Source organism: Tiliqua scincoides, chromosome 1 (genome assembly GCF_035046505.1).
Source record: "Tiliqua scincoides isolate rTilSci1 chromosome 1, rTilSci1.hap2, whole genome shotgun sequence".
NCBI lineage: Eukaryota > Metazoa > Chordata > Lepidosauria > Squamata > Scincidae > Tiliqua > Tiliqua scincoides.
The window spans coordinates 10666400-10800110 of record NC_089821.1 but is presented as its reverse complement, the minus strand read 5'-3'; the positions used below and the strand labels follow the sequence as shown (position 1 = coordinate 10800110).

At 44.0% G+C, this 133711-nt stretch overlaps 1 protein-coding gene and 1 pseudogene across 1 annotated transcript; one reads left to right on the top strand and one right to left on the bottom strand.

Annotated features, from left to right (window-relative positions):
• Positions 1–12841: 12841 nt before the first annotated feature.
• On the bottom strand, positions 12842–97456 carry SPRED1 (sprouty related EVH1 domain containing 1). The gene is made up of 6 exons (XM_066636009.1): positions 96784–97456; positions 48047–48221; positions 38812–38980; positions 37863–37912; positions 19918–20070; positions 12842–16741 (listed from the first exon to the last, which is right to left on the bottom strand). The coding sequence occupies exons 1-6, from the start codon at positions 96813–96815 to the stop codon at positions 16091–16093; spliced, it is 1230 nt and encodes a 409-aa protein (XP_066492106.1). The 5' UTR covers positions 96816–97456; the 3' UTR covers positions 12842–16090.
• Positions 32270–32386, top strand: LOC136637291 (5S ribosomal RNA; annotated as a pseudogene).
• Positions 97457–133711: the final 36255 nt, after the last annotated feature.

Genomic DNA, 133711 nt, shown 5'->3' with positions numbered 1-133711 from the left:
TTATTATTATAGTAGGAGAAAATGGTGATAATGAAATAAAAACACACAACACTGCTTTCTGCACTTCTCATTTTGGTTAAAAAAAAAACCCCAAATCTACCCCAAAAAATTAAACTGTTTTATTTTTTATTTAATGGAGATGCATGGCCTGTGGCTGCATCTGCTGACTTATACCACCTATATCACTGACCTAGTACACTTTTAAAGCGATTATAATTTAGAATTATAATTTAAGTTTTGAATAAAAACACATAACACCGCTTTCTGCACTTCTAACTTTGGAAAACACCAAAATCCACCAAAAAAATAAAACCATTTTCTCCCACCTCTACTCATTATTGCATTCTAGGAAGCAAAAGCCCGAATTCTGTTTCTCATGGTTTTATTTTAAAATAACTTTCACAGTCCGGTTCTGAATTGTTTAAATCAGGAATATTAAAAAAAAAAAATTAATGCCTAGTGTGTAATCTAATCCTTGATCTGTTTAGGAGTGAATAGTTTGAGTAGTGCGGCTCCTCCAGGGATGAGCAGAAACATAAAATAACTCCATATTCCCAACACACCTCCACGAGCAATACATTCACCAAGTTGCAAAGCCACAGCATTAGACGTCAGGCAGAATGTAGCAATTCTAAGATAAGGGATGAAAATGACGTAGAACGGACTAGGAGTCCAGAGCAATAAAGCAATAAAGAAAAAAGTTGTACAGAGCTCTTGGATGAGCAACTGTTGCACCACTGATCTTTGGAATATTTTCCTGGTTGTTTTCAAAGGAAGCTGTTGTGGGTACCACACACAGACTTTAAAAGGAAATGCTGGAAGGAAGTACTTCTGCATCAACCAAGGTTCTGCCCACACAAGTTCCCAAATTACACACCAACCTCCACGTTGTATAAATACTACATATATTTTACGGGCATTCTACAAATAGTTACAGGTAGCCACCTACTAAGCTAACCCATAATATTGGCCATGCTGAGTGTGGACACGTAGTATGGATGTCTTCCAAGCAAGGATGATAGTTTATACTTCCGCACCCAGAAATGGACAGCGTAGTTTAAACTCTGCCAAACTAAATTAGGGCTGCAGTCCTAGCCACACTTTCCTGAGAATAAGCCCCATTAAACACAATAGAGGACTTGCTTCTGAGTAGACCTGAATAGGATTAGGCCCTAGGAGACCTTAAAAATACTCGATTTTGAAGTCTTCATAGTCCTCCAGTTTGTCACGACAAGGTCACCCTGAAGCACCCTGGGGTGAATTCGGATTCTCAAGCCTACAAAAAAGACTTTTTTTTTTAAACCAAGGATGTTCTCTGAACAAATTTAGGATATTTTGGGGGTGTTGAATCCAAAAATGGCATCGCTTTTGCCCGATTGGCTCTAGTTTTGGAGGTATGGCATAGCCACCTTATCTGCTGATTCAAACAGCTTCCTCATAAGGAAGCTGATATCAGGGACTCCTCCTCCAATATGAACTTGTGTACTCACACATCTGAGCCCCTGCTGTGTTTCCTGACCGTCTGAGAAAAGGTGGGTGACCACAGAGACATTGTTATTTTCAGTGATTCCTCACTGGCCCGGAATTCCTTTTCCTCCAGGGAGCCCGTTTGTCTTGAACACTCTTAGCCTTTTGGCCTGCAGTGAAGGCTATTCTGTTCCAGAAAGCATTTGGGAGTGTAATAAATTATTATTCCCTGATAATGCTATTCTCTCTCTCTCTCTCTCTCTGTTCCTTATTTTTAGAATCAAACTGCTTTACTATTCTGTTTAGCTCATGTGATATCTTCCCCCACCCCCATGCTCATTAGATGCTCTGGATGCCTGAGTGACAGGAAGGTGGGATACACATCTAAAATAAATAAGCAAAGCAGTGCTTCTGAAAGACTGCTGAATACTCAGGGCACAGCCAGCATGTGGGAACCCAGAGAATGGTTTAGCAGATGCCCAACTCCTGAGGCATATTGTCAGAATGCCAGATGCAAGGGAGGGCACCAGGATACAGGTCTCTTGTTATCTGGTGTGCTCCCTGGGGCATTTGGTGGGCTGCTGGAAGCTGGACTAGATGGGCCTATGGCCTGATCCAGTGGTTCATATTGTGCTCTCTCTCTCTCTCTCTCTCTCACACACACACACACACACACACACACACACACACCCCATTTGATAGTTCAAGTCACCTTATTCTGACAAGCCATCAAGCCTCTGTTGGCAAAAATGCAAGGTCAGAGATCTGTTTCCTGTCTAAGAAACGATTGTGAAACACTAAGGCTGTGCTGAATGTCTGGGTTTTGTTTTTCTGTTTTGTTTTTTTAAATCAGATCAGTAACTAAATTAACTACAAAAATATTGATTGAAACCAGAAAAGTCTGTTGCCATTTTTCCATCGCGCTGAAGTGGCTGCCTCCATTTGTGAGGATTTTGGCAACGGCTTCTGTCAATCAAATCATTTGGGTCTGTGTTTCAGTGTCGCATGGTAGTATAATGTGAGTGATCCTGGAGTGGTCAGCTTGTTACTTATTTTGTTCTTCCCAGTAATCCATAAAGTTCCTTAGCTGTCGGATTAGAAGCTAATTGTTTTCCAAGCTTGGCTACTTGCTCGGCCAAACTCTTACACACAGCGTAGACCCAGACAGTTGAATTAAGAACACTCTGCACTACATTTCAGTTGAAGAGCACTGCTACAACAGTACCTGTGCTTTTCCTATTTTTTTTAAAATAAGTATTAAGAGAAGGAAGGAAGGAAGAACAAAGGGTGAAGGAAAGTGAACATAAGAACATAAGAAGAGCCCCGCTGGATCAGGCCAAAGGTCCAGCTTCCTGTATCTCACAGTGGCCCACCACATGCTCCAGGGAACACACTAGACAACAGACACAACCTGTGTTCTGGTGTCCTCCGCTGCATCTGTCAATCAGAGGCAGCCTACCTTGCACATTCTTACCATGACTTGTAACCCATGATGAACTTTTCCTCCAGAAATTTGTCCAATCCTCTCTTAAATCTATCTAGGCAAGATTCCATCACTACTTCCTGTGGCAAGGAATTCCATGCTGGGTAAAGAAATATTTTCTTTTGTCTGTCCTAACTCTCCCAACACTCAACACCAGAGCCAGGGGACATCCACTAAAGTTATGTGAAAGGGAAAAGTGCTTTTCATAGCCTTGAAATTATACTACCCAATAACCCATTTTATTTGCATTTTGTTAAAGTAATTTTTGATGAACAGTGGCATAGAGATAATGACAAGAAAGAAGTCATGAAAGGAACCTCATCCTTTGAAGGATCAGAAGGTTTGAAGCATAAGAAAAACCACATAGATCTGTAGAATAGGCAGATTCATACAATGGAACCTGAGACCTGAGTGATGAGCACCTCTAACCTATTACCGCAGAGCATATTCATATAGGGCAGGAGGCCTGGTCTAGAGGGTTGAGCTTCCGTTTGCCTGAAGATAACATCTGAAGGTCGCCAGTTCGAGGCCACTGGCACTGTGCGACCTTGAAACAGCTGACAAGCTGAGCCGAGTTATTCCATCTGCTCTGAGCGTGGGAGGATGGAAGCCAGGATGGAGGCCAGATCAGAATGAAACATCTGAATTGTTGTGGCTTTTGAAAGATAGAGCCTTCTTTCAATTGTAAAAATCCCTACCGGGATTTAAATTAGCCTGCCTATGTAAACCGCCTTGAATAAAGTCTGAGGAGAAATCTGAGGACCTAGAAAGGCGGTATATAAGTACCTGTATTATTGTTATTATTATTAGGATGGGGTGATGGTCACTGTTTTATATGTCTTTAAAAGGGGAACAGAAAAAAATCATGCATGATAAACCTTTATGCAACTGTTGACTGTGATCACAAAAAAGGACTCTCCATGTTCAGAGTGACCATGTGTTAATATGCTTTTATCTGTTTTTAAATTATGTTTTTAATCTGTTTTAACCTGTTGTAAGCCGCCTTGAGTCCCTTTGGGGAGAAAGGCGGGGTAAAAATAAACATTATTATTATTATTATTATTATTATTATTATTATTATTATTATTATTATTGAATACCTCTGAAAAACAATTGCTGGGGTCTGCGGCATAGCTCCAGGCAGGGCAATGTGGTAAGTACTTCGGGCGCCGCCATTTACCACATGTAAATGGCCCTTCGCACTCTCCATCAGAGCTATTCTGGGCAGCGATGGCAGTATGCAGGAGCGTTGCTGTCACCGCCCGGAATGGCTCTGATTGCAAGTCGGAGGGGCCACTTATGCAGCACATTGCGGTGCCTGTGGTACTTACATCCCCTGTAGTGATGCCACTGCCTGACCATTGTGAGAAACTCATGCAGCAGGGGCCTTCTTATGTTCTTCTGCAGGCCTTTCTGTTTGTCAAGGTGTTCAGGCAGATGGAACATACCAAGATCCAGGTCTACAGAGCTTGCGTCCTGAGTACACTTCTGTACTGCAGCGAGTCATGGACTCTCCGCTCACAACAGGAGAGGAAACTGAGCGCTTTCCACATGTGCTGCCTCCGATGCATCCTCGGCATCACCTGGCAGGACAAAGTTCCAAACAACACAGTCCTGGAACGTGCTGGAATCCCTAGCAGGTATGCACTGCTGAAACAGAGACGCCTGCGTTGGCTCAGTCATGTTGTGAGAATGGATGATGGCCGGATCCCAAAGGATCTCCTCTATGGAGAACTCGTGCAAGGAAAGCGCCCTACAGGTAGACCACAGCTGTGATACAAGGACATCTGCAAGAGGGATCTGAAGGCCTTAGGAGTGGACCTCAACAAGTGGGAAACCCTGGTCTCTGAGCGGCCCGCTTGGAGGCAGGCTGTGCAGCATGGCCTTTCCCAGTTTGAAGAGACACTTGGCCAACAGTCTGAGGCAAAGAGGCAAAGAAGGAAGGCCCATAGCCAGGGAGACAGACCAGGGACAGACTGCACTTGCTCCCAGTGTGGAAGGGATTGTCACTCCCGAATTGGCCTTTTCAGCCACATTAGACGCTGTTCCAGAACCACCATTCAGAGCGCGATACCATAGTCTTTCGAGACTGAAGGTTGCCAACACTATTCAGGCAGCCACTGAGGAAGCCTTCTTGCAAGTCTACAATCACCTGCCCTGTTTGTGCAGAACTGGGAGGCTCTTCTACATGAGATTGATGCTGGTCAACTTCTGAAGGGCTTGTCATCCATTCCCCAAATGGCAGAAACTGCAGGTTGCCCTTTTGAAGGATGCAGGTATATTCCATGCGCAGACCTGAAATTTCACAAAAATAGCTAGCCTTGTGGAAGCAGGAAGGAGAGAAATAAAACTTTCTGGTTCGAGAACAAAGTCTTGGAATAATTGACAACACATGGCTGTGTGATTGCTGTGGAAAAAGAACACTGGACCCAGCACAGAGGATGAGTCATCTGTGAACACTGTTCGACTGCACAGCCTTAGGCAGGACATTTCTGCTGTTGGCACAGGAACTGGGCTATCAACATCCTGCTCTCTCCTATATTATTTAGTGTCCTCAGGGCAAAACTGACTGCTAATGCAATTAATTGATTTCAAAAGCTCCAAAGTACACAAGAGAAGGGATCAATAGTTTCCCCCTTTCAAAACCAGCAAAAAGCATGCAAGAAAACGGGAATGGAAGTGAAAAGGCTACCCATGGCTGCGACCATTTTCAAAGTTCAGCAGATCAAAGCTTTACGTATGTTTTAAGCATACATTCACCAAGGAGCGCATATGTTATTGTCAGCATAGGACAAGATTAATTCCATAGCTTTCAGCATGCACTTTAAAACCCTGGCTACATTCATTCCTGCCAGACCACCGGGAGACAGGAAAGCTCACGCTAAAAGATTTGCAAAGGCCATCCATCACGTCCGTCCTTTGCTGAGAATATATGTGAATCCGAGACTTTCAGGGCGAAGTTAAAGCCCTGTGTACCACTGGCTGTTTCTGTTAATGCAATTTAAACAGTTGAGATTGAAACTCAGGATGGGATTGTTCAAAGTGGAGACTTAGGGTGCAATCCTAACCCGTCATGTCAGTGCTTTCCGTCACTGGCACAGCGGTGCCAATGGGACGTGTGCTGCATCCTGCGGTTGGGTGTCACTCATGGAGGCCTCCTCAAAGTAAGGGAATGTTTGTTCCCTTACCTCGGAGCTGCATTGCCCTTACGTCAGTGCTAGAAAGCACTGACATAAGGGGTTAGGATTGCGTCCTAAATGTTAGAAATAGATATCTCACTACAGTCTCAAACGCCAAGATCTAGCACTTCTAGTTGTAGAATCTCTTAGAATGTAGAGACTTGCATTTCTGCATCCTTTTATCATGGAGGCTTGTAATAGTGACCATAAGGGTCACACAATGGTTTTCTCTTAACATCACACCAAATGTAACTGGTTCTTTCGCCTGCCCTCCCCTCACACTTTGAAAAAAATCACCTTCCTGATTTATGGCTGTTTCAGCTGTTTTAATCAAAAGTAAAATACTTTTAAAAGCTTCTTTTACCGTAGCATCAAACAATATCTTTGGAGCGTTTTGCATATTATAGCAGAACGCAGTTAGCTCATTTCCCTACAATAAATATAAAATGGTTGGTTGGCAACCTTCAGTCTCGAAAGACTATGGTATAAGCTTACAGCACCCGGTATTCCCAGGTGGTCTCCCATCCAAGTACTAACCAGGCCTGACTCTGCTTAGCTTAGGAGATGAGACAAGATCAGGAGATAGTGTTCAGTATAGGGAGATGGTTGACAACCTTCAGTCTCGAAAGACTATGGTATAAGCCTACAGCACCCGGTATTCCCAGGCGGTCTCCCATCCAAGTACTAACCAGGCCTGACCCTGCTTAGCTACCAAGATCAGGGATGTGCAGGGTAACAGTTAACAGCAACAATAATTAGTGTTTGTATAGTTCTTAAGTTTCAAAGCACTTCTTAGTTCTCCTTGTACGGTGGGGGGGGGCAATATCCCTATACTGTAGATGCAGAGAGAGAGAGAGAGAGAGAGAGAGAGAGAGAGAGAGAGTAGCTTGCCTGAGGCCACATTGTGCATTTGCGAAGATATAGGATTGGACTTTGGATTTACAGCCGGATCTCTTATCTGCTGTGTTACATTAGCTTCTAGGACATCATAGTGCATCTGCCTCTGTAACATCTTATCATATGGACAATATAAAGAACATGACATTTTGTTAACATAGCTGATGACGACCATCCCCATCACCTTACTTGGTGAAATGTGACTAATACAGCCCAATCCTAAGGGCCTTTTATGCTACTGGAACAAGCGTTCTTAATAATTTTATGGCAGTTGTGAATGCGACAGCACTAGTGACTGCAGCCTGGCAACCACTGCAAACAGCCAGGTCTACGTGTTCGGGAGCAGACACATGCCACCACTGGTAAGTCTGCATAGGAGTCAGGAGGAAGATGGGAAGGGATGTGGAACAGGGGTTGCAATGGGGAGGTGATGGGGCAGGGAGGTGGATTGGACCCAAGAAAGGGGTGGATTCGTTAGCAACAGTAGCTGCCCTGTCCTAACCCCAGGCTTGATTCACCTTCATGGGTCTAGACAGACTTGTGCCAGCTTTGAAGTGGTGCAGGACCAAGTTGACCCATGGCAGCCACTGAGTCTTAGCCCAGGGCATGGGAACAAATGTTTCTTACCACAAGGAGGCCTCAAGATGTCAAAACTCCCCCATGGGATATAGCAGAAGCTGCACTGGTGCCACTGCATCGCTGCACAGGGAGTTAAACTGGATTGGGCTACCTGTTAATTAAAGTATAACATCTCGTGAAACCCAAATAGTTCTCATTTAATTAGTTTTAGAGAAAGTGAACATTTTTCCCATGATTTTGCTCAGCAAACAGATGACCCACATTTCTTTAGGATTCTGTTGCTTGGCTCATTTATTTGAGTTATTTGTATCAGTAACACTTAATTAACCTCTACTTTCTGTGAATTTTTTTTTCCGTATTAGCACCACTGCCCACTTCTAGGAAATTTGAATCTATTGCTTGAATGTCAGGAATATATTTAGTTAGGGGTTCGCCTGCTGGGGCACTGGCTAAGGCCCCATGACCAAAAGGGGACCCACCTGACCAGGCTGATCTCTGCATCCTCAGCACCAGTGCCATTTAACACCCATTTTGCCATTTGTGGGGAGTGTCATGGTGGGGGCAATGCAGGGCTTTGTCCCAGGGACCCAGCAACCTGGCATTGGCATTGCCTTTAGCCACCGGTTCGATCTTGCCTGATCTCGGAAGCTAAGCAGGGTCAGGCCTGGTTAGTACTTGGATGGGAGACCGCCTGGGAATACCGGGTGCTGTAGGCTTATACCATGATCTCGGAAGCTAAGCAGGGTCAGGCCTGGTTAGTACTTGGATGGGAGACCGCCTGGGAATACCGGGTGCTGTAGGCTTATACCATGATCTCGGAAGCTAAGCAGGGTCAGGCCTGGTTAGTACTTGGATGGGAGACCGCCTGGGAATACCGGGTGCTGTAGGCTTATACCATGATCTCGGAAGCTAAGCAGGGTCAGGCCTGGTTAGTACTTGGATGGGAGACCGCCTGGGAATACCGGGTGCTGTAGGCTTATACCATGATCTCGGAAGCTAAGCAGGGTCAGGCCTGGTTAGTACTTGGATGGGAGACCGCCTGGGAATACCGGGTGCTGTAGGCTTATACCATGATCTCGGAAGCTAAGCAGAGTCAGGCCTGGTTAGTACTTGGATGGGAGACCGCCTGGGAATACCGGGTGCTGTAGGCTTATACCATGATCTCGGAAGCTAAGCAGCGTCAGGCCTGTTTAGTACTTGGATGGGAGACCGCTTGGGAATACCAGGTGCTGTAGGCTTATACCATAGTCTTTCGAGACGGAAGGTTGCCAACCAACCGGTTCTAAAACATGTGCATGAGAAACCACTGCTGGGACTGATTTTTCACACTCTTGGAACTGGCTTTCAGGGCATAGTCCAATGCAGAGAGAGTATCGATATCTGTCTTATTTATTTGCAAGTCCATTCATGAAACTGGAAAACAGATACTCTTGATCTCAGAACATAGCACATCATCTATTCCCAAAGTCCCATTAGCAGCCTACATTTCTTGCCTACAATTATATTCTCTTCATTCAAGGGCTAACAACCATCTGTAAGCTTATCTTTACATCAAAAAGGCATAATGCATTTTTTCCCCACTGATCAATGAAACTTGTCTTAAGCAAACATGCTCCCTTGACCAGTGAAGTAGCTGGGGGAGAGGCAAAGCACTAAGCTTTGCAGGGAGCCTCACTGTAGCATGCAAAGTGCTTAGTTTTGCGGGGAGCCTGAAAGCAGCATGCAAGGGGCCACTCCCCCTCCTTTCAGAGCCATTGTAGATGGAGGCATACACCTCTGTTTTGTCTCCCCCACCTGGAATGGCTCTGGGGGGGGGCCCTTGTACACTACAGGGAGGCTCCCTGCAAAACTCAGCGCTTTGCACACACTCTAGCTACGCCACTGCCTTTTGCGCACACTCTGTACTGGACTTTGCTTCAGCTGAACCTGTGCAGCCAAAACCTTTGCTTTTTGATCCAGAAGTCATCCTCCAATCCACTCTGGTTTACTTTGAAGCAAGTAAGGCGTAGGATTGCAGACTGACAAACTTTGACCCAAAATAGGCTAGAAAATCTTTGAAGGCAGTTGTTGGCTGCTTCCGTTTAACCTACAGGATTTCCCCAACACTGTTATGAAGTTTTCAAGAATAATATATTAAAAATAAAATATTGAATTGAATGGGAACCCACCTGAAATTGGCTTGCAACCCACCTAGTGGGTCCTAACCCAGTTTGAGAAACACTGTTCTAGCTAGATACATAAAAAAGATCTAGGTTAGCTTTTGAAGGACACAGGGCCTTCAGTTTCATTACTTATAGATGTTTATTATAGCTCTGTGGCTTGTTATGGTAGATCACCTTGCACTTTGGCTAGCTTTCCTCTTATTGAGATTATGCTGAAACCACCCAGGAAGAGGCAGCTTTTTAAGCTCCAATTCTAAAGGCCATTTACACTATCAGAACAAGTGTTCCTGACGCATAAATAGCAAAGGCACAGTGCCTGCAAGCATGGCCTGACCACTGTAAGTGGCGAGTGGACATTTGCCGCCCACTGGTAAGCTCGCAAAGGGATTGGGAGGGAGGTGGGGGTGCAACAGGGTGGTGGTGGGTGAGCAGACTGAGGAGGTGATTAGGTGGGTAGGAAGGCAGATTTGGTCAAAAAGGGGAAAGGTTTGGTGTTAGTGTAACCCGCCGAATACTAACCCCCTTTCCAGGCCCTATTCACCTTCACTGGCTAATGTGGACTTGCACCAGCGATATCACCTAAGATTCCCTAACTCATCCCCCTCCTCATAGGATGTGCACAAGCCTTCGTGGCCCAGCTGCATTGGAGGGATAGGGGAAGAACAGCATTGGGCTGTTAATCTGGCCCAGTGGCCAGATGTCTCTGGCGTTTAGAGGGCCAATGTCCCCTTCCTGTGAAGGTGTTGTTACCTGGGCTGACAGAGACACAAAATAAACCAAGGTTTTAGGCAGAGCTCCTTACTCAACACCTCTGTTTCTTTTGATTCTGACTCATGACACACTAATTGCAAAGTAGCACAGGAAGAATTCAGTTTTATGAATATAGGCTCACCAACTGTCCAGAACATGGTGCTGTCCATCAACACTATGAAAAAAAGACAAGCATCTCATAAACATGCATTATATTTTGGTTATGGAGACCCGAGGGTTGAATACTCAAAAGTCTCAGGTCTGTGGAGAAACATGGTGCTTATGCATTTGAACTGCTTCTTGTCCTCTACGAAACAAAAAACCTGCCCCCCCAAATCCCCCCCCAAAATGCAGAAAACCACGACAACGACCTCTTTAATTTCATGATAGTTTTAATCAGGTAATTGCAGGAAAACATTGAAACTTAAAATTGTTTTATGATATTATCCAGTATGCCAACTTACAAAGGGTATGATAACAAAACAGTTAAATTCATATGCATATTTACATTATATACTCAAGGTAACCAGCTATATTCTTATACATAAAAGAAATACATCTATGGCATGGAATTAAAACTAAAACCTACATCATTTAGTAGAAAGATATAGCATTTAAGATTTTAATGGAAATAATATACAAGTGAGGCACTTTGATATCAAATGGCACTAAAAGCAAAATAAGAGGCAGTGTTCACAAACAAAAGAGAAATAAAAACTATGTACATATTATACTGCAGCTCCCAATACAATGTTTTTCCACTAGAATTTTTTTTTTTGAGTTCTCAAAGCTAACCACACTATTGCAATTAAGAAGCTTTCAGGGGGAAAAAATGCCATTTAATGCTATTTAAATGCTACTTAATCAGTGCACCAAAAAGCACACAGAAATTGTAACCACCAGGTTGCTGATCTTCTCCCTTCTTCTCCCACAGGAGCGGAAGCACCACTATATGCATCATATGCCGTGTCTTATGGTCCCGGAGATTTAAAGCCTAACACAAACATTGTGCATTATTTACATGGGAATTCTCAGAATTTTCCTCCATGTACACAAGAAAAGATTACCCCTAGGTGGTTTAGTAGGAAGAAACATGGGGATGCCACATTCCAGCATGCAAAGCACATGTGTGTACTTTGAAAAAGCAACGTTTGGTTGAAAGTACAGGAATGACGTCTAAAGAGGACACCCCATCCTGTGCCATAGATCAGTGTTTCTCAAAAGTTTAAAATTCTAGCTCCCACTTCTAAACTTATTGTATCTTCTGGCCTTCCCCTTCTCTGTCCCCTGCAGCAAGAATAATCTGTTCCACAGGTAAGCATGTATATATGTATGCAGTCAAGCTGCTTTGGGCAAGGATTTGTAGATCCTAACCAAAGTGAACCAAAGTTGGCTTAAGAGGAGGAATAGAACAGGATCTCTATGAACCCCCCTCGAAATACCATGTACAGCAATATACTATAAGAACAAAGTAGCAACTTCAAAACCTCATCTTCCACACAGGGATGATGGGGCAGTAAGTGCAGCCCCCCCCCCTTAACGTGGATCATGGAGAGTACTCTGCCAGAAGACATTCATTCTTTTTGGATCCTGCCTGGTGATGAAGGAAGGTGCAATCTGCTTTAAGATCCTGTCCATCCCACTGAACTTCTCCCCACCCTCCAGGTGCCTTATCTTACAGTTTGAGAACTACTGCTCTAGATTTTCTACTCAAAACAGAAATGTGTGTTTTTGTGTCACGGAAGAAATACAGTAGTCTCTGGGAGGATTGACTTCATTGGGGGAACTTAGTGAAAATTCAAGTGTGAGAACAATGCCCCTGTGTGTGTGTGTATGTGTGTGTGTGAAATATGAAGTAGCTGAAGGCCAGAATTGACAGGTTTTTGTTTTTTAAATCTGTAACTGTGCTTTTATTTTTGTCTTAAAATATTTTCATTTTAGCAATACCTAAAACCAACAATGGCTCATTTTGTAATGCTGGGCTACCAACATGACAATCAATAAGTAAGGAGAACAGAGCCAACAACTGCAAGTGCTGAAATAATGACGACTTTTCATTGGCCCTCTTCTGGAACTAACATTTTACCAGAAAGTAAAATTTTACCAATTTACCAAATTTTAACAAAATTTTACCAATACCAGAAAGTACTAAATTTATGCTACCTAAAATGTATGTTGTTCAAAGTGTAGCTAATACAATTAATGCCTAAACTGCATGACTGAAGTCATGATTTCTAAATACTGTTTGTCCAGTAGGTGGTATCCAAGTGTAATAGCTGTCTATTTGAGACACAGAACACTCCTCCCCCCCCCCCGCCCCCAACAGCAGTTTTCATCCTAAGGTGGTTTTTCCAAACCTATATAAATTCATGTGTTCTAAACTCAAATGATAACCAAGCCCCTTAAAGGATATTTGAATTTACAAGTTTTCCAATTTATATTGATCTGCTGAATGTTTCCCTCTCTCTTTTCTGGAGAAAAAGGAATGAAAGAATAAAATGCACACATAAACCATAATCCAATTTAGGCTGCAATCCTACACACACTTACCTGGTAGTAAGCCCCACTGAACACAGTGAGCCCTACTTCTGAGTAGACATGCATAGGGTTGTACTGTTAGAGATAAACACATCTTGACTGCAATCCTAACCACACTTTCCTGAGAGTAAGCCCCATTGAACAAAATAGGACGTACTTCTGAGTAGACCTGATTGTGTTTAGGATTGTGCCCCTAAATCCACTGAAATCTATGGGATTAAGTACACAACTCCATGGTAGATTGTGTCTAGAGCCTCAGTAATGAGAGCTGGTGGACTGAGAAGTAAAGGCTAGGAAGGAGTTGCCATAACTTACTAGTAATACACATGTTTTACATGTGCATCATCTGGTACAAAAAAAGTAATAATAATAATAATAATCTGGTAGCAGGACTGAGATCTGTTCTGAGTTCCCAGAGAACCCCTACTGATCACTGCACTGGGCTAGAGAACTGACCCCACATAAGGCAATTTCTTATGTTTGTTAGACTTGTGATTTGGCCCGTTATAGTTAGAAGTTCACCTCCTAAAACAAAATTCTAAACCAGCACATACATGTAGAAAATTTGGCCAATGTCATGCAGTCAGATACAGAACCTATGCAATTATTTCAAATTAGTTTGGTGAAAAAAAAAGAAAGAAAAACCTGCATTCTAGTACCCATACTAATCTGTATTTAAAAAAAACAAAAACAAATTAGGAATAATATTTCTTCAAGAGTAAAGGATAGTAAATGTTTAGCAGCAAAGTGGTTAAATACACACTGAAAATATTAATGCACATAGTCAGTAAAAATATTAAAGCATATAAGGTTTTATATGAAATACACTACAGGAACCAGGAGTTGCACTATACTGATTAGTGCTCATAGGAAACTGTTAGACTTGCCTCTTCTCCAAGTACATACATCCACCCCCCCCAAACACACACACATCTACACAAACACAAGACTTTTCTGTACAGCCAGCAAGTTCTTTTCTTGAGTTGTTGATACCACGCTCCATTTTAATTAAAAATAATGTTTTAATAATTGCTATTCACAAAGATGTAGTTCTTATCACGCCACTGATGGAATGCGGGTTATTTTTTTTTCTCTTTTTTTGTTTTTGAAAAAAGTTAACAGTCTATCTAGGCAACCAAGTTTAGCTGAATATGTGAAGCATGAAAGTCATTCAGAGTAGCAGCTTTCAATATATTTTACACACATGCAAACACACTCAAGACTGCTGCTACATGTCACATTTGCTGACTTAGGTTATCCATTCAGGGTTTTTTTTTTTTAAGTACAAAACTAGAAAGAAGCTCTTAACTTCTATAGTTATCAATATATCTGTCTTCTTTTCAATGTGAAATAATACTTCAAGATGATCTATGTACACAATGTTGTCAGTTCAAGCGGTCATATAAATATAAATGCTTTCTTTAAAAAAGTATTTTACAGATAGTGTTATATACAGTTGTTCTGTTTGATACCTGGGCTCTGGAAAACTAGGTGGGGGCTTCAGACATTCTATGACTGAACATGGTCTTCAGAAGGAAAAAGGAAAAACACACACACACACACACACACACACACACACACAGTTGGAAAAATGCATAGAATTTTTTTAAAAGGTAGTGTGAGATTAACTTTGTAATTTTAATAGCAAGAGAATATTAAGGGCTTCCCCCCCCCCCCCATATTCCTTCCCCCGCTAACTTTCTTGGATGACTGAAGGCTCCACTGCTTTAGAATTTTATTAATAAAAAACTTGGAGGCTGAGCTATGTTATACCATGTGACAGACGACATTTCAGCATTCCCCAAAGGTGGCATTTAGAAAACATAGCCAAAAGTTAAACATTCATTATTAATCTGCTACAACAATTTAGAAACAAAGTAAAAATCCACTTTTGCTTGCAGGAAAAACACTCCTCTTTTCTTGCCTGAACTGAAGTTTTCGTCGTATGGAATGTATTTTTTTCCTAGGCCAAATTAAATTAGTCTAAAGCTAAAATAATGGGAAAAAAATGTTATTTTAATAGTTTGCAGAAACTGGTACCAAGTTGATACATTTTATTTATGGATATTTTATGACAATTGCCTTGTGGTATTTTTTTCCCTTCCCCAAACATTTGTCATTTTTGGAGGAAACCTTAGAAGAAATTTGTTGGTTGAGAAAGAAGAAAAAAAAGAGCCCACTTTTGCTATTACATTGAAACCAGAGTCATTTATATAAAAATAAATGTTATGTTTTCATAAGAGCATTAGACAGTTATGCCTGGGCTTAACAAAACATTGGTCATTCAAGACTATAATAATTAATATTTTAAGGGCTTTCAGATTACTGGACTGTACAAAGGGAACTCAATACAAAAATGGAGATGGAGGGAATTGAGACTGAAAATATTGATTTGTCCATCAGGACTAGAAATACTACTAAGTTAACTAGTTAAATACTGAGAAATACTATCACGGAATGTGACTGGAAACCTGGTCCATAACAGCTTTGCAAGCGAAAAGGGAAAGGAAGGTTTACTCATTCGTACCATATATCTCGTTAAATATAAACATTTGTTATTTGTACATAAAGTTGCTTCCAAAAACTATTTATAAGCAATTTAGTTGCACTTTAAAAAAATCAATTTAGTTTCTCGCAGTCACTGCGGTTTTAACTTTTCCTTAGTTTTAAATCAGCTTTCACTAGTGCAGGTTTAGTCAATTTTCTTTTCTGCCAAACAGATTATTTCAAAGAGCTCCCATCACCTAAACCACAACAACATGTACAAATTGCAGAAGTTGATCCCTTGCAGCACGAACTGCAGTGCGTACTTCTTTCAACTCCCAATCAGAAGACGAGGCTTTCCTTTTGCAAAAGCTCCTCCACAACTTGAGCCATGCACTTAAAAGCAGACCCCTGGGCATGGCTTGCATTCCTAAAATGCAACAAATCCTAATGCCTCTTCCACAACAGGCGTCTTGGACATGACAGGTTTCCTTTCTGCTTGCCAAATGCTTCTATGAGTTAGATGCTTTCCAAAAGACCACCAGGCCGGTTCATCCTGCGGCTTTATGCTTCCCTCCGCAACATCCACAGACTTCGCCACAGTGGTGGCATGCTCTCAAAGGCAGGTAGCAGCACATACACGGTGCAATGAATGACAAAGCGACAAGGGCAAGCCACCGTAAGCAGAACTTGTCGTCGCTAGTGTCGCACGAGCAGGGGTCAGAGAAATCCCCCTCGGAGTCCGACATGCAGTGATAGAGCATGCTCTCAGCACAAAGCATGCAACTAACTTGGTATATGCATCTCTTCATAGGGTCAGGAGCATCCTGGCATTTGCCCCGCCCATTCTCTTCATGATTAAACCTTTCCTGGCAGTATACGCAGCGAGAGCGCTCACCATCTTCTTTCCTTCTCTTTTTCTTTAGCTTGAAAGAGGATGGCTGTGTCACAACAGAACCCTTTGAGTCTTTGAGTGAATTCAACTTAGTTCCATCCCCAGATGGGTAGAGATAGTCTGATTTTTTATGGCCTGCCTTAGGACACTGCAGCGAGGAGTCCGCATCATCCCTGTCCAAGTCATTTTTCCACATATCTGGGTGCCTGTAGTCTGCATATCGGCGTATCAAGATATCACGTGGGTTTATTCGTACAATTTCCTCTTCATCCTGAAAAGTGACGTTCCTGATCGGTTTGGGGGGTACCTGAGGGGGGGAAGAGACAGAGGGGCTTAGTATTGCATGTAAAAGTGACAGATCTCTCAACACAAGCGAGTGATTCAGGATTCTATTTCAAAAAAGCTATCAAATCACAGCACCACCCCTGCTGTTTGGAGGCTGCACCCTTGGTTTTTATGCAGTCTGCAATGAGGGTGTCTAACAAAGCATATTCCTACTGAAATGTTTATTGAGCACCTTAAAGGCTAGACATTGTACAAAAGGTATTTGCAAAGTGGACAGCTCCTGCCCAAGGTTCAAATCTAGGTGGGATGAGAGGATCATTACGGTGTTGAGTCCAAAGAAGAAAAGAAGAGTCAGCTAGGAATAGCACAACAGAAAAAGATACATTTTCAGGAGTTAAAAATAGTTAGAGCAGGGAATTTTTAAAAAAATGGGAGTGCTACAAACAGAAAAGGAATGGATCTGAGAAAATATGGGCTCTAACAACAATAATAATAATAATAATAATAATAATAATAATAATAATAATAATAATAATAATAATAATAATAATAAACAACTTTATTTTTATCCCGCCCTTCTCACCAAAGGGACCCAGGTTAGCTAACAAGGTTAGCACTAAGAACTTAGGGCTGATTTGGATGCATTTAAAGAAGCACAAATTTCAGAAGCAGAAGCAATTTGTGTTTCTCATTCCCTAGTCCTACCTTAACATATGACGTGGGATTCCTGTACCCGACCCAAGCCAAAGCAAGTGAATGCCTGTGGTCATTTTGAAGCAGACAAAACTTAAAATGAGGGCGAGACTCACAAGTCCCTCTTCAAATGGCAAAATAATCAAGGAGGTAGGAGTACACGTGCCTACAATCCTTGCAAGTTTTTCAAAAAATGTCTTTTTAAACATGTGTTTCTGAACTTGTTGCAAAAGCAGATAAGATCTCTAACAGGTACAGAAATAAAGGACACTTTGGCAATCCTAGTCTGAATTGTTTCAAAATAATTTCAAAGGACCAGCCCTTGACTATTGAAGTACTTGCTTAATAAATACAGTGGGCTCTCCATATCCATGGATTTGGAACCCACTGATTTCATCGTTCGCAGGTTCTGAACCCATGGCTGGACCCTACAAGACCTCCCAGACGTGACCAGAACCTCATTCCGGTTGCATCTGGGAGGCTTTCTGAGGCCAGCAGAGTCATGCGCTGCCTCTATGGGTGGCAGAATGCTGGGAGATTTTTAAAGTGAACTTCCAATTTTCACTTTAAAAATCTCTGGGTGGCATTCTGTGGCCCACAGAGGCAGTGCAAGGCCTTTGCGAGTCTCCGAAGGGCTCCAGACACAACCAGAATCTTGTTCTGGTTGCATTCAGAGGGTTCAGGTGGCCCAAATCTAAGGATTCAAACATCCACGGATTTTGGTATCCACAAGCGTTCTGGGAACAGAACTCCTGTGGATAACGAGGGACACCCTGTACATTAACACTCATGGTGGGAATTTGTAGGCAGTGACCAAAGAAGGTATTTTGCTGTCTCTAATGGAAATCCACAAATCTGAGACAGAAATAACTTTTCCAAGTTTTCTACAAGATTGGCTTGCTACGACAGAAGCATCTTTCACTACTAATGAAAATACATTTACCATAAAGTTTTCATTTATGAGCAAAGATTAAAAAGCAAACAATCTGTTTCCATCCCTGCCAAGGGCAAAAACAGGACACTCCATTATAAGGCTGAGATTCAAGATGACTTACTTGGCTCAAAGGTAGCAAAAGTGTAATTCATCACTCTTGCCAATGGTTAAAACTAGCTAAACAGTACGAGCAGGCTAAATAGGGAAATCTTTGAAATCTGCTAAGTAGGGGAGCAATCTCAATAAAAAATAGAGTAACACAAGCCTATATTCAGTAACAGATTGCTCTCGACATCAATGGCAGGTGAAATCCAAGCTCACCAACCCAGAAAGGGGAACACTGAGAGAAGGAAAGATCAGCCTGCATTGTCAAGTGAGGGCCACCATTTCACACTTGATCTTTTTCTTACATCGGTTTACAATGGGTGTCGGCACCTGTGCACAATGGTCCACGTTATCAAGCATGCATACCTACCAAAATAGAACACGTGTTACCTTCACACAACTGTGTATTAACAGTATTATTATTAACAGTATTTATATACCGCTTTTCAACTAAAAGTTCACAAAGCGGTTTACAGAGAAAAATCAAATAACTAAATGGCTCCCTGTCCCAAAAGGGCTCACAATCTAAAAAGATTGTGTGTACACACAATTGCCTGTTTCAAGTGGCAGGTTGGGGGAAGCAGCCAAGTGGCATCTATTCGCATCTCTGCATGCCCTGGCCGCTGCCCCATCCTCTTCTCACTCATTCTCTTTGAGAGCAAACAGGAAGAGAATGGCAGTCTTATTATCTGCTCAGCAGCCACTTCTTTGAAATGTCTGGGTTTCCACACCCAGCAACCTCCCTACTGCCAGTTTAGAAGCGCTGCTGGAGGAAGATGAGAAGAGTGTGTGTGCTAGTTGGTATGGGAGGCCCAGGAAGGACAGCAGAATGGCTTTAGCTTCCTGAAGTTAGGATAGGTTAAGAAGCACGATGAGGCAGGAAAGTTGAAAAAAGTACCAGTAAATACTCATGAGAAAGGCACGGTGAAGAAAAATTCACCCAGAACCTAGTGACAGCAAGAATCATATGCTGTTAGAGTAGTGGAAGGTGAGATAGGGAGGGAGGACCTAGTGATCAGAGAGTTAAGGACACAGAAGGTTGCATGTGGATAGAGGGGAGGAATGTAATATTGAAATAACTACTCTAGTTTTTGACAGCAGTTCTCAAGTAGATTTGTTACTTTGGGATTCTTAGCACAAGTCCTGCTTTTAATGCTCCAAATTCCTCCGCTTGGAGGCAGGCTGTGCAGCATGGCCTTTCCCAGTTTGAAGACACACTTGGCCAACAGTCTGAGGCAAAGAGGCAAAGAAGGAAGGCCCATAGCCAGGGAGACAGACCAGGGACAGACTGCACTTGCTCCCGGTGTGGAAGGGATTGTCACTCCCAAATTGGCCTTTTCAGCCACACTAGACGCTGTTCCAGAACCACCTTTCAGAGTGCGATACCATAGTCTTTCGAGACTGAAGGTTGCCAACAGCCAGCTTTTAATGGCTGGCAAAAAGAGAAAAACACACAAAACTATCACCTGTCGGCTGTGAAAGTACGATCTTCTTGAGTTCAAATCTTCAAAAGTTGAGGGTCTTATACTTGAGCTTTTGTAAGGATCACTGCTGACTACAGGTTCAGGTTGGAAAAGATGATCTTTCATTAGCAAACAAGATGTGTTTTCTGGAATTGCCTGGAAAGGATAAGAAACAATATTTCATCTTTAATTATTTGGCTCTGCTTGTATGACTTCTTAAAATTTAAATCCACTCGAAGGTGTCAGAGTATTTAAAAACAGATATGACTTAATGCATATAGTACATGTTTACAAAAAAAATCGTGTTATAAACAAATGTTGCAGAATATATGCTGGAGGTATCATCTACATAGCATCAAAAATATAATTTTGGTCAATAAATCCTAGTCTGTGGGTAGTCCTCCTTAAGGAAGCATACTTTAAGTGTATAAATCATAGAGCTGTAAATATACTCTAGTGAGAAAAAGCACGAACAGCCACCCAGCCCTACAATTTCCATGATTGCACAGTATGGATATGGGACCACACCATGTCCACCTTCCGCTTCCCAGTTGGTTATTTATACATTTTGAAAGCGCTGCTGTACAAAAGATTTTGCATTCTCCTCTTTCATGAGTGGCTGGCAATACCTGTCACTAACACAGTCTTGCAGTTTATCACTAACACAGTCACACCAGAGAAGCCATTTCCCCTGGGCAGCTGAGATGGAGGATCCCGGAAACAGGTTGACACTACATGGACAGAGTGTGGATCAGTCTCACATCTCAGAGAATCATAAGAACATAAGAACAGCCCCACTGGATCAGGCCATAGGCCCATCTAGTCCAGCTTCCTGTATCTCACAGCGGCCCACCAAATGCCCCAGGGAGCACACCAGACAACAAGAGACCTCATCCGGGTGCCCTCCCCTGCATCTGGCATTCTGACTTAACCCATTTCTAAAATCAGGAGGTTGCGCATACACATCATGGCTTGTACCCCATAATGGATTTTTCCTCCAGAAACTCGTCCAATCCCCTTTTAAAGGCGTCTAGGCTAGACGCCAGCACCACATCCTGTGGCAAGGAGTTCCGCAGACCGACCACGCGCTGAGTAAAGAAATATTTTCTTTTGTCTGTCCTAACCCGCCCAACACTCAATTTTAGTGGATGTCCCCTGGTTCTGGTATTATGTGAGAGTGTAAAGAGCATCTCCCTATCCACTCTGTCCATTCCCTGCATAATTTTGTATGTCTCAATCATGTCCCCCTCAAGCGTCTCTTTTCCAGGCTGAAGAGGCCCAAACGCCGTAGCCTTTCCTCATAAGGAAGGTGCCCCAGCCCCGTAATCATCTTAGTTGCTCTCTTTTGCACCTTTTCCATTTCCACTATGTCTTTTTTGAGATGCGGCGACCAGAACTGGACACAATACTCCAGGTGTGGCCTTACCATCGATTTGTACAACGGCATTATAATACTAGCCGTTTTGTTCTCAATACCCTTCCTAATGATCCCAAGCATAGAATTGGCCTTCTTCACTTCACATTGGGTCGACACTTTCATCGACCTGTCCACCACCACCCCAAGATCTCTCTCCTGATCTGTCACAGACAGCTCAGAACCCATCAGCCTATATCTAAAGTTTTGATTTTTTGCCCCAATGTGCATGACTTTACACTTACTGACATTGAAGCGCATCTGCCATTTTGCTGCCCATTCTGCCAGTCTGGAGAGATCCTTCTGGAGCTCCTCACAATCACTTCTGGTCTTTACCACTCGGAAAAGTTTGGTGTCGTCTGCAAACTTAGCCACTTCACTGCTCAACCCTGTCTCCAGGTCATTTATGAAGAGGTTGAAAAGCACCGGTTCCAGGACAGATCCTTGGGGCACACCGCTTTTCACCTCTCTCCATTGTGAAAATTGCCCATTGACACCCACTCTCTGCTTCCTGGCCTCCAACCAGTTCTCAATCCAGGAGAGGACCTGTCCTCCAATTCCCTGACTGTGGAGCTTTTTAGTAGCCTTTGGTGAGGGACCGTGTCAAATGCCTTCTGAAAGTCCAGATATATAATGTCCACGGGTTCTCCCGCATCCACATGCCTGTTGACCTTTTCAAAGAATTCTATAAGGTTCGTGAGGCAAGACTTACCCTTACAGAAGCCATGCTGACTCTCCCTCAGCATGGCCTGTTCGTCTGTTCGTCTCCAAATCACCAAAGCAGGGGACAGTTGATCACCTGAAGCCTTATTTGCAAGTCCCTACTTAGACCAAAGGTCAGGGTCAGGGCGTCAAACATAAGGCCTGCAGGCCACATGAAACCCCCCCCCCCCAAGCTCTTTATCCGGCACTCATGATAACTGGACTCTCCCAGCAACAACCTTTCTCAGTGCCATTTTGGCTAAAGTATCACTTTGCAGAGCACCTCCCAGCTTCAGAGGTACAAAGTGATGTTGCAGTAGAAGTGGTGATGCTGAAAGGATGGCTTGCATGATAATTGGACTCTCCCCCATTATGAAAATGTGATCAAGATATGCATATTTTCTCTTTTGTCATTTGCAGCTAATGAGTTTCTATGTGAGAACAATGTGCTTATTTTTGGCCATTATCTGCTTAATGGTGTCACTTCCTGCTTAATGACATCACTTCTGGCCCTCAGCAGGTGCCATGAAAGCAATATGGTCTACTGTAAGAAATGAGTTCTACACCCCTGGATTACGGTTTCCAAAGAAGAACTAGGACTTTAACAGATCGCACAAGATAAATTCTTAGGCCACATCTGAGGCTACTTTTGGAACACTTTGTTGTTGGCAACCTTCAGTCTCGAAAGACTATGGTATCGCGCTCTGAAAGGTGGTTCTGGAACAGCGTCTAGTGTGGCTGAAAAGGCCAATTCGGGAGTGACAATCCCTTCCACACTGGGAGCAAGTGCACTTGGAACAGATGCACGCATATGACCATGCCTTAAATGCATAAGCCATTAAAGCACAAAAATCTCTCATGCTCACTTTGTGAACTGGCTTTTGGGAAATGTACTTTACATGACTTCATTCCCAGATTACATTTACATCTACCTGAACCATAAAAAACACCAGAACTTTTCAGGCAGTTATCGTGCATGCAAACATAATGGTTATAAAAATAGCAAGAGAAGTTCAAGAACCCGGGCAACACATTGATGTACTCCAGAACATCATTTTAAAGGAGTGCTCCTGAGTGATGAGGGATGCAAGGAAGAAGTATGAAAGATATTATTTTGAGAGACCCACAATTCAGTCCTATCCTTCCTCCTCCTGCCAACTCACCCATGCCAAAAATGCTTGTGCTGCAACCTGTGGGGGTGGGGGGAGAACCCTGGAGGTCTTCTCTGGGTTAGGGAACATTTGTTCCCTTACCTGGGGGTAGGCCCCTGAGGTGACCTACTTGGACCTGTGCCAGCAAGATCACTTAGGCAGGTCCACTGCTGCCACTGAAGACTTCCCCCTTCCCAGACTTGATTTGCTGTCCCCTTGCCCTGTTTTCCACTGAGCTACGTTTGTGGATAGGTGCTCTGAGTCCTGCTGCTGCATGCAGGGCTGTCCTGACCTCGCTACTGCCGTTCCGGAAGTGCAAAGCTCTGCACACTTTGGGAAGGCCATTCATGATAGCCGAAAAGCTCATTCTGCTAGCCGAACACCAGTTCTGGTGGCGGGAGGGGGTGTAGGATTGGGCCATTGTAGAAGAGTGGTGGTCATCATAAATGCAACCAACTGCTCTAAAATAATCTTTAAAATCAGGCTGCAGGATTTTATTCTTTCTTGTCTCATACTTACAAAATGTATTGGTCCAGCTTTGTGAAAAACCGAGGAGTAATTTCATTTTTGTGCCAATCGGTTTGTACACTTGGAAAAAGTTGTCTACAGAGTTTGACAAATAGATTTATAGCTGTTTTTTTCCACTGACATTTTAAAAAGCTACTCTCATCCTACTAAAATTTCAGAAAGGAAAAAAAAAACAAGACTGAAGGGTACACAGCAATATGTTCCACAGATATCCAAAACTAATCGTTTTAAAAGAACATGCTAAACTTGGCTCTAGGACATGAGACAAAAAATGGGGGACAGAGAAAAGAAGTTTTAGAAAACCACATATCAGTTAATGCAGAACTGTCAAATCTAACACATTTCATTGTATCCTTAAAGGTAGGCCTTGGAAATGAAAGCCAGGTAGTACTAGCTGACACACAATATCCTTTTTGTGTTTCTGATGTAATGTCTAAAGGGGGAAATGTACATCTACTACCACCACTTCGCTGTGACATCCGCTGGTTAATTGCATAAAAACTGGCAAATGCATGCATAGTTTCTAGGCACACGTGTGAGAAGGGCTGTCCAAAACAATGTCTTCATGGGGATGTTTTGTCTTTTGTCTCAGGCACCACATGGACCAATTGGTTTGTAGTAAGCAAGTCACAATTCAACTTCCATGTAATTATCTAAAGCTGTTTAACAAGACAGAGTGTTAACGGTTCACTACAGTTTTGCATGCCTACCCAAGAATCCATTTTCTTATAAGGAAAAAAGTGCTTCTTCAAATTAATAAGGTTACTACTACTACCACCACCACCACCTGATCAAAGGAATAGGGAAATCTGTTTGACACCTGATCAATCCACTTAGATTGTGACCTATTCACTTCCTTTGTCATTCATGCCCTCCTTGCCCTGAAAAATCTCCTTCCCCACCTCCATTGCACAACATGGTTCTGTGGGAAACGACTTTGACAAAAATTTCAACCCTTCTTGGGATCTGGTGATGGCGTCATAAGAACATAAGAACAGCCCCACCGGATCAGGCCATAGGCCCATCTAGTCCAGCTTCCTGTATCTCACAGCGGCCCACCAAATGCCCCAGGGAGCACACCAGATAACAAGAGACCTCATCCTGGTGCTCTCCCCTACATCTGGCATTCTGACTTAACCCATTCCTAAAATCAGGAGGTTGCGCATACACATCATGGCTTGTACCCCATAATGGATTTTTCCTCCAGAAACTCGTCCAATCCCCTTTTAAAGGCGTCTAGGCTAGACGCCAGCACCACATCCTGTGGCAAGGAGTTCCACAGACCGACCACGCGCTGAGTAAAGAAATATTTTCTTTTGTCTGTCCTAACCCGCCCAACACTCAATTTTAGTGGATGTCCCCTGGTTCTGGTATTATGTGAGAGTGTAAAGAGCATCTCCCTATCCACTCTGTCCATCCCCTGCATAATTTTGTATGTCTCAATCATGTCCCCCCTCAAGCGTCTCTTTTCTAGGCTGAAGAGGCCCAAACGCCGTAGCCTTTCCTCATAAGGAAGGTGCCCCAGCCCCGTAATCATCTTGGTCGCTCTCTTTTGCACCTTTTCCATTTCCACTATGTCTTTTTTGAGATGCGGCGACCAGAACTGGACACAATACTCCAGGTGTGGCCTTACCATCGATTTGTACAACGGCATTATAATACTAGCCGTTTTGTTCTCAATACCCTTCCTAATGATCCCAAGCATGGAATTGGCCTTCTTCACTGCCACCGCACATTGGGTCGACACTTTCATCGACCTGTCCACCACCACCCCAAGATCTCTCTCCTGATCTGTCACAGACAGCTCAGAACCCATCAGCCTATATCTAAAGTTTTGATTTTTTGCCCCAATGTGCATGACTTTACACTTACTGACATTGAAGCGCATCTGTCATTTTGCTGCCCATTCTGCCAGTCTGGAGAGATCCTTCTGGAGCTCCTCACAATCACTTCTGGTCTTTACCACTCGGAAAAGTTTGGTGTCATCTGCAAACTTAGCCACTTCACTGCTCAACCCTGTCTCCAGGTCATTTATGAAGAGGTTGAAAAGCACCGGTCCCTGGACAGATCCTTGGGGCACACCGCTTTTCACCTCTCTCCATTGTCGCGTCATCTCGGTGTCAAGCTCTGTTGCCAATCATTGCACCGCAGAATGGTCTCTGGAGCCCAGGAATGCCTGACACCCAGCGTAGTGGGAATCACACTCTTTATGTGTTATTTGAGTGTGCCTCACTTGAGTGTGAGTCAAATAACTTGAGTTATTTGAGTGTGCCTCACTTCATGGTTATTTTTGAAGTTATCCTATCATAAATGAACATTTTTATTCAAACTTAAAGCAATTTGAATATGCATTTCAAAATGATTCTGGATTGAATTACTCTATGTCATGTTTTGATCCAGTGTAAATTTTTCATAGATTAGTTCCCTACTCAACACACACACACACACACACACACACACACACACACACACACACACACACACACACACACACACACACACACACACACACGAATAAGCACTAACAAACAGAAACACACAGAGCAAAAGAAACTTACAACAGAATAAGTTACATTAAAAATATACTGTTATTTTGGATTCCCCCCCCCCCCCCACACACTTCTACTGCCAAAGCAATTATGTACCACCCACATTCAATATCCTTCAACCACAGGACTGGCATAGGCTAGCCAGTATCATCTGTAAAGTAACCTACGCCAATTTTTAATGCACAACGGAAATCTGGTTTGCTCCCAGCTGCTGGTATAATAATTACTGTCCTATGGTTGCTAAGAGATACTCTGACTTTTTTCCAAGACTATTAAAACATTTCTGTGTGCACAAGCTAAAAGGATGCTGGGTAAAAGCAATAAAATGACTCCAGCTGTAGCAGTCCAGCAGAACTCAAAGCCAGATGACAGCTGTAGAGAAAATGAAAACCAGACGGGAGATTCTCTCTTCTTCAAAGCCCTTCTCCTCACTTTTCCCAGTTTTGCCAAGACGAGGCTTGGGGAGAGAATGTGAGAGGCTTTTGGAAGCATTGTTAAAACAACCCTCTCTCAGTGCACCAGTGATCTGATGGACGGGTAAGGATGCTTTCTTGCATCTTAAAGGACCCTACGTATCTTCTGCCCTTCCTGTTTATTAGATCCTTTCACTTGATTTTTTTCAAAACTGTCCCTCTCCCATTAAATTATGGATAAAGATGTTAAGTTCAAAGTCATCTCTGTTTTAATGATTTTGTAGAACAGAACAATTATTTTCAAATCTGACAGCTTTCCCCTACTATTAGTGCCATACTTTCTGCTCTATGCCCTGCCAAAAGTGGCCTAGAATCTGGAGAATTTTTTTGGGTCATTTTCACACAACATTTTCTGCTGACAGCATCTGCTAAAAACACAGTTGTATTGTTATTTGCCATCTTTTAGGAACCCAAATAAATTCAAGTTACTAAAAAAAACGAAGGCAGACTTTCTTTGGAAGAAATAAAGCAAAAAAGGGCGGGCAATGGGCTAAACCACCTGCACCGTTTTACTCCAGTTAAGTCAATTAAATACTTTTGTGATAAGTGCTTGGCATGGAAGTCACATGCACCAAAATATGAAACAGTGATGGGCAGGAATCAATTCAATCAGAATCCTCCTACAAATGTGGGCAATTATCTCTTAAACTGATGAACAGTGATGTCATGACAGAGAACTTGCTTGAATTAACTCATGCCACAAACAAAACCTGCTAATGTCTGAGGTACCCAATTACTTTATTCTGGAGCACCAAAGGAAAGCAAAGAGGCGACTGCCTTGCAATTTTCAGCCACAGGACTTTAATACAATGACACAGCAGCACTGTATTAGTTCATATGACTTCTAAAAGGTCATAAACCATGGAACCTCCCTAAGAAAAAAAACAAAAGCAAGATGAAACAAAAATTCAGTGCACTGGCTTGGACATTACAAATCACATCCTACTGATCTGTAACACAGACGCTGAAGGCAGTGAAAATATCACCACTAAACTTTGGCAAAAAAGTGTCTCTTTAGCGCCACTTGGTTCAATTCTTTGGAGAGTGTTCATAGAAGATTCCCTCTTCTCCCTTTCTGGACCAATTTGGACACTACTTACCTTGTGCAACCAACCTATCCAATCTACCTTTCCCCCACCCCCCGACATGTGCTGTTTTTAAACTATGTTTAAAAGTAAGTTGAGCAGCGCATGCAGGGAAGCAATTTGAATGAGCCATCTCCCCACACAATGTGGGGGGTTTAGGAAGAAAGCACAGGAAGGGACCCAGGATGTGCATGCACCATGAGCACCCATGTCATCAAACATATGGGGCTGGTCCAATTTGAATCATTTCAAATCATTTCATATCATTTGAATTAACCCTATGCCATACACAAAGAAGCCCAGGAACACCAGTTTTCCTGCTCCGAAACTGCCTTATGGCACTGTAGTAAAAATGGCCAGCTGTTTTACTTTAGCTGGTCAACATATCTTGATAAGAATTGTGAGACTAATTGTTGCTGCCAAATACAGAGTAGGAAAAAAAAATCCAAAATTTAAATTTTCAAACACAGAACATAATTTGTAACACTGTTACAGAAAAAGTTTCCAAACTGCCTTGATTTTATAATCGGATAAGGAGATTAAAAGCTTCTGATTAATCCCTCTATCCGTGGTTGAACATTCTTAATCAGCAAACACAGTTCGGCGAAATGTTTAAAAAGGCTTGCTGTGTATAACTTGAGGGATTGTCCTGCCCAGTCTACAGACATAGGTTCTATAAATCACAGAACTTTGTTTTTTCCGCTGGTAGAATGCAAGATCTCCTTTTTCAACTCCTGCCATGTTTAAACCAACATACCTAGTCGGCATCCTTCAGTCTTGGAAGACTATGGTATCGTGCTCTGAATAGTGGTTTTGAAACAGTGTCCTCTCTAGTGCATGAAGCCTGGGTAAGGTAGATATGGAGGATAGACTGTTACCCATGCAGCAAATTCCCTCTCCACGTTGCTGAAATGGTCCAATGGAAAGGCAGAAGCCAGTACGGTTGGTTCCAGCGGCGTCGCAGGAGTTGCCAGAACGTGACTGTGTTCAGCCATGAACTGCCTCAGGGACTCCGGCTCCGGATTTTGCCTCGAGGTTGACTCCTGAAGCCTTTTCCATAACTGGATGTAGCCACAAGGCAGTGGAGGTTTGGGATCAGAGTTTTCCTTCTCTCAGATGAGCTGCCTTCCCAGGCTAACGAGTCCCATCTACCCGGTATAATAGCCAACATAATAAACCTCTAATTGCATGGTTTCCCTAAGGCACTGGTTCCTAACCTGTGGTCCATGGACCACAGGTGGTCCTCTAGACTCTGAGAAGTGGTCTGTGAGATCTCAGGACTAAAACCACCTTTGATCACCTCCAGCATCTTTCTAAGCAAGCACTCCCTCATGGACCACCAGAGAGAGCGAACAATGGATTGTCCGCAGCAGGCACTGAAGACCCCGCTGCAAGCGGCCCCTTCTCCACACTCTCTAGCAGTCCATGGAGGAGTGCTCACTTGGGAGATGCTTCCCTGTGGACCACTAGAAAGGGTGGAGACACTGAAGGCTGCGGCTGTGGCCATTCTCCACCCTCTCTAGTGGTCCATGGGAGAGTGCTCACTAGAAAGATGCTTCTCCATTTACTGCCCACAGCTAGCACTACTGCCCGCAGCTGGCATTGCATGTGGTCCACGACAATTCCAATATTTGTCTCAGGGGTCTGTAAGCTCCTAAAGGTTAGGAACCACTGCCCTAAGGGTTTGACTTTTAAGAAAAGAGGATTCTTAGAACACTGAAAGTCATGTCCACTAGAAGCAGGATCTTCCATGTGATGGTGCCTTCCCTTGGACAAACTCTTATGGCCCAATCCCATAGGACCAAACCGCTGGTGGAACAAGTACCTTTCTCTGCAGGATGCAGTGCAAGCCATTTTGGTGCAGTTGCATCAGTGAGGTGGGAGGGGGGGAGAGAGAAGAGGATAGGATTGGCCTACTAATCTCTGCTCACAAGATAGTTTTCAGTTCCAGCAGCCCAAGTAGTTGCACTTTTCTGTATTCGTTCCAATGTTATTTTCTTGAACGTGTAGTGTAGGAGCATTCCAAATGGTGCACTTCCAGAGAACATAAGAAGAGCCCTGCTGGATCAGGCCCTTCTAGTCCATCTTCCTATTTCTCACAGTGGCCCACCAGATGCCTCAGGGAGCTCACAAGACAAGAGACCTGCATCCTGTTGCCATTCCCTTGCACCTGTCATTCTGAGATAGTCTATGCCTAAAACCAGGAGGTTGCATATACCCACCATGGCTTGTATTTCACAGGAATAACACTTTCTTGTTTCTTCTATAAACACTAGCCCAGTGTTTCGCAAACTGTGGGTCCCCATTCATTTCATTTAATATATTAGACTTGATGCTACCATGGCATATGACTGCATTGGGGAAATGTTACAGATCTGTACTTTGAATAGGCTACTCTGTATATACTTTTAACAATGATAGTAAATTGAACTTACCCTGAGTAAGTGTGGGTAGTATTGCAGCCTAGGATTGCTAAAAATTTTCCTGCTTGATTACATCACTTCTGGCCATGATGTCACTTCTGGTGAGTCCCAACAGATTCTCATTCGAAAAAGTGGGTCCTGGTGCAAAAAGTTTGAGAACTATTGCACTAACCTAATGAACCACAAACCTGATCTTCCCTTCTCAGCTGCATCAGCAGCTTAGTTATTTTGCAATCAACTCAGATCCCCAGCTCTGTACTCTATTACTTCCAGCTGAGACCCCAGCCAAGTACAAAAATGTCTCTTATCATTCCAAGTTCACAGCCTTCTACTTGGCAGGGCTCCGTTTCATTCCATTTCTGTTACTCCAGTTCATGAGGTCATCCAGTTCTTCCTGTGTAACTTCCTGATCCCTCTTCAGAATTAACACTGGCTCTTAAATTAGGCAGGAGGTCTGGTCTAGAGGGTAGAAACTCCGTTAGCCCGAAGATAACATCAGAAGGTCGCCAGTTTGACAACACCGGCAGCTCCCTGAATGGCTGAGAATAGCGAGACCTTGAAGCAGCTGACAAGCCGAGCTGAGTGATTCCACCTGCTCTTGGTGTGAGCAAGAAGCGTCTTGGCTGCCCTCCATGTGAGAGATGGGGCTGCTCGTCAGCCTGCGTGGGAGAACTGGAGGCCAGAAGTGAGACCAAACCAGGAAGATCCATTCTGAAATGTTGTTGGTTCTTGAAAGAGAGAACCTCTATGATTGTAGAAATCCTCTTGAGGGATTTAAAAATGCCTGCCTATGTAAACCACCTTGAATAAAGTCAGAGGAGTAATCCGATGACCAGAAAGGCGGTATATAAATACCGAGTTATTGTTATTGTTATTAAATTAGTACATTGCCTGCAAATCATGACTCCAACTTCCCTTCCAAAACCCATCACATTAAAATTATTAAATAAAATGGCCTCCAGGACTGACAAACTCCACTACTTACTTTTTGCCAACTTAAAGTTTTGTTTATAGTGCACTACTTTATCTACATAATTTAAACTGGTTTCCTATAGTATCTATATTGATATCTCTTTCAATTTAAATATTAATGTCTTATTATTGGTACCCCAGGACATCTGTTATTAAAATTAAAACGTATTTAATCAAACCCCAAAACAAAAGTTCTTATCTTGAAAAGCAATTAACTTATGTTTGATTATGTTCTTCCACATTTTTATTTATTTCTTCTTTTTCTGTTTCTTTATGTTTCTTTATGTTGCTTTATGTTCCTCTATGGAGAACTCGTGCAAGGAAAGCGCCCTACAGGTAGATCACAGCTGCGATACAAGGACATCTGCAAAAGGGATCTGAAGGCCTTAGGAGTGGACCTCAACAGGTGAGAAACCCTGGCCTCTGAGCGGCCCGCTTGGAGGCAGGCTATGCAGCATGGCCTTTCCCAGTTTGAAGAGACACTTGGCCAACAGTCTGAGGCAAAGAGGCAAAGAAGGAAGGCCCACAGCCAGGGAGACAGACCAGGGACAGACTGCACTTGCTCCCAGTGTGGAAGGGATTGTCACTCCCGAATCGGCCTTTTCAGCCACACTAGACGCTGTTCCAGAACCACCATTCAGAGCGCGATACCATAGTCTTTCGAGACTGAAGATTGCCAACATGATGTTGCTTTTTAAACAGATGAAATATATTTTGTTTGAATATCGGTACAAGAATGCAATCCATTTTAAGAAAAAGGATATGGAAAGTCATGATAAACTTGCTGCATACAGCAAGGATAGTATGAACAGAGTGGTGGATAAAAGACCAGAATGTGATGCCAAACCAAATGAATTTTTCCCAGCTCCAAACTCCTACCTCATCTTAAGGTTCAAGAACAATTAAGTCACCCATCTTTACTAGAAGCAGTACTGACTTAGCAGCCCAATTCCACTGATGCAGCCCTGCCAAAGTAGTGTATGTTGCTTTGGGGAGGGGAACAGCCCAGAGCTCTCTTCAAGGTAAGATAACTTTTATTCCCTCACCTTGGGGTAAGCCACAGCAGCTGTTACCCTGCACATGACTGATCTTGTCTGATCTCAGAAGTTAAGCAGGGTCAGGCCTGGTTAGTACTTGGATGGGAGACCGCCTGGGAATACCGGGTGCTGTAGGCTTATACCATAGTCTTTCGAGACTGAAGGTTGCCAACCATTTGGGGTAAGCCTCTGCTACCCAATGGGTCTCCTCAGATCTGCACCAGCTGGCACAGAACCAAAGAAAGTAAGGGAGAAGGAATGAGATCCTAACACATGCCCCATTGCCACTGCCTGTCTCCTCCTTGTCGCCTATTCCACGTCTGGCCTCCCCCTCCCCACCCAAACAGAACCCTGTTCCTCCAACTGCCCACCCCCACTGCCAACTGACTGATGCTGGTGGTGAGAGGCCTCCCTACCACCCTACACACACAGCCGCCAGCTGTGCTACTCTGGCGGCACTTCCGCCATGCAGTGCACGTCCACCAGCGGAATGCATATTCTGCCCACTTCGGATTGGGCTGCTACTTCTGTGGACTCACCTTCAGGCATGTAAAACTAAAACATGGAATATATACAGTTATCACTGGGCCTTTTCAACACTGCAAAAGGTGAAATGAAAAAGAGAGTATCGTTCATATTTAGGTGCGTCATTTTTAGAAGTGATGTGATGTTAACTGCACTTGTAGAGCCACCAATTCACCGCGAATCTAGCCAGGCTTGATTCAAGAGAAATCAGCAGAATATCTAGCCCAGGGGTGCTCAATAGGTGGCTCGCGATCTACCGGTAGATTGCGAGGCAAAATGAGTAGATCACGGAGCCCTGTCTCTCCAAACTGTTAATATGTCAGTTTCGTCTAGTGACTAGACGAAACTGACAATTAGCTGACATTAAAATGGCAAAATGAGTAGATCGCTGAGCCCTGTCTCTCCAAACTGTTAATATGTCAGTTTCGTCTAGTGACTAGACGAAACTGACATATTTAGCTGACATGTGTGCTTCCTGAAGCATCTGGTGGGCCACTGTGGGGCACAGGAAGGTGGACTTGGTGGGCCTCCTCTGACCTGGTCCAGCAGGGGCTCCATACATCAAAGGGGGTGTCTGTCAGACGCTTCCTTCCCCCCTGGTAGATCTCCGGGCCTTGCTGGCTTTCAAAGTAGCTCTCGAGCCAAAAAAGTGTGAGCACCCCTGATCTAGCCATTTAAGAAGCCAAACTTGCAGCAGAAATGCATAATTCAAATCTGGAATAATAGTAACAAGTTCAGGTTACTGTGGATGTATAACTTTAATAAAACATTGCCTTTCGCAGAGTTATAAAATTCTATTCTAGTCTTCTCCCTGTTGGACAGTTTTGCCAACAGAGATAAACGCCGAGCACTGAATGAACAACAATCTGCTCCAAATGTGAAACAGATGACATGCCCACAGATGACATCACCTAAAAGTGTTGCATTGAGGGGTGCCTGGGGGTAGTGGCGAATGTAGTGGTGGTGTGGTTCCTGGCGGTAGTGGCCAGATGCAAGGGAGGGCACCAGGATGAGGTCTCTTGTTACCTGGTGTGCTCCCTGGGGCATTTGGTGGGCCGCTGTGCGATACAGGAAGCTGGACTAGATGGGCCTGTGGCCTGATCCAGTGGGGCTGTTCTTATGTCCTTACGTATGAGGGCCCCTGTCTGTCTGCTGCTCTCCTACAGTCCAGCTAGGACACAGCTAGTGCTCTGACCCTCAATTTGCTCACTGAAAGCAAGTGAGAAGGGGATCAGGACAGTGAGAGCCCCTTCTCCTCTCCAGTACCTCTGGAGGGAGAAGGGGGGGGGAGAGAGAAAGTGCTGCTGCTGCTGCTGTCACCAACTCCTTGCTTTCTCTGCCCACTCAGGCTGCAGCTGAGGGAGGGGCGGAGCAAGACAACCCTCCCGTTTCTTCACTATCCTCACATAAGGCTTTAAAAAACAAACAACGACAACTGAACAGGAAGAGCCCAGCATGCGCCATTCCTACTGCTAATTTTTTTAGAAGCCCCATGCAAGGATGACCAAGATGACGGGGAGGTCAGGGGCAGAGAGACCATGGAAACGGCAATGGCAGCACCTTTACCCTCCCCCCTTGTCCCTTCACCTCCAGTGGAGAAAGAAAAAGGGGGCTGGTGCTATCTTGAAATGAAGGGGGGGTCTCTCCCCTCCTCCTTTATTTATTGGGAAATTCTGTGGGGAGGTAAAATGCTGTGTGCATGCATGCAGCTGTGGGGGCCTGCATATGCAGTGTTGCCTTGAGTGGTCCTTGGTCTAGGGACCAGGGTGATCAGATGTCATAACCGCAAAAGAGGACAAGGCCAAAATGTAGGACATGACAAAATAAAAGCTAAAAAAACACTTGTCTATTGATTTCATGTGGTTAATTTAAACACGATATTACTTATTATTAAGAACATAAGAACAGCCCCACTGGATCAGGCCATAGGCTTCCTGTATCTCACAGCGGCCCACCAAATGCCCCAGGGAGCACACCAGATAACAAGAGACCTCATCCTGTCCAGCTTCCTGTATCAGTCCAGCTTCCTGTATCTCACAGCGGCCCACCAAATGCCCCAGGGAGCACACCAGATAACAAGAGACCTCATCCTGGTGCACTCCCTTGCATCTGGCATTCTGACATATATATATATATATTGGCAACCTTCAGTCTCGAAAGACTATGGTATCGCGCTCTGAAAGGTGGTTCTGGAACAGCGTCTAGTGTGGCTGAAAAGGCCAATCCAGGAGTGACAATCCCTTCCACACCGGGAGCAAGTGCAGTCTGTCCCTGGTCTGTCTCCCTGGCTATGGGCCTTCCTTCTTTGCCTCAGACTGTTGGCAAAGTGTCTCTTCAAACTGGGAAAGGCCATGCTGCACAGCCTGCCTCCAAGCGGGACGCTCAGAGGCCAGGGTTTCCCACTTGTTGAGGTCCATCCCTAAGGCCTTCAGATCCCTCTTGCAGATGTCCTTGTATCGCAGCTGTGGTCTACCTGTAGGGCGCTTTCCTTGCACGAGTTCTCCATAGAGGAGATCCTTTGGGATCCGCCCATCATCCATTCTCGTGACATGACCAAGCCAACGCAGGCGTCTCTGTTTCAGCAGTGAATACATGCTAGGGATTCCAGCACGTTCCAGGACTGTGTTGTTTGGAACTTTGTCCTGCCAGGTGATGTTGAGGATGCGTCGGAGGCAGCGCATGTGGAAAGCGCTCAGTTTCCTCTCCTGTTGTGAGCGAAGAGTCCATGACTCGCTGCAGTACAGAAGTGTACTCAGGACGCAAGCTCTGTAGACCTGGATCTATTAAATTAATAAATTATATGCAATATAGTTTTAAATTACAAGAAGGCTATGCACTCCCTGCAGGGCCACTCACAGGGAAAAGGAGGACATTTAGTTCTTTTCCAGGGCACAAGGCTAAAAAAGGGGACATGAACTGGAAATGAGGACATCTGGTCATCCTGCTAGGGCCACACCTGCACTATAGGACAGGTTACTCTGAAAACCAAGTATAAAAACTATATGGAGAAAAAAAAATTGGAACACTTGATTCTTAGGGGGAACCTCTAGTTTGGGAGTTCTCATGCAAGATAACAGCTTTTCTTATAAAGAAGCCAAGGTGAAAAAAGCTCTTGTATACTTACAGAACTGTTTTAGTAAAGCTAAACAGGTCTTCTGAGAGATGCATTACTTGAAAACTAGATGGATAAATTATATACTAGCCTATGAGAAAGGGCCCTAAGGGCTCAATCCTATTCAACTTTCCAGCACCGATATAGCTGTGCCAATAGGGCAAGTACTTCATCTTGTGGTGGTGATAGGGCAGTCACAGAGGTCTCCTCGAGGTAAGGAAGTGTTTGTTCCCTTATGTCAGAATTGTGGCTGGATCAGTGCTGGAAAGTTGGTTAAGCTAATTCTCTTCAACTGCAGGGTGAAAAAAGAATCAGCCCCAACTGGAAGAATTAGCCCAACCAGAACTGGCACTGATTTCAGACTGCCTGTCTTAGTGGAAACTGTTGAGGAAGTGACCGCATCATTTCTGCTTCAAAACCTAAACATGAAGTATCCAAGTGAAAGGAAGCTTTAGCCAAATCTGGATGTTGCCCTGGATCTATGCTTGGCTGTCATGGATGCTCCTGAGTAGTCCCTGTTGGGCAGGTCTGCAATTAGCAAGAGAAGAGCAAAGCTACTGACTAGAGATAATTAACTTGGTTCCAAAACTGATTGACATGTTTAATAAGAAATTAGTATCCCTCCCTTACTGTTGGCTGATTCCTTTATGACATGAGGTACCTAACTCAGACCTTGCTTGCTTTTGGTTGCAGGATTCTTTAGCTTATAGAAGGGACAGATGAAGCATCTCTAACAGAGAAACAATGTTCACCTGTTTATTCCTCACTCAGGACTTTAGAAGAAATCCTCATCCACAGTTCACCCTCGGGATCCTTCTAATCCTGACAATGGCCTCTGGGAAGCTTCCAAACTGGTTTGAAGGCAACAGTCCTGGCATATATGATGGGAAGCAATTTAAGGCATGTACTAAATATTTTGGCTTGCCCACTAAACTGTATGAGATTGACCTGTAGGAGACTTCCTACAGAACTCCAGTGCCTACAGAACACTGTACAGAACATCACAGCAGTGCCACTTAAGCTCAGATAATAAAACCAGGCAAAGGACCAACGAAGATAGCAGCTTCTTTCCAAGCTCCAAAAGCAGTGGGGTGGGGCATTCAACTCTTAGATGGCATTCACACAGTTTTGTCCCATCACTTCCTGCCAGGAAACAGTCACATTTCTCATGTTTCAGGATGTAGGTAAGGGGCTGCATATTTGAAAGTGCAACCTCCTGATTTTAGAAATGGACAATGTCAGAATGCCAGATGCAAGGGAGGGCACCAGGATGCAGGACTCTTGTTGTCAGGTGTGCTCCCTGGGGAATTTGGTGGGCTGCTATGAGATACAGGAAGATGGACTAGATGGGCCTATGGCTTGATCCAGTGGGGCTGTTCTTATGTTCTTATGGGACGGGTCCTTTGCATGATGTGGGGAGGTTCCCTGCAAAACTTAGTGCTTCGCACCCCCTGTAGCTACCTGTTGCTGCTGGTAGATTTTCCTCCTCAGACAACCAAACAAGCCATTCTCCAGGCTGGGCTCTCATACTGAAAGGTTTCAGGTTTCAGTTCTCATGAGGTAAGGCTGAAATTAAGCTTGGTACTCCGCACTCAGCCAGGGTTCCTCTATCCTCTTTTTTAACTTCTACTTGTACCACTTCACAAGTCTTAGTGCTGAGCTCTGGTAACAAACAGCTTCATTCCCAGGGCTTAGCCAGAGTTCAAATTAAGCTTCAAAGCTCTCCATTATCACTCTAACCGACTGAATGTCATGCTCAGGCTCATTGATGCAGTTACAAAAAAGGGAACTTGTCTAGCATGCAACTGTTTACAATTCCAAGAATCAAATAAAACCACCAAAAAATTAGCAAGACCATCCTCACATCAGCTTCTCATGGATTAAAAGCTTTAACAATTTTTGAGACCACCTTCAGCATTAGAAATTACTGTCAATTTCTCGAATGTAATTAATTTAATTGAAGTCTAAAGCACTTACTGGAAAGCCATCTGCAGGCACTTCAATTTCATCATGTGATGTCGGACAACCTGTGGAAGAATGAGACAAAAAATGAAATTTCTCATTCCCGAGTGGGCTAAAGTAAGACTGAAATCCTATTCACACTTCCTTAGGAGTAAGCCCCATTGAAGACAATGGGACTTACTTCTGAGTAATCATGCACAGAATTGTGCTGTAAGATTCTCAGTAACATTGCCATCTTAGTTTTCATAATGTGCTATAGTAATATCATGTCTGATACAGCATTCAATAAAGCACAGTATTGATAGGCCCACTTTAGATTTCACATTACACTCTACACGTTTCATCTTCCTCTGCCTTTAAAAAAAAACAAAAACCCTGATGTGAAAGTCAATTAGGTGTTCACCTTCAAACAAAAAATTCTCTCTCTCACACACACCCCCCCTCCCAACACAACAAATTTCATTCCTATACCTTGATGTTCAAGTGAATTTTAATAACTACAGTGTGTTTTGTCTCTTTCCTGGGCTCCTTGAAACCAGCTGTCAAGCCAAAGCAAGATTTGAACATTAGGCATAGAGAGGTTTTGTAGATGTGTATACTAAACTTCATTACAATATTCAATATTCAGAAAGGCAGTTGTGTCAAACCAACAAGCTAAATGCCAACAGGCTTGATAATCCAAAAGGCCTCCACATGGCGCATTATGAAAAAAGTATCTTTCCAGGTAAGTAACACCCTGATCATTCAGGATTTGTTTACTTCAAAACATTATAGAAGCTGAAGGATAGTGGCTATGAGGCCGCTTCTCATTATAAAAAACAAGAGGGGTATGAAGTCACGGTGACTGCAGTGGGGAATGAGCACTCACCCTCTCAAACAGCCATCAGTGGTAAGTATGGTAAGTGGTAAGTGCTAATACGTACAATTAACCTTTAAGAAAAGCTTTACCACTTGAGATTCATACCTTGAGTGATATCTTCTACTGCCCTACGAATGCCTCTGTCAAATGCTCTTGCATCAGCAGGACTCTGAAATGTGAGGCCAAATTTTTTGTCATCAATCTTCCAGTGGTGAAAAGTAGGGGTAACCTTATTGTAAATAAGGTCCTTCTTTAACGTACATTCCAAGACCACCTGAAAAGAAGCCACAATGCAGGAAAAGGTTAACATGCAGGACTTGTTGTTGGGTATATAAATACTCATTTTTATTTTATTTGAGAAATTTATATCCCGGCTTTCCTATGCAGAAGCAAATGCCCAAGGCAGCTTACAAAGCTCCATAACAAAGTACAAAGTATCATTCTATAGGTGGGAAGCATTAAAAACATTAATTTTAACATTGAACAGTGAAAACATAAAAGCAAAAACAAAGCAAGACCCAACACATATTGTTGAGACATTGGGGGAACTAATAAGTCCAGGGATGCAGTCAAGTCCTAGCAGATTTCAGAGGCACAGAGGGCCAATATTTACTCAGCAACCAAACGCCAGACGAAACAGAGCCCTTGCCAAAAAGCCATAAGGGAGGGAGTAGTTCTCAGTTCCCCTGGAAGTGAATTCCATAGTTGCGGTGCCACTACAGAGAAGGCTTGCCCCCAGCAGCTACTCCTCTCATTTAGAACAGAGGTGGCACTTGCAGAAGAGCCCCCTCAGATGACCTAAAGCAGGGGTGTCAAACATAAGGCCTGGGGGCCGGATACGGCCCGCGTAAGCTTTTTATCCGGTCCTCAGGCTCTCAGCTGCTGAGCAGTGCTGAGGTGTTTTACTGCTGCAAGGGCAACACACATGATAATTGGGCTCTCTTATATCTTGAAATATGATCAAGATTTGTGTATTTCCTCTTCTGTCATTTGCAGCTAATGAGTTCCTAAGTGAGAAAAAGGGCTTATTTTTGGTTATAAACTGTTTAATGACATCACTTCCTGCCTAATGATATCACTTCTGGCCCTCGGCAGGCATCATGAATGCTGTTCCGCCCTCAGTATGAAACAAGTTTGACACCCCTGACCTAAAGGGTTGGCTGGAATGTATGGAAGGAGGAAAGGGTCAACATATATGATTTGTTGTAGTTGTGTGTACATACAAATTGGTTTAAATGTAAATTCAACTCTCTACTGGATCATCAAGTCAAGGCTCAGTGAGTTCCTCCCCACAGCATGCAACTTCAACAGAATCACCATTAGTTTATAAATCACTTAAAAAGAATGTAGTATCTGCTGTCTCCAACTGAATCATGGCTTGAGTGCAGGTAGATTTGGTTTAAAAATTTAAGCAAAGTAGCGTAAAAGCATCTGACAAATTACAAATTACATCTGACAAATTACAACAAATAGTATGTTGTAAAACTGCTAAAACTGGTGCTTCCTGGTTTCGCCTGCAAAAGCTCATACTATAACACATTCTCCCTTAAAGGTGCCACAGAACTATTAATCCCTTTCACCCATGGGTGCACATACAGACACTTCAAGAACTTCACAAGCACTTCACTTGTGCTTGAACAAACCCAAGGGAGAATTCTGACAAGTTTTATTCTGGGACTAGCTACTTGTTCCATTGCAAATTATGTAACTGACAGACCAATCCTGAACAATGCACGCCAACCCTCCGCTGGAGCGCACTGTTTGTGAACATGTCATAAGGCACACTTGTGGCAGTCAGTGCCGGTCCAGGGCTAGAGCAGGCTTGGCGTGAGCCCAACCTTGGTCAGTGCCGGTTGGAGGCTGGTAGAACGCCACCTGGAGCTCCATTTGACTGCTGGGCAGCAGAGTGGTAAGTCGAGGTGGAAAGGGAGGTGTTCTGGGGCAGAGGAAGGGCAGGGGAAGGTGTTGCAGGAGGAGGGAGCAGGACAGGTGGACCTCAGCTCTGCCTGATCCAAAGCCCCATGTTGGGCCTCCCAGCCCCACATGAGACCACTTTACTCTGCACGAGCTAAATAGCTAGCAAAGAGTTGAGTAGCCCCATTAAGGGGATTTGTACCTTACCCGGGAAAAGGGGATGAATGCCCCCTTCCCCTGAGGAGGCATTGGGAGCTGACTGCAGCTGCCCGGCATCCAGAGGATGCAGTGGCAGCTATTTTGGAGCCGGTCAACTCAGGATTGGGCTGCCTGTCCCCAATGCCTTTTAAAAGTGGAGGAATTTGGAACAGTGAATCAATGCAAGATGTCTGTATGTGTGCTTGATTCCACATCCACTGGCCTTCCTCAGCTGCTAGCTATGGGGTTCTAAATGGTGATCTGGTCTTCAAGGAAAAAGTGTGGGCATCATCCTGGAACAGAGAAAACATGGGGCAGGGCTTTCAGTGCCAAGGGGTTGTGGGCTGCACCTGGTCTCCTTCCTCCTCCAGGTTCCCAATGCCCATGTCCTTCTTTACTTCCTGCTTTCTCTAGCACTGAAAAAAGAAGTATGCCGAGCACATAAATGCAAAATTGTAGCATGCATAATTTCTTTATGCATGACATTCAAAAGACATAGGCTTTCCAATGCCTTCTCTCTGGTTTTGTTTGCTCTTCCATGGCCCGAAAAAGAAACTAGACAATGAGATGTGCAGTCCTTCCGCAGCATAAGTATCTCATTATTCAGCCAGAAAGCAAAACAAATATCACTTTAAGTTCATTGCATCTGAGAACCTGAAACACTGAAGCTTGCATGCCTGCTTAATGCTGCATGTAAAAGAAACTCTCTATCTATGCTTACATAGCTTAAAAGAGCAGTAGACCTGTCCAGGTTAAAGTGGAAGGTAATTGTTCCAAGTAGACTGGCTGGAGCCAGATCTTGGAAGGGAAGTATAATAAAAGAGGAAGTCTGCAATTATGTCAAGGGTGCTTTGTGAAGAGAAAGGGAAAAAAAAACCCTTTACATTCCAAAAGAGATCTAAACAAGCTGGGTAAACAAGTCCAGAAATAGTCTCTGTCGCTCTAAAGTGAAATCCATATCCTGGGTGCTATCACTTTTCAAGATACCTGACAGGCTCTTTGTCAGTAGCAAACATTCTCATTCATGAAGCTATAGCCAGGCTTTTGCCGCCAGTATCTTGCAACTAAAATAAAGCGATTAAAGAGCTTTACTGTATACCATAACAGCATTTCTTATCCTGACTGGACAAACCGATCTTTTGCCTGCATTCCAGTTAATGTCCTTCCTCAGGCTACTGCTATTTCTTTGTGGGTGCACAGTCTACAGGCTGAGAACCCGATAATCGAACAATAAGAATAACAATTCTTATTGTTTTGAGCCATCACAATGCTTGGAGATGCCAAGCATGTTTGAAAGGATCTTAAAGCAAGAAAAGCATAATTACACTCAGATGAGTTCCTCTAAAGCTCACCCTGCATCTGAAGGAACCATCGTAAGATCCTCAAGAACTTGTGTCATTCCCAAGGAAAGTGAGATCTTGCCACACTTTCTGAAGACTAAAGCAGCAGATGACTTGTGTCATTTTGAAAAACCACAATTCCAGGAGCATTACCTGGCAATCATCAGAACTGACACTTAAGAATTATTTTTAAGTTTTAAGAATTATTGTTAAGGAACATCATCATGGAGTGAAACTTGTTGCATTCAATTCTGTACTTGGCAAAAGGCAGGTGTTTTTTTTTTTTGACATAAGGATCCGCCTACAACACTACCTGCCATAGATACATGTTAAGGCACTTCCTAGGCTCTGACATACTTGCTTCTTGTGTCTGAAAGTTTGGATAGTTCAAAACTGGCACCTACATTCAAATATGCTCTAACACACCTAGCAACTACCTGAGCAGTTAACTACAATGCTTGCTATTCTTAAGTGTTCTTATAAGAACTGTTTGAAGGGTGACAGCCAAGGTATGCCTCATGCATTAATTCAACCGAACAAGTTATGTATCTGAGACATCTGGTTCACTTTCCAACAGGAAACCAGGCTGGTTAAAGGTTATTTGGAATTTTCTCAGTTTTTTCAAGGAACTTGTTCAAACATTTGAAGTGTCTCTCTGGCTCCTCAAAGCACGAAGGCGGAAGGACTCTCTCAAGCTCCCCTCCTTTTTATCCAGGCACTCTTCATCACATGGATTTATACAAGAAGGGAAGATGAAGGAGTTTCCGGAGAAGCAGAGTCATGCCATTCTGGCTATAGGACTGCCCTGTGATGTGACTGAAGAACAGGCAGGAGCGACTACTTCAGTTGCCTTTCCTGGAAATGACTGCAGTTATGATGCATGGAAGCTGGCCCACCCACACCGTGTGATAGGATAACACTCCAGGGCAATGTGCAGAAGGTTACAGAAGGTGACCGGATGGGAGTTTCTCATCTGGACACTAATGAGTGGTTTGCGGTAGGAGGGGCAGAAATGAAAGAGATGACAAATATTACGTCTTTCTAAGCAGCCTACTCAGTCTCCGATTCTTCCCCACCCTTTACCACTGGCTCCACACCTTTCAGGACTACTCAGTGTTGTTAGTATCCAGTCCAATTTGCCATATGTACTTATGATATTGTGCATACATCTGGAGTCTTGTAAAAAACCAAACCAAACCATCATTTATGACAAGGAAAGCATAAACCATCTGGAACAGTAAGTTAACTGACAGGCTGTAGACTTGTGTGCAGACCTGCGCATGTGTGGAATGCCCATGACAGCCTGAGTTATCATCAGTTTAGATGGTAACAAAACAATGGAGGAGTCAGAGGGAGGGCCTACCTAGGCAAGCACCAGGAATCCACATGCTCCCAGGGATCCTGATGATCCATCCCACTAGGTCACTCTAAGTTTTCAAAGTGGACCCTCTAGACCAGTGATTTTCAACCACTGTGCCGTGGCACACTGGCATGCCGTAGATGGTCCGCAGGTGTGCCTGGGGAGTTTGGGGAGGGTCATTTATTAGTAGGGCAATTGGGGGATTGGAGCCCCCAACCAGCAGCATGGTGTGCTTTGTCAATGGTAAAAAAATGGATGGTGTGCCTTGACCATTTTAGCGCCCTGTCAGTGTGCTGTGAGATGAAAAAGATTGAAAATCACTGCACTTTGGCAGCAACCGCACAGCAGTGGCAGCAATGGGATTCTTCCCACAGGGGCCTACTAGACATTCGGGAGGGGAGGGGAGGGGAGGAGAAGTGGCCAGGAATACACTGCTCTCCCCCCCCCTTTCTGGACAATCCTTGCGCCATCTCTTTCTTTCCTTCTCTCTGACAGCAATTTCCTTTTGCTGTTCTTTCCACTCTCAGTTGCTGGAGATAAGGAAAGTGACGAACTGGTGACCCCTTTAAATCTGAGTTCTACCCCCTGCATTCCACTGAAACAGAATCCTTCTTGACCTCTCTGCTGCTTTTGATACAATTGAACAACACTCCCTCGTTTGACTTCCTGTATGCCTTCTGTCTCCATGACTGTCATAAGAACATAAGAACAGCCCCACTGGATCAGGCCATAGGCCCATCTAGTCCAGCTTCCTGTATCTCACAGTGGCCCACCAAATGCCCCAGGGAGCACACCAAATAACAAGAGGAAATGTCCTCAAATGGCTCTCTTCCTACCAGTGCAAATGTTCTCTTAATGTTTCCCCAAGGAGAATTATTTTCCTCCTGTTTCTCTCTCTCTTTCTCTCAGCTTGAATACTTCATCACCATTCAGGTCACAAACATAGTATGAGAAGAGCACAATCCTACCCAATTTTTCAATACCAATGTAGCCCTGAGGTAATGGAACAAATGTTCCCTAACTTTAAGGAGGCCTCTGACACCTCCCCCCCCCCCACTGCAAGATACTGTCCACACTCTGTTAGCATGGCTGCATCAGTGCTGGAAAGTTGGATAGGATTAGGCTCCAAGACTGAAACAGCTCAGGATTCTCCTAAAACCTCATAATCTCTCTTTATAATCTCTCTGTGCCCATTAGTGATGTCACCGTCTACCCTGTTGAGGAGGTTCAGAGCCTTTCCTTCCTCTTTAACTCTTCTCTTTCCTATAATCCATTTCTGCCCAGCCCACAGGTATACACATTTGACCCCTGTTGCGTATATGAAACATTGGGCAGAAATGGCTTAGGGCCCAATCCTATCCAACTTTCCAGCACTGGTGCAGCTGGAATGCAGCCCCAAGGTAAGGGAAGAAATATTCCCATACCTTGAGGAGGCCTCTGTGACTGCCTTCCTACCACAGGATGCAGCGCACGCCCCACTGGCATGGCTGCAACAGCACTGGAAAACCGAATAGGATTTGGCCCTTAATCCCACATTCAGTCTGGTGCTGAAGCATGTCACCTTTCCCTTTGCAGTATTGCAAAACTACAGAGCTGCCTCCCTGCCCGCTCAGTTCATGCCCTGGTAGTTTCTCATCTTGACTACAGCAGCCACCTCTTCACTTGCCCTCCGCTGGCTCACCTCACTTACATCCAGCCTTCTGCTGCCAAAGTCATTCATTCTGGCTATGTCACTCTGGCTATGTCACCCCATGATCTGCTCTTGGATCCACCAAAGAGTTTTGCCCTTTCCTGCAAAACTCTCCATTGTCTCTGTCATCCTGCCACACCTTTGCTCTGCCAGTTCTGCCACCCTCAAACATCTGGAAGGGTCTGTTCTCTCAAATAACTCCTCCAGTGCCACCCCTGAAACTGGTAGAGCCTCCCTTTGCCTGAAGATAACATCCGCAGGTCGCCAGTTCAAGGCCACCAGCACCGAAGGAGCAGACAAACTGAGCCGAGTTATTCCACCTGCTCTTTGGTGTGAGCAAAGAAGCATCTTGGCTGCCCTCCATGTGAGAGATGAAGGAGCTGCTTGTCAGCTTGCGTGGGAGGAAATCAGAGGCAAGAATGTGATACCAGATCAAAAAAGATCCAGCTGAAATGTTCTGGTTCTTGAAAGATAGAACCTTTCTTTGATTGTAAAAATCCCTATGGGGATTTAGAACAGCCTGCCCATGTAAACCGCCTTGAATAAAGTCTGAGGAGAAATCTGACGACCAAGAAAGGCGATATATAAATACATGTATTATTATTATTATTATTTGATTCAAGATGGTGGTCCCTGGAAGAGTCAGGAAGAGGCTGCTGTGAAAGGGTGCTGTGACCATGGTAAGTTTGGGAACCACTGGCTTAGTTCTAACAAATTATTTTACCATTTCCACAGTAAGGCTGCTGTAATTCTCTCTCTGAGAAACTAGAGGTGCCTCTCAGAGGCCTCACACAGCCTCCCTGGGCCTCAGAACAACTCCGGACAGAAGGCACATGTCCGGAGGGTCCACTGTGGGTCCTCCAGCCACAGTTCAGAACCAAATCCACAGGTTCCGAATCTGCAGATAAGGAGGACCCACTCTACATCATTTAGCAGTGGCTCGTTTAGGAGCATGCCAGAAGCAGACTATCTCACGTGACTTTATTTATTATAAATATTATATCCTGACTTTCTCATTTGTAGTAAAGTTCTCAAGGTGGCTAAAAAAGGTAGGCTAAAGCCACTCACAGCAGCATAACACACTAGTATCAAGGTAAAGGCAAGGTACAGAACAGGGATGTCAAAAGCCGACTCAACAGGAAGGTTTTCACCTGGCAGCAAAACTAGGGAGGACGGCTCTGTGTATTCAAATGAAGCCTTATCATCCTCTTTAGTTTATGTGGAGAAATAGGTAATATAGATCCTAAATAATTTCAGATTACTACTTACTGGGGGAGGGGTCATTTTATGGTATATACACGTTGTGTTTATACGTATATATGTTTTATGGCATATACCATAGGGTGCTATATGCTATTTTTCTTCAAGTGACTCTGCACAGTTGATGCAACTTTTAACAGACCCAACAGCACAGATAGGGGCTTATTGCATAGCTACTGTCTAATAGAGATGCTGAATCCCTTATTTGAATCCGGCCACCACCCATGAAGTTGGGTTTAAACATAATCCCATCTGTGTGGGAGATTTCTTTACTCAGCATGTAGTTGGTCTGTGGAACTCCTTGCCACAGCATGTGGTGATGGCATCTGGCCTAGATGCCTTTAAAAGGGGATTGGACGAGTTTCTGGAGGAAAAATTCATTACGGGTTACAAGCCATGATGCGTATGTGCAACCTCCTGATTTTAGAAATGGGCTATGTCAGAATGCCAGATGCAAGGATGCAGGTCTCTTGCTTGTCTTGTGTGCTCCCTGGAAGCGGGACTAGATGGGCTTATTGCCTGATCCAGCGGCGCTGTTCTTATGTTCTTATGGTCATAGGCTAGAATTAAAGAATCCCGGGCTTGCCAGTGATTTCGTGGGTAGTGGTTCCTAAACTTTTTCAACCAGTTGCTCCCTTGACCTATTGAGCCATTGGCAGAAGCTCCCTATTAGGGCTACAATCCTATACATTCTATAGGGTGGCAAGTTTTTAACAAATATTCCCCGGCTGGTTTCCGCTGCTCCCTATCCAACTGCATAAGCAGTATGAACATCCAAAGAATTGTCACTGGAATCATGTCTATGAACATTTCCATACCAAAACAACAAGCAATACATTTTTTGTCTTGTTAAATTCCTGGAATTACATATTACATTCAGGCAAAAAAAAAAAGGAAAAAAAAAAGAAAGATCTGTTTGCAAAGAGAACTGTCATATTTATTCAGTGCTTTCCACCATTTATAGCTCTGAAATATGGAAATGATTTTAGGTTTCCCAAAATTATTAAAGCTTAATTAGGAGTGGTCCAGCCTCAAAAAATCCAGTATGGCAATAACACTACTTTGGTTGAACATGCTGCATTCATATCCCTACAGATTGTGTTATTGTGATCATTTTTTGTAAGTTGCTTTGAAGCATCTTAGGGCTATGGATATATAATTTTTTAAAATAAAAATGAATTCTTCTGCCTTGAAGTTAGTTGCTTTGTTGATTTTGGCTGCAATCCTATCCACACTTACCTAGGAGTAAGCCCCAATGACTATAATGGGACTTCTGAGTAGACATGCATAAGGTTGGGCTATTTGTCAATTAACTGAATCATTAGAAGAGGCATGCACCTTACATTCAAGATGAGCAGACTATAACAAAAAACAAAACTAAATCAGTATGCGTTTCTGGGTTCAAACACATTTTAGAGAACATTTTCCTTTAGGCATAAATATGTCTACACAAGATTTAGAGAGTGTTGCTCTTAAAGCTATTTCTTGCTTAGGTGATAACTTTTCTCTTGGCTTTTAATGGAAGAACAGGAATAGGGATTTTCATCAGTGAAACAATAAATGTATAGTAGTTTTTACCGTTTTATCCCTGAGACGCTCCCCATGTATAAGAAAATCAGCACAGCCATTTTCTTCCTGGTGAAGAACTTTGAAAACGGTGACACAGCTTAGTCCACCCCCTCCAAGTGGTAACCATCCACCGCTTGAGTCATCACGGGTCATCACCACAGCTCGCACACGGGCATAACTATTACTGAAACAAAGGAGGGAAAAAGGTGAATTAACTTGTCCACTTATTTAGTGAATGCAATTAAATTAAGCATTAAAATTTCATTGTTCAAACCACTGGTGCTCAAAATCCCCCTTGATTGGGAAACATAGACACTCTGGTTTGTGTGCCCGGTGTCCCAGAAGGCCATGCCACAGGACATCCAGGCAGATGCAACAGCCCAGAATGCCCCTGTCCCCCAGTTGAAGAGGACTTTGTGTGGTGCCCAAGGGAAACCAAAAGATCTGGCGGACAGATCCGTGCGAATGCCAGATCCAGCCCCTGGGTCACGGTTTGTGCAGCTCTGGGTCAAAGCTTCAACAAATCTAGTTAAGTGTACCCCTATCAGTATCTGATTTGTATTGTGCAATTCTTCCTTCAAGTCTAGTTGAGGTCTATCCAGTGAACTGCCCACTGAACTGACTATTACAACATTCCTGACCTGTACAAAGTGTTCAAGAATGGTTGAAAGTACTGCACTAAACCAAAAGCCAGGCAACGGACCATGAGGTTCTCAGACAGAGAGGGTTTCTAGGGCTCAGCCCTGCTACCATTAGCAGGAGTTTTTGATGCCACTTGATTGAAATGGGATGCTAGGATGAGCCAGGCAAATATACAGCATTGACTGAAAAATGTCAGCAGTGTAACAAAACCAGTCTCCACAAACTTAATACAGCAGGTTGGCTGTGACAGTCTCATCAAAATGGGTGGCAAGGTAGTATTGCTCAATAGTAGTAACCATGGCAACAGCATTGGCTGATATGGTCCTGTTTGCGTTCAACTGTAGATTGTCTGATATGAGACAAATGGGCACAGATTTGAGCACAAGGACCCTACCAAGTAAAAGCTTAAGCTAAGTCCATGACTGCCATGTTTGCTCCACTGCTTCTTCTGGAAAAATCACTTAATTTGTTCCGTATTTACTGTTACTGTTAAGTGGAGCAATTATGGAAGGTCAATGACCTGTAAAATGAAACAGTACAGTAACTCCAATAATTTCAGTTATCTGCAGACAGAAAATATTTTTTTAAAAATACAGAAAATTCATCTTTCCTTCCTCTTCAGAAATAGATCACAGCACTTCACCTCATGGCTCCCTCCAACCCAGAGATGCTTCGGTGGCTGTAAACAAGGAAGTATCCAACCAGCCATTCACTCAGGCAAGATGCCTCTAGGTCTTAAAAACTCACCACTATATCGTACATACGGTTTGCTACCATCCATGGTTTTGAGCATCCATGGAAGCTCCTGGAATGTACCCCTGGCAGATATAGGGGGGCTGCTGTATTAATAACTTATTTCAAATTATTTCCTTTCAGTGGTATACAGTACTGGATAAGTTCACAGCCTATAGGAAATGGAAACTCATGGAAGAGGTTGATAACTTGGGGAATGTTTCCTCAAAGGCCATAATCAACATTTAAATGTGGGCTTAAACCTTCCCTCTTGCACTGTGCGGGGGTTTGGAAAGTGGGGGAGAATCAGACAGGGAGCAATGAGATCCATTTACTTCAAAACATCTGACTCTCTCAATATACTTTTACCACTTTAAGTGTCAGGGAATTGCTAAAGAAAGAGAAAAAATAATAATTTTAACTGGACTTTCCAACATTGTTTTTTTCAAGGCAACTGACATTTCAGATGCCTTCACACATTATCACAGGATCACACACTTTTTACACAACCTGCTAAACATTCACCAGTCAGAATCAATGACATCTGAACTGTCTGTAAAAGGCTCTTTATTCAATTGGGGTTGAACACAGAAAAGCAAGGGGTAGATAATGATAAATCTCAATGTCTTTATAATGGGAGAAGAAGCCCTAGTTGCTGTTTAAGCCATTTCTGCCGAACATTGTAAATATGCAACAAGGACCAAATGTGTACACCTGTGGGCTGGGTAAAAATGGGTTAAACTCTGGTTTGTATGAACAAATGTTGCAAGAATTCCTGTTTTGCTGCTTCACAATCTATACACCCACCAGGATCAGATTTCTTGAAAATGACTGGTGACCCTTAGATTGTCCAGGAAGACCGATATGCTCACTCACAAGCTGAGCTGAAGGACAACTCTGAGAGCTCACAGAAGATACATCTGAATAGTAGCCAACACAGACCAAATAAGTCATCCCTTGAAGTGGTATTCAAGTATGTGTTACGTGTGCTTCCAAATAAACAACAACAACAACAACAACAACAACAACAACAAGGTATTTATATACCGCCTTTCTGGTCACTGGATTACTCCTCTGACTTTATTCAAGGCGGTTTACATAGGCAGGCGTTTCTAAATCCCTCAAGGGGATTTTTACAATCATAGAGATTCTCTCTTTCAAGAACCAACAACATTTCAGAATGGACCTTCCTGGTTTGGTCTCACTTCTGGCCTCCCAGGCAGGCTGACAAGCAGCTCCATCTCTCACATGGAGAGCAGCCAAGACGCTTCTAGCTCACACCAAGAGCAGATGGAATCACTCAGCTTGGCTTATCAGCTGCTTCAAGTTCTCGCCATTCTCAGCAGTGCAGGGGGCTGCTGGTGTTGTCGAACTGGCGACCTTCTGATGTTATCTTCGGGTTAACGGAGACTCTACCCTCTAGAACAGACCTCCTGTCTTTTCCATTTTTAGTACAGTATTTGGGATAATCTCGCCTTTTCCATTTTTAGTACAGTACTTGGGATTTTTTTCCCCAGAGTGAAATAACTCCAAGTTTTGAAAATTAAAAATGTTTCCCAGATTAGTTTTAATTGAAGTTACATACCTCTCAGCTCTGGCCTACACATGTGCACATCTTGTCTTCCAAGAATGTCTAGGATATAATGTGAATTCGTACACATGTTCTCTATCTCAGTGAAGCACACAGTTTTGATAGTAACAGGACTCTGCAATTCTGCATCCCTTGAAGCAGGCCACAGCATTTTGTCTCTCAGCTTTTGCAAACACAGTCTCTTCATTTAGATTCCAAGCTAGGGACACACTTTTTGCCTCTCACATAAAATATAGTTCTAGAAGACAATTTCAATCCTGGCTTCATTTGATAAATACTGCATTTTGAACACACATCTCTCATCATGAACCAAGACGACTCTAACAACCCAGAAGATCAGACATGAGTCACTGAGCAAACTAAACATTAGAGGCCTTTTCTCTAATTAAATTCATCACTACATAGAATTAGCTTACATGTCAAGTAGGCAGTTCCATGAAGGAACAGTCAAACCAACCAACCAACCTGTAGTTAATATCTTAAAGGATCTGGGGTTGGTGAGAGACTAAAGAAGAAGAAAGAAAAGGAGTGACAGACCAATTCAGCCGCTCGGCTGAGCTTTAAAGAAAATTCAAATTTGTTCTGAGAGACTTGACACACAATGTGTTCTTGGCAAGTTCCCCTTTGCCTTGCTTTTCCATGGAGAGAGCATTTTCTTTTCTTCTAGGTTTGTCACTGTACAAACTATTCAAAGTTGCAAAACAGATAAAAATGCCAGGTCTTTCGAGATGGGGAAGCATCTTCTGCATAGTGAATCTCTCCCTGGGGCTGTCATTGACCAAATTCACTGACAATTTGACAGATTCCCCCCCCCCCCCACACACACAAACAAAATATTTAAATGGTTCTTCTCTTATGCTTAGCAGGGAGAAGTGCAACTGCCCCATTCAACCTCACTAATGACGAAGTCCCACGGCCCTGTAGCACAGGTGCTGAGTGTCGTAAACATGCTGCAAAGCATGTTTACGGAACCGAGTGAGGAGGGAGTGTCAGGGCTGGCCTCAGTGCCCGGAAGATGACTCTGCAACACAGCCAGTGACAAGTCTTGCCACTGGCTGGCGGACCATTTTTTTGGGGTGGGGATGGCGGAACTGGCCAGAAATTTGAACTGGGCAGAGAGAGGGCAGAATGAGGGGAGGGACCGGGATGGCGGAGGCTTCCTCCACCAGATCCAAAGCTCGGTGTCAGGCTTGCAAACCTGACGCGGAGCTCTTCAGGTCTGCACCAGTGAATTAGCTGGCAGACTCTAGAAAGCCCATTGTGGAGGCTGGGACTTTCCTCAGGGGGAAAGAGGACAAAAGTCCCCTCCCTTCCCCGATTCAGGCAGCTTCCCAGCACCTGCAGGACACAGCGGTCACCATTTTGGCACTGCTGTTCCTCCAGGTGCCTGGAAGCATAGAACTGGGCTGATAGTATGCTTCCCTGTGGCTGTCGCTGGGTCCCTTTTTCATCTTAGCCATGGATTATTTCAAATATTCTGCTTTTCAACAACAACATGTGAAAAATACGTGAAAAGACAGTTCCCATTCCTAGAAGGTTCACATTCTTTATGTAAGCCTTCTAGGAAAGAGAACCATCTTTTCACATAATTTTTCATGTGTTGTTGAAGGGCAGAATACTTGAAGTAATCCATGGTTAATTTTAATGAAGCTTAAACACAAAGGTTATATGCGCACAGATCTGGGGGAGGGGGTTTGCTAGGACAATACTTCTTTCTAGCTGTAGCAAAATCAGGAATGAGTTTTGTGCTCTCCCCCCCCCCCCCAGGCCACCTCTTTCCCACTCTCAATGCTTAATGACTGCTGATAGATCCAGTCTTTATTTGAAAACAGATCTTCCTAAACTGGCAATACAGAACCATTAGAAAGTGGTTCTAGACTGCCGAAGTGATCCTATGTTCAAAGAAGTGTAGCATCTCAATGCACATGTGGTATGAGAGAAAGAAGAACAGTTATATGGTCTCCTTTCCCCAACATTACTGAGTGAATAGCCATTAAAAATTGCGGCAAATTTGTTAAGACACAAATTAATAAATGGAGTCTGACAGCACATTACTACATATATAAAAAGTAAAAACTTCAGAAGACAAGAAAATAATCAAATCACTAATATTTATTCCTTAGCTAGAAAACTGACAAAATGTAATGTTTGAAAGCAAGATTCATTTTAAGTTTTTTGTAAGAATTACTTCCATACAACGACGGATTAAGCAGACATTTAAACTGATTGGGATCAGTTTCACTGTTTCACTAGGAGGCTTGAACTGCAGTTGAATCCACAATGATAAAATAAACGATCTGGACACAGATTGAACCAACGGGAATACCAGTTCAGCTCCTGTGAGACAAGGAGAACTTCGATTTGAGTGAATCACAGGAAATAAATCTTGGAAAAAATGCCTTGCTGTTTTCTACAAGTTTATTGCCCCAAAGAAAGCAACTTGGATGAATAATAGACCATTTTCCTAAGAGAAGCACACAGGAGCGTAGTGTCAACTCAAATTGCTAAAATAATCTACTCCCAAATCATCCAAATGCTATACTCAGGAAACCAAGGCTGCATACACACTCATTGGGGAGTAAGTTCAACTGAATTTAATGGAACTCACATACATAAGATTGTGCTGTAAATTGTGTTTATGCTTAAGAGTATTTTAAAGAATTTATTACAGCACATATTAATAAGAGTTTCTCCATGTCCCTCACCTTTCTACCCCAATTGGGCTATATCGGTTTTGATAAGGTAAAAATCACTAGATTGGTTTTGATCAGTACAAACCTAGGTTTTACTGCCTTGGGAGACAAACAAATTTCACCCTTGATGTTGGGGGACAAAACCTTAGTTCTTGTTTAAGGAATTCTTGCTACAATCAAATTCTACATAAGAACATAAGAACAGCCCCACTGGATCAGGTCATAGGCCCATCTAGTCCAGCTTCCTGTATCTCACAGCGGCCCACCAAATGCCCCAGGGAGCACACCAGATAACAAGAGACCTGCAAGGCCTCCTGGGAATTGTAGTTTAAGAACATAAGAACAGCCCCACTGGATCAGGCCATAGGCCCATCTAGTCCAGCTTCCTGTATCTCACAGCAGCCCACCAAATGCCCCAGGGAGCACACCAGATAACAAGAGACCTGCAAGGCTTCCTGGGAATTGTAGTTAAGAACATAAGAACAGCCCCACTGGATCAGGCCATAGGCCCATCTAGTCCAGCTTCCTGTAACTCACAGTGGCCCACCAAATGCCCCAGGGAGCACACCAGATAACAAGAGACCTGCATCCTGGCGCCCTCCCTTGCATCTGGCATTCTGACATAGCCCATTTCTAAAATCAGGAGGTTGCACATACACATCATGGCTTGTACCCCGTAATGAATTTTTCCTCCAGAAACTTGTCCAATCCCCTTTTAAAGGCGTCCAGGCCAGTCACCATCACCACATCCTATGGCAAAGAGTTCCACAGACCAACCACACGCTGAGTAAATAAATATTTTCTTTTGTCTGTTCTAACTCTCCCAACACCCATTTAATTCCATAGAAAACTGCAGTGAATTTTACTTCACTCAAAAGATTTAGTTTCTTCTTTTTTTAGAAAGTTCAGAAAGATTTGTTAGCAAATAATTATAATGCTAATATGAGAACCAATTTGGTCCAGTTATATTTTAACACCATATTCTATAAAAAATAAACTAAGCAGTGTTCCTGGCACTCTTGAAGCAAAAGAGGGTCATCCAAAAATTTAATTTTCCTTCCATTTAGCAGAAGGTAATTTTTTTTATTACATCTGTGCGCAGTGGCTTCTCAGATAAAAGTGGAAACACCACATCCTTCCTAGGCCTTGGCTACTCCTCACACGGTGAGCTAATGTGGCAGTGGTTCACCATACACTGGGAGTTTTTTTTAATCCTCCCACTCAGTAAATGTTCAAAGACAAAAGTTTGTTTGGGATAGTGCATTTGATCTGCAAGAGCACTGAATGCACATAAATAGCTTATCTTGTGACAGTAGCAGAAATGTGGGGAGATTTGAAGGTGTCCCCGCATGACAACTAAAACGTGCAGATAGTCCCTCGCTCCACAATTCTGATGCAATAACTTTTGGGTCTGGTATATGTTTCTGCTTGCTAAAGTCTGGTATCAACCACTTTAAATCTGGACTACTGATCATTTGTTCACAGTGCCATTTATGTACAGGACATATTACATCAGAGGAGAGGACATGTCCCTGCCCCAAGGAACTCATGATCCAGAAACATACAGAAGGAAGACAACAGGGAAGAGGAGGGGAGTGGTGACAGGGAAAATGTGCAAATTTCATGTATACCTACTTAAGATCCCAATCATCCAACAGAATCTAGCCCCAATTACCCAAGCTTCCCAATCACCCAACAGAGTCTACAGGTTTTGATTCTAGTAAGGCGCTAGAGACCATATATACTGTCAATAAATAACTGCTTAATAATAAGTATGATTAATATACTCCCAGTTCCACCAAGATAGAATGTTGCAAACTAACATCAGGCTAAATCGGTCAGATTCAAGTACAGGATGTTTCACTAACTGTGGCCCAAATGTACTTGCCAAAGGGAAATTCTGACCTCTGACCAGCAAAATACAACCCCCAAAGAACAGTCAAAGATAAACAAGGCTACTTTTATTCAGGGAATCAGGAGTGACATATAAGGAAGAAGAAAGATGTGCCTGCTGCCAGCTCCATACAAAGTATGCACTCAGGTTCTCTCTCTTACTATACTCTACCACCTTGGTGGGTGGATGATGGTCTATTGCCTGTAGAAGAGTTACTGAGCAGTTGTGTATGTGTAATAGAGCGTATGCGTAATAGAGGATTGTGCCGGGGTAGACCTGTCTCCTGGAAGCTATGCCAGGTCTTGAAATCATCTCCAGTAATGTAATCAAGGAAACATGAGGACAGACAGACAGCAGCACCAGCTATGATCAGAGGAAGAAATGAAATAAATTAAGAATGTGTTTTAAGCTTTCTTTTGTCTCTCTGCATAAACCTTTGTATTGTTCTTACTTGTTTTCAAATATCCCTTTTAAAACATTTAAGGTTCTGAGATTATTTGGAACAGCTAAACTGTTCATACTGCCTTACTGTCTAACCTAGTTTTATTTAGTACTCAGATGCTCAAAGAAACACCTCCTCATGCATGTTTTGCCCATCACATGAGGTCATCCCAGGTGGCCTGCGCAAGTGCTGTTGCCTTTTGTGCTTTGGGTATTGGTGAGAGATGACAGGTCTTTTCTGTTGTGTCATTAGGCCTGTGAAATTCTCTTACACAGAACCTGGGCCTGCTCTATCCTGGCTGGCCTTCCATAGAAGTCTTAAGACTTTAAATCATAATCATCATCATCATCATCATCCCCCCCCTAACTTTTAATTAGGACTTTGAGAATTGTTTCATGGATACTTTTGTTGTATGGTAACATTCACTTTTATAATGTATTGCTTTATCTACTCATGTACGCTTTTTTCTCATGTATTATATTGCTTATTAACTATTCCCCTCCCCTTCAGAGCCAGGTGCATGCCTCTGTTTGGCTCCCCCCACCAGCAATGACTCCAAAGGGGAGGGGGAAGGTCCACTTGCATGCTGTGGCGATGCTCCCTGCAAAACTTAGTGCTTTGCACCCCCGCAAGCTATGCCACTGCTCATACAACAGATTTCTTATCTGCCTGAATAAAGAAATAAAAGATTAGGGGTCAGAAGAACCCCAATTTTAGAGACTGACTGAGGCCCAGTTTCTCCTAATTCTTAGCCCATGCACAGTAATATAGAACATATCTGAAAGGCAAAAATTGTGTTGGTTCAGCCTGACCCTGAGAAGCCAGAGAGGTCTAAGATCTTTTTTCTTTCTTTCTTTCTTTTTTTAACTCTGTAACTTTACTTTTTTTACTTCTTCCATCCAGCTGCAATGTCTCATTCCATCAAGTCCTGCCCACTGAACATGTCCTTACTAGTGAAGCACCTGCACACATATGTTGTTGGCAGGAAAGACAACACTAATGAAAAGGGTGACTCACAACATGTCAAACAGCACTGATTTTTTTTTTTAATCTCCCGAAGCCAAAAGCTCAACAAGGCCCAAGAATTCAGAATAACCTGCACGAGAGGCAGGCTATGTAACTTTTTCAGCCAATTCACCAAGCCTAGGACAAGTACCGGAATGCAGCCTTAGGCAGACCTTAACTGAAGCTAAAGAACCCTGGTGTTTTAAAAAAATGTAGTCAAACTACACCCAGCCTGGAAGGAAACATAGGCTCAAAATACAAAATTATGGTGTTTAGAAAGTCAGCTCCTTTTCTTCTCTCTTTCTCCCCCCACCCCCACAGGACTTGTTGCAAGTTATAGAATGCTAGTTTTACAAAAACCACGTTTTAAATTAGCATTCAGGCATGAAAAGGTAAGTTTTAGTCACTCATTTATTTCCACTCTTGATGACAGAATCTGACGATAGGCAGTTTGAAGGCCTTAATCTGAAAGTTGTCAACACTTCCCCTGTGTCAGTGTGTGAAGAACTTTATGCAGTCAATGAAAGTTTCTAGCCCACTTGTTCACAGAAGGTACTTGTGGCCTAAGGGGAGGGGGGGGAGTGAGTGAGAACATATACCTGTTAAAAAAAACCAACCCTTATCTGTTTCGTCTCCTGAAATTGATGCTTATTCACTCATGAAAGCTGACAAGGCAAACGGGTATTTAAAGGCCAGTGAGTTTTTTTTTTTTTTGCCCTTTCTCTTGTTTGTACTATTTGTGATGACATCACCATGTAGCTTGCATGAGAAAGTGAATAGGGTCACACCATACTGCAACATCACTGAATTGCATTTGCAGCCTTGGCAGCATATAAATACCATATAGATTGTCAATATCAAGTCATTCCATTCCAACAGATGTGTAGGCTAGGCTGGGCTGGGCATCACTAATGGGCAGACAAGTAGTAGCTAGTAAGAGGAGAATTCCAAGGGTTGGAATCACATGTATGTTTGTTTGATTTATATCCTGCTCCCCTGAAAAGGTTTTGAGCAGCTTAAGCAGACTGAAGGGGAACCCCCACCAAGTCGTGTAATTTCCTTACAGGGCAGGAGACGATACAACCTCACAGCCACCCTTCTTTTTCTGGCCTATCACTGAAGGCAACTACCCTTTTCACCTTTGCAAGTGCAGGGCAAATGATTGTTGCAGCAAAGCTATTTGTGAAAGGGGACTTTTAAAGTTTTTAAAACAGTATTTTAATTAAAAGTCAGAATAATACAAAGGTTTATGCAGAAAGCAAAGAGAAAGGTGGAGTCCCTGAAGTGGCTGACCTTCTGGCCAGGGGCTGGGCGACTTTCTACTGGCTGAGGCAACTCAGGAATCTGTTCCAAGGAAGTCCAGGATTGCTCAGTGGAATGTATTCAGAAAGCAGGAATAAAGAGGAAGGAAAACCTTTTTAAAGGTATACAAGGTATCAGCTCTTTTTTCCCTGACTAATGCATGTCCATTAAAGATCTTTATTGGGGCGCTGTAGAAAATGGTCTTTTTCACAAGCTCTGTCGCAAATAAATATTGTGTTCCAACAATTCTTCTTAATGCATGACACAGATGTCTTAATTAATTCCACACTCAATAACTAACTAGAAGCCTGCGGACGAAGAACTGGCTGATGCAATTCCCTGTTTCTTGGTCTCTGTTGCCCCTTAAGGTTTCCAGCTCACAAGGCTTACCGTTGCAAAAGAAACCACAACTGGCAACTTCTCCCCATCCCCTTCAGGGTCTAGATCAAGCCTGTACATCTTGTGATCCATTCAACTAAACACAGCCCACCATGGACAATGGTCCATTAAGAGCGCAGTATAGTCCCTGCTTTTACTGCTTGCTTGGGAGTACGATAAAGGGATGATTGTCAAGCACTTGGCAGATCCAAATATGTTGGGAGGTCAGAAGATGTGCAGGCCCAGTTTAAGATTCTATCCCAGGAACTCTATCCCCCCGCTTACTTTTTTTCTACCACGAGTGCACAGCCCTTCCTGTTTCTAAACCTGAATGTAGTTTTGCCTTATTCCTACTTTTTCATTGGTTCCTCCTTCAGCTTGAGTCTCCACCACTTCCTAGTTTCCTTGGGTCCCAGGTTTGCTTCCTTTGTTGCTTTCTTCCTTTGTTGCACTTCCTTTGCCCACCTGGTTTCTTGACTATCCTAACACTCTTCTCCTGTCTTCCCCCCCATGGTATCAAGCCCTCATAATCTCTTACACACTTCTCCAATTAGCCCTCCTGTCTGTCCCCTCAAAATTCATTCTGCCCCTTCCTTTCCAGCAAAAGAGGTAATTTCAGCTTCAATGCTTTTGACACCCCCTAACTTCTATACTTTTCCCAGTCTTCAGCCTGCCCATGGGAGATTTTAATCCCGGACAAACTTGCCCAACCCTCATAGAAGCTGGGCTGCAAATTGTCTTATCTTCCCAAGCCATTAAACATTCCAAGTCATCACAGCAACTTAGTCCATCAGTATCAGTGACTTCACTGCTCTAAGTGCAACACAACTCAGGTCCAGCACATTGATTAGCATGAATTGGTGTAGTGTTTCATTATACAGCACCAAGTCTGATAATGTGAGAAACAGTGTTGGGAAAACCCAGTGTGGCTAGACTTGAGATGAGTCACTGAGTCACTGTCCCCCATGACGACTTGAAAAAGAGTCATAAGGGGGGGCACGTTCTGAGTCACCCTTTTGTGACTCTAATGGACTTGAGTCGAGTTGCCCCCCCCCCTTAAAAAACCTCCCTTTAAAAAGTGGAAAAAATGGGGCTGCTGCCAGAGTGTGGGTGAGAGTATTTTGGAGTTTTCTTTGAACACTCGTCTACTGTCGCCACCTGTAAACAGGGCAGGAGGGGTGGGAGGGATGGTCATGTGCAGTGCCTACGAGGCTTCCCAGGATGACCTGATCAGAAGTAGACCCTCTTTAGCCATTCATTCAGTGAGGGTTCCCCTCCCAAGTAACAACAGAGCGATGCCTGCAAAGTGTGATTGCTCACCTGCCTCCTCTCTCTCCCTGGGTTGAGTTGCCCCCTTTAAAAGTCAGCCATGGGAAAAAGGAGGCTGCTGCTGGGCTCTGTTTATGTGTGGGTCAGAAGCAGCAAGATGGGACCTGCTGCCCTGTCCCATCTGCAAAGAGGGCGGGAGGGTTGGCAAGAGAGCTGGGTCACGAGTCAGCATGCATGGGGACAAGTGCCAACTCAAGTCTTTCACACTTTCACACTCACGAGTTGCACAGTCAGCCAAAATCACGCATTTTCACAATTTGAATCTGAGTCAGTGACTCAAGTTCCCAACACTAGTGAGAAACATCACTCTCTTTTCAAAAAATTATTATTGTATTCAGTAGACCTGTAAAGCCTGAAAGAGAACAGACTACCAACAAGTAGGTTTCTGAATGGCATTCACTCTTCGTTGGTCACATTCTGCCCCCTCGATCATAAATGTCTGAAACTCTAGGAAGCCCACCCAGTTCAGTTTCTTCATCCAAACTGCAGAATAAAAGTCAGATTGTGTTGAAGATACTCCTTCCCAAAATAGTCTTTTAAGTGAAAATGGATACGGTTCTTTATGTCTCCAACATCTGCAGGACTTGCTAATTACTATTCAGTTCAGCAGGACTTCAACCTACTAAAGACTTGCCTTAGGCTTACTGCGAGTCTGAAGCTGCCTTGCAATGGATATCACAGACAGCATTAAGACAGTATATATGAAGGACTTTGAACATTTGAAGCGTGCCTCATAAGTGTTAAGCGTATTCTTGTCTCCTGCCTCTCAGCCCTTCAGAGTCTGCCTACCTGGTTGGACAAGGTGACTCTCCTTCCCACCCTTTCCGAGGGAGACCCTCCTTTAATGCTGATGCCTGATTTGGTCCTTTTCTTCCTCTATAGATACTCATGGAATATTCTCAAAGTAGGTTTCCCTCATGTATCTTCTCATTGCAGTTGTCATTCAAAGTCCCACCGGTCTCTTATTCATAACCCTGGCTAAAAGCAACACAGCAGTCACCAAGAGAAACCTGAAAGATGCTGGTGTTGTCCCGTCCCCTCCACTGGCACGAGTGGAATAAACTCCCTTTGCTGAAAGGTAATCTGCAATGACCAGAACCAAAGGGGAATCAGTCTTATGCAATCCAGTATTGGGTGAAGCCCAGTTGTGCAAAAGAGGCTGTGCAGGGAGGGGCAGGCAATATACAACAGAAGAAAAAAAGGGGCACTCACACTGACAAAGATCTTTAGTACTGTATATCCCTTTGCCTTGAGCTATAGACTGCTATAAGCAGGAGTATGCATGAAGACTTATCTGTCTCACAGATCACTGGATTGTGATCCAGTGGAAGCCAAAAGGTAAAGTTTAGAAGCAGAGCAGGAGTTCAAGTAACTTGAAAAATGCTGACTGGCTCCATATTGAACCGTCACACACCTATTTATCCAAACACCTGATGTCATTTCCAGGTAATAGAGATAAATAAGGGTACATTTTATATATAATTGAGGAAGTCTAATATTCTAAGGGAAATTACATCTCTAGTTTAAACCCACCTTTCTATCATTATGTCTGTTTACAGAGCCCAAGTCACTTTCTGTATGAACTTCCCACACACCAGGAAATACACACCAAACCAAAGACTTCTGTGCAAATACTTAAATGTAAACAAGACAGACAAGATCACCTTATTTAAGAGTCAGTTCCAGCCATGGCAATGGCTAGAATTATATAACATGGGTTAAAAAGGACTTTAAACTTGGAGGTCCTACAGTGTTTGAATCCTAAGTATATAATTAGTTTGTGTGGCTCCCTAGTCTTCATTCAAGGTTTAGCTGTTTTATAAGTAAATCCCAAGTGGGGGAAGGAACATCCAAGGCGGGCACCACAAAACCAGGACTTCAATAGTGTGTGGGGTACAAAAATCTACTTTTCAGCCTCAGGATTCACAACACCGGCTCCTGTTCCTACCCCCCCCCCTGTAAAAATAAACACTACAGGAAAGAACCACTATTGCTGGAGAAGCAAAGAGTTCAGGACATGCAAAATACCTCCCAATAACTTTTTTCCCTATGTAAACTGCTTTGGACATTTTCTTTTTAAAAAACAAACAAACAAAAAGAAGTCCTTGCATGAACAGGAGTCCCTGTGAGAAAGCGGCATGTCTTCTGTTCCTGGAAGGAGTTTCCAACAACACAGCAACACTCCATAGAAGTTTGGCTATAACCCCTTGGATTACTATTTGCATAGCACTATACCTGTACGTGAAAGGACACATACAAAGAATGAGAGGACAGCTCCCTAACCCAGTGCCCTTGTTATCTAAATATCAACACAGAGGAGACAGAGGAAGGAAGGACATTACCTATTTTATTTTATTTTCAATCCATTTCCTAATGACCTCTAGTATAGAATATGTCTTTTTCACAACTACCACCTACAATGGGTCAATGTTTTCATGGGACTACTCACCATAACCTCAAGCAATGATAACAAGCAATTCATATATTTTACCAATACTGATGTGATGCAACAGACAAATGGATCAGAGTGGAATATACATAATTCTAAGAATTCAAGCATATATATGAGCACATAGAGGTGTTAATCTTCCATTTTGCCAGTTTAGAGACTATTATCTCGGCAAGAAGATAGAGACTTCTTTGAGACTATTTCGGCAAGAAATAGGGCCTTCTCAGTAGTGGCACCAACGCCATGGAATTCCCTTCCCCTTGACTTAAGAACGGCTCCCTCTCTTGTAACTTTCCGGCGAGGCCTGAAGACCCTTCTGTTTAGACAAGCCTTCTGAGTTCCTGGCCTTTTTAACATCTCTTAACATTTTTTAACATCTGCTCACAGGCCTGATCCTTTTCTAATTTGCTGCCCTATGCTCTTACCTGATTAGCTTTTATCTGACTACTGTTTTTATGATATGTTATGTTTTTATCTGCTTTTAAATTATGTTTTTAACTTGTTTTAACCTTGTTTGTAAGCCGCCTTGAGTCCCTTCTGGGAGAAAGGCAGGGTAAAAATGAAGTATAATCATCATCATCAATCATCATCATCTCCTGTAAGATTTAATATACTATCTTAATTTGTTTCTAGCCATACATTCAACCATCCGCTATTTTCAAGCAAGTGAACATGCTATGCACATTTTTTTTTACTTACTCACAGGCTGCTGCATGCTGAAGCATTTTTCTGTCGGAAACATTAAAAGAAATCAGAGGCTTTTAATTCAGACACAATGCTACACCATGGTGTAGCATCACAGTTGTGAGCCTCAGGCCCATGTGCTCCTCGCTCCTCTTTTCACAGGAGGGAAAACATATGCTGCTTTCACTCCTAGTTTAATACAATTCAGGTTTTGTGCTGCATGTGATCCCAAGATTGTTCTAACCACAGTTTGTGAACAAACCAATGTATGAAATTAGAAGAATGGAGGAGAAGCAGCAAATTCCCTTTCTGTGTGCACAAGGGGGGGGGGAAGATAACAAGTGAACGTATGGCTTGTACCAACAATGCTAAACCATGCTTTAGCACAGGGGTCTTCAAACTTTACAACCAAAGGGCCGCATCAAATATCTGGCAAAGTGTGGAGGGTGGGGAAAAAATAAATTTTAAATATCAAATTTAAATAAATACATTAGAGATGAAACTGAGATGAATGAATAAATGAATGAATGAATGGGCTCAAATTTCCAGGATTTCTCCAAGCACCAACAGAAATAAAGACTCTCATTCCCCCACCTCCCAAGCAGCTTACTTAAATATATAGGAGTAAGTATCTCAGAACCAGCATATCACCGCAAACACCTGGAGCATATTCTGAGGGCCAGGACGCCTTCCTGACCCTCTAAGGCCTTCAGAGAGCAAAAAATTTACTATTTTTCAGGAATGATGTTTTTAGGCTCTCAGAATATCTTCCAGACATGACAGGAGCACAGCTCTGGTTGTGTTCATTCAAGTGGGCCAGAAGCTTGCAGGCCACTGGAGTTTGGCTGTGGACCGGATAGAGGCTCACCGTGGGCTGTATCTGGTCCCTGGAACAGGGTTTGGAAACCTCTTCTTTAGCATGACACCTGAACTCAGTCAGAAAGAACCAATCTTAAGCAGGGCTGTATCTTTACAACATCATACACATACAGGTGGGTCCTTTTTATCCACAAATTGGAACCCACGGATTTGACTCAGGGCAAGTTCTGAACTTGTGCTAGAGGGCTCCATCTGACCTTCCAAACATGACCAGAAGCACCTTTTGGTTGCATCCAGAAGATTTTCTGGGTCTCAGTAAGTCTTCTGGAGGTATTGCAAAGGCACTTCTAGTTTCTGAGAAAATTGGAAGTGCCTTTCCGACACCTCTGGATGTGACCATAAGACACTTCTGGTCATGTACAGAAATCCTCTCTGGTCCAGACCTGCTGATTAAATTATCCATGGGTTTTGGTATCTGGGGAAGCTGGAAAAGATCTCCGTAGATAACAAGGGCCAACTGTATATGATATTCCAAGGTGTCATATATTTTGCAAAATAATCTGTATGAATTAGGCAGCAAGTAATCCAGCTGTTGTCCCTTCCACAATGAAGGTGCAGTCAAAATTCATGTGCATGGCACAGAAACTTAAACTAAGCCTGGATAATTCATCCAGTGTAAAGCATCTTAGAATATATAAGGCAGCACTATTCGATAGCGTGGACGATTTGTTGTCTCTGGCTTCTCCCTCACATACACTGGTACTGTATTTATGTGCAGCTAGTTTTGCCGTTTCCCAGCCTGTTCTTCCCGAAAAAGGAAATATAGGCTCACTTGTATAAATAAATATATGGGTCACCACAAGATATCCTGAAGACTCCTCACCACAGTGAATCCAGTATTTCAGCTGGGACAGTGTAACGATCTGCTTGTAACACAGGAACAAGCAAGGAACTGAATTTTTAAGTTCAATATAGGGACTCTAGTATACTGTGTTGGGAAAACAGGTTTACATGTGAGTAATCCTATTCATATATGGAAGCATAAGAAACAATCTTAAAAAAATTTTTGAATTTTTTTCTATAAAACTACAACCAAACTTGAAGAGAAATATTACAAATCACAACCCAATAGCTACATGAACCAGTTTCAGGGCTGAGATTGTCTTGGCTATTACAGTAGATGAGCTTCATTGGGATACGAACAAGGGGTATTGTTGGTTCTTCTGGAGATTTCAGTACCATCAACCACAGCATCCTTTTGAGTTACCTTGCCAGGCTGAGACCGGGCACTGCACTGTTTTTGCAGTGGTTCTGATCATTCTCGGAGGACAGATCTCAGAAAGTGGTGCCAGTACTTATCACGCCATGCCAGGGGCTTTGGCTTGTGGTGTGCTGCAAGGTTCTATCCTGTCTCTAATGCTAAGAATAAGCTACATGAACTTACTAGAGCTTTCTTGGTCGTCAGATTTCTCCTCAGACTTTATTCAAGGCAGTTTACATAGGCAGGCAATTTAAATCCCCGTAGGGGATTTAAGAAGATTGAAAGATTTAATTGAAAGATTTAATTTAATTGATTTGATTTAAGATTGAAAGAAGGTTCTATCTTCCAAGAACCACAACATTCAGATGTTTCTTTCTGATCTGGCTTCACATTCTGGCCTCCATCCTCCCACACTCAGAGCAGATGGAATAACTCGGCTCAGCTTGTCAGCTGCTTCAAGGTCGCATGGTGCCGGTGGCCTCGAACCGGCCACCTGCGGGTGTTATCTTCAGGCAAACAGAGGCTCTACCCTCTAGACCAGACCTCCTGACCAGTGCAGCTGCCATACTGGATGAGCTGCAGGGGACACTTCCAGGCCCAGTTCAAAACATTGTTTTTGACCCTGAACATTCTAAACAGTTTGGGAACAGGAAACATCAATGACCACCATGCCCATGTCAACCTAACAGTACTTCCTCAGAAACGTTGCTCTGGGCCCTTGTCAACATTGGCGTCCACATGTGGGAGTCCCTTCCTGGGGAAGTTTCTTCTGCACTCTTCTTCTTTTGTTGTCTTATAGATATCAGGTGAAGGTGATGCCTTTCAAGGGCCCCCACCCATGTCAGAAAGGATTTTTTTGCTTGGCTCTTTTTCTCTCTGATGGATTAATCCATTAGTTATAAACTTTTGTCTCTACTGCTATTTGCTAATGCATTTTCTTTGTTTTGATTATGATCTTAAATTGTGTATATATATATATATATATATATATATACACACACACACACACACACACACACACACACACATTTGAGCCCCTTTTAAGATTGTTTCTTATGTTTCCATATATGAATAGGCCTACTCACGTGTAAACACGTTTTCCCAACACAGTATACTAGCGTCCCTATATTGAACTTAAAAATTCAATTCCTTGCTTGTTCCAGTGTTACAATCTTTTTAAAAGATTCCTGTGTTAAAAGATTCCTTGTTCCTGTGTTACAATCTTTTTATTTGTCTTTTTGTTCCTTGGCTAGATTTGGAATTAATCTTTTTATTTCAAAATGATGGATAAAAACACTTTGAACATAAGAACATCTCATTTTATACAGTACATTTTATTTTAAAGAAAGGACTACTACTACACCTACATCTTCGTTTACATGACTGGCAAGTATGTCATCTTCAATTGTTCATTCCCAATGTGATGAAGGTATATCAGCTGAAGAACATATAACACTACATGACAAACAATGTTTACAGTAGACACTCTACACCACTTTCAGATTTAAAGTGGTGTAGAAACCACATACAGTTCTGCTCTAATCAAAGTAAGCATTTGATTTTTGGAAACACAAACACACACACACACAGGATCAACCACATTGCAGTGTGAATGTTTTCAACTGGTATCCTGAAATTGTATTTCAGATTTTTAAAAAGTCATTTTCCGCTGAAAAATGAATCTGCTAATTACTTATCACAATTGAGAATTTCAGTTATGCACACAAGAAAGGAATTAAATAACATACCATGGAGTACGAGTTCTTTTGGTGAATTCTGATAGAAAATTTCACAGAAATATCAAGAATGCTGTCCAAAAACCTCATCTAACCCACTTTCTCCTGTCTGATCCTTTCTTAAACTACAGTAGGGGTCTGGGAGCCTGCCTCCTTCTCACTGGTTCACAGTAGTGTATTAAAACTTCAATGGTCCATCTGGTCTGCTGCTTCATTCCAAGAGAGGAAAGGCAGCTCCCCTACCAGCACACTTTGAAAAGAAGGAAATGTAGATGTCTGTGTTCAAATTTCTATTGCCACAATGCATTCGACAGATCAAGGAACGCTGGGAACACACAACAGCACCAGGGAGGAAGTTTTACATAAATTTTGTTTACTGTTTGCAACTGTGAAACATTACTGCCTTCCAAAATTACTTTCTCTTTTTGAATACTAGATTAACATTCTCTAATGGGTTGTAAAGCTATCTTTGGTTATCTATCCCATAGTAGACACAGACAAGCAGCTTGTCTGGAATTCTGAAATCTTTTTAGGCAAAATCTTTAAAAACAAACCACTCTGCATGCATGCAAACTTCATGCTTTAGCCCTGCCTATTCGGTCCCAGAGTGAAATGCTTCCTGAGTTGAGAGGACTCCTACCTGCGAGTAAGAACATAAGAGTCCCACTGGATCAGACCAAAGGCCCATCTAGTCCAGCTTCTTGTATCTTATAATGGCCCACTAGATGCCTTAGGGCCCAATCCTATCCAATTTTCCAGCACCGGTGCAGCTGCAATGCAGCCCCAAGGTAAGGGAACAAATGTTCCTATACTTTAAGGAGGCCTCTGTGACTGCTGCCCCACCACAATATGCAGTGCATGCCCCATTGGCACAGCTGCACCGGCATTAGAAAATAGGATAGGATTGGGCCCGTAGGGAGCACACAGACAACAAGAGCACTTGTATCCTGGTGCCACTCCCTTGCAACTGGTATTTTGAGGTGACCTACTTCTCGGCTGGAGGGGGGTTGTCTATTCTCAAAAAACTCTTTTAGGAATTCCTCTGTTGAACAATATTATAATTATAATCAGCAAACCAGGGGTCATGGGTGACAGAAGCGGAAGTGGTAGAAGAAGGCAGCAATGGAGCTGAAGGTAACAGAGCAGGCTCTGGATTGGTACACTCCACCTCTCCTTGCCCGCCTGGGTGCTTTCACAAGCAGCTGCATAAGCAAGGGGAGGGTGAAGCAGCAGTGGTAGTGGTGGCATCAAGGGTACCTTTTCTTCTTCTTCTTCCTCTGGTGGCGCTCAAGAAAGAGGGGGGCTGCTCCTGCCCCATTCCCCAAAGAGAACCAGTGCACGACAAGCCAAAAGGGAGGTGGCAGACAGATGTGGAACGCTGGGCACTCTTTTGTCACTTCACTGCTACCTCTGCAAATCACCACTTGATGCAGTCAAGACTTCAGTCAGACTCATGGCTAGGCTGGCCCTGCCTCCTCTACTAAAAAAAGCCACCTGAGATTGAAAGCTTTCATTAACAAGTCTCCCCCTAGAAGGCTATAAAAAGAGCAAGGATACATGGAGCCATTTCCCAGCAACATCCTCACATACTTTCTTGCCACTGACAACTCCTATATTCCTCCCTTTGTTTCATAACCAAGGAGAAAACCAAACCTACCTATCTAGTATTTAACAGGCTGCATGATAGTTACATAACATTTCTAGAGTGGTTCTCCATTACTGAAATGCTGCTCTTCTTCAACACTGACAAAAGGATAGGCGATTTGGCCTCTGCCTTTTAAAAAATTATTTTAGACTGATTTTACTGATCTCTGGACATCAAAATTGAATCTTTTCCACTTTTTGTATGTATGTTACACAAGCCAAATTGTTAAATGAGGGGTGAGGAGGGGAAGGAAGAGGTGATATCCTAAAGGAATGAAGAACATGAAACCCTCCTAATATAAGTGGCAAGGTTTAATAGCAAATAACATGAACATTTGGTCTGTATATTACATTATTTACTGAAAGAAAGTACCCATGCAAACCAATACTGCAACGTATTCTGGACATGAATTTCAGTAAGCACTAGGACAGGGTTTGCTGAAAAGGATTTCTGTGCAAGCTGCACTGAGTTGCACAAGAGTTGGAACTCTTGTGCAACTCATCAATATAAAAAGGGAACGAATGTCCTGTGTGACACAATATTGTGGGTAACGCAACAGGGTCATCTAGATTTAAAAACTAATTTTGCCATGAAACTCAGTTTATCAAATCACTCCTAACTATTCAGGGAATAATGACAGAAATGCTCGATTCTGCACTGATCTTTCACAACATTGGCACGTAAGTGAATCTCGGCAGCTCAGAGCAAGCATCCACAACTTCGGAGGTGTTTTCTCATGGGGGTTACATGTCCTACAGATTTAGTCGCAATGAGATTTTATTAGTTTCATTGAGAGTTTCAAAAATTAGGCAGTAAACAGATTAACGAAGTGGTCAATTTCAGGATATGTGCATTTTCATAAACTTGGCTAATGGCAGCTTTAACAGGATACGATCGGTAGGTTTAAAAAAAAACACAGGAGAAATTACTGACTACATTCTGTATCAGCATCCCACGCAAGCTGACTAATGGAGTTATATTTGTCTCAAATGATAGTTAGTTGCCCATGCTATCTAATGGATGCAAAACAAAGCATGAATAGAAGCAACTTATGAGGGTGAGCCAAAAAGATATTCTATTTGGCAGCCACAGAGTCCACACTAACAGGCTTTTTTCCAAGGAGAGGGGATTTTATTTGTCACTGTCTTGTTGCAAAGCTACTGTAGATCTAAACTCGTAATTTAAACATGAGCAAATGGTCACTGGAGAGAATGACAGCTAATTTCTTTTTAAAAAAAGAAAAGAAAAAAGACTGTTAGGTAAGAAAAAATTCAGAATTCGTTCAAGTACAGGTTCTCTTAACATCAATTTTGTTTTTTAGAAGTTACATCATTAGATGGGCTTAATTTTCTCATAACACACACACACACTGTCCTTGACAAGACACTATGCCTGCACAAACATTTTCCAAGCAAGCTGGGCGTTCAGCAGCTCTTCCCCAGATTTCAGCATGCACAAACACAAAACCGTGCACAATTTTTTTCATTTTAACACAATCTGCTAAAGCACCAGTATCAAAATAATGGACATTAATACTAATTGTACTGTAAATTCAGGGCCCAATCTTAAACTGGGCCAGTGCTGGCACTGGGTACTGTAAACATGCCATAAAGCATATTTATGGCACCCAGGGAGGAGGGAGCACTGGCGCTGGACACGGAGTCTGTCAAGCCTGCGCCAGCAAAATAGCCAGTGCGAACTTGAGAAGTCCCATTGCTGTGCTTGGGACTTTCCGTGGGAAAAAGGGATGAAAGTTCCCTTCCCCCAAGGAGGCCTTTGGCTCCTTCCTGGTGCCTTCTGGATACCTCTGTAACCTCTTTGACGCCATTGCTACAGTGGATGTTGGGAAGCTAAAGATACTTTAAATCGTATAACATATAAACACTGATTTACCAGTAAGGGTACTCTTTTGATTCATTAATGTGACAGTTATTATAATATATATTCTGATTTTCATCCCATTCCTCTCCCACTCTACCAATCCTCAAAATTAATAAAGTAAATCTAGCTCTCTGTTCAATAATTATCAATACTGAGAAAACATCCTGTTGCGTTTCTGAGTATTACAAACCTGTTAAGAGCATAGCACTTCTCTCAAGAAGCACAAAAGGAGACTGACAGCTTTAACACAAATAAAAACAAATATGAAAACTGGATTTATGTATATATATTGATAGGGGAGGGCACATGTATACAACCCACATCCCCTCTTACAGAGTGTATCCTTGTCAGGCTTTAGAAATGTAGTATTAGAATATCAGAATCTGACCCAACACCAGGCTGTACACTTTCCAGGATCAAGTTCACTGCAGTCACCCATGTGCCCGTCTCTGTTTTGAACAGTACTTTCATAGGGTATTACGATGCAAACTTTGACCATATTTGATTTTATCACTTGTTAACATTCTGGTATATGATTTGAAGGATGAGCAAAACTAATATGCTAATTAAGGGTAAAAACAAATGAAAGACTTTTAATGCCTGCTGACCTTGCTGTATTCAATCCAAGTTTCTGCCCTTCAGAACTGAGATCAGAGTGGGGTGGGGGGAGCGGTTCGACAAGTTCAGCCAGCTGAACACCATCCTAATTGGTAGGCACTTTGTGATGGTACCAAGAAGCCTCTCCCCTATGCCAGAACAGTTTCGAATTTAAAAAAAATAATTCTGTTTTTATTAATAAGGCAACGAATGAAGAAAGAGAGATGCATGCATACAATCTTTAAAAAAAAAACATTAAGAAGGATGGGGGAATGAATTGGGGAATGCAGCTGCCTGATTTATATGTCTCTGGAGGGAGGTTCTCTCTCCAAAAGGAAATGTGTCCATTCTAAGAAACAGACACATTCAGAATCCTTCTCACCAACGCATCTCTGGCAAATGCCTGCAGAATGGCTTTTAGGGTTGAGAAATCCACCTTTGCCAGATACTACACCACACACCTCTCCATCTAGGAACCAATGGAGCACAGTTTCTGTGACAGGGTTTTGAGTTAGGATATGCCTAGTTCTAATGGACCTGAACTCATGGACTGGCTAGCATTGGGCTAGACACTCCTGCTCAGCCTCAGGCCCTCATTCACAACACAGGTGGTAATAATACAAGCCTATATTACAGACTTTTTGCAAGGAGTGAGATCATACACAGCAAGCACTTTGAATATTCTTGATAATGCTACAAAAACGATAAGTTGTGCTGTTGTTACCAAGTCCTCTTTGGCAGATGTGCTCTGTAGTTAGTGCTCCTATTCAATTTTGTGTAAACTCTCAAATCCTGCCCCTGGGACTGTGGGGACTGCTATAGGCTATCTTTTTCTTATCTGCCCCTGTATCAGTTGAACAAACTTACTGTGAAGTCCTTTTTGTTCAGCAGGTAGAAGAGAAAGTAGACCCATCCTTGCAAAATATATCTAGTAGTTTTAGCGCAAAGCCCCAATAAACAGGTTTCAGATAGGACCTTACATCTATTCATTCTCTCTGTCTCTGTAGAGTAGTACTGTATTGTTTCATTGCCTTTTCCCCTAATTGTACTAAAACAACAGGTTTTAGGTTTGTTTTTCTTTCTTTTCTGGCATTGCTGAAGTAATAGTCTGAAACCTAGTGGCTATTCAGCTTTTATGATGGGTTTAACCATATAATTGCCCTGCATTTTTTTTTTTCAGAGGAGTCGAACCTTTCCTGCCTGCTGCCCAAGCAGCTGAATGAGAAAGTCACCATGACTCATTCACTTTCCACAAGCACCACAGGACGCACTTTTGCAGCATGCTTAAAAGGCAGAGCATTTTCCAATATATATCTCTTGGAGTCACTAAATGAGATCTCCCCAGAAATCTCAGAATTTCAATAAAAGGACACATAAGCGAATAAATGCTCTGGGGTAAGAAAGATTGCTTCCAAACAATGTCAGAGTAAATACTATTCACTTTCAGAGCAAACATGGGTTGGGTTCAGACAGAATGCTAAGTCACAATGAAAACATAGCTTACAGCACAATCCAAGTCCCCTGCCCCAGCCTTCCATAGTTGCAAAAGTGGAACGTTTGTTCGATAGAAATTTCAGTATAGCATTTTCTACACTACTCTTCATTTCCCCAATGAGCGGATCTTTGCAAAAAGTAGAAGTTGGCTTGCCACATTGATCCTTAGGGAGGTTATTATGACTTCTATAATTTATGCAGCTGTGAGTAAGCTGTGACATGTCACCTGACTATGCTTACATTCTAGAAAGTCTCCTTTTGGCCCTACACATTTTAAAAGTGAGAAAACCAGAATATGAAATTCTTATCTGAAACGGCTCCCAAATCCTTCCCCCACAGCCTCTACTAAAGTTTGCAATATGAACACTTTTGCTTTTACTTCAAATACTATTTACTATTCAATTGTAAAAATCCCTACAGGGGTTTAGAACAGCCTGCCTATGTAAACCGCCTTGGATTAAAGTCTGAGGAGAAATCTGATGACCAAAGAAAGGCGGTATATAAATACCTGTATAAATAAATAAATAAATACTGAGTGGAGGAAGCCTGCTGATATTATAATCACACCACCAACTGTACTGCTCTAACAGCATTTACTTTGCCATTATACTGTGTTTATTTTATAGTGTTTGCAAAAGGAAGGGGAACTTCACAGAATGACTTTTCCATTTGAAATGGATTTTGCATCAGTACTTGCTCTCCCCCCTCCAAAATACTTCTGAAGTACTTAAAAAAAAAAAAAAAACCTGGAGAATACCTTCAAGACAATTCAGGAATCAATTTGCTCAAAACACAACTTCTGGACCATTCTGGAGAGGAGGTATGGTGTGAAAGGAGGAAGAACGCACTTAAGCCAACCTCTTATAATAAGGGCCATGATGAAGTGGCAAACAGGTGTTTGTTCTCTGTGTAGATACAGCATACAAATACTTTTTGTATTTGTATGGCTGGAGGGGAAGGCTGAAGCACTCCTCCTCTGCTGAGGCTCTCTTCAATGTCTGGAGTCTCGCACAGCTGCTTCTGACTTCTAAATAGTCAGGAGACCCCTATGTGAGGTGCACTGTGCTTGCTTCCCTTGTAGGGGTGTCAAGATTCCAGCTGGATGTTTGCGTGTGGAGTCCTATTAGGACAGAGCCCCTGCAATAAGAATTCTGACAAGAGTAAACAAATATAGTCCCATAGATGTTGCTATGGACAAGAGGGTGTTTGCACAAAGTGTTTCCTTAGTGTGCAAGTACCCTTTCACCACGTTTCCCATCATGAAAGCTGCCCAGAGATCAGGGAGGTATAGCCCATGCCACGTGCCTGGTCGTCTGAACTGGCAGGGGCTTGTATACTGTGGTTGGTATGATGTGATTGGCTGTCAAATAGAGTATTTTATGTATTCCGTGGTGGAGAAGTGGGCAGGGCAAGGCAGGGGCATGACATGATTTTCAGTTTTCTGCTCTTTGCCCTTTTTCCATTGTTCCCAATGGAATTCCTCCTACCCTTGCCAGCTCTTTTGTTGGCATAGCATCTTCCTTCATCAGGGGTGTGTCCATTGTCTGAAGGTGGGCCAGGGACTGGTGTACAGGTGCAACCTATTTATCAACGGATTTTTTTTACGTGTGTCTATTGACCAGTAGACTTCTACACCAGTGCGAATGTTGTTACACCAGGGTATGTACCAATGCACCAGTATATTTCAAAGACAGGATTGGGCCTTAAGTACACTTAAATCCCACTGCATTTGCTACAACTCTTTCTCTGGAATAATACACGAATACACTCTCTCTCTCGAATAATACACAAATAGGAACAAATAGTTCCTATTTATATAGCGCTTTATTTCAAGTGTGTGAAGTTAATATATTCAGTGGATAAAAGAAATCTGCCAGGGCTCTGATGGTACCTCCAGGATCCAAACATCACTCTTATGACTATTCATGACTGAAATATTTTAATCAAGACAGGAAACAGTGTGTCTTCCAAACCAATCAGCCAAATCATAGGGCTGCACAGTCCACTGAATTGTCAAAACACTGGGAGGGAAGCAGGGGAGTGGGGCTGAAGTGTAGCTTTGATGTTCATGAATGAGAGGAGCTGCTGGGAATCTTTAATGAAGGCAAAGACTAAAATGCCTCCAAGTTGCTGGAGGAGACAAGCAAGAAATAAGAGCAAAGTAAAGAGATGCAAGTCTTATTTTATCCCACATTTTGTCAGAAGAAGAAAAGCAGGATATAAATTAGAATGCAACAGGAAGCCACTGACTCTTGATTTCACACTGGGTATGAGACAGCCAGTAAATAATCCTTACATTATTGCTGTTGTCCTGAGGCTTGACACACTTGCTGCTCATCATTACGAAAACATATTTGAGTTAGAAAATATACTGGTTTGTTTTTTGCTCCCCATCTATGCTGAGCGTAATGTACTTCTATGTATTCATATTGCTATATATGAACCAACTGACAACAAATAAGATGGAAGGTGTCCCGTCCCCCCAATACATTTAACCACCAGAGAAATACCAAGAATTAACGTCAGGGTAAATTTTTTTTAAACTATACTAATCTATCAGTATTTGTTGCTGCTGTCACATCAGCAGTGATCTTATTCAATAGTCAAGGTTCAATTTCACAGTTGTTTGGTAGCGGTGCAAAACTGCGGTGGCTGACATGCAGCTGCAGTCCTTTTAATGTTGGTCACATGGCATGAGTGCTCAGCAGAGCATTCGTGGGGGAGTCAAGGAAATCATCCATTTTTTCAGGCACTGAGTGGCACCTCTGGCCCCTAGTGCCACCCTGGTCTGGGACCTAGATCGAGCAAATCACCACTAAAGAAGAGGGCTTGAAGGGCTCATTTTTACATATCAAACCAATTCTGAAGCCCCATTCAAAAGGGCACACAACCTGACCCTTCCTTAAGCAAGGTTCAGGCGTTATCCAAACAGCATAGGTATTACACAAAAAATAACAAGGAAGCAACACTTATGCTGTTAGTTACTATATGTACCAGGCCTAACACAGAAATGCAGTCAGCCCCATAGCTAATGTGGGGACACAGCATTCAAGTATCACAAACGATAACACAGGCCTACAAAATTGAGGGTCAGAAAGGTTTTTCCCAAACTTTATGGTGGTTTGATATGAATTTGGGGTGCCGATTCCAAAAATGGCATCCGTTTTGCCCTATCATGTCTAGGTTTGGAGATATAGTATAGCCTCATTAGTGAATGGTTCCAGCAGCTTCCTCATGAGGAAGCCATGGTGTAGGCTTCCTCATGAGGAAGCTGTTTGAACCATTCACTAAAGAAGCTATGCCGTGTCTCCAAAACGAGATGTGATAGGGCAAAACAGATGCCATTTTTGGAATTGGCACCCCAAATATACCCAGGAATTGGTGCAACGTTTAAGGAAGCAAAATGCGTGTTGGCCTGTGTAACCTTCCAATACAGGTGTAGCAAGCTTGTGAGCTATTATTCTGTGGAATCCTTGTTCCTTCTCTACATCCAGCTTGTGCCATCTGGTTTTTCTGCTGCTACAAGATGGGGCTCTGGCTTCACAGTTACACTGTTGGCCCCTTCACAGGATCACAAGGGATATCCTGTGCACAGTCCTTCGAATAGCACATTTTAACTCCTCCCCTACATCATTGTTCTATCCTATAATTGTGAACTTTGTAGTAAAGAAAAAAGAGAATAGCTGATCAAATAGCCAGGTAGTTACACAGCCCAATCTTAGCTGGACCAGCTGCCAGTGGATCACACATTCTGCTGGTGGCAACTGCCTTACAGTAGTTGTAAAATACACTCCTGCTACGTGCAGAGTAGTGTGCTGCAGGAGCACCAGCAGGAAGAGCGGCACCTTTTTGTGCCTGCTGAAGGTAAGGGAATATTCCCTGCAAGATCACCCTCCCATCTGCCAAGCTAAGTAGGTAGGGGAGGTGGGACAGGGTGTGGGGAGGGTCGAATGTGGCAGTGACAGGGGTGGGGGAAAGGTGGATTGGGTTCAGGAAGGGGGCAGGGTTGGGGGCAGTAGTGACCACCGAATCCAAGCCCTCTTCCTGGACCAGATCCTGCAGAGCAGGTCCATGTGAACCTGCACCTGCAAATTCACTAGTGCAGGTCTGGAGTACAGAAATGAATATTTCCTTAGCCAGTGACCTCCATAACTGCTGCCCCACAAGATGCAGCAATAATCATGTTGGCATCACTGTATTGGTGGGGACGATGACTAGGATTGGGCTGTCAGTGGCTTTTCATTAAGCGGTTGGTTGGTTGGCAACCTTCAGTCTCGAAAGACTATGGTACAAGCCTACAGCACTTGGTACTCCCAAGCGGTCTCCCATCCAAGTACTAACCAGACCTGACCCTGCTTAGCTTCCAAGATCAGACAAGATCAGGCATGTGCAGTAGCATGTGTGTCCTTAAATATTAAGTGCAAAACTACGGCATCAGCAAAAGGTCATGACAGTTGCACTAATGTCCTCCTCAACAAGCATCTTTAAGAACTTCTGCTATCCTAAAACTGAGCGGATGTGAACAGGCAGTGGCCACAGTGTGGACACTTTTCCAGGTGGGAAGCATTGTACTCACTTCCACATGGGAAGCTATTCATATGCAGTGGCCCCCCCGACAATTAAATTTCAATCTTTCATTTTCAAAAGAGTCATCAACCCAGAACTTTTGGAGAGGGCAGTTTCTATACTGAAAAGCAGAAAAGGAAAAGAAGAAAATGGGAGGGGGGGGGAAGCGCAGCAAGGAATACACCACTTTACAAAGTATAACTGTTACCACCCTGACAAACTGAGGTGTTGAAATAGTTAGCATCTAAGGGTTGAAAATTAGTGAGCAACAGCTTAATTTTTACATGATTTGCAAATATTCTTATCTTCTTTTTTGTCATCACTTACATGCAGAGAAGACTTAGTACTGTATGTGCTAGGTGCTGTATATAATTTTTTAAAACAACGGCTTGCCTGGAGCCTTATCATTTTTATTGGATCCATTTGTTCAAAAGTGATAACCAATTAAAGTTTAACCATACCTCCAGTTCACATCCATGAAAGGGATACATCTGAGAATAAAGAGTTCTATAAGTTTCTGGCAGAACAATAATTGGAAAACTGATTTGTTAAAAAAAAAAAGGGGGGGTTGGCAATAGCCTGCCTAGGTGAACCATCTTGAGTCTGTAAGAATCTTACTCTGTGAAAGTCAGTGAGAAAGGCAGCATAGAAATAAAATTAATTAATTAATTAATTATTATTAATAGAGGGCAGTGGGGTGGTTTGCTAGAGCAGAAACCTATAAGAAGGGTACAATCCTAACCCTCATGTCAGTGCTTTCCAGCACTGACATAAGGGCAATGCAGCTCTGAGGTAAGGGAACAAACATTCCCTTACTTTGAGGAGGCCTCAGTGAGTGACACCCAACTGCAGGGTGCAGCACACGTCCCATTGGCACCGCTATGCCAGTGCTGGAAAGCACTGACATAAGGGGTTAGGATTGCACCCTAAGGGTATAATAGGCTGCTTTCAAGATGTATAAAAGATGTGTAATTTTGGATTCTTAGATAATGATTGTGTTTCCACACTTCGCAAACACAGTCCAAAAATCTTTCACTTGTGAGCACATGGAAGAAAGGGTGTACATTTTCTACATTCTTTATTTCTTATTCAGAACTTTGTGGTGGCGGGGGCAGAGATCTTTATCCTGCTGCAATAAAAACCACTAGATGCTCTCCTTTACCTAAACAATCGTTTCACAAATGCAGCATGCTGTCACAACCACCAAAACCGAGTCATCTTCTCAATCCACATGTTTCAACAACATTCTTCACTTTCCCATTAATTGTTCATAAAGTATAGCCTTTTGGCAAACATCTGGAGCTCTACAACGTGGCTAATTTTTACATGCCACGTTTGTTAAGAATGAAAACAGATTCATTAAATGGCCTCAAGGAATGAGTTAGATCTCCAGCCACAGGTGGTACACTGTGTTCTCTTCAATATCAGGCATCTAGGCACCAGCCTCCATCAACTTTGAATACTAGAGATTCACAGGCTTCTAGAATGATGATGTGCTCGGTAACCCAGCAAATTCATTTAAGAACATTCCCCGCTAGCCCACTATGAGCAGCTTGCAACACCGAGGAGTAATACTCCTTATGGTTATAAAAGATCAAGATGGATATAAATGGGCACTTGACCTCTTCCCAATGAACCCACACATTCTTGTATCCAATTGCTCTAAATACGTACATTAAATATTGCATACTATCATTCTTGATAATATAACTTGTGAAATTTCAGTTTCTGTTAAATTGATTGGGTAGCCACTATAGGTATTCCAACAAAAAGAAAACTCACAGATGGTTTTGCAAATTATAAAACTGAGACAAGTTAATGAAATATTGTAGCTATGCTTCTCTCTGGTCAAAGAGACTTCCTCAGAATGGCAGACATGTGCAGTGAGAGTTTTGCTTCCTCCACTATGGATCTTGACAGATGGGGAAAAATACCTTTCTTCTGTGGTGCAATGCTTCTCTTTCCCACTACAATTTAGTGTGCTGCATTACCCAGCAGACCTTGGGCATGATAAGATTTTTTCCCCCATTACTGTGTATTTCAATAAGCCATCTCAAGGAGCGCTCACATCGTGCATAGAGCTTGCATTTGATGAGTTGGACGCACCTGGGAAAAAGTGCCACTTCAAAAGCATTTATGAATCAACTATGGAACAGGCTGAAACCACCGCAATAGTGTTGTGTAGCCTCTACTTCCCTCATTCTCAGTTGTCTCTGCAAACACAGCAAGATGGCTCTAGACTATAACATAGGTTTAAGTTTATAAAATATCAAGTTTATAAAATATCAGGATGGTGTAGTGGTTCTGGCATGAGACCTGGAAGATCCAGGTTCAAACCCCTGCTCACCCACGAAGCTTCCAGGGTGACCTTGGGTCAGTCACTCTCTCTCTCAGTCTAACCTACCTCTCAGGCTGCTGTGAAGGAGAGAAGGAACCATGTATACCACCCTAAGCTCCTTAGAGGAAGAGGCTATACAAATATGAAGAATGAAAGTGAAACATAAAAACACATTTTAGTGATTACAAGCACAATCAATTTCTTCCTTTTTGTAATTAATGTCAGGTTGCTTGTAGTAGGTAAGGGATTCTAAGTCCTGAGAAAATATACTTTCATAAGAAGGTGGATTCTTTCCCTACATCCTGTTAAGATCTCAATGTGTTTTAAAGCTATGATGTTTTAGGAACCTATTTTCCAAAATACCACTCTTCTTACTGGCTAGAAAGTGATGCCAGCAACCACTCTGGTCAAACAAAAGAGTAGAGGTACTCAACATGTTGACTTATTTTCACATTTATGCGACGCCACTCCTCCAAGAAGCTCATGATAGGGTACAAGGCTCCTCTCCCTTTCATCCTCGCATCAAACTGAGAGGTAGGTTAGGATGAGGGATAGTGATAGGTCCAAGGTCACACTGAACTTCACGGTCAAGCAGGGATTTGAACCTAGATCTTTCTAGTTCAAGTCTAAACATTCTAACCACTGTGTCACACTGGTTTACAATACACAGTGGTGGAAAAGCACACATATTAGTTTAAAAATATATACCGTATTTTTCGCTCCTTAAGGCGCACTTCCCCCCCCCCAAAAAAAAGTGTGTGGGGGGTGGAAGTGTGTGCATCTTATGGAGCGAATACTGGGGGCAAGGTCCGCACCGGGGGCAAGGTCCTCATTTGCACAGGCGCCACAGGCGGAGGGCAGGCGGAGAACAAAGGGGGCAAGGTCCGCACCGGGGGCAAGGTCCTCATTTGCACAGGCGCCACAGGGGGAGGGCAGGCTTACTTTAAAAATAAGTTTTCCTCCTCTAAAAACTAGGTGGGTCTTATGGTCAGGTGCGTCTTATGGAGCGAAAAATACGGTACTCTGCCTTTCTCCCAAGATTCAAGATTCATAATAGAAACACAAAAATCAGTATTAAAGCAAGCAATAAGCAGTCAAAAAAAAACCTAACACAAAAAGTGAGTAACACCAAACAAGCACTTGGCAGCATTAAGTAGGTCAACAAAGTGAGGAAGCTTGCTGTACCTCATGGGGCAAGGAACACTTCAAGGGGCAGGGAACACCACTGAGAATGTCCTCCCTTGGGTCCAACTACAACCCAGAAAGAAGAAGAACCCCTAAAGCAGGGGTGCTCAATAGGTGGATCGCGATCTACCGGTAGATCGGCAAAATGAGTAGATCGCGGAGCCCTGTCTCTCCAAACTGTTAATATGTCAGTTTCGTCTAGTGACTAGACGAAACTGACATATTTAGCTGACACTAAACTGACACTGAAACTGACACTTTAGCTGCTCTTCAGGCATGCAACAACAAAACTGACGGAACTGACTAGACTCCAGCAGGGGCTCCATACATTAAAGGAGGTGTCTGTCAGACGCTTCCTTCCCCCCTGGTAGATCTCTGGGCCTTGCTGGGTTTCAAAGGAGCTCTCAAGCCAAAAAAGTGTGAGCACCCCTGCCCTAAAGGAATCTCCCAGACAGAAAGGACAGGAAGGCTTGTGTGGTGGGAGGCAGTCCTTGAGACGCGTTGGTCCTAAACCGAGTAGGGCCTTCAAGAAAATAACCAGCAACTTGAATCATGTCCAGAAACACAATGGTGCTGCTGCATCAATCATGGTGTCACATGTTCTTAAAATTAATACCTGGCAGCACCAAAGCAGCTGCATTTTGCATCCGTTCACGTTTCTGGAGGGCCTTCATGGGCGGTCCCAAGGAGAGCATACTGCAGTAATCTAAGTGCAAGGTAACCAGGCTTGAGTAACTGCAGCAAAATGTACCTGACAGAAACTACTGTCAACTACTACATCAGGAAAAGCTGCATAAATACACCCTAGGTCATCACTGATACCTGCACATCCTGGATCAAGGCTCAGCCCTGATGTACTCAGAAGGTATGCACCCGATCCTTCAGTGGGAGTGCAATCCCATCCAGAACAGGCTGACATATCATCACAGCAGGTCTGTTCACCAAGAGAGCATCTGTCTTCTCTGAATGTCAACTTGTTTACCCTCATCCAGCCATTCACTGACTACTCCAACATATGTTTCTGTGCACATTCAGACAGGGAGCATGTGTGTGCATGCACAACTAGCATAGAATCTTTAAACAAAACAAAAAAAATGCCCTCCCTATGCAACAGAGGCCCAAAGCCATTAAATGCAAGGGTTTTTCCAGAACCCACCACTGTTTGCATCTGACATACTCCCTTACATCATAATACTCAGAAGGCATGTTAAAACTGAGATCGTGTTTCTTTGCATTCTAGTTTGGGAGAAGACACGAAAGACGATTTGCTGCTGAAAAAGTGCCCTTTCCAGTTGCAGGGGAAAAGAATTGCTTAATAAGAATTTGATTAACCTGTGGAAAACAGGATGGCATTGACAGCCTGGACAGAGAATCCTTCAATATAGAGCACACACATAACACTCTTAAAATGTTTAAAATCCCAGTGATCAACTGCTTACTGAAAAGAGAAGGGAAGACAATGAAACTAGACTCCCAACAGCCAGTCAGTAGCACTGCAGTTTTTCAAAATGAACTCTAGAATCACTGCCCCAGCTGCAAGAACAAAAAGGAAAATTGTGTCTAAAGCATCTAGCGATAAAACAGGGCTGCTCGTCCATTCAAGGCAACCTCCCTTGCAAGGCAACCCCCCTTCCCCAGGACAGAGGCAGCTATAAGGCATGTAACAAAGAAAAATGAATGCAAAAACATTACATTTCATCTTTTAAAACAGAGAGACCTATAGAAAATGTCCTATAGGAGTGGTCTTGACAGAGACGTTATATTCTGTCTTAGCAAAATATATAATGAAGGAGTGCTGAACATGTGCCATTATGACAAACATAATCTTCTATAAAGCAAGTACTGTATAGAATAACACAGTTGCCATATTCCTCTTGGAAAAAGAGGGACACTGCAAATAGTCAGATCTGCAGAAAGCCACACAGAAGTATGGACCAGTTGGATAAGTTTCGAAAGTAAATCAACTGCAGTAAATAACAGAAACTGCCCCAATAAGAGTTGCAAAAACAAGTGGAAATGCTTCTGAACAGCATGAATTTTATGAGGAAGTTCATTATACTTTCAGTAGAGTGGATTAAACAACAAGTTTACATGTGTTGCAAAGCTACAAATCAAATTTGCATCAAACACTGAAAATATGGTTATGCTCTTAGGGCACAATCCTAACCACGTCTACTCAGAAGTAAGTCCTATTTTGTTCAATGGGACTTACTCTCAGGAAAGTGTAGTTAGGATTGCAGCCTTAGTTTGCTGTTGTTGATAGACAGCAAAGGGAGACCAATCACAAGAGCAATTACTTTGAACATCACGACGTGTTTGTTGCTGCTATAAATGGATAACCAAAAACACCATTATGTTCTTACTACCCCGTTCACCATTTCTGAGGATGCAGTTGGGCTGACAGAATTCATGCTACACCCAATGGTAGTTAGGCAATCCGGGACCAAAGATAAGTAACAATAGTTTCTATGTACTCTGCATAAGCTTTCAGGTACCCTATTGGATTTCTCAGACCTATGCCAGCTATATAGCTGGCGTAGGTCCAAGGACAGTAAAGGGGTATGGTGGGTTCAGAAAGAGAGGACAGGATCTGGTCCAAGCTGGTGCCATTGAGATGCACCCCGTCCCTCTCCACCCCATGAGATGCTTCCTCCACCAACTTACTCGCACTGGCAAAACCTTTGGGAGATGCAGCTGCACATACTATGCCTCTCATCATTTGTAGCAGGGGCCTGGAAGTGTGCAACAGTGGCCTGGCTTTCAACTCACCATAAAGAGCCTTGTGCTTGCAGAACATGAGTTCCAGCAGTGCAAGGCCCTGATGGGGGAGGCGCCTTAATTTCTGTTAGTGTCATCATGATAGCAATCACTCTGATTACTTATTGACTATATATGTGTTGTTTAAATCCACAACATATAAAGACAAATATAAAAGCTTAAAAATACTTAAAAAAATAAAAGTACAACTAAAGTATTAACTGCACAATTTTATACGTGACTACTTAGAAGTCCCACTGAATCCAACGGGACTGACTTCTGGGTGTGCACTGAATTGCAGCCTAAGGCTGCAGGGAGGGAAGGGTAGTCCAATCCTGTCCTCGGCAGGACAGCTGGGTGCAGCAACACCAAAATGGCGACCTGCAGATCTATAGAAGCCGCTGGAGGTCTCCTCAGGGGAAGGGGACCTGCGGCGGAGATCTTCTCATCCCTTTCCCCCGAGTAAGGGTGCAGGCCCCACAATGGGGCTACTCGATTCTGCACCAGCTGTTTTGCCAGCACAGACTGGAGAACCTCTGTGCCAGGCTTTGCAGCTCAAAATGGAGGATAGGATCTGGCAGAGCCTCCGCCGGTCCCAACCCCTCCTAGATCAGTCACTCCCCCCACCCCGCCCTCCCTCACCCTGGAACACCTCCACCCCAAAATCCATGAAGCTCCCTGGTGGTACAACTCAGGTGCTCCCGTGGCATCTCCACTGGGGCTGAGACCCAGTGCCAGTGGCCCCTCCTCCCTGGGTGCCACGTACATGCCTTATGGCATATTTGCGACACCCAACACTGGCACTAGAGCTCACTGCTGGTGCTCCAGGAGATTAGGATTGGGTCCCGAATCCGCTGAACTCAAGGGAACTTACTTATGAACAGACAGGCATAGGATGTGCTGTAAGATACCCTTCAAGAATAATCACTATTCTCAGGCTCTGTACATTAAAAATTGTTCTGAAACTGTTTTAACTACAAACTCTGCTTTGAAATAATAAAAATGTTGTATTTCAGAAACATTCTGTTCTTTTCAGTACAATGAAAGTAGTTTGAAATAGAATCAATAGCATTAGAGATAATATGTATCACCATTTCCAGAACATTTGAATATATTTTTATATATTTAATAGAGTTTATTTAGAAGCAGAGAAAGTATAAATAATTCAGTCAACATTCTAGTGCAATGGTACATTTTCACGCAACATGAATTTTTGCATTCTGTCAAGTGCAAGATCACTGCATTACTAATTATATTTTGCAACTTATATAATTAAAACTTAATTTCATTGTAAACTCTTATCTTTGTCTGAAATTATGACTTAATTTACAGTACGTGCTGCTCATGCTATGTTAGCATTTGCACTTTCATTTCATGTCATTGAGGATTTCCACAGACAGCGTAAGCTCTGCAGACTCCAACACAACCATGATGACATAATAGAAATATGATTATTTTCTAACATTCACTAATAACAAGCAAGTCATATCACAGGCATATGTTACTTGAATGAATGCAAGCATACATGGATGGTTGGCAACCTTCAGTCTCGAAAGACTATGGTATAAGCCTACAGCACCTGGTATTCCCAGGGGGGTCTCCCATCCAAGTACTAACTAGGCCCGACCCTGCTTAGCTTCCGAGATCGGGCATGTGCAGGGTAACAGTTGCTGTCATGCATGTGCTCAACAAAAATGGGGCAGCATGCTTACAGCAGCTGCAATAGGCAATGCACTACTCTGTGCAGACAGGCTGCTGCTGCAGCATATGACTACACCAGCAGCCCCACAAATAGCCCAGGCACCAATAAGTCAGTCAAGGGGCGGGGGGAGCATTGGCAGAACAGGGCAGAACAGGAACAGGGCAGCATAAATGGCAGAGGTGCTGCCAATATCCTGTCCTCAATCTGCCTTCCTAGGTTCACTCAGGTTTGCACTACTAAAGTGGCTGACACAGGTCCAAGTAAAACCATTTGGACAGCAGAGGCTTACCCTGGGCAAGAGAATAAATGTTTCCTTACCTGGTGGAGGTATCCAGGACTGCCCCCCCCCCCCACAAGGCAAGGTGCATTATGGAGGTGTGCATTGATGTGTGCGTGGAGCGGGGAGTTTAATAGGACTGGGCTGTAAGTATATGTCCCAGAGTGAGCATGAGGTGGGAGAATGATGGCCCAACACTTTCCAAGGACAATGCAGCCCCAAGGTAAGAGAAGAAATGTTCCCTTATTTGAGGAAGCTTCTGTGACTGCCTCCCCCCAATGCAGGAGGCAACACACACTCCACCGGCACCGCTGCATCAGTGCTGGAGAGTTGGATAGGAGAGTTGGATAGGACCCTGAAATCTGCTTTTCCCTCAATCCTTTGTATTTCTCATAGTGTGATTTTAGTTTTTAAACAGGCACTATATTTTTCTGGACGTACAAGTAATTTTGATTATCTACAATTTTTTTAGCGTTACGCATTGACTTCAGAACCTAACCTTGGTGTAAAAGACAACCTGACTGTGATTAGTAAGTGCTGGGATATACAGAAATAAGGGAAGCTGACTTGAACACCCTCTTCCAAAATGACTCACACACGTAGGGCCAGAACAAAGCAGGATTATCTATATATAAATGGCTCCATTTGCTTCATGCCTGTAGACCATGACAGCTTGTACTGAAACCAATGAATTTGCACTTAAGGTCTTACAAGACACTTTGTTGCCCATGGTGTTTCCACCTGAATAACTACCATGCCAGAGAACTCCAAAATAAATTCTGTACAAAACTTGAACTTCTGGACGCTCTCATGTTCAGACTCTCTCTCTCTCTCTCTCTCTCTCTCTCTGGAAATAACAACAGTAGGTAAGTCTTAAGGCAGAATTCTATGCCTGAGATACACCTGCGCAACAACAGTGCTTCTGGCAAAAAAGCCCTATCCACCATAGATGCCAGTACAACCCTGTCAGCGGAGGGGCCAAAATGGGTAGAATGGGGTGGAAAGTGAGAGGGACATGGTTATGATGTGGGAATGATGAGAGGATGGTGGATGCCAGATCCCAACCCTCTCTTCAGACAATGGACATGCCCCTGAAAACAGGAAAGTGCTACACTAAACACCAGAGCTGGTGTAGCTTACTGGAAGCCCAAAGGACCAATTGGGAAGTGAAAAACAGATGGGAAATATAACCCCTCTCATTCCCTTGAACCACCCACCACAATGGAATTCTGCAGAATGAGAGTTCTCCATATAAACACAAAATGCGTGTAAATGTGTATCCAAAAATGGCATGTGTTTTTTAACCAAAGGTAAAGAAAAAAAAAAAAGATTCCATACAAAACTTGCCATAAGTAAATGTAATTGCTACAAAAACTTTTGGCAGCTGATTTTCACTCCGTTTTAATACTGTGTGCTGCTAGTGTGCAATAAAGCATGTCACATGTTGCATAACAACTCTTTAAAGTAAGGAAGAATAACAGTCATGCTGCAGCATTCCCTACCTTGACTGTTTGCCAACTGACAAATCTCCAATCCAGCTATATCAATTAGCAGATCAGAGGACTCCTCAGACTGTATAAATCCTATTCTATCTAAATAGTTTTTGTTGGTAAGTAGCTTTTATGGTCAACTTGTTTTTCAATGCCCCAGGCAAATGCTGAACGGAACTTCTTTTTGCAAAACCTCCATTACCTGACATTGGCTTGTTAACGACGCAGAAATTTTTCCATTACCATAGCAACATTGCATGGGCACTGAAAGGTATATGTGCAGAGTTTTCAATGAAGGTTTAAAGCTTAGAAAAGGTAGGAAACAACATATTTCAGTCCAGAGTCGTTAAGCCAATTCAGAAAAAGATAATCTGGTTTGTGTTATGCCCAGCCTTCAAAATTGACTCTCCTCTCTGCAGATATAATTGAGATGTAGAGATGCTAGAAGCCAAATTGTTACATAGCTTTGTTTATAGCTACACTTCAAAATATGGTTTTTGAATTTTGACTGTACGCATCCATGCAAAAAAATAAAATAGCAAAAAAGCATCATTGCCATCAATATTAAGAGAACCCCTAAATGTAATCTTACAAATAATGGTCATTATCCAGCCAAACATGTTTAAGCCCCACTGATTGGGAGACATTTAAGCATGGAGCATTAAGCATATGGTTAACATCTCCCTTTGCAGTCAGTGGAATGTAATCATGCTTAACCCAGATTAGGTTGTGCTCAGTTTATTTAAAGACTTTAATATTTTTGCAAGATAAACTTCTCAGAAAATTCAGCAGGAACATAAAAAATCTACAACATGCCATCACTGGAACAATCAGTAACAGGTTTCTAATACATCCATAATGTCTGAAACATACATGCAGACAACAGCTAACTACAAAAAGGGGCAATTCAACTGCAGTTACAAATACAGGAGTTTCAGGAAACCACCAAGACTCCAAAAAGACACATCTGCACATAACGTGAACTATTTTAAACTAGATCAAACCTTAAGCAGTAATAAAGTTACCTTTTCCTAGTGACACTATCACATTTTTATGCTGGACGCTGTACAATACTTGTGTGCCTGTCCATATTATAATAGGCTTACTATATAAGGTGTCACACAGAGTTTCATTGGCTGGGAGGAATTTCTGTTCTGCCCCCCTCCCCCACCATGTAAGAGAGACAACAGAGAAAATAGTTTCCATGAAATTTTTGGTTCTCCAAGATTCCTTTCACCCCCTCAAACTTATTTAATCTTACTTTGAACGAAGTTGATCTGTTTCCTTAGGATTGTGGATGAACTTTGAACAGTGAGCACCACCAAGCTAAGTACCACATGTGCATTCCGCCAAAGTTATACTTCTGGAAGGCTTGTGAGGATCATTCCTGACCTTGACAAAAAGAAACTGATGACAGAGCTTGAGAACTTGTGGCGTACTGTGTACCATAGCAAAGAAATTTTTTTGAACTCTCTTAGAAATGTCTCTGTTCATAAATCAAGATCCCGCAGGCAATCTGCAGACATGATATCTTCTCATGGAGGAATCTAGTAGAAAATTCAGTTATACTTCATCTACTCTTATCAGTTCATGAAAGAGTGACAGTAAACCTCAGAAGCCCACAATGAGAGACAATAAGAGACAGTCACTATTTCATTTGCCTTCATTACAGATCTTCAGCAGCTGGTCCTAACTACCATTGCTTCATGACATTTCCTTAGTCCTACCAACTGCCTTTCATTCAAGAAGCTGACTCCTCCTCCTCTGTTCATTCATAGTTATGGGACAACTTTCACCTCTTCCATTTCACAATTAATTTTTCTCTAAACCTCATCAACTTTCTCTATACAGTAAAATACTACCATATGAAATGTCTTGTCACTGTCAACATTATCACCATTGCTATCATGTTACAATGGGCGGTACTCAAAGCAGCATATATGGAATTCTGCTTACACAATATTGTAAGTATTCCCTATTGCAGCCCCCTGTGACATAAAAAAATCCACACTTGAGAGCTGACCCTCTAGTAGCTGCAAAGGGGGGTGGAAATCATTCTGGACTTGGAAGACCATCCAGAATGAACCAAAGTGCCTTTCTACTTGTTCAAGGCACGTTGGGCTTAATCCACTGTTTATTTGTTATAAACTATGGAAATCTTTACAGACAGGATTGCACAGCAGAGGAAGAAACTAATGCAAAAATGAAACACAAAGGATATCAGATTTTGGGGTGGGGAGTAATTTGACTTCAACTTTGCCAGAAAAAGAAAAAAGAAAAAAGGATGTTCACATGACATACTGCTAAAATTCAGAAATCAGAGTATTTTAATAGGATTTCCATTTGTTGGAAACACTTCAGTAGGACTTCCTCCAGGACAGCAATCTTCAATTTCCCATGGGCAAGTCCTTGTGGAATATTTTCATGAATCTTAAAAAGCAAAACCAAGACAATGGATGCTAACTGTTCAATTTGCTTTTCAATTGCAAAATTAATTTTAGCCCAGCATTCTAGCAGGCCAGCCTACACAATCAGGAAAGTATTAGGTGGCCAATAAATTGTGACCACTGCCTGCTGCCCTGATCAGCAACTGGTTTAGCATAGAAGTGCTAAAACCCAGCAACTCAGGCTTTTAGACTCAGGTGACACCATAATCCTACTCATCCCATCATGTTGATAACATCTTTGACTATAGGGAGTCTATAACTGCAATACAGGTTCATTTAAATTCATAAAAGAAAAAGACAAGCAGAAACTTAAATTGGTCTAATACCAGTTTAAGTTGGAGTACTATGTGCAACTAACTGTAACTTGTTAATTAAAATGCTTCCTACACGTAAGTGCAGCCTTTAATGAAAATCTAAGGTAAATCCAGAGAAGGAAAAGGGGATAGTTTTATACATAAGAAAATAGAGTTACCATATTTATGAATCATAAAAGGAAAGAAATATCAAGTTCTTCTATTCACCAACACAGGCTGTCACTGCTAATTTATAATATACACAAAGTTTAATTTAAACCAAAGCACAAAAAACTATTATTATTATTATTAATAATAACAGTATTTATATACCGCTTTTCAACTAAAAGTCCACAAAGCGGTTTACAGAGAAAAATCAAATAACTAATGGCTCCCTGTTCCAAAAGGGCTCACAATCTAAGAAGATGCAAAAGAACACCAGCAGACAACCATCTGCTGTCTGACTTTTTCTACCTTAGATACCCAAAATCCAGAATGAAAGATTTGGGCAGGTAATCCTAGTGATACTCTCAACTAGAAACAGTATCAACTGATCAACCTTCATTTTCACAAAGGCCCACAATTATCTTCCATAGTTCTACTCTTAAGTAACCAAAAAGATTTGAAAAGTAAATTCAATTCAGACCAATCCTCAAACATTTGAAAACCACACCTATGGTTTTATTACTTGGAATTTGAGGTTACTTTTAAGTTGTATAGGTACTTCCAAAATCTTTCTCAACAAAGATTTAATGATGAAATTATCAGAGTGTTAGGAGTGGAAAGGTGGTTAAAAATAAAATGAGCCTTGCCAGTTTATTTACAATGGTTACAATTCAGAAAAAAAAAGCAGTTGCACATAGTCAGGGGTCTACGCACATTTAAATGTACACATGCTACATTTTTATTTAGTTAAAATTTTATATCCTGCTTCACAGCCTCAAGAGGTTCTTAAAGAGCATTATGAAAACTTCTTGCAGCTAAATTTGCCCAGGTTTCTGTGAATAGGTTTCATGGGGCTAACACAATAAACTGAAGGTCTGCACCTGCAAGAACTGAAGCCATGTCATCATTACATAATTTTTTAAAAATGAGAATCTGAAGTCCCTGCATACTCTTAAGCCTATCTGAAGGCTGACATGACAACTTGACATGACAACATTTTACAACATGTAGATCTGAAAAATTATTGGGTGTGTGGGTATGATAAATGGACATATTCAGCCTCAAATATGGTAGAGCTTATGACTGGGGGGGGGTATTGACTATGAGTTTGTTAGCTGCCTGGAGCCCTGGAAAGGCAGGATATAAATCTCTTAAATAAAATAGAGCTACATGTGCAAGGGAACCTATTCCAATTGGCAGCTGACATCAAATATTTAGACAACAGTGTATCATAAGAAGCAGGGGTGGAGAGAGTTAAATGACCAAGTTAAATGACCAAATGACCACTACCATAATGGGCAATTCTTTTTGCTAAATGAAAGTTCTTATGCTCCAATATCAAACTTATGGACCACTGGTTTCTGAGACTGCTCTAATCCTGGAGAGCCATTTACATTTTTCTGCCACCTGGTGCAGGCAAGGCAATGCCATGTGGTCATTTCTCCACAGTACACGTGCACACTTTTCTTCTTCACTGCTTCAGTTTGCCGATACCTTATCTGCCCTAAATGTCCAGATAATACTGGTCACAACCCAGCACAAAAAGGGGTTGTTCTGTCCTAACAACCGTAATAGATTGCAGCCAGATTACTATAAAATTCTTATTTATGCCGTAACATCTCCTTATATCAAATTAAGATGTGATTTGGCCTCCATTTTTACTTCTCCCTTTCAGCCACCTCAATACTAATTTTTTAAAATTTCAGTCCATACTTCACTTTTCCTTTTCTTTACATACTATTTTCTTGCTCATCTTTCCAAATTAATTCTCCCTCTGTTTGCAATTCACTGGATAAAACTCCCCCAATAAATCACTGTGCTCCTCATCCTGGATTAGTTGTAGTACAGTGGTAGCAATCATATACATTTGGGTCTTCCTTGCCTTCCCCCCCCCCTTTTACATACAGGGGGAAAAAAGCACCATAAAATTCAAATAATTCCAATAAAGAACTACATATAATTATGCATGTCTCTTGCAGTCATGTCTCATGCATGTCTGCAGTCTTGCAGTCATGTAGACATATTGACAAATACGTCACATCTCGATATACACAAATGAAAGATCAGTGATCAGTGTACATACTGGAGAGCATATTTATCACCTGCAATTTATGCACATAACATTAATGTACATCAATGTTCTAGCATTGTAGATTTTGTACCTGCAAGTAGTCTTAAGGGAAAGGCAAATGCAGATATTTGTCTACTCTGAATATAGCCACAGACTTAATGAAGCTATTGATCCATTTAAATATATATTTTCAATTCCAATGTAATGCCACCCGCAGTGGGGTTTCGGTGGTAGCCCAGAATGGATTTGTTCTGCTAATACATTCTAAGAAACACTTGTTTCTCTCTTTGTGACAAGAATAGCTGGGGCGTAGGGTCAAGATGAAACAACATGAGATTTAACTGTTCAGTCTGCAAAGCAAAGCCAGTCCAAAACCAAATATAAGCATGACCAGAAAACAGTCCTGGCAACAAGTCATTAATTTCCTGGAAGTGACATGGGATGCAGGGTGGGGGGGAGTGGACTCAGGTTTGTCCCCTTCCTCTCTCAGTCCCCTCTCTACCACGATACAAACACAGGATCTCTGTGCCTGCAGGTTCCATCTTGCAGAGTCAAGGTGTGATTCTGCATTCAAATGAGACAAAATCTCTCTGTTATCTACTTTCTATCCATGAAAACAAGAATGGCTGGGTCTACAAGCAGTCCACAAGCAGACTAATCCCTTATTAGAATCCTAGGGATCAAGTTATGTCTGTATGTCTACAAGAGTGGCATTTGAAGAAGAAAAAAAAATCAGCAACTATGGTTTAAATCTCTCATGTGCCTTCCCAGGGATATAGTATTTTGGCAGAAATATTCCTAAAAATATTTTATTAGTAACGTCCAAGCTAAAATTATTTTTAGCACAGGCAGAAAAAAGTGTTTTAAATCAACTCTATCTTTTGGTAGAATCTTCTGCCTTTGAAATGGTATCAGTTAAGATATCTGAAAACCAACTATGATTCAACACACAAAATCAAATTGCAGGCAGCCCCCCCCCCCCGTCATAAAGACAATTTATGAAGCTCACTTGGACATGCATTCCTACAACGTATAGTAATTTTACCTAAAAAAAGAGTTCAACAATGTTCAGATCAACTGAAAACTATCATTAATTAAAACCTAAAACCTTTATTTAAAAATCCAAAAGAGCATGACCACGCAGTCATTTTACTTTAGAAGTGAAATATCCAAAATTTATTTGCAACCTCATGTAGACATTAATGTGGTGACCATCCACCCTTAAATAACTGCTACAGTACTTTGGCTCTGCCAATCAATCCGATCAAAAAGGTACAGCTGCCCAAGGCCAGGGATATTGTGATGGGGTTATTATACTTTGCTATGCTATGTTGCACATACTAAATCACACCGTTTCTCATTGATACAAGATAGTTTTTGTGCTGTAATACAAAAGGTTTAAAAAAACAACCCAGAAAACTGAGTGAAAAAGAAAAAATAATAATAGAATGGAAAAATATTTATTTATTAAAGCAGAGGTCACCAAGTTGTCTTGTCCACACTCTCATATTCATAAAACATGAATTGAGGCCTGATTCTGCTAGATAGTGTCCAAGCTCTTTGATTTTTATCTGCCGACGTATCTATATCTCAATGATAAATCCTGCCGAATGAAGGTAAAATGCTGGCCATTTCACCATAATGCATTAGTGCTTCTCAAAACACAAACATCCTGGGATCTAATCCCAAATAGAATAATCAGCTGCCACATCTCACTAAAAGCCCATCTTATTAAGATGCGTGGTAATAATAGCAGCTTTGTATTGTACTTCCTACATCAGGTTAAAAAACAACATGAAAAAGAAAACCTAGTTACATCACACAAAGTACCCTTCACCATCAAGGAGAGAAATTCTGAATATGAGGCAGGCAGATGACACCCCAAGGAAAAAGACTAAACAAAAATCCTTAAAAAATGTAAAGCAATAATCTAGCATTTTCTCCAATATTCCAGTGGAATGCTGGTACAGAAACAGCATGGGGCATGTAGAGGAAGACAATCTGAACAGGAACATCTTATATATCATAATTGAATACTTCAATAATGTTTTTCTGTCATTACCATTTGAAGTTTGTGGTAACTTCAAATGAATTACATTCATTCTCAATTCCTCCAACTCCTTTCTCCTCGAAGCATTCTTAATTTTGCTTTTGCTCTAATATTTATGAACAAAAGGTTCATCAACACCAAATCCACAAACTAACAAAGGAGGGGGGGCTACCCAGTGACTAAATTCAGCCTGCTTTTGTGACCAGTCGCTAGAATCTGTCACTAATTTCACTAAGACTAATTTTAAAAAATATATATTTAATGAAAGCAAGTTCTAAGCAGTGGCCCTTTCCATTTAATAATCCATTTCCTTAAAAGAGAGAGAGAGAGGCTAAATACAGTATGCTGCAAGCAAAAAGACTGCTCAAGGAAACAGAGGGATTTGTTTGGTTTCTTTCTCCAGCTAGCAATTGAAAATATTTTCCAATTGTAAGGGCAAGAGGCATTTGCTGTTGTTTTTATAGCTAATGTCCTTTGACCTGCCATGTTACAAAAAATGAAGCTATCTAGAAGACTGTGAACTAAAAATCCCCTTAAGTGCCACTCTTGCTTTCCTTCCACCCGTTCTAGATTTTTCTGTTTAAAGCACCTATCATTTCTCATCCTTTCACCAGCAAGGCGGTGCTAACATCAGCCTGATTTCTTTTTCCCCCCTCTAAGAACCGTTCTTAGCTGAAAGTTGCCCGGTGTAGACACACAGTGTACTTGCGCTGTGAATGGCCAGCCAGGTATTTTATGAATGGAGGGGATCACGTGCTCCAGCACTTCCCTGAGCCCATATTTCCCACATCACAGTGTCAACAAGCAGAGAAGAGCCTTTTTTTCCAGACCAGAACCCCCCAAATCAAAGCCCTTCAGTGCACCAGACTCTTCCCAATGTCATCCAGCATTGCAGTTCCTTGCAAGGCAGGGCCAGCTGAATGGCAAAGGTGGCGCAGGTTTAATTATTTCTTTTTATGAATGAAGGCTCTGGTATGCAAATGAGGACGATTCACAAAAAAGAAAACATGGCGGATGCTTCTCTCTCTCTATCTGCTCCATGGGTACTGCAGCAGCAGTTCACCTTATTCACTAACTGCTCAATACTCTGCAAGCCTGCAATTCAGAATTCGTCCTTGTTCTGTCATTCTGCTTTAGGAATGAAGTCATTCACTTTTTTTTTAAACCACCACCAGAACAAAGCTTGTTCCCCCCCCCCCCAGTGATGCAGCTTAAGGAATTAAGGTTTTCTTTGGAGGAATGTATGCAAATGACAAGTGCCCCCTTCTCCAACCCAGCAAGCCCTGGAATCGCTCCTACCATTCAAGTTAGCTCACTGGAGACAGGAAAAACAATTTAAAACAACACAATTTATGCATGGCAATCGCATCAGGAGATTGCTTTTGCACCACCACTGAGCCACAACTATTGCAAACTACGTGCGAACAAATGACTCAGGCTGCAATCCTGTGCACACTTTCCTGGGAGTAAGCGCCATTGACTCTAATGAAACTTACTTCTGAGTAGACAGGCATAGGATTGGGCTGTGGCTGCAATCCTATCCACACTTACCTAGGAGTAAGCCCCAGTGACTATAATGGGACTTACTTCTGAGTAGACATGCATAGGCTCGGGCTCTGATTTTGCAAACTCGTTTTGCATTAAAAGAATAACCTTTGACAGGGTAGGATGCAGGCATGGGACAAACATTTTCCTTCCTTCACAAGACACTGGATGTTCAGATCCATTGACAAGTCTATCAGACTTTAAAAAAAATACCGTATATGTAGCTAAGAGTCAGGACTCCATTTTTTTTAGTTATTATGAAGACGATATCCCTGTCGATGCAAAAGCACAGGCCTCCTCTGGATCTCATCCAAGCTAAGCACATTAAAAATATTAAAGTCTTATCTTCATTTCATCCGCCACTTAAGGAGAAAAAAAAGTCCTAACAGCTCATTAAAAAATTAAGCTTGGGGGGAAGGTTTAACACGGTATTTACACTGACTGACTCACCCAATTAAAATTCAGGAGCAATTTCCGATAGGATGAAGCTCGCACGCATTACTTTCTATGCAAACATGCAAATGAAAAGATTTCTACGACCTCCCCCCAAAATTGTAGCATTCAGGCCATGGGAAAGTCCGGGGCGCTCGACTCCCCATCTCCCCAACACACAGTTGGGCAATCTCCCCCTCCCCTGGCTCTGCAATGCCTTCCCATTGACAGAAAAGATGCCCGATTCTCATGAAAGAGGCTGGAGAAGCCATTCTAGCTGTTTACACACACAGGCTGCAATCCTATTCACACTTTCCTTGATGTAAAGTCACTTCTGAGTAGACGTGTGTAGACATGTGTAGGATTGGGCTCGAAGGTTGCAATCCTATCCACACTTTCCTGGGAGCAAGTCCCATTGACTATATAATCCTATGCATGTCTACTCAGAAGCAAGTCCCATTAGAGTCAATGGGGCTTACTCCCAGGAAAGTGTGGATAGGATTGCAGCCTCAGAGCCCAATCCTATGCCTGTCTACTCAGCAGTAAGTCCCATTAGAGTCCCATTACTACACAGCAGTAAGTCAATGGGGCTTACTCCCAGGAAAGTGTGGACGGGACTGGGCTGCGAGGCTGCAAGACCCAGTCACACTTTCCTGGGAACAAGTCCCGTTGACTCTAATGGGACTTCCGAGTGGACATGCATAGCACTGCGCACGGATCGCTGCGTTCCAGACCATGGACGTCCAGGCAGGAACACACGCGAGGCGGCCTCGGTGGAAGCGACGATCAGGGCCGGCGGCCACCGCGCAGAGACCCCGACCCCCTCCCCAAAGCAGAGCCCAAAGCCAACTTACTCGTGGTTGGAAGTCGCCGTCTCTTCGCTCATTTTTTCCTCACCGGGATCCGGTCCGGAGACGGAGCAGCGCCGAGGCGCAGCAGCAGGAGCTCGCCAGAAAGCTGACCATTGTTAAGCCCCGGGGTCTGCCCCCCGCTCCGCACGCACGAGCCCCCAAGAAGCAGCCTCGCCCTCCGCCTGCTTCCCGAGAGATCCCGCTGGGGCTTATTCCTCCTCCTCGGGGGCGACCGCGGCTCCCCTGCGCGGGGAAGAGGGCGGCTGCTGCCGGCGGCGGGGACGAGGGGCGCCTCTCAGCTGCAGCCCGGCTCGGCGGGAGGGTCCCTGCGCACCAGGAGTCCACATTTCCCGCTGCTGCGGGGCCTCCCTCGCCTCTTCTCCTTCCCCTCCGCCCCGCCAGCCAGCCAGCCAGCCAGCCCTCTGCTGCCAGCCGCGGGGCAAGCGAAGGCAAGCAGCAGCCCCAGCAACGTCTCCAAGGCGCACCGAGCTGGAAGCGGGGAGAGGAAAGGAGGCGCGCGCAGCCGGGCAGGAGGCAGCACGAGGGGGGGTTAATGCAGCCCCAGGCAGGCAGGCAGGGGGAGGGGGCTTCAGGAGGTGAGTGCGGCTGCGTCACGGTGGAGGAGAAGGCAGGCGCAGCGGCCAAGGGGACCAGAGGGAAGCTGGAGAGAGTCCCGTCTCCACGGCGGCCTCCCCCTCTCGCGCCCAGCAAGTTCAGCAGCAGCGCCCCATCCTCGGCGGAGCCCGCCTCCCTTGGCCGCCACCCCCCTTGCAGGGAAGCTGGGCGGAAGCCTCGCCTTCCAGCTCCTTCCGCCGCCAACTCTGGGAGGCGAGGCGAGGCGAGGGAAGGGAGACGGGGCGAGGGCGCAGGCTGCTGGCCCCAGCAGGGGTGACTTCGGCCCCGGAAGGGGGGCTGGGAAAGCCCCCCAACCCTCTTCCCACGCGTCAAGGAGGTGCCTCGGAACAGCGCTCCTGCCAGAGCCAAGCTCCCCGGAGAGCCTTCCTCGCGCGCCTCCAGGGAGAACTGGCCCCCCTCGACTTTTTCTTCCTGCGCCCCCCCCCCCGCAGACTAAGAGGCTTCTCCTAAGTTCGCACGCTGAACGGCCCTGGGCTGTGGCGCTGGAGAAGCCTCAGCGCTCGCCCTCTCCCACGCGCGCTCTGGCACTGCCTCCCCCAGGCTGCCAGCCTAGCCACCCTTTCCTGGGAGGAAGCTCCCTTGACTGTAATGGGGCTTACTTCAGAGTAGACAGGCCTAGGCTCGGGCTCTCAGGCTGCCACCCTTTCCTGGGAGTGAGCCCCAATGACTGTAATGGGACTTGCTTCTCTTTCCTGGAAGTAAGCTCCCTTGACTATAACGGGACTTTCTTCAGAGTAGACAGGCCGAGGGTTGGGCTGTAAATGGTGTCAGTCGCTCAGGAGAAGACAGCAGTGCCTTCTCCAGAGGCCAGCCTGGGGGTCTGGCTCCAGTGAAGCAAAGAGAGGGCCAGAAAGACTCCTCCGCCTGCCCGCCTCGCTTTCTCTCTCTCCAGCGCTGGAGCTGCTGCGGTCCCCTCGCCCAGTGGCGTAGCTGGAGGGGGTGCAGAGCGCTCTGTCTTGCAGGGAGCTTCACCGCAGCGCAGAAGGGGCCCCTCCTTTTCTGAGCCATTCCAGGAGGGCGGGAGGAGAACGGAGGCACGCAGTGGCGTAGCTACAGGGGGGCAAAGCGCTCGGTCTTGCAGGGAGCCTCGCTGCAAAGTGTAAGGGGCCGCCCACTTCGGAGCCATTCCAGGCGGGGGGGGGCGTATGCCTGGCTCTGAAGGGGAGGTGCCCCTTACACGCTGCGGTGAAGCTCCCTGCAAGAGTGCTTTGGCTCCTCTAGCTACGCCACTGCGTGCCTCCGTTGCCCCCCCCCGTCTGAGAGGGAAGGCCCCTTACACGCTTCCTGCAAGACCTAGTGCTCTGCGCCCCCCCAGCTACGCCACTGCCCTCACCTCCTCCTGGAGTTGCGAGTGTGTGTCTGTGTCTCCCCCCCCCCGGCGGAGGGATATGGGGAGGTCTGCAGGGACCCTCGGAGACACATCACGCTCCTGCGTGTGCATGGTTGTGGGAAGGGCAGTGAGCGAAGGGCAGTGCTCGCTTGGCGCCACTGCCTGGAAGCGGTGGGGTGGGCAGCTGGCGGTGGCGTAGCCGGGGGGGCGAAGCGCTCAGGCTGGCAGGGAGCCTCAGCGAGGCGGGCAAGCGGCCCCTCCCGTCGGAGCCGTTCCCGGCGGGGAGACGGGCGCTGGGGTGGCTGGAGAGTGACGATCTCCCCCCCCCCGCGCATGCCCTCTTCCCCATTCTGCGAAGTTGGACCTCTCCTCTTCGTCCTCCTTGCCAAGGAGCTTTCCGCACCGTCGGGGCACGAGGCCTGCGCACGAGGCTGCTGCCTGCACACGCTCCTTTCTAGAACCCTGCTTTGTGGACTCTGCAGGCAGCAAGGAGAGGTGGTGGGCGAGCTTCTTCCTGGGGGAGGCCTTATTCTCTGCACAGAGAGGCCAGTGGCGTAGCTAGAGGGGGGCAAAGCACTAAGCCTTGCAGGGAGCCTCACCGCAGGATGCATGAGACCCCTCCCCTTCGGAGCCATTCACTGCTCAAGTGCTCCATGTGCAGCCAGACAGTGGAGCCCACCAGTGGCGTAGCTGGAAGGGGGGCAAAGCACTAAGCCTTTCAGGGAGCCTTGCTGCAGCATGCAAAGGATCCCTCCCCCTTGGGAGCCATTCACTGCTCAAGCACACCATGTGCAACCAGAGAGCTAAGCGCACCAGTGGCGTAGCTAGAGGGGGGCCCTTACCCCTCACCACAGCATGCAAGGAGCATGCCCACCCCCTCCTCCAACCTGGACTGGCTTTGAGGGGAAGGGGCCCCTTGCATGCTGTGGTGAGGCTTCCTGCAAAGCTTAGTGCTGATATGTTGCCTAAATGCCTTTAAGAGGGCATTGGACACATTTCTGGAGGAAAGGTTCATCATGGGTTACAAGTCATGGTAGGAATGTGCAAAGTAAAGGTAGGCTGCCTGATTGCCAGATGCAGGGGAGGGCACTAGGAGGCAGGTTGTGTCTGTTATCTAGTGTGTTACCTGAAGCATTTGGTGGGCCACTGTGAGATACAGGAAGCTGGACTAGGTGGGCCTTTGGCCTGATCCATCAGGGCTCTTCTTATGCTTTGCACCCCCTCTAGCTATGCCACTGAGGGAGACGGAGCACAGCCCAGAATAGACGGATTGAATTGCCATCCACCCAAAGCCCACTTCCCTGTTGTTGTTGTTTTGGGGGGGGGGGCAGGAGGTTTGCTGCGATTGTAGACCCTCTCCCTGCTGGTAGATCTGATCCCCACCCCAGACTCACCCCAGATTCACCCCAGAATGAATTATGAATTATTCATTCATAATTTGCTGGCAGTTTGCAAGGAAGTAGCGCTCTGAGATTTAAGTTCAGCAGGATTTGTCTGCCCTCTCCCCCAGCACTCCATCTAACTAGGGCAGAGGACTCTAAACTACGGCCCAGGGGCCAAATCCAGCCCGCCACAAGTATTATCCAACCTACATAAACTGTTGGGGGGGGGGGTCAGAGCATTTGCTAATGTTTGATGTTTTTACCCATTGTATATCATTTCTCAGTATAAGCATGGCATTATTTCTTTGTAATTGTCACATTTGTCTTTTGCCCTGAATCATATCATGCTGATTATAAAAAATATCCAAGTAAAACTCATTCATTCATTTCCATTTCATTCATTCATTTATAAAACATTTTTTTCCGACCTGTGAAAATGTGTAAAATACACAATGTGGCCTTCATGCTGAAAACTTTGGAGACCCCTGGACTAGGGAAGCATTTCCCTGTGTCTAGTGGGAGTGTGTGGGAATGCGGGCTAAAACACAAGTTTTGATTATGCTGGAGGGGATGAAAGGTGGATTGTGATGTGTTGAAGGTGTGGCCTGACACACTTCATGCAAGTCCCTCTTCTTCAAAGTTGCAGTCCCGTGACTTCCATTCATTTGATCCAGCAGAAAACACATACACATTCTGACGTCAAGTTTTTAGCAGTGCTTTCAATGCTGCTTATTTTTCTTTAGGGGTCTGAACAGCTGCAACCATTGAAGATTGTGGTGAAAACGGCCCTGACGATGGACACATGTGATTGAAGAAGTGGTGGTACCCTGTTCCTTGTTGACTTCAGGTTGTTCTAGAAGAAGGTGCAGTAGAACTTTAAGAATCTTTACTTAGCTCAGGGGTGTCAAACTCCTTTCATACAGAGGACCGGAGTCATTATTCATGGTGCCTTATGAGAGCCGGAAGTGAAATCATTAAGCAGAAAGTGATGTCATTAAGCAGGCGTTGGCCAAAAATAAGTACAGTACTTTGTTCTAATATAGAAGCTCATTAGCTGCAAATGATAGAAGAGAAAATGTGCAAATCTTGTTCATGTTTTCAAGATATGAAAGAGCCTGATTATCAAGCTGGGAGAACTTGATTATAATGGGGGCTGGATAAATTGCTTCTGGGGGCCACATTCAGCCCCTGACTTAGAGCAGTGGTCTTCAACCACATAGATAAATAAATAATATAAGAGACTAGGAACCCACAGTTGATCCTGCCCTCCTTCTGGGACCCAGTCCACCCATCCCCTCCCCCATCACTGCCCTCTCCCTCACAGGCTGCAGTGGGGAAAGCTCTTTTTGAACTTAGCACAGCCATTTTTGCTCATCAATATATTGCATCCCCTTGGTTATTGCAAAGTAGCATAGTATGGCATGTAGCAGACAGCAAACTCGTAACAGTGGAGCAGGGCTCAGCAACAATCCTGTGTATGCAAGCAGTGTGTCAGTACTTTCATGTGTGGAATATTGGCCTGTATGCAACACTCTGCCCCCCCCCATACTGCACTATGCCACCTCAACAGTATGACTTGGCTTGATTGGTGGCCATTTTGGTTCTCCTAACTTGTCCTGACCCCACAAATGTGGCTTTGTGACCCAACTGGGGTGACGACCCCAAGGTTGAAGAACACTGACATAGAGGTTTGTCCTGCCTGTTTTAGATTTTTCCATGCATAGCAGGATACAGATCTGAACCAAAATGGGTGGAAGGACAAATATTTTAACTCATTGTCACTACTGTGGTTTGGATCCAGATGCCACCCCCTCTCCCCCCTCATGGCTGTTCTTGTTTAGGAGGGAACTAGCAGGTGTGTGTGTGTGGGGGGGGGGAGGAGGAGGTCAGTTTGCTGCCTGATCCAACCCACCACTCAAAATGACTGCTTCAGTCAGCCTCATGACTGGTCTGGCCCTGGTATTTGTCTGGACTGAACCAGGAAAAATGATATAAGGCCTTCCTTCCCATGCTCAGATGAGTAGCTATTGGATGTTCCACTTCTTGTGTTGATTGGTTGTCAGGGATTTGATACAGGAGTGGTGATACTCCCTTTACTTCCAAGCAGTGAGAAGCAGGGCCAGCTTTAAACCAATTGGACCAATTGCTCCCAATTAGGTCCCACGCTTAAGGGGGCCCTGCACTAAGGAAGTCTACTCTGATCTTGTATGCAATTTTATATTAAAATGTATTTAATAAAATAGTTAATAAAATATATTAAAATTATATTAAAATTTGGTCCATTAAGGGTGCAATCCAGAGGCACCCTTGGGCCGGTGCAAGTCCCTTGCGCCTACCCAGGAGGGTCGCAAATGTGCCGTAACAAGCCTCTGCACTGACAGAGACACCAAGCCTTGTGTCAGCCCAGCTGGGCCAATGCAAGGCTCTTGGGGTGGGTGGGGAGGAGGCAGAAGGAGGCGTTCTGGGGCAGGGGGAAGGCGGAAGGCGGGCGGTGGGCGGCCCCAGGGTCGGACGGGTGAGTGGGGAGCAGAAGGTGGGACTGGGACCCAGCAGTTATGCCGGATCCCAACCCCCGTTCCTGGGGAACTCAGAGCGGCTTCAAGCCGTTCCATTCTCCTTGAACTTGTGCCACTTCAGGAGATGGTGCAAGTTCGAGGAAACCCATAGGGGCCAGGGTGCCTTACCCCGAGGAAAGGGGAAAAGTTTCCCTTACCTCTGGCTGAGCCACTTTGGGCCCCTATCCTGCTCTGGATACAGCGCAAGCGTCTTGGCTCGCCTGTTCCAGCACAGGATAGGATTGCACCCTAATTCTCATGCATTTTGTAAGCACATATTTTGATTGCTTTCCGTTCTCCCATAGTTTTATAAAGTCTACAACAAATTTTATTTATATCTCTAAGATTCTATAGACCTTGACTAGGAACTTGGAGCCCCACAAAAAATGTTTCCAGTTGGGCCCCCCAGCTCCTAAGGCCGACTCTGGTGTGAATTCCTGGAACTGTGAGACTAACCCCTGCTAAGTGTACAAGAAAAAGACATCTTTTAAACAGGTGATTTCACAGGCCTACAAAATTGAAGGTCAGAAAAGTTTTTCCCAAACTTTATTTTGGTTTGATATGAATTTGGGGTGCCGATTCCAAAAATGGCATCCGTTTTGCCCTATCACATCTAGTTTTGGAGATATAGTATAGTCTCATTAGTGAATGGTTCAAGCAGCTTTCTCACGAGGAAGCTGCTTGAACCATTCACTAAAGAGGTTATGCCATATCTCCAAAACTAGATGTGATAGGGCAAAATGGATGCCATTTTTGGAATCGGCACCCCAAATATACCCAGGAATTGGTGCAACGTTTAAGGAAGCAAAATGTGTGTTGGTCTGTGTTATTTAATTTTTAGCAGGAGGAGAGCAACTGTCCCTCTTCATGTAGACTTGTATCTCTCCCAGTGGCTGATCCCATGCGCCTTGTTCGATTGTGACAGGGAACTTTGATACAATGTCACATGATTGTCACAGGGAACTTTATTTTTGCTATGTAAAACACATAGACACTTTTAAAAAATGAAATGTGTAGGGCAGCTCAATTCAATTGAAATTCCCCCACGCCGATACAGAGGGGCCAGCACTATATCCATTGGGGGAGTTTAGCAGTCTGGAGGCCTCCTTGAGGTAAGGGAACATTTGTCCCTTGCCCTGGGAAAAGCCTGTATTGGAATCCAGGAAGATCTGGGGAGGAGGTAGATGTGGTATCAGCAGTGGCCCCTTTAAGGGTAAGGCCTGGGCATCCAGCAGAGTGTGCTGCACAGCTGCAGCCACTTGAAGGCAATAGGGCCCTCAGACATAAAAGCACCTGATGAAGGGAGAGTGTGGTGCTGGTAACAGAAGGAGGAAAACTTGAGGAAGGACAGACTGGATTAATGGACTGAGGAATTGATGGCTAATGGACTGCTGGAACTGCTGATGGACTGATGTGTGAATGAACTTTGGAAGTTGCTGGAGCAGAAACTGCTGGAGACACTAAGACTGGTGTTTGGCTGCTGTGCCCAAGACCTGCTAAGGACCAAGGGGCTGCTGTAGTGGCGGGAGGCTGCGGCAGGAACGAGGACCTCTGTAGGTTAAACAGGTGAGCTACCCTGGTGGTGGGGTCCAACAGCACTGCAAGGCAGAACCAGGTTCACTTTTGAGGAAAGAAGGGGAGCTAATTAGCTAAAAGTGGGCATAATTCTCTGGGAGGAGCTTGGATGGGGAGTCTGGCAGAAGAAAGCTTCAGCTGCTGGAATAGGCCTACTTGGACCTGCCCCTGCTAATTTGCTGGTGCAGGTCTGAGTGGATCCCTGTCAGTGGATCTGGACCAGGAAGGGAGACAAATATGGCACGTGCCAGCACCACTGGTCTTGCCTCCCTGCCAGGCCCAATCTGCCTTCCCCTCGCCCAGTTATGCTGCAAATGGTCTGCGGGTGTGCTTCAGGAGTTTGGGGAAAGGTCCTGTATTAGTAGGGCCATTGGGGAATGTGAACCCCTAGCTAACAGTTCGTTATACCTTGTCAACTGTCAAAAAATTGGTGGTGTGCTCAACAATTTTAGCACCTTTTCATTGTGCCATGAGATGAAAAACATTGAAAATTGCTGAGCTACAATCATAATCCTTTTGCTGGTAAAACAGAGTGGTCAATGCCCAGATCTTGTTAATACAGATTTAGCTAAAATTGAGCTGCTTATATTAGTACTTTAGCAATATCTGATCTTGTGAGCTTCTAAATAGGATTCTGCATACAAATGCAAGATGGAGATGGTGCTTTCTGTGTTAGAGACTAATATATTCAGCAGAGTAGCTAGAGGGGGTGCGAAGCTATAAGTTTTGCAGGGAGCGTCCCCATGGTGTGCAAGCAGCCTCTCCCCCTCCCCTTTGGAGCCATTCCAGGCAAGGGGAGCAAAATGGAAGTGTATGCTGTGGAGAATATCCAGGCAGATGAAACAAGATGGTGATAAGTGGGCCAATAATCTGACTTGGAATAGGACTGCATCCTGTGTGTGAGAGGACAAGATGTGGGGAACAGAGCAGGGGATTGTAGTATCTCAAAACTGAGCATGTATACAAGGGTCGAAGACAAATTGGTGCAGACAGCCCCTCCCCTTGGAAGTGTGCAGATGCTACAATCTCAGCTAGAGGGACCACAGCTCTGTGGTGGGCATGTATGCTTCACATGCCAGAGATCCCAGATGCTTTGTTGCATCTGTATAAGGGTTTATGCACCTTTTTCTCTTACTATTTCAGGGCCCAATCCTATCCATCTTTCCAGTGCCAGTGCAACGGCAATGCAGCCCCGAGGCAAGGGGACAAATGTTCCCTAGCCTTGTGGAGTCCTCCATAACTACCCTCTCACCACAAGATGCAGTGCACACTCCATTGGCATGACTACACCAAGGCTGGAAAGCTGGATAGGATTTGGCCCTCCAACTACAACCACCCCATGTCCCACTTCAGGCAGAATTTTTATGCTATGCAGGGAGAGATTGCATTTCAGGCCAGTGAGCAGGGGCCGGGAAGATGCATGCAGCTCTTGCTCATATTTCTGCATTTCAGTCCTTTGAGATTATTTAAAAGAATTTCAGATGTTCTAATATGGAAAATGGCCATTTTGGAGCTTTTATTTCTAAAATATTATGGGGAAGAGATTCACTTGGACAGAAACAAGTGAATGAGATTGTTTATATCCCCATGATGGGGAAACTGTTTACAGAGAAGCAGTTCTTGAAAGGGAACAATGCATCTGTAGCAAGGTGGGAGGACTGTTACATAAGGTTATTTATTTAGGTTATTTATTTAGGAACACCGTTAATATAACCACAAATGATTTCTGTGTGTATCTCATAGAAAAAGGAAAGCTAGTGAGGCTTCTTGAGGGGTAGGAGTGGCAATTATATGCCGGCCACATTACCATGTCTTTTCAGGAATATTCTTGTTAATTAAAAAAAAAAGTATACTCTTGGAGATGAGAGCAAAGAATTTCAGTTAGTCAAGAAGCTTTAGAGGAAATATTTCTCATTTGTATGTAGAAAAACTTACAGCCTTCTAACATGTAGACAGCAGTCCTATGGACACTCACAGCCGAATCCTACACACCTTCCCATGCAGTCATGCAGTGGGGTCAAAGTGTCATCCATTGCATCTTGTGGGTAGAGTTTCGACTTCCAGAGGCCTCTTCAGGGGAAGGGAACATTTGTTCCCTTTCTCTGGGACAAGCCCCTACCGGCTTGGTGGGTCAACTCGGACCTGTGCCAGCAATATCGCTGGTGCAAGTCCACATGGACCTGTGAAAGCGGATCATGCCCAGGAAGGCAGATTCAGGGAGTGCTGCCAAAATTGAACCCGCACCCCTTCCTGAGCTTGATCAGCTCTCCTCCCTGCTCCATTGCCTTCCCATTCTGCCCTCTTCTTGCCCCATTTCAGCCTTTCCCCACCTCCCTCCTGCCCTTGAACAATCCTACCTGGGGCAGTGGGCATCTGTTGTCTTCTGCTGTGTGAAATCGGCTGCTCCCCACTTCCGGCAGCAGCCAGCCAACACATTCTGGCATGTCACCCGGAAAGCACATTACACCACCTAACATTCCAGAAGCATCAGGCCTTCAGGATTAGCCATCACTTTGAGAGAAGTCACACATTGAACCTTGCAAGACTTACTTCTGAGTAGCCACACAAAGGATAGGGCTATTAGGATGCTTCCAGAAGGAGGGGTTGGGACAACTTGTTTGCTGAATCAGTGTACCTGGCACCTGCAATCCACATAGGATCTATGCCGATCTCTGTGTTGTTTGGTCTTGCTTGGACTAGCAGCAAAGTGGGCAGTATAGCCACCTTGTTACAGTGACCCCACCTGGGTTTCCAACAGGCCAGAACAAAACTAGCCTGATGTCTCTGTGCCTTTAGCAGCACCTTCACCTGCAGAAATCAGCTCATGGCCTGGAGATGACTGTGCAATGATCTGCTGATGCCTGCAGCTCAAATTGCTGTTGAAGGTGTGGGAGCAGGGCTTGGTAAAAAGTTGGCCACCCTTTCCTGTACTACTTGATACTGCTTCTCCTTCCCTTTTAATCTGCAATTGCTGGAGGAAACACTTGTATCTATGCAAAGGATCTTTAACCTCAAATTCTTCTGATTTTGCCTTTTTCAACATTCTACCTCTTCATCATTCATGCCTCTTGCTTGTTCAGTTATTCCTTGAAAAATTTTGGAATATTAAAAACATACAATCTCCTTAGTTTAGCTTTCCCTCTCTCCTTCCCATTTTTCTGAACAGTTCCTATGGTTAGGTGCGTCTTCTACATCCCTTGAAATGGATGGAAATGTATCATTCTTCACAGTGTGAATATATTGTATCTTTTTTTCTTAATATAAAGAGCTTCAAGTACCAACTGGTGCTATATAAATAGCATTAAAATGATATTATCTTTTGACATCAACTGTGGTTAAACTGTGCATGTCAACTGAACACATGCCATCACAGACAGAGATATACTAAAGTCATGGGGCTTCAATTAAAGGTCAGATTTGTAGCCTGATGGTTTGGGAAATTATCAAGTCCAGCAAGAACAGTTCCAAGTTGAGGAAGTAGACCACTGTTGTATTACATTGATACTTTATAACAGGAGTGTCCAAACTTCTTGGCAAGAGGGCCACATCATCTCTCTGACACAGTGTCTGGGACCAGGAGAAAAAACAATTTAATTTCCAATTTGAATAAATTTACATAAATGAATATTTTAGAGATGAAACTTATATTAATGAATGAAGGAATGAATGAATAGCTCAAGGCCTGCAGAAGGCCTTGCACAAAGCAAGGCCTGCCTTTCCTTCACTGCTGCTTCTGCATCACAGACATGAAACAGCAAGCAATGGAGGGAGCCTTCATCCCACAGCTCACGCAAGATGTTGAACCATTGCTCTCATGCTTGAGAGCAGTTGTGTTAGGCCAGCAAGGGCTCTAGCAAGTCTTTGGAGGGCCAGAGGCTCATTGGAGACTGGGGGCTCCCCAAGGGCTAGATTGGGAGTCCCTGAGGCCACAAATGGCCCCCAGGCTGGGGTTTGGGCACTCCTGCTTTATAACATGTACAAAGGAGTAAAATACTATCCAGAGATGCCTAATCATTATTACTTATTACTTAATGAAACAGTTACTTTTGAGCGTACACTTTAAAGCAAAGGCTTGCCATCCAGTTTCATTGCAAATAAACAAATAAAAATGAAGTCTCCTCTTCAGCAGTTTCACACCATGGCTGCAATTTTCAAATCTATCAGTTCTTTGTCCTTGTTCTAGTCAGTGTATGGATTGCAACTGTCACTGAGTCACACCGTTTGCTTTAGGCCCACAGCCAAAGTGATTACAGCAACAACTTGTGAACCATTAAAATGAAGAGGGTGGGGAGGAAAGGTAGCCTTTAGGTTCACTAGAGCCATGGTCTGTGCGCCATGCTGACAATGTTAAATAAATGCTTAACTGTGTCAAATGAAAAGGAGCCAGCAAAGCTACTAGCAGTTGTCACAAATGAATGGGGTCCTTGGAGCAGTTTTGCAGTGAACTGAGTATAATGGCAGTACATGCTGATGCAGTGATGGCAGAAGCCCTGAGCAAGTGCAAGCCCTTCAGCAGATGTTATTAGCAGAAATGCATAACTCTGAAACAGATTATTAGTTTTGTTTATTGTAAGCAAAATGAATTTTATTATTATTATTAACAGTATTTATATACCGCTTTTCAACTAAAAGTTCACAAAGTGGTTTACAGAGAAAAAAATCAAATAATCAAATATGAATGTCAGCCATTTGACAAACCAGCAAGGTTAAATCTGCTTGGATTTTTTTTTTTTTTAAATCTAGTGATTGAAGCTGCAATCCTAACCACATTTTCCTGAGAGTAAGCCCCATTGAACAAAATAGTACTTACTTCTGGGTAGACCTGGTTAGGATTGTGCTCTCAGAAAATGTGTCTTGAGCAGGGCTGCTCGAAACCTGGTCCAGGAGCCGGATCTAGGGTTCAGGCGGATACATCTACCCAGTGAGCATCCTGAAGGGCATCCAAGCCTATTTTACTGTCCACATAAGAACAGCCCCACTGGATCGGGCCATAGGCCCATCTAGTCCAGCTTCCTGTATCTCACAGCGGCCCCACCAAATGCCCCAGGGAGCCCACCAGATAACAAGAGACCTGCATCCTGGTGCCCTCCCTTGCATCTGACATAGCCCATTTCTAAAATCAGGAGGTTGCTCATACACATCATGTCTTGTAACCCATAATGGATTTTTCCTCCAGAAACTTTCCAATCCTCTTTTAAAGGCATCTAGGCCAGATGCCATCACCACATCCTGTGGCAAGGAGTTCCACAGACCAACCACACGCTGAGTAAAGAAATATTTTCTTTTGTCCATCACAACCCTCCCAACACTCAATTTTAGTGGATGTCCCCTGGTTCTGTTGTTAAGTGAGAGTGTAAAGAGCATCTCTCTATCCATTCTATCCTTCCCATGCATAATTTTGTATGAATCATGCAGGCCTAAACTTGACTCTTTTCTAAAGCCTTTGAGTGATGCTGACTTGCTGTTTTATTGGTTTGCTGAATCAATGTATTTCTTAACTGTTGCTTTGGTGTTCAGCTGGAGTATTATTGCCTGTTAATTTTTTGTTGGTATAAATGTTTAACTTAAAACGTTATTTTTTTTTTGCCCCTTGTGCAGTGTACCAGAACCATTTGCCTAAAATCAATAAATAAATGCATTCTTAACTTGCTGTCCTACCAGCTGATGTTTTAATTGGCTGGCCTACTGATTAAATTGTGAAGCTCTGCTTTACAGGAATTTGCATCTTGGGTGCTCAGCTTGAGTATCTTTACTCCAGTGTTACGGTTCTGTGCACACTTATCTTGGGAGTTTGTTGCATTAAACTGAGTGGGACTTGCCGCTCTCTAAACATGTATCACATCAGTTTGGGCTGCACAGTTGACCTCTAGACCTTTGTTCTTTTGCTTACTGCTTCAGCATATTGAATTTACTTCTTTTGGCGTTTGAAAAAACACAGAGCTTAGAATAGTTCTGTTCAAGTGTCGTTTTTCTGATTTAAAAAAAAAAGCCCTGTTCAGGTGTAAGTTTTCCGTAGGGTTGAGCAAATACTTCTTTTCAACCTAACGCTAACTTAACACTATGGCAATTCATTCAAGCAGCCTATTCTTATTTCAGAAATGTGGGTCAGTCAAGAAAACATACTACGGCTGTTGTGATCTGGGATACTGACAGAGTCTTTCCAGTTATTCACTTTAAATGGGAAATTTAGGCAAGTATAACATAGACCATGTGATTGGAAAGGTGCTCTGTTTTTGGTGGAATTCTTCCATTGCTAAGTCGTTCATCTCTTAAATGTCTGCAAAAAGGCTTTTAAAAACACACACCGTCGTACACTAGACTCAATTATGCCTTATACCTGGCTGTTAAATCTAGTGGGCAAGTATACATTTACATAGCCAATGTAGGAACACCATAATTACAAGCTAGCAGAATCCATAGAGAAACATTGATGCCAGAACAAGTTACATTGCTAAAGGGTTCCCACCTTGCTCTAATGGTTCACTCTTCATGGGTGTTAAAATGCTTTTAAACCATACAAAGTGCTGTTACAGTGTCTCAGTTGCAGCCAGTAGCCGTTTTTGATTCGGCCATTGAGGAATGGAGGGAGATGTAGCAGCCAGGGCCAGCTTTAGGGCAATTGGGTCCCTTGCTTGAGGGGAACCCATGCTGGGATGGTGAGTGGATTGCCCGTAGCTGGCACCTTACTCTTTACCTGATACTCAGGTATGGAAATCCTCCATGCCAAGATGTTGCGATGCTGGTGCGGCGAGCAGAACTTTGCAACGGAAATGCCTTCCTGTCTGCCCCTGGCTGATTGGTCTAAAATTTCCAATCCCCCTCAGAAGCAGTTGGCGGTGACATCATCACATCAATGTTACCTACTTCTGGGTGCTGCACTTTGTACCAATTGCCATTGGCAGTAACCTGCTGTTCATCCTTGTCAGTAGTGGGGCCATGCAGCGGGGGAGGGGGGTGCCCACTTCCAGGGCACCTCAAGAAATAAGAAATAAGGGAACAGAAGGAGCAGGAGAACTTTTGACTGTGACCCTGTGCTTGGCTTCCTACTTAGGAGCTGAAGACCACAGGGGGAGAGTGTGGCTTTTGACTCTTTCCTTTCCATAACGGGAGGAAGGGTCTACATACAAATCAGCAAAGTTATATTTACTACCCAGTCCTATCACCCAACACTGCTACTGATGCAGCCACACTAGTGGAACACATACTGCATCCAGTGGTGGGGGGCAACCAGAAGGTCTGCCAGATGTATATAAAAATATTACTCATTTTGGTGGCCTATGGGTCTTCTCAGGTCGGTAGCAGAGCTAAACCGATACCGAGCTAAACAAGCGCATCGGTAAAGCAGCTACCACGTTTTCCAGACTCACAAAGAGAGTCTGGTCCAACAAGAAGCTGACGGAACATACCAAGATCCAGGTCTACAGAGCTTGCGTCCTGAGTACACTTCTGTACTGCAGCGAGTCATGGACTCTTCGCTCACAACAGGAGAGGAAACTGAGCGCTTTCCACATGCGCTGCCTCCGACGCATCCTCGGCATCACCTGGCAGGACAAAGTTCCAAACAACACAGTCCTGGAACGTGCTGGAATCCCTAGCATGTATTCACTGCTGAAACAGAGACGCCTGCGTTGGCTTGGTCATGTTGTGAGAATGGATGATGGCCGGATCCCAAAGGATCTCCTCTATGGAGAACTCGTGCAAGGAAAGCGCCCTACAGGTAGACCACAGCTGCGATACAAGGACATCTGCAAGAGGGATCTGAAGGCCTTAGGGATGGACCTCAACAAGTGGGAAACCCCGGCCTCTCAGCGGCCCGCTTGGAGGCAGGCTGTGCAGCATGGCCTTTCCCAGTTTGAAGAGACACTTTGCCAACAGTCTGAGGCTAAGAGGCAAAGAAGGAAGGCCCATAGCCAGGGAGACAGACCAGGGACAGACTGCACTTGCTCCCAGTGTGGAAGGGATTGTCACTCCCGGATTGGCCTTTTCAGCCACACTAGACGCTGTGCCAGAACCACCTTTCAGAGCGCGATACCATAGTCTTTCGAGACTGAAGGTTGCCAATACAAAGGGTCTTCTCAGATGCATGCCAGCTGTATAGTTGGCATAAGTTTGAGGAGATATGGGGTAGGCAGGTTGAAAAATGGGGTATAGGATGTGGTATACATGTTTGCTGCTGAGGTCTCCCCCTCTGGCCTGCTCCCTGCCCACTGCCCTCCCACTCCCTGCCTGGAATGCCCCCAAATCTCCCCTCCCTGCCTCTTTACCTGTGAAGGCTCCCAGAGTTGCTGCCACACATGCGATGCCTCTTGCAGCCAGCTTTCATGCCATAATGAAGGGCCTTGCATTAACAGAATGCTAGTTCCAGGAGCACAAGACCACAATAGGGTTGGGGCCCTTCTCTATTAACATGCATGGAGAGAGGACAAGGTCTGCAGTCAGGAGGACCGTTGATGGGAGTGAACATTTGCCCCTTTGCTGATCCCTGAGGCAAATATGGTCACAGGAATGAAAATGTGGGGAAGTATGCCCCATCCACTTTTGTTTCCTTTAGCTGCATGGCCTCTGCATGCAGGTCAATGGAGTTACATTCTGCAAAGTACTTTTTGTTTGCTTCTCTAATTGTGTATTTGTGGTGAACAGAACTGTTACAAAGGTCCTGTTTGCATGTAACATGAGGCTGGCTTGCCTTAGGGCCCAATCCTTTCCCCTGCCAATGCAGCCATGCTGTCAGAGTACATGCTGCATCCTATGGGGGGGGGGAGTTCTGGTGGTCTCCTCTGAGTAAAGGAACATTTGTTCCATTATCCAGGAGTCAGTGGCATACCTTGGGGGGCAATGGGGCAAATGCTGCGGGCGCCAAGCTGCAGGGGTGGCACTACCAGCCTCACCCCCTGCCGCCCGATGCCCAGAATTACCCCTGAATTGGCTGCAAGTTGCAGCCACTCCAGCCACGATTCAGCACCATTCTGGGCCACCACCCCCCTTTATAAAGGAGGAGATGAAGGGGGCAGCAGCAGCATGCCAGGAATTGTGACTCCTGGTGCATTGCTGCTCTAGGCCACCCTCTCCTCTCCTTCTATAAATAACATCACCGCAATTACTTCCAGGTCAGGGGCGGGGTGCCAGTAAATACAGGGGTGGCTCTAGACGGGAAAAAGCGTAGTACCCCCACTGCCAGGAGTAAGCCTCTGGTACCAGAAGCTTTCTGCTAGGAATAAGCCTCTGGTGTACTCAGACCTGTGCCTAGTTCTAGCATCATAAGGGCACCTTCGGACCAGGCTGTTAGCCAGTACAGCTGCTATTCTGTGAAAACTGTGTACAGCTTTCAGTACAGCTGTGAAAACTGGACTGTCCCTTGGGATGGCTTAATCCCAGGATGTGTATTGACAGTGCTAGAGCTACTGACACCTGACCTAGGTAGAACAATTGGCCGGGCGGAATGCGTCCGCACTCCACTGGAATTTGCCTGTAGTTGTTCATTAGGCAAATCCATCTGCCTGACCCATGGCCGAATGGCTACGATTTTCCATTGTTAGGGAAAACCTATGAGAAAGGAAGTTTTCCTTGAACCCAATAAAGAAGGGAGGGATTGAGATGGCATGGGTGTTCTTCCAAAATTGGCAGGGTTAAACTGTGCCTTGCTGACAAGTCCCTTGTCTAGGACCAGGAGGCAACCAACTGCAACTGGAGTGTTTTCTAGGCAGAAAAAAGTCTATGTAGTTTGTGATAGGCTTTTATTTCCTCTAAATTCAAAACCTGATTGTGTTTAGTTTCAAGTGCTGATTTTCTTTTTTCTTTTGCCTATTTGAACCTTGCCTATCATGTCTTTTAACCTTTTAAAATAAATTATTTCTGTTTTTGAAAGTTTACCAGTCTGTTTCCTTCAAGCCATAATGGAGAACCAATGCCCCTTGCTCTCTTACGTATTTCTTGTGACTCAGGCTGCAATCCTATCCACCCTTTCCTGGTAGTAAATCTCACTGAAAACAGTGAGACTTACTTCTGAGTAGACATGCATAGGATTGGGCTGCAACACTGCAAGACCTTGTGTGAAAAGATGCAGAGGAGCTGGGGTTGGCCAGGTCAGTTGGCACCCCAAATCCATCTTTATCGGACCTGCTTCTGCCTTGAGGAAATTTATTTATTTCCTCCCAGTATTTTAGCTCACCTCTGACAGGAGGAATGACATAAGATAGCACCCCCTTTGGGAGGAGGGGTTTTCTGGTGGTAGCTGTTCACTGCTCCTTGTGGGACTATCTGTGTCAAGGTGCCATGCCTTTCATAGTCACCCTGTCAGGTGTCTGAGAGCGGAGAGTTTGCAGACATTTGGGGCACAGTGTTTACATGTCCGTGCTCTTTCTCATTCACCACAGCACTGCTGAACAAAGAATCTGGTAACCCAGAAACAAACTTTTGGTTTGTTTGAGGAAGTCAGAGCAAGAGCACAAAAGTTCACATTGAGGCATTCTTTGGTTCTAATCTGAAAATAAGTAGACTTCACACAATGTTTCAATTGTCCCTGAAATGGCTTTGGATGTACTCATCTCTCAAGTCACTGTCCCATGTCTCATGTCACTTTGGTGTGCACTGCAGAGGGGTTATTGCATTATTTTTGCCTCAAGAGGAATGTTGTCTTGGCATCTTGCTTTGGTTTAATTTGAGACAACTTGTGGCACAGTATAACGGCAATACAAGAATTATTGTGTAGCAGATCACAACACATAACTGACACTCTTCAGCTTGATGGGATGTAATTTGTGCAAGACAGGATGAAATCATAACATAAGAAGAGCCCTGCTGGATCAGGCCAAAGGTCCATCTAGTCCAGCTTCCTGAATCTCACAGCTGGAATGCTAACCTGTGGCATGAGATAAACTTCATACCCCTAAACTAAAATGTCACATTTTCTGACTTTCTCGAGTAAATCTGCATGCTAGATCATGTGTGAACTCAGTTTCCGCCTGAATGATGACTATGTGACGCCTCAAGTTTAGATTGAGTTTACAGTGGACTTCAGTGATACAATTGTGCTTGAATTTGAGTCATTTATCTGGCTCTTAAGGTTGAAAGGTCAGAGACTCTTGTCAAAATTTGGGATCATGGACTTCTGGGTATCGATTTCTGCATTGAGTTAGCAGTTTTAATTACAGTAATGAACAAGCTGTGCAAAGGCCAAGCAGAAGAAGATCAAAGGTATGTAAGAAACATTCATCTTGAAATGCTTCACTTGGATCCTTTTTGCAAACATTGATTAAAAGACCATTTAAACAAGCAATCCCAGACATGTCAAAATAGTTCTGTTAGATTTGCATAATATTATGAAGTCAGTGATTTGTAGAGTCATTTGTGTATCAGCATTTTTTTTTTTGCTAAGCTGTACATCAGTGGTAGTTATTTCCATCCACTTCCATCCTTCTTTGAAGGGAACTAGCACAAACAAATCTAGACACCTTCCATCATCAAGACATCCTATAAACATATAGGATGAGTGCCTGGATGGTTCAGAGTTTCTGGGGTTGAACTTGGACCTGGAAGATCCAGGTTCAGATCCCTGCTCACCCCTGAAGCTTCCAGAGTGACCTTGGACCAGTCACCATCTCAGCCTAACCCAACTCACAGGGTTGTTGTTGTGAGGACAAATGGAGTGAGGGAACCGTGTACACTGCACTGAGACCCTTGGAGGAAGAGTGCTATAAAATGTGAAGAATACATAAATAATAAAATAAATATATGAAACCGCCTTATGCTACATCAGACCATTGGCGCATCTTTTCCCAGTCCAACTTAGAGATACCAGGAATTGATCCTGGGATCTGCTTATAAAGCATGTGTTCTATCATTGAGCTATGTTCTCCATTGCCTAAGGATAGAGACTGGGTGACCTGACCTCTGCACAGTACCTTCTGCCAGTGGCAGGACAAGAAACTGTAGCCAGCCAAGAGGATTCAGGTGACCTGGGGAACCAATATGGTGGCCCTATATAAGAACTCTGCTGGTATTGGCTCCCCAATCCGGCAGCACAGTCCTATGCATGTCTACTCAGAAATCTCATTGAATTCAATGGGACTTACTTCCAGATACGTGTGTATAGGATTGCAGCCTCAGTAATTTGTCTTTGACAGAAGGAGCCAAGACATATCCCATCTACCACTTTGCTACCTGCTGTGGAATCTGCGCAATTACCTTTCCTTGTCATACACTCTCAGTCCTTGGATCTCTGTTGCCCACTGTGGAACTTCTGAACTGCTTTCAACCAAGCCCTTTGCCTGCCCTTTGAGTTTCCATTTCCCATACTGAACTCTGATTGACTATACTGTTCACTTCAGACTGTTGCACCCTGGCCCTCTTTTGAAATAGTGCATAGGGACATCTTGTCCAAATTCACTGGATCCCCATAGGTCTTTTTCCAGTGCAAAGTTTGCAAGATAGTGTAGTTGCCTACATTTTCTTGCAGACTTTTAGCCACTTGTGAATGTAGAACATTGTATGTAATATAATGAACTCCAGTCTTATTTTCTTTGGGACTTAAGCACAAAGAGTTAAGAGCTTGCCCTAAAAGGCAGGGTATCAGATTTTAAAATCAGTAATGAAATATAACACAGAAAAAGGCTAAAGATATTAATAGCAGTCACATTATAGTAAGGAATGGTTCTCTAACCCCAGACTTTGCAACACACTGGCTGGTTCACTAAAGAGGATGTTTTATCATTGTTGATAATGAGTAATGCTTCAGCATCTTGATTAATGCTGTTCTTCTATAAAACAGCTAGTTGTTTTGACTTGTTCCAAGCTACCAAAAACATGCTGAAGAGATCGGCTCACCTAAATCCTTCATGCTTAATGCAGAATTATGGAGTCCATTAAGTATAAATGATCTATTTGGAAAGGCAGGATTCCAGCAAAGCTTCTGATTTTTTTTCCATGATGACTGATGGATTTGGAGCACTCATTAGGGTTGGCTGCACAGGACTACGTGTTTAGTGTGTGCCAGGCTATCTACCTTACATGAACTTAGAAATTACCTTCAGAAACATCTTGAGCAGACCATGTATGTCACAAGTAGTTTTCAAAAGAGTCAGGCTCAGCGATCAGGGCAGAAAGGGAATCTGTCTCCAGCAGAGGAAGGAATAAACACATTGTTGTCACTGAATTGCATTTTACATTGGATGATCTATGGCAGGGGTGTCAAACATTTCATGCAACGGGACAAGGTTAGCATTCACAGTCCCTGCTGAGGGCTGGAAGTGACATCATGAATCAGAAAGTGACATCATTAACAGATGACGGCCAGGAATAAGCACTTTGTTCTCACAGAGAAACTCACTAGCTGCAAATGACAGAACAAAATGTGCAAATCTTGTTCATATTTTCAAGAACATAAGAAGAGCCCTGCTGGGTCATGCCAAAGAGGGCCCATCTAGTACAGGTTCCTGTATCTCACAGTGGCCCATTAGATGCCTCAGGGAGCACACAAGACAACAAGAGATCTGCATCCTGGTGCTCAATCTTGCATCTGGCATATGTCTACATAGCTCTCCACATTTGTATTCAGAAAACACTGTTGTTTTAAGACCTTCAAAAATGTGGGCCTGTTTGACCCCTGGCGTACAATTGGAGTGCCTCTTTCACTAGGCCTGCATGGCAATCTATTCTTATATACTTCTCCCAGCTTCTAAAACTAGACTGCTTGTCATATATCTTAAAATAAGTCTTATTAAATAAAGCAATATCTTGAAGCGTGCAGGAGACGTGTTCCCTGAAAGTTGTGCGCTCCCTGAAACAGCACTATTGGAGACATTGTCAAGCCAGTGGGTACGATTGGCTCAGAATGTCCTTCTCTCTTTGGCTAGGTTGCCTGTGAATCATGCCAGGACCGAGAGTGCTGTAATGAATTGGTGCTAAAGGAAGCAGCACCTTGGAAGGTATGACTGTATATTAGCCATAAGGATACAAGTACTATATTTGCAGCCCAATCCTAACTAACCCCCTTCCACTGAGGAAGCCATGCCAAAGGAGCATGCAGGCAGTAGCATAGCTAGAGGAGGTGCAAAGCACTAAGTTTTGCAGGGAGCTTCACCACACTGTGCACAAACATCTTCCCCCTCCCCTTCGGAGCCAGGGTATGCCTCCATTTTGCTGTAGTGGCCCAGAATGGCTCCACAGGGGAGAGGCCACTTACATGGCACAGTGAGGCTCCCTGCAAAACGTGCGGCCGATCCCATCTTGCACTGGAATAGGCAGGTCAGAAGGCCTGTGCTGTATCCAGGGCAAGATTGGGGCCGGAATCGCCTCAGCTGGAGGCAAGGAGGAACTCTTCCCCTTACCCCCCCCCCCGGGTAAGCCACCACAGCCCCAGTGGGTCTCCTCAGACCTGCGCCACCTCAGGAGGTGACGTAAGTCTGAGGAGAACGGAGTAGCTTGGGCCAGAAGCCAGGGCCTCTGAGAGGAATATTATCAGGGGGTACAAAGTTTCTTTTGGGCCCCCTCCCAAAGAGGGAGGGGTGAAACAGAGTGGGGGTGGCAATGGGGGTGGGCAGAATGGGAGCAAAACAGGCATGGGGAAAAGTGGCAACAGAAGGAATAGTCTTTGACCAGTCATCCCAAGGCAGAACTCAAATCTACCTGCTTGCCCGGCGTTGGCAGCTAGATACAGTAATACAGAAAATCAAATACACTCCTAAGTCTCGCTGAAATCTTTCAAATATAGAAAATCATTGCAGGAGATGAGTATCATTGTATTTAGGCTCACACGGGAATGGAGAGTGTCCTATGTACACCAAAACCGACTTCTGCAGCAGTTGCAGTCTTGCAGCTGTGTTGCTGAGCTCCTATACACTCCTCCATAATAAGTGGATCCACAAGGCAAAGAACTACTGTAGCAGGTTAATTTCCTCCCAGATGTGACACTGTTAAGGAAATGTATGCATTTCTGGGCCTTGTGGCATAGTTGCTGCCATGTGCCCATGGTAACGCCCCCAGCATTCTGCGTGGGCAGTGAGTGGGTAAGACAGGAAAATGTAAGATCCCAGGAAATTTCTGGGCCCCCTCCTTTGGCTCCTGGGCCCCCTTTCTGACCTTTCTGGGTCCAGGTACAAATTACCCCCTTTACCCCCCTCTCCTAGGCCCTGCGTGGAGCCACTCCATGCTGCTCAGGGAATAGGGTGGGGATCCGGCATAACTGCTGGCTCCCAGCCCCACCTCCTGCTCCCCATCTGCCTGCCCCCTGGAACACCCTCTGCCCTCCCCCGCCCCAGAATGACACCCTCCCGCCTCCTCCCTGCCCTCCCCAGACCCTTGTTTCAGCCAACCTTCCCTCCCCGCGTAGGCATGGAGGCTGGATGCAACCTCCACGGACCGGCGCACATCCCTGTGCCAGCCCAGCTGACACACAAGGAGGTGCAACGTGCTTTATGGCACGTTGGCGACCCTGCTGGGCCAGTGCAAGGGACTTGCACTAGCCTAAATGATAGTTACGATTGCACCCTTAGTGTTTTGCACCCCCTCTAGCTATGCTACTGCATTCAGGTAGGTGTTGCATTTTTGCCCTAGAAGCCTTGAGCACTATTGGCCACTGCAGATTATTCATTGCTCCTGTGGAGTTGAATTATAAACAGCCCAATCCTATTGGTTGCTAATGCTGCTGGAATGACTGGCTTACAGCAGTAAGAAAAGGGGTCCCTGACAGAGCATGAAGCAGGGCCTGTGGGGGACAACCAAAGCACCCAAGCGTCACTGAAGACAGAAACAGACATTCTTGAGGTACACATTATTTTGTCCCTGGCTGCTCCTTCTTCTTATCCTTCTCGGGGCGCAATCCTAACCAACTTTCCAGCACTGGTATAGCTGTGCCAATGGGGCATGTGCTGCACCCTGCAGTTGGGGGGCAGTCATGGAGGCCTCCTCAAGGTAAGGCAATGTTTGTTCCCTTACCTCAAAGTTGCATTGCCCTTATGTCAGTGCGGGAAAAGGGGTTAGGATTTGGAAACCGCTCTCACACTCAGAAATCACTGAGAGATCTTGCAAGCAAAAAAAATAAAAAATAAAAAATGAAAGCCATGCAAAACACACAGTTATCTTATTTCTCCAAAACATCATAAGATCATGTCTATCTTGGCCGTCAGCACTGGCAGCCTTGCTGTCCCCACTCCTAGTAGCCTCTCTCTGTAATTGCCAGTTGTCAACATGAGTGCTCAGTGATTTTACCCCTAACCCATTCCAATCCCATTGGCACCTATGGGAAAAACCATCCCAGCCTATGCTTTTTCAATACACGCACCAATTTCTGAGAATGTAACCCCCACATAAATCAGGAGCTGCCTGTACTGCTGACTTCTTAACTGACGTTCTTCATGACAGCTTGTTACATCCCTTATGGTCATAAGGAACCATGGAGTGTGCATGCATCTATATATTTACTTACTGGCACTTTTCACCCTTCTTCCAGATCAGTGGTTCCCAAACTGTGGGTCAGGACCCACTGGCGGGTTGTGGCCTGATTTTAGCTGGGTCGCCAAAGAGTGATGAAAGATTAGATAACTAATTGCCTCAAGCCCTGAGGCTATTAAAAATCAGATACCATAGCTGCTAATTACCCTGCAAAGAGCTCAGATCCTGCAGTTTGCAAGATAGCTGCTAATTGCCCTGCAAGCAGCTGAACTCCTGAAGTTTGCAAGTATGTGTATATACAGTTGTGCATCACTTAACGACAGGGATCGGGACCACGATCTCTGGCGTAAAGCGGTGTTTGATGCAGTCTGGACCCTCTCCAGGGAAGGGGATGCTCCATTCCTGTAACCCTCTGGAGTGTCATCTGACCTTCCGAGAGGCAGCACATGTCTGTGTGCTGCTTTTGGGGATCTCAGACTGAAGGAAATCGCATCTCTCTTGCATCTTCTGGTTGCATGGAGGAAACCGGAAATCACTCAGGAGGCGCGATTTCCCTTAGTCTAAGCCTTGCAGAGGCAGCCCGTGGATGTGCGCTGCCTCTGGGAGGCTTAGCTCCCCTCACTTTCAGAGGGTTGGGGTGTGTGCCCCCGACGACATGTGACTACATGTGATAGTTGGTTATGCGATTCCAGCGTAAGCCAGAACGTTGTAAAGTGTCTGTAGAGGAATGTAAATGTTTGCTGATCTTTTTTCTGGTTATTATTAAAAAATAAATAAATAAATAAAATATTTCTTTCTAGATCTCCTTTTTTAAAAGTCTGGTAAACCTTGGTAGATCCTGATAGAGCGTCATTTTAAAAAAGGGGGTCCTGGTGTTAAAAAGTTTGGGAACCACTGTTCCAGAGTTTCAAAGCAGTATTTTACTTTCACTTTGGTTACAGATTAATCTGAGAGAAGGTGAACCTCCTCAAGGCTGTTCAGTGAGCTTCACCTTTGAGCAGAGATCTGCTTAGATCAGTAAGAGGCACTTTTTCAAGTGGGTGTCTTCTTTTTAGCAGGGGGAGAGTAACTGGCCCTCCTCACCCCAGCAGTGTCTTTTAGTGGTTGTCTGCTGGTGTTCTTTTGCATCTTTTTAGATTGTGAGCCCTTTTGGGACAGGGAGCCATTAGTTGTTTGTTTGATTTTCTCTGTAAACCGCTTTGTGAACTTTTAGTAAACAGTATTATAAATACTGTTAATAATAATTAATAATAATAATCAGTAATGGTTTCCCACATCCAAACTCACACTCAGAAGCTGCAGCCCTCACCCTGCATAAATGTATTAATGACTTTGACACTGATGGCCAGACTATAACACAACCAGCCCGTTTGAATTTGGCTTTGATTTGAATTTGCAGCAGCAGAGAAGAAGACTAATTCCATGCTTGGGATCATTAGAAAAGGCATTGAGAACAAGATGGCTAATATTGTAATGCCATTGTACAAATCGATGGTAAGGCCATACCTGGAGCACTGCATCCAGTTCTGGTCACCACATCGCATATAGACTGATGGGTTCTGAGCTGTCTGTGACAGATCAGGAGAGAGATCTTGGGGTGGTGGTGGACAGGTCAATGAAAGTGTCGACCCAATGTGCGGCGGCAGTGAAGAAGGCCAATTCTATGCTTGGGATCATTAGAAAAGGTATTGAGAACAAAACGGCTACTATTATAATGCCATTGTACAAATCGATGGTATGGGCACACCTGGAGTATTGTGTCCAGTTCTGGTTGCCGCATCTGAAAAAGGACATAGTGGAAATGGAAAAGGTGCAAAAGAGAGCAACTAAGATGATTACCGGCCTGGGGCACCTTCCTTATGAGGAAAGGCTATGGAGTTTGGGCCTAGAAAAGAGGCGCAAAAGGCTACGGCGTTTGGACCTAGAAAAGAGGCACCTGAGGGGGGACATGATTGAGACTTACAGAGTTATGCATGGGAAGGATAAAGTGGATAGACAGATGCTCTTTACACTCTCACATAACACCAGAACCAGGGGACATCCACTAAAATTGAGTGTTGGGAGAATTAGGACAGACAAAAGAAATATTTCTTTACTCAGCATGTGGTTGGTCTGTGGAACTCCTTGCCACAAGATGTTGTGACAGCATCTGGCCTGGATGCCTTTAAAAGGGGATTGGACAAGTTTCTGGAGAAAAAATCCATTACGAGTTACAAGCCGTAATGTGTATGTGCAACCTCCTGATTTTAGAAATGGGCTATGTATCAGAATGCCAGATGCAAGGGAGGGCACCAGGATGCAGGTCTCGTTATCTGGTGTGCTCCCTGGGGCATTTGGTGGGCCGCTGTGAGATACAGGAAGCTGGACTAGATGGGCCTATGGCCTGACCCAGTGGGGCTGTTCTTATGTTCTTAAACTACAATTCCCAGGAGGCCTTGCAGGTCTCTTGTTATCTGGTGTGCTCCCTGGGGCATTTGGTGGGGCTGTGAGATACAGGAAGCTGGACTACATGGGCCTATGGTCTGATCCAGTGGGGCTGTTCTTATGAACAATGCTCTGATCACCTGACCAGGCCTGGATGAAAAAGATGTGCATCTCAACCTCTCTCCTCCCTTCTGGGACATTTTCTTTAATAGTGTGTGTGAGTGTGAAGTATCCCTCTATGAGTGCTGATAAACCTACCCTAACAGTAAGTTTATCGGTATATTTAGCAGAGCAATTTTGAGAAACACCCCCCCCCCCCACGATTATTGAAAGTGCCCCAAACTCTCCCAGAGGAACTGAAACATTCATGAGTCCTTTATCAGTTAGGGCCAGGTGGGTGACCAGAGTAGCATCCAAACCAGCCCTGTACCTGTGATCAGAACTCCTGATCCTTTTTAAAGCTTAAACACAGACATTGGAGGAAGTTGAACTGGCACAGGGCAGCTGTTTTTTTAACCCTCCCTCCATTTTCCAGATCTTGTCTCCGAAGCCAGTCACCTTGCTAGGGGGATACAGCAAGTAGGGTCAATACAGTACCAAACTCTTTTCCCCTGCAAGGCTAATAGCTTTGGTGGGGGAAGTGATTTTGATCAGGAAAATAGTAAGGGGTTAAGCTCCCTCTCAGTGCTTCTGCCCCAAGGCAATACCCATACGCCCCAATCACAATTCTCATGTCTAATTTGCTCTTTCAGAAAACAAGAACAATGCCCCAGCCTGAGATATCTGGAGAAACCTACTCCTAGCTTGTTACGGCTGACAGTAAAATATAGCAATAATCTTTGCAATGTGTTCCTATTCTTCTTTCCCTTGGAGAAGACACATTTTGTAGATCCCATCTAAGATTATAATATACACACTCAGACCAACCTACATGTGCAACTGATTACATCAAAGACATGGCAGGGATAAATAAAAAAGATCAAATGTTGAAAACCATATGATGCCACAGGAAAAGTATGGTTTGGCTTTAAAAAAAAATGTCATCAATATGGTGTAATTAGTAATGTACTTTTCCTTTGTCTATCATACAAAGAAGTTGTAACTTGAAGTAAGCTGACATTACTGGACTTAAGGCATTCATTCTTCCCACTTTTCTCTTCCTGTTCAAGTAGTAGTAACTATTCAGGATCTGATCCTATTGGGCTCTAACGCTGATGGTACGCTCCTACCACTGGCGCCAATATCGCAAAAATGGCATAAGTCACTTTGGTTCTGATACTAGAGCCATAGCACTGATGCTGAGCCCAGTGCTATTTGGTGCTGGGCCTCACTGCTCCAGAGGGCTAGCGGTAAGGTATCCTGCTGGCCAGTGCTGAGGTGTTTTGGGTCAGGGGGAAGGTGGAACTGGGTGAGGGGAAGGTGGGGAGGAGGAGAGGATCAGGCCTGGGAGGGGGGCAGAGGCTCCTTTGCTGTATCCTATCCTCCCTCCTGGCCCTGGCAGCCCGACATGGGACTCCTCAGTTCTGAGATGACCCATTGGGGCCACGGTGCTATTAGCTGTGGTGAGTGAGCCAATGTTTCCTTACTCTGAGGAGACACCAGTGGCTGCCAGGCACCCACAGGATACGGTGGGTGCCATTTTGGTGCTGCTGTTCCCCTGGGTGCCAAAGCCCCATAGGATGGGCTGTCAGTAGATTCACCCCACCACCAATGCATACACGCTTAGGAAAAGTGTCAGTCTAGATGCTTCCTCTAGCTCTGGGGTCAGCAACCTGTGTTTTCAGAGCCGCATGCGGCTCTTTCAGTCCTCTGATGTGGCTCCCCAGTGGGGGCTGGAAGCGGGGCGCCTTTCCCTTGGCTTCCGCCCAGCCAGCCCAGCTCCGAGGGCGCCTCATGTGCTGCGGGCGCTGGCTGCTGGTGAGTGCAGGGCGCCGCTCCTCCCTGCAAAGCTGCAGCTCCTTCCCTGCAGCTCCTTCCCTGCAAAGCGCCCCCCCCTGTGCACAGCAGCTCCTTCCTCGGCAAGCAGGCAGGGGCAGCGGAGCTCTCCTGGTCCTGCTCTCCGCTGGCAGGCACCCCATTGCGAGCAGGTGCGGCGGGGGGCAGCCGGGCACCTCTTCCCTGCGCTCTTCCTTCCTTCACCCTGCAGCGGGCAGGGGACTGAATGGAAGAGGCGAGGCTGGTTGGAGAAGCATGGGAGGTGCTGCTGAGGCAATGGGCAGGAAGGAGTGAGGTGAGCTGCATTCCTGTCCACACTTCCTTGGGAGGAAACCCCGTTCACTCTACTGGGGCCGACTTCTGAGGAGACAGGGAGAGGAGCCTGTCCACACTTCCCTGGGAGGAAGCCCCGTTCACTCTACTGGGGCCGACTTCTGAGGAGACAGGGAGAGGAGCCTGTCCACACTTCCCTGGGAGGAAGCCCCGTTCACTCTACTGGGACCGACTTCTGAGGAGACAGGGAGAGGAGCCTGTCCACACTTCCCTGGGAGGAAGCCCCGTTCACTCTACTGGGGCCGACTTCTGAGGAGACAGGGAGAGGAGCCTGTCCACACTTCCCTGGGAGGAAGCCCCGTTCACTCTACTGGGGCCGACTTCTGAGGAGACAGGGAGAGGAGCCTGTCCACACTTCCCTGGGAGGAAGCCCCGTTCACTCTACTGGGGCCGACTTCTGAGGAGACAGGGAGAGGAGCCTGTCCACACTTCCCTGGGAGGAAGCCCCGTTCACTCTACTGGGGCCGACTTCTGAGGAGACAGGGAGAGGAGCCTGTCCACACTTCCCTGGGAGGAAGCCCCGTTCACTCTACTGGGGCCGACTTCTGAGGAGACAGGCAGAGGATGTCCCCTGGTTCTGGTGTTATGTGAGAGTGTAAAGAGCATCTCTCTATCTACTCTGTCCATCCCCTTCATAATTTTGTATGTCTCAAACATATCCCCCCTCAGGCGCCTCTTTTCTAGGCTGAAGAGGCCCAAACGCCTTTCCTCATAAGGAAGGTGCCCCAGCACCTACAAGGGAGCTACAAGAAGGGGCTACATTATAAAAATGGGACCTGTAAGAGGGGAGCGCATTATAAAAGTTGCATATACAAGAGGGGAGGGCATTATAAATTGGGACATACAAGGGGGAGTAATAACTATAAATCTCTTTATTGTATTGAAAAATACTAGTCATTAGATTTTGTATTTCATTGTACCTCTTTTATATTACTGTGGAAAAGACACAAAGATGACTATTTACTGTTGGTCAGGATTTTCTGCTAGGGAGGGCACCAGCCCAAGTCTTGCCTATAGCACTAAATTGGCTAGGGCAGGCCCTGGGAAAATAAATTAGTATTTAATTTAAATGTATTTTATTTTAGCTCTTTAATTTTTTATATGTAATTCTAAATTTAAGATTATGGTGATATTGTAACATTAAAATATGCTACATATTGTTTTCTCTGTAGCAGTTCATTCATTTCAAAAATGCAACACACTATAGTTTTTATATACATAGCATAAAGGTAAAAAAAACAACTATATATGCAGTGTTATCTTCATTTTAGATGTCAAAAGGGTTTTATGGCTCCCAAGGTTTTCTTTTCTCCAGAAAACGGGTCCAGATGGCTCTTTGAATGTTTAAGGTTGCCGACCCCTGCTCTAGCTGAACATAGAAATGTGATTCACTGGCATAAAGGAGCCACATTCTTGTTGTCCAGGGACCAAGGTGTCTTTGCTAACCTGGTGTCCACCTAGAGGACTGCTTTTAGTGAATGTTACACTGGACAGCACACAATTTGCCTCTGAAATGAAAATAGCTAATCTTTACTAATTTTAATGTGCTGAACATAAAAAAAGACAATGAAATATGTCCAATGGCTGTAGTTTAGGAGAAACTAAACACATTGCATACATAGGTGGTAGGAAAGATGTGGGCATTTACCACGTGTCTATGGCATTTACGTGTCTATGGAACCGTCTGTTGCGGATCTCTCAAAAATTGTAGCCAGTTTGCATTTTCATTGTCATATTTGTGTTCAGTACCTGAAAATCTATGAGAAATGACTAATTTAATTGCTTGGGGGCATGACCATTGTAAAATTTGTTGACCACTGTTATCATTAATGAAGGAGAATTTCAAACTAAAGATATGATGTCTGATAATATTTGCTTGTCAGATTGAATGTCAGTGTTTTTTCCCATGTGGCAACGGTAGATATACAGTCTATCTTAGTGTTCTTCTTCAGTGCTGGAAAGCACTGACATAAGGGGTTAGGATTGCGCCCTAAGTTGCCTTAAGACTGGTTTTGAAATGGAATAAAAATGGTATCATATATGCATGCTTACATGCCTGTTACATGCAGTATTGTGAAAAATTTCCAATGGCCTATTTCCTTGCTACAAAGCATTATTGGGAGGATGTGATATATTGTGGAAAAGCCACACTAGTGGGGCTAACATCTCACCACTCAAACTGCATAATTAGCAAATGTTTTGCATCATATGCAAGCTAGAATGCCCAGGTTCGAGGTACTGGAATGTGACACCCCTGAACATGCAAGCCCTGGCAGTGGAGTCTGTGATCTTAACTTTAGAAGTGACAGCCTTGTTGAGCACTTCAGTGTTCCACTTGCAGCATGTAGCTTCTCTGATGGTGACAGCCACTTCTGTTCCTTGGTTTCATTTCCTTCTCCTCTTCGTGGTTCCGCTCTTTGGCTTCTTCCCTTCTTTGCAAGCATTCTCCATTCCTCAAGGGTTTTACTTTCTGGTAATTTCCAATAGGTTCTGCCAAAAGTGTAGTGCCTGGAGCAGTTCTTATTCCCATGAAAATACACGTGTCGTCACTAGTGCTGAATCAGTGTTAATGCTGATTCATTTGTTGTCAATTAGGGGGGAGAGGGAAGTTCACGTCTCCCAGTTCACTCTTCCTGATCATTTCGGAAATCATGCAATTCTCTTGGCACAAATGGTTTGCTACTGGCCAGACTTCCCTGTAACAAACATTGGCCACCTGGCAGAGGACTAAGTAAACATTGCCATTAATTATTAATTTGAAAATATGCAGGTTTAGTTTTTTCCCTGGCTTAGCACAGCAGACAAAATGCAGCTAGTTTCCATTAGATGAAAACTCCAGGTGTTAACCCAGGCCCATAGTCAGGATTCTAAAGGAGGGTGGGTGACTATTTTTCAGGGTAGGCAATTATGTTGGGTACAGATATTGGTGTGCAAAATTAAAGGATAAGTATGGAGAAACATCAAAGACCTGTAATTCATCCAAATTTCATGAATAGAAAATATTTGGGAGGGAGTGGGTTTGGAAGATGCATTCATCATCTCATCATATTTTTTTTTTTAAATCCCTGAAAGCCAAGATGCACCACAGACCTGGTTCCATGCTTTCTCCCTCAAGAAAAGGATCTCCCCAACCTCAACCAGCAGCAATTAATTAAAAAAAATATATATCTGAAAGGCAAAAACCCTGCCATGATTTCTCCAAACAAAAACATTTCTACCCCGCAAGCTACAATACCATTGTAGTAATTAGCATGTTCCATAGTAGCAGAAATAGTACCCTCTTCTCTGCCCCCCCCCCAGCCAACATAAGTAGAAATGTCTCCCAATCTTCCTTGTAGTTGCTCTTGGCCAGCCCTGCTCTCCATGTGCTCTGGACAGGGGCCTCTGGACTGTGTTCTGCCTCCCTGGCCCTCTGGACTCTATTCTGCCTCTGCACTGGCTTCCCCAGACCTCAGAAATCCGTTTCCCTGAAAATTATATTCAAAAATGCCAGGGTGGGCAAACTGCTGAGTCAGGGTGGGCAATGCCTACCCTGGCCCCCCTCTAGCTACAACCTTGTGTTAATCCAAGACTACCATTTACTATCTGCACATAATCTGAGGCCAAAATATGAGCATGTATCACCGTGACAAGGGCATAGCAAGTGACATATTTTGCTTAAGCCATTTCTACCCAACGTTGCATATACGCAACAGGGACCAAAAGTGTACACCAATGGGCCAGGCGGGAATGGGTTAAGCCTCACTGAAGGTGTTCTCCCCCCCCCTTTTTTTTCTTTTGGTAATATTCCATTTGCTGAGTCACTATATAGCTCATCTTGCCCAAGGAGGCAGGTTGTGCTTTTGCTGGACACAAGGCGAGTCAGTAGGTTAAATATTCTTCAGTTGGATAGGTATCACAATAACTTCATGTGAAGTTTGTGTCTGGCTGAATTTAAAAAAATGTTCAAGCAACTTGGTTCTACCTAAATTAGGCATGTTGAATTTTTTGTTTCTAATCATAATAGGAAGAAACTGATCTGCTTTTGAAATATCCATAGAGACAATACAGATTTAATTAGTGTACTCACACATGACTTGATAGCAACCCTAGTGATTTCTTATGCATCATTCATATCTCCCTCACCCTTGTTTGTCTACATCCCTACTTGCTCATAGTCAAGGTCTTGTTCAGCTTGCTGTCCTTCTCCCCAGCAAAACTCCCCAGCATCCTTCTGAATTTTTCTAATCCAGAAAAGTATGCATTGCACAATATTTAAGGTGGTCATACAGGCAATACTGTGCCATAGGTAACGCAAATATATTAATCAATTACACCTCCTAAAGAATACATAAATTGAAATGGAAATGTACACCCACTTGTCTGCTTAGCTGTCAGTCAGTTAAAATTCCTGGATTTCTTCTGAGCAGAGAAGTTAAGACACTTTGACAGCTCAGGGCACAGTCCTAACCAGGTCTACTCAGAAGTAAGCCCTACTTTGTTCAACGGGGCTTACTCTCAGGAAAGTGTGGTTAGGATTGCAGCCTCAGTTTTGTGCATGTTTCCTTATAAGTAAGTTCCATTGAGCAGTGGCATAGCTATGCCATCTGGTACCTAGGGCAATTTTTATTCCCCCCCCTTAGAAGTTTTGTGAAACCAGAAATACATATTTTAGGACTCAGGCAGGCCTTCTGAGGATTGGGAAGGCAATGCATGGTTTCCCCAACCTTCAGAAGACCTGCTGGAAGTCTTACAAACACAGTTGTGATTTTCGCAAAAAACCAAAGGGTAGTTCTAAGGCCTCTGGCAGGCCTTATAAGGCATTTCGTGGCTCAGGGAGGTCAATGGGTGGCTTCTCTGGGCCTCAGAAAGGCACTTTCCTGATGCCCCCCAGGCATGGAGCCTGGGACAATTGCCCCCGATCCCCCCTTAGCAACACCACTGCCACTGAGTTCATTGAGAGTTTTGAGGCAGAAAGAATTGTACTATATCTTTACAGAAAGTCTTCCATTCAGCTCAGTTTAAAAATGAAAGGCTACACTAATTGTGGCCTTGCTATGACAAAACCTTGGGGACATTTTAAATACAGCTTTTATTTCAACCCACTGCCTTCATTCTGTGCAGGTCATCAAAAGTTGAGTACAAAATAAGAAACTGTTTTGGGAAGCTGTGCTCAATTATGAACCAACCATTTAGGTCAGCATGATTTTGTGGTCAAACTTGTAAGACAGCATGGTGGAAATCCTGGGTTTGCACGTGCACCACAAATATATGGGCTGGACCCCATGAATGACTGGGAAAGAAAATAAATGTTTACTAGGATGTGTGCTGAAGACTGCCAGAACAGTGCAACATTACATCACATGGCATCGTCTTGCTAGCATGAGTTGATCCAGGATGGTGCATTGTTCCAGCAATGTGGTTTGATGCTGCTATGCTACCAAGAGCCATAATAGCATCAGATAAAGGAGCACTGCTTCTCTACAGAAAGGTGCATTGTAAATTAATAAACCGCACTGAATGAGACAAACAACTCAGGTCTATGCATGTCTACTCAGAAGTAAGTTCCATTATAGTCAATGGGGCTTACTCCCAGGTAAGTGTGGATAGGATTGCAGCCTAAGATACTTTATATAAAATAATTGGCAGGAGAAGGGATGTGGCAAAGCCTTGCAGTGGCATGATGGAGATGATGCATTTAAGGATGTTTCCATGTGTTACCACAAATACATGCACCCCTCCACTTTACAGCGGGCTCACTTTATGATCAAATCACTTTACAATGGACTCTCCGTAGTAAAACGAAGTTCACTATATGATAAGTTATTCACTTTATGATGGGCTCACAATTGCTGCCAACAGAATCTTGTGGCCGACAGATACTTTAAGTCAATCAGCGACGCAAATCCAAGTGTTTGGTAGCATCTCAGTCAATAGCAGCATTTTAAACATCATGGCAGTGTGTGTGGAGGAAGGCTATAGCCATTGAGGACACTGATGAAAATGCACGCTTTCTAGGTAGTATCTCAGCCAGTAGAAGCATTCTTAACCTTGTGTGTTTTGAGGGAAAGATAAGGTCTAGTAATTTGTGTTTTCATTGTGTAAACTGATAAGCATGGCCCCAAAAGACAGCAGTTGGCACTTTTAAAATAACTTTTTAGAGAGGGAAATAGCTTAGTTCTGTGGCAGAAAATTTAACTTCAAGGGTCATGGAATGAATTACTCAAAGCAATGTGTTACTGGGTTCACGTGACAATATTTGCAGAATACAGTGGTGTCTCCAGAACCGATTACCATCATAAAGCGGGGGGGGGCCTGTAGTGAAACACAGTATGGAGTATGCAGACTGCACTGCAGGAAAAGGCAGTCTGGACAGATAAAAGCAGAAAACAGAAAGTGAAAACTCCTGCATACTTCCTATTTCAGTGTTCGAACGATTTTCCGTGCAACTTGCTTGTGCTCCATGTTTTGCACTTATGGTAATGAGCAAAAGAACAGCCAATGGCAAGTTCCCTGTAACACAGTTTTTGAATACTGATCAGATTGTTGTTGAAATGTAATCCCCTCTCCAATCAATGAAGATTTCTGGGTGTTTGAATTCTAGATCAGTGTTGAGAAATGGTGAGTCGGGACCCACTAGTTGGTTTGCGAGCCAATTTCAGGTGGGTCCCCTTTTATTTTAATGTGTATTTTATTTTTTATATATTAGACTTGAGGCTCCCACAGTATGTGACTGCATATGGGGAAATGTTACAGATCTGTACTTTTAACAGGCTACCATGTATATAGTTTTAACAATAGTCAATAGGGCTTTCTCCTGGGTAAGTGTGGATAGGATTACAGCATTTGGGATGTTTTGGATAATTTTTTTTTAAACAGATCAGCAACTGCTTTGGAAGGTTAGGAGGGTTCTGTCTTACTTTAAATATATTTTTAAACTTATTGTGAACATTTAATTTACTTAATTAATTGATTGATTTTGTCATATGGGGTGTTTGATGATGTCACTTTTGGCCATGACATCACTTCCGGTGGGTCCCAACAGATTGTCATTCTAAAAAGTGGGTTCTGGTGCTAAAAAGTTTGAGAACCACTGTTCTAGATGTTTGCAAAAATCAGTAATTTTCAAAAACAAAGGCCCCCAGAAAAGGGGGGGGGGAATAGGTTACTGAGAAAGACTCTGCATTCCTAGAGAGGTCTCCCTACACATTGAATATTCAGTAGAATATTCTACAGAGCTGCTTACTGACCCTGTTAGCAGCTCAGAACATTGCGTGTTGTGTTCCAAGTACGGTGCTTCTGATTGGGTCCAGCAAATCTTACAAGATCTGGACACTCCATATAGAAATAAGTCTGGATAAACGCCCTCAAGCATGATCTCCAATTTAGCCTCAATTGTTTCATCATGGTAATGGGCTTACCTTTCTGCCCAAATGTAGTGTCCCCCTTCCCTTGCCTCTCCTTGGGTCTAGTTCCTGATGGATCCCAAACATGATCTGCAGCAAGATGCCCTCCTGCCATCTCATTGTACATATATTTGGGGACAAATCGCAAGATCTCTTATTTTCAATGGAGCCTATTTCTAAATAAAGATGCTACATTGACAAATCCTGCTTAAACAGGAAAAAAAAAATCCCATTGCAGTTAATGGATGGAAGTTAGCAATGCATCTCCGTGTGTTGGATTGTAACCTTAATGCTTCTACTGCCACAAAAGAGGAAATTGCTGCTTTATCTTCCTCTTTGATATTATGGTGTTTCAGACACTCTGGTTGATCAAATGACAAATCTTGTTCCCTTCTGCTCCCCAAAGAGGAAGCCTGACTTGTTGTATACATGTGACTCAAGTACTTGTGACCAAAATGGAAACTGAATTATCCTTCTTGTGACCAAAGTTTTTCAGACAGGATAATACCAGACAAGTTAGATCATGGTCCTTCTACATTTCTGTGCACGTACTCACTCACAGCCCAATCCTATCCACACTTTCCTGGGAGTGAGCCCCATTGAAACGAATGGAACTTACTTCTGAGTAGACACGCATAGGATTGGGCTGTCACTCACTCACTCACTCACTCACTCACTCACTCACTCACTCACATGGTGAACTCTTCACACAAAGACTCCTTCCCACGAAGAAGAGGCATCAGCTGATTCTGCTATCATGCCCACTTCCTCTCATTCATGCATCTGAATATAGAAAACTAAGGTGGGATGTGAGAAGGAACATGCTGTATATGGCCCTCTGTGGGGGTTGCATCACCATGCATCTCTTAGAAATACCATAAGGTATCTGTAGATAAATTGACAAAGCTGCACACTGCACTCACTGAATGTAAAATTCATGCTACGCTATTTTTTTTTAATGCTGGCTGAAAGCTAAAACACAAAGAGACA

Bases quoted from the DNA above. Each gene is read 5' to 3' on its own strand.
- SPRED1 (XM_066636009.1), bottom strand. From the start codon at position 96,815: ATGAGCGAAGAGACGGCGACTTCCAACCACGA. The intron at 38,981-48,046 runs GTAAAAACTACT...GCTTCTTTTCAG, and splicing joins AGCGTCTCAGGGATAAAACG to GTGGTCTTGGAATGTACGTT. The intron at 16,742-19,917 runs GTGATAGTTTTG...TCCCCCCCTCAG, and splicing joins CGTACTTTCACAGCCGACAG to GTACCCCCCAAACCGATCAG.